The sequence below is a fragment of the Halichoerus grypus genome, chromosome 13 (assembly GCF_964656455.1).
Source record: "Halichoerus grypus chromosome 13, mHalGry1.hap1.1, whole genome shotgun sequence".
NCBI lineage: Eukaryota > Metazoa > Chordata > Mammalia > Carnivora > Phocidae > Halichoerus > Halichoerus grypus.
The window spans coordinates 94,432,801-94,561,233 of NC_135724.1; the positions used below are offsets into that span (position 1 = coordinate 94,432,801).

The window sequence follows — 128,433 nt, forward strand, 5'->3', positions numbered from 1 at the left end:
CAACAGAAGAGAGGCTCCCCCAGCTTTCTCAGAGTTGCTGTTTCAGTGGGATGAGGGACCCAGGCACTTGTGGGACAGGATGCCCATGTATTCCTGGGTGCCCAGACTGGGAAGGGGACAGTGTCTGTCAGCTCTTGCCACAGAATGCTGTGTAAGGAGTCACCCTGAACAGTGGCCTAAAACAGGAGCCTTGTGTCCTCACAGGGCTGCCGATCGGCTAAGGGACCCCTACTCTGTGGGGTCCTCCACGGTGCTTCCCTGGGTCTGGTGGGACCCACTCTCAGATCAGCGGTGGGCCGAACTCTGGCCTGGTCTGGGCTGAACCCGCTCTGGAGTCCCCGTGCCTCGAGACTCGCACCCCCCGCGGCTGGCGGGTGAGCCCATGCATGTCCTCCTCATGACAAGAGCAGGCTTGTTTGAGGGTCCAGGAAACATTAGCGGCTCTTCAGTCCGAACCTGGGAACTGGCCCCATCCCTTCGGACTCCATGTACCGGCCCAAGCGCCACACCTGTTCCAACCCGAAGTCCCGGCACAGGTGAGGACACCGGAGGGATGAAGATGAGGAGAGCACACAACCTGCCACGTGTTTGACCCTACACCTCCAATCTTCTCCCCAGATGAGCTGGAATCCCAGTCACAGGGAGGACAGGACTAAAGGAAGGGAGGCTGTGCTGCTCACCCCAATCTGTGAGTTAGTGTGCGCGCATGTGCAGGTAAAATGCCCGCAGTTATCCTGTGTTTGAACCAACTGTATTTTCACTCTACTTCTGAGGGATGAATGACATTCAGGGGTCATTTGAGGGAAGTAAAGCTTTTTTGGTTTTGGCTGCATGTAGAACAAGAGAGCAACATTTTCTCCTGCAGACAGAATTACATGATCACACCTACAAAAATGTTTACTATCCTAATCCAGATTACATTCTAATTTTCCAGAATGTTCTCAAAATGTTCTCTGTCGGTGTTATAAGCAGGGCCCAGCTAGGACCCCACAACTGTGAAAAGTGCTGATTCAAGAGACAGGACTCAGCCTGCACCCGCCCTCCCAAAGGCTCTGGTGGCAGGAGAATGAAGCCACTGATGGGGGGGGGGTGCAGAAGGGACGACTGGACGTCACTGTCTCACAGCCCTCAGTGGAAGCGAATCACTGACCCAGGCCAGCTTTTCAACGGGGGATGCGCCAACAGGTGGCCCTGAAAGGGCAAAAACGCCGTCATAAAATCACAGACCCCTACGCTGGCCCCAGAGCAGACCCCAGTCAGTTGGGTCAAGTTGTCCCGCTTGGGAAATTCTGCTTATCGGGCTTCTCCTGAGGCCCGGCCATTCCCAGCACAGAAATCAGCCGCAAATCCACCGAAACCGGTGAGTATGGGATGTGGCGGGTGTGGTTCTTGGTTGTTAATTCTAAGTAAACAGACTCAAACCCACAGAGCAGTTCAGCCACCTCCACCTCCCACAGGAAGGCTTCTCTGGCAGGGGCTCCCTTCTCAGTAAGCGCTTCCCCAAGACGCCCCCACTTCCCCCACCCCTGCCTGACCTGGGGACACGCAGGTCCCCCTGAGCAAGACCCAAATTTAGATACTGCGCAGGTGTAAATGTATTTATTGACCTGGTCTCCAGAAACGAAGGCCCCGCAGGGAGGGTGGATGGAAATGGGACCACGCTGGGTCGCACGGAGCCAGCCCCTACCCCGGGGGACGCTCAGCTCTCGCCGGTGCAGGTCCAGGACGGCGGCAGGAGAGCTCCTGTGGGCCTGAGGCTGACAGAGCGTGAGGTTTGGAGATGCTGCGGCCGCTTGGCAGCCCTGAGGGGAGTCTGACAAATGGAGCTGACCCCAAAGAGGAAATGTGACAGTGACACAGAGAGAGAAGTTGGCCCGACAGTGCTACTGGGTCTGAATCCAGCCTCAGAGAGGCCACTGTAGCCCTAGACTGTGGAGTAGCTTGAATCTGAAATCCTCTATTTTGTGTAAAGCCAACCAGAAATGGGTTTTCTGTCACTTGCAACCAAATGAGTTCTGGCCACACCCAACACTCAGAGCTCTGCCTGGCCTGTCTGAGAACACAGGACAGGCAGGTGAAGGATCCTCTGCTACTGGGTGACCTCCACACAGGCAGGGACCGTGGACCAGCACGAGGGTTAGGGGCTCGGCCCTGGATTCAGCTAGCCTGGGGTGAAACCTGGCTTCCTCACTTGCTCACGTGCCAACCTCCACCTCACGTTCTCAATCTAAATCAGAGATAGAACAGACCTCACAGGGCTGCTACAGGACTAAGGAGATCAGACAGGTAAATGCCTGGTGCCTATATGTTCTCAGGAAAGGTCAGCTTGGCTTGTCCCTGTGTCCCTGATACCCAGGGCAGGGTCTAGAGTGAGTGGTTTCTAAGGAAACATGTGACAAGGGAGTAAGCAGATCACTTATGAGCTATGACCCAGGTTGAGGAGGGGGACCTCAGACAATATGTGGTCAGGGCAGGAAGAGGCAGATCAGGAGCTGAGGACCAAGAAATAGTGGGATTCAGATGAAAAGAGGGATATGGGCAGGGTCTTGTCCCTCTAAGCAGTGATGAGGACAGGTGGAAAGGCCGGCTGGGGTCAGGTGTGAGGGCTCCATGTCACAAAGCACAGGTGGAAGGTAACAGCATGAACCGTTATGGCATCATTCAGTGGAAGAAGCTGGTTATCAAATACCATGTACTGTATTATCCTATGTTCACTGAAAAAAATGTTTTACATACCTCTGCAGAAAAAACAAAGGAGAACCATCTAAATACTACTGAACATGAATTACTAATTGTCTTATTCCACAAAACAGTGTTAATTTCACAATATCTGAATATTTACTTTATAACTACCTAAACAATGCATACATACTTGTAAAAACCTATTTTATAAACAAGCCAAACCACAAGGAAAAATAATGATTCCACCATTTCAAAGAAACCAACAACCTATAAAGAAGAAAGACACTCTTTAAGTTAAAAGGGAAGAGGGAGGGGTGACTACGACGAAGACGATGATGGCTATGTTGCCATAATGGTGAGGACGCTCCCAGTCCCATCACTCACTAGTGTGCCCCTGGACAAGTGAATGAGCAATCTGTGCCTCAGTTCCTCATCTGCAAACTGAGAATAAACAATCCCCACCTCTTACAATGGGGATTGAGGGAGCTGGTCTTGTAGTTAAAGCATCCACAAGCATGGCCAGCCCAGAGTTAGCATTGTTAATGCCGGTTCTTCCCACCTACACATTGGCCAGGGGAGATCAGGGGTCCTTTTCCCAGGGCTGGGGTCTCAGAAATGAGTATGGCAGAGGTCACTTCTTCCCAGGCTGCCTCGGAGGCTCCTTCCCAAGGAGGCTGGCTTTGCTCCTGTAGCTGTCAGTGGGAAGCCCAGCCTAGGTCTATTACACACACTGTTCTGATTCCATTTCCTGATCTTGCTACAACAGGAAAGCTGTGTAGGTTTGGAGAGAGTAGGCGTGCTCTAGAAGACAACGGTGTCTTCAGCAAGGAGATCGGATGGAAAGCTCCCTCTGTTCCCTCTGTTCAGAGGTGTCAGTGTGGCCATCCTGTGGGAGAAGACAGGCTCTCTCCGCTTTGATCCCATTCACTCAAAGTCAGTATCTCTCAGTTGCCCAGACATCACATACTCATATCCAGAGCTGGGGGCTCCATACTAGGAGCAGCAGGTGCATGTCAAACCAGAATGACGCCACAGCCATGTGGTTTCTGTGGGCTATGGACATTGAGAGACCAGGAATTTCAGGTGATAAACACCTCCTGTGCCTTAAAGCCCACCATCAGGGCCACTGAAGGACCAACAACAGGCTATCCCCAGATGTCCTAGAAAGATGCTCAGGGCACTCAGCTGGGAAAGCCTACTCAACTGGAGGACCACGTCCTGGATCGTCAGGACTGTGCTTCAAGTGGTTGATGTCAGGAGGGGACCGCAGCAGTGCTGTGAGCTGCTGGGGAGAGATGCTAGGAGCAGGAGCTTCATGAGAAGGTGAACCAGAAGGGAGCGTGAAGGATGGGTGGGTTGAAAAAGGCCTGGGGGTAGGTGGCGGCATTCTGGGGATAGCCAGGTGAGGCCTGAACCCTAGTGACGAGGACCAGGGCTATCCATGGAGATCAGGGGTGTGCTGTGCATTACAGAGAACGGCGGAGCACGAGGACTTAGGGCCAAGCTGCTGGGCGTGAGTCCAGGTTCTGCAGCTCGCTACCTGTGCAACAGCAGGGGAGTCTCTTCACCTCTCTGGGCCTCAACTTCTTCATTCGAATGGGGATGGCGACGACACTACCTTATGGACCAGTGATGATGACAAAGGGAAAATACGTTGAAAGCACTGAGAGCAGTGCCTGGGCCCCGGTGAACGCCAATTCCGTGACGGCTGTGATGGTGATGATGCCAACACAGAGGATGAAGTGACAACAGTAACAATGGGGCCCGTGATGTTGATGATGATGGCACCATGACAATAACAGTGAGGAAAGCAAATGGTCCAGGACAGAGGCCATGTCCTTCCAGAATCGCCCTCCAGAACAAAAGTCAAGACTCCCAGAGAAGCCTAGAAGGCCCTGATGGTGCTGCTCACTTCCAGATGCAACATGAAAAAAACATTCTCGATAAATAAGACAGAACGACTTTATAAAAACAATATTCCTCCCAAGAGCAGCAGGAAATGTAGTTAAATAACCAAAATTCCATTTTAGTCTAGACACAAATAATGAGATTTCAAAGAATTATAGTTTGAAGTGCAATATACAACGACTATCTCTTAAATCTGATTTCCTTCCCTTGTAATTGATTCATGGGACCGACTTGCCCGGGTATAAGTAGTATTTACAGCTGATTAGGGACAAAAGCTAATGCCCCCACTATTTCAGAACCCCGTGCCGATAACAGAAATAACAGAGCGGTATCACAAACCTAGGGTCACAGCACACGGCAGCCCACTCTGCCCTGAGGACACATGTGCCCACTGTTAGTACACGGTGCCCAGGAGTCAATGCTGGTCACCACCAGCCCCAGCCATAGTAGCATTTGACCCTTCCTGCCGTGCAGCACGGGAGCTGAGCCCCGTGACCCTCCCAGACACAGGCAGGAGCGCGGGCATGCCGTCTGGCCGGGGCTGGGCCCGCTCATTAGGGCGTCCTTCTCCCAAACCCGGCCCCACGGGCTTGAGGATGCTCAACAGCAGCTGAAAGGTCAGAGCAGGGTGAGGGGCCTGCCGTTCCGGGGACACGAGAGACACTCCGGGTGCAGCCACCCCCCTGAGTCTGTGGCTCTGTCCACGGGAGTGTTTCTGCATTTGCCCGTGTGTGTGCACGCGGGGCCCAGCGTGCAGGGGTGCGTCCGGGCCCTTGCACGGGCCGTGCGCGAGCCGGCGTACCCCCCGACGTGACAAGGACGGGTTTTCCCTGGACCCGACCCGGCCGCCCCCCGAGTCCAGCGGCAGGAGGGACCCTCAGAGGACACAGCGGACCCCCGCCCCCCTCCGCAAAGTCCCGCCCGCGGCCTCCCCGTCCTCCGGGTCCTAACCGCACCGAAGGGGACCCGGGGTCTGGACGGCGCGGACAGGGCACAGGGCAGGTGCCCCGAGGCGAACGCGCCCCCACAGCCCCCGCACCTGGTGGACACGCGGACGCGGGCGCAGCAGGTCTGGGCGGGCGTGAAGCCGCGCATTTCCAAAACGCCGCGGGGGAGGCCGACCCTGGGCGGCGGGTGTAGACGTTCGGAAGCTCTGGGGCCCGGCGGGGGCACAGACTCGGGCTCAGCGCCTTGGACGGCCACTCAACCAGACCCCGAGCTGCCGCTCCGTCCCCGCTCCCCAGGGACAGCGCGGCCTCCAGGGCCCGGGCGCTTGCGGGTCCCCGGCGCCATCTTCCTCCCGGGTCCCTGCCTGCGCAGAGGCTCACGGGAGGCTTCTGATTGGTGGGCCCGGGTCACGTGGGGGGTGGGCTGGCTGCAAGGGAGGCTGGGAAGGCAGCGCGTGGGTTCCACCCTTGACCGTGACCCAGAGTCGGGGACGTGTCCACGTGGGAAGGGGCGCTGGAGACAGGCGGGCTGGGCGTCGTCCTCGCGGGCTTCTCCCAGAGCCCGAGCTCTGGCCAGGACCTGCGGCCACCCGCTGCCCCACCGCGGCACGCCAGGCCCCGCCCCACTGCGCTTCTGGAACGTTCTCTCCCACAGCTCCGTGCAGGGCTAGCTCCCAGCACCCCCAGAGAGGCTCTACCCGTCCTGAGCTGGCACCTCCGCCCGCCATCCCGGGGCACCACGCCAGGCCCTGCGCGCTGGCCGCACTGCACACGTGGTGCCCACCGTGCTCCCTCTGTCGGCACAACGTCGGACACAGGACGAGTCGTCACTCACCCAGACCTCGGACCCCGGCAGATCCCGCACGGATGCTCGGCACCTTGCACACGGGCGAGGGCTCCTCCCAGAGGGACCCGGGATAAACCCGCCCGGCCTGTGAACAGCTCTGCGGCGTGTGAGCCACTGAGCGTGCGGCTCGTTCAGCGCGTGGGCTGACCTGTGTCTGTCCCAGCTGCTCACACCTGTGCTTGACCCAGCCCGGAGGGTGCGATGCTGAACTCCGCGTCCGTGGCATCTTTAAAGGGCCTCACTGCGGCCAGCATGGACGCCGGAGGATGTCCCAGGAGCAGACTCCGTCTGTCTGTCTCAGGTTAGACCGTGAGCGTGCGGGCTGTGTTCTGGATGAATCCGGGAGAGGCCTGCAGGCGGTGTCCTGTCCTGCGTGTCCCCCGCTCCTGACTCCAGAGCAGGACCTCTCAGCTGCAGCCTCCAGGAAGGGGAGGGGCCGGTGGGGATGGCAGCTGGGCAGATTGGGGGCCGGCACCATGGCCTCTGAGGACGAGTGTCCTCTGCAGTCAGCTGGGGGAGCTGGTGATGCTTGTGCTGGTTTGTCCCCAGGAAGGCCCGGGCTGGGGTGGTCGGGGGGGCTCTGGCAGGACGCGTCCAGTGGGCATGGAGCCTGCTCCCTCTCTTGTGTGAGATGAGGGGACAGCCAGGAGAGAGGGTGGAGAGATGCCTGCATCCTGCGGTGCTGTGAACACCTGGGGCACATTGAAGCTCTTCACCCAGTTCAACCCTCACCCTGGGGAGTTCCAGCATGTTCTAATGATCACCCGGTTCCCTCCTGAGCTCTGTGCCAATGCAGCAGCATCTAATTTCCCATCCACCTGAGCTGCAGTCACTCCAGCAGCTGTAATAAGTGGGCCCGGTGGAGGGTGGTGACAGGGGCGGGCAAGGAGCCGTAGGAAGCCCAAAGGTGGGGAGCACATTGCTATAAATACTAGTGCTTTCCACAGACCTTGTTTAGAGGGACAGAATTACAGGGATTTTCTGAGGTCTTCACCCAGAAAGTAATAATCTGATTTACAAAATAAACCTAAGGTGGTTATCTGCATGCCACCTGCAGTGCGTGGGTTTATAGAATATCTCCTCTATGCGGGGCACCTGGGTGGCTCAGTCAGTTGCACATCGGACTTTGGTTTCAGCTCAGGTCATGATCTCATGGGTCTTGAGATCAAGCTCCACGCTCAGCAGGAAGTCTGCTTGAAGATTCTCTCCCTCTGCCCCTCCCCCCACTTGTTCACATGCACTCTCTCTCTTAAAAAAATAAATCTTAGAAAAAAAATCTCCTCTATGCATATCTATTTAAGTTGTGGGGTTTGGAAACCATGGTGTCATTGTATACACACGGGAGGCAGGCATCAGACTGCTGGGGTGCTGAGTCCAGACCTCAAAACTGCTTTACTTGGACTCAGCAGGGTCTGAACTTTTTTTTAATTCACATGCTTTCAGGTGGTCATGTGTTGCCCCCCCACAGCCTGTTCTCCTACACCTAGCCACTTCACAGGTGTATGTGTCCTGTCTGGTCTGGGTGGACATGTGAGTTTGCAACCACAATTAAGAGTCCTTGAGTAGGGGCACCTGGGTGGCTCAGTTGGTTAAGCGACTGCCTTCGGCTCAGGTCATGATCCTGGAGTCCCGGGATCGAGTCCCACATCAGGCTCCCTGCTCAGCAGGGAGTCTGCTTCTCCCTCTGACCCTCTTCCCTCTCGTGCTCTCTGTCTCTCATTCTCTCTCTCGCAAATAAATAAATAAAATCTTTAAAAAAAAAAGAGTCCTTGAGTAAAGCAACCTTTCAGATAGGGGAAGTAGAGAGCCCTCATCTTCATAATTATATGCCCCATCCTGGTTATCATAAACTGCTAAAAAACTGTTGTAGTCCCTTCCTTGTCAGGAGCACATCTATTGCAAAAGGGGAGATTCACATTTTTTTGACTTGAACAGCTTTTCCCCTTGTTCTATTTTTTATTCAAGTATAATTAACATGCAGTGTTACGAGTTTCAGGTGTACAATGATTCAACAGTTCTATACATTATTCAGTGTGCATCACGATAAGTATACTTTTATTTTTTGTAGAGAGATCATGCGGAGGAGAGGGGCAGAGGGAGAGAGAATCTCCATCAGACTCCCTACTGAGCACGGAGCCCAACCTGGGGCTCGATCTCACAACCCTGAGATCATGACCTGAGCTGAAATCAAGAGTCAAGACACTTAACCAACTGAGCCACCGAGGCTCCCCCAGTAAGTCTACTCTTAATCCCCATCACCTAGTTCCCCATTTCAATAAAAGATATTCCTACTGCAGGACAGGGCAGACAGTTTGTCTACCAGCATACCTCTCCCCTCCTTCTTGCCATGAGATGCCCCTCCCTTGGTGGCCCCTCCTTCAGGGCCTCCGCTCTCTAGCTGCTCCTTGAAGTCCCATGTCTCCCTCTTCCACCCTCCAGGGGACTAATGAAGCCATGCACACCTGGAAAACCAGAAGTGGGGGTGTATATTTTACCTCCACTTCCTCTTCAAAGAAACTTGCCCCCTCAAAGCACAAAACATGTTATCTTCATGTACAATGAGAACCGTGAAAATTAAATCTATTTAGAGAAAACCAGAAACAAGTAGCAAATCTCTAGTGTCTGGTAGATGCCTCGTGGAAAATCCAAGACTCCAGGTGTCAATTATGCAGCCAAACCCTCCATCAGGAAACGGCCTCATCTACTCACCAGGACTCCTCAGTGTGGACAAGAGTAAAGTTAAACAAACCAATAGGTCTTTGCCATTGTTGTCCAAGGGGACTCTCCTTCCCTTCCTACCCTCCCCCAGGGTGCCACGAAGGATGAGGATAAAGACATAGCCACCTACCCCCTTCTACCCCATCCTATCCCCCCCACCCTCACCTGCTCCGTCCCACCCCCACCGGCCCCATCTCATCCCCATCCTCACCTGCCCCCTCCCATTCCCAACTACCCCATCCCATCCCCCCACCCTCACCTGCCCCCTCCCATCCCCACCTACCCCATCCTATCCCATAGTAGTAGCGGTGCTTGCTGTTCTCTGAGCCGAAGACCTTGATCACCATGCTGTAGAGATGCAACCCTTCCACCAGCATCCACGCAAAGGCGCTCAGGAAGAAGTAGTGCAGGAGCATGGCCATCACGCGGCAGGGGACCTAGGATCAAAGACACAGAGGGGACATCTCTCTGGGTGTGAGCAGTGGGCGGTTCCCGGTATCTCTGGTCACATGCCCTCATCCCCCCCACCCCCCAACTGAGGGGAGGGGCGGGGCCCTGGCTCCCTTTCTAGTCCCGGCGGTTCCGGTACAGTGATTGGTTCAGGAGAGCGCAGGGAATCACGCCCGGCCAATCAGCATAAAGGCTCAGGTCCTCTGAAGCAGGATTGGCTCGGGCTGGGCACGTGAGCAGACCAGCCCAATGGGGTGGGCTCTGGGGAATGGGCGGAGCCGTCAGGGAGCGAGCCTGGGAACCTGGCGCTTTGCAGACACGTGGGCCCCGCAGCTGCGAGCAGGTCCCTAAGCCGGACCTGCGCGCCCCGTCTGGCGGCCCGGTACCCATGTCCACATGGGGTCGGGAAGGGGGCGGAATGATGGGAGGGAGGAAAAATAATAATACGTTTAAATACCACCTTCAAAACTTAAAATAATAGAAAGGAGGGAAAAATAAAAGAATTAAAGACAGAAACCCAGGGACTGCGCGATTTTTGTCGGGCACCCCACGCTCTGCTGTCCCAGACTCCCCGAGATATCAGCTCATTCTCAGGACAGCATCGTGTCCCCGGCACCTCGTTTCCCAGGCGTGGCTGGAGGTCCCTAATCTGCCCCACGTGCGCATCGGAGGCAGGTGTCACATGCGCAGCGCTCCTCGCTGCGGCCCCTTCCCGGGGGTGTCCCCGCCCACCAGCCGCTCTGGGACTGGACCCCAAGGTCACTCTCCGTCCTCCGCGGGGCTCATCCCACAGGCACCTTCCTCGAGCAGGACTGCTCGGAGCCCTGCCCCGGGCTTCAGACACGCGGGGCCCCGAGGTCCCCGCCAGGGTGATGGGAGCCCGGAGCCTCCGCAGACCTGCTTCCCCTCCCACGGCCTTCCCGCGGTGGGGCCTCATCCCTCCCGGGGCCAGGGGCGGCGGGGGGGGGGGGCGAGGAAACCTGTGCAGGCAGCAGCCGCATCACCCGAATGCCTGATGGAAATTCGGAATTCCAGGCCCCGCCCAGAGCTACAAACCCAAATCTGTGTTGTAAGAAAACCCGGAGGGCTGACGCATCCAGAGCATGAGGCTGGCGCGTGGCTGGTCCCTCCACGGCCCATGCGGGGCTTTTAGATGCCCCTCCGCGCCCCTAAACGTGCGAGGGGGATCCTGCAGCCCAGGAGGGTGGACCTCTCCTTCGGCAGCAGCCCCAGGACAGGCAGGTGGGGGCTGAGGACCCTGCTGGGTCCGTGTCACAGGTGTGTGCCCCTACAGATGGCGCCACGGGCAGGCAGAGATGAACAGAACTGGGGCTTCCTGGGCCAGCTCCCCAGGAGGCCCGTCCCGGTGGGAGATGCTCACCTCTGCCTCCGGGAAATCAGGATGCCTCAGCACCACTCCCATTAGGCAGGAGCTCAGGACAGCCTGATTATACCAGAATCCAGGCCCTTCTGACCCCCTCTTGTTGGGCACAGCTGGTCTTCCCTGCTAATTGTGTTCTGAGAAATTCTCAGGAAAGAATGAGGCCATCCCACTGAGGTTCCCATATACGTAATCCCACTGGTGAGGACACGAGGGCGGGTGTGTGGCTGCAGAAATGATCCTTCATTTGTCTTTCAAGTTAACTCCTGAGCCCCTTACTGAAGGTGATTTCAGGCAGCATCACATTGCTCTGTCTTTTCCAGCTCAATGAATCTACATCAACCAGCAGTTCAGCCTTTCTAGAATCTTCCCTGACTTTCCCATTTAAGGATTTTCATAACTGGCTCCTACCCTGCCTCTCTGTTTTTTGTTTTCCTCCCCCTCCTCTGGATTTCCTTTGGGAGAAATGGCCATTCTCCCTGGACACAGCCCAGAGGTACTTTTCTTCATGTTCTCACCCCAAGCCAGGAGGTGGGCAGGTGGCTCAGGCTGTCACTCAGTCACATTACTGTCCATGAAATGTTCATTTTTAGCATGGATAACTTCAAGCCATTTTCAAATCAACCTTTCCTGGCAATGAATAAATGTGATTTGCTCCCACAAAGACACCCACAGACTGTCTAAATCTGGTGTCTTCGACACTGAGTGGTGACAGATTTGGCGGAAAAGATATATTTAATCATAAATACCTCTGTGGCTTCGTTTTTTTAAACTGATGGACTGAGCTGCCTCCCTTCTTCCCTCTCCCATACACTCACAAACTGAACTACCTGCTGAACATTGGACCCCTCCGCGCATGCCCACCACCCAGCAGAGCATCCCATGCCGCAGAGGAAAACAGCTTGATCCAGAGGAGGAACCTCTGCTCACAGGCCATCCGGGGTCATGGTCACTGTCACACAAGGACATGATGCTACCTGCGTGTTTGGGAGGTAAATGACGTCAGACATGAGGGACCCAGAACATTCTGCAGTCACCAGCACTCCAGATGGGTAGCAGGAATGTTCCAGAATAACAGCTGCAGAACCTGAGCTGAAACTCAGTCTCCAGACACCGTGTTGGTGCTGAGCCATCACCCGCACCCAGACCCTGGGCTGGCACTTCTTAGATGCTTCCCTCTCACAAGGGACATGATAGAGGAGCCTCAGACCTTTTTCTAGAGTGAGGCCCCGGGGACTGGGCTCAGTCAGGTCACTACCCGAGCGGCCCCCTGTGTGGACCTGCCTGAGCCTTCCCAGGCCTGGTTCCACCCCTCCCCCCATAGCCTGGGAGGCCACACCAGTCACAGCAACTCAAAAACATCTTTCTGATGGAAGGTTCTGGTTGGAGCCTGGGCAGCAGCTCCCCACAAGCCTGGAGAAGACATCACGCAGAGGGACTCCTCATGGGGACACGGAGGCAGAACATGTGTGGGGGGAGAGCTGAGCCCTGGAGAAGCGGAGGAGAAGACCGCCACCCCACTAGGGGCCCATTCTATCCTGTGTCCTGACCTGACAGGCCAGTGAGGAGGCAGCCATGGACCTCAGGAGGAGCCCTGGGCACCCCAGGAATGCTCAGCACCAGTGGGAGGCAAATACTGTTCCATGTGATCCCGTGCATGCCTCTCTCCACACAGCCCACAAGGGCCCCAGGACCCCATGTTCACTGGGTTACCCTTTTCCAAGGAAATCCACGAGCAGACCTCCCCTGCGGCGCTGGGCAGGGTGGCACCCTGGGTCGTGCTTGAAGCGCCTTTGCTCATGAATTCCCCCAGCTGCACTCTGGGGGTCTCCCCGTGGCCACCTCCATGCTTAGACAGGGAGCCAGCTGAAAACTATTAGCCTCTGAAACCGTGGTGGGGTGTGTGTGTGTGCGTGTGCGTGTGTGCGTGTGCGTGTGTGAGAGTCAGAGACCATCATCCGGCCTCTTCCCTCTCCATGAAGCCCCCCAGACTGGGTGGACAGCAGGGACATTAGGAGGGAGACTGGGAGGCATTCTTCCAGCACAACCAGGGAGGAATGAAGATGCAGCTCCATCACTCGCTGCCCTCTCCTTCCTTCCCTGGTGGAGTGCCCATGGAGGACAGCCTCCAGGACGAGTCCCTGTTTCCAACACAAATGGGCCCTTGAAGGGAGCACACCCTGGACACTCATCTCAGCCCTCGAGTCCTGCATACACTGGGCAGACCATCCCCACTCAGGGGCTCGGATGTCAAGTGGTGGGACAAGAAAACCCCATGTCTGACCCACTAAATGAGCATCATAGCTCTAAAACAGGAAACCCAGAGACTCCCCAAGATTGAACAGTCACATGTGTGCCGTATGTGAGTGGTGGACAGGTGGGCAGCGTGGGGAAACTGAGGACACGCCCGCGTGCTGCGCTCACCGTTCACCCCAGGCTGCGTCGGGACCACAGGCGCCCTCCTTCAAGGTGTCAGTCAGGTCATCCGAGGACACCCCCAAGGCCCTGATGCAAGCCCTCCACCCGCCTCCCCTGTCTAAATGCTGCCGGAACCCCCTCCTGCCCGGGCCCTTCCAGGCTCATGAGGCCCCTTTGAGCTGGACGTGGCTGGACTCTGGTCTGTCCTTTCGAGGGACACGTCCTGACCACACGATGTAGACGTGTGATGCCGGCATGAGCTCGTTTTTATCTTCAGGTGACAGCCCAACCCCCGCCCCCACCTGCCTCTTCCGTGCACCTGCAGCTGAGCGCGGCCGGAGGTCAGCCCGCGCCACGGCCACCCCGGGACCAGGGTCAGAGATGCCCGCGGGAACGTGGGGCTCGCACAACTCTGAAAACGAGCTTCCCCGACCTTCCACTGTCCGTGTGGGATTCTGGGACCCTCCAGAGGGAGCTGCATTCCCCAATGCGTCCATCCCACATCCTCTGTCCTGAGGACTTGGGACCCTCCGCTGGAGCTCCCGGTCCGCACGTGAGCCGGCGCCGTGGGGGAGGACACTGCTGGGACGTCACACGGGGGCTGCCATCAGAACAGCCCGCCTCTACCTGCAACCGAGAGCGTTTTCAAGTCCTCCCCCGCGTGGCACCGAGTCCTGAAGTTCTCGGCGGGAAAGGCGCCAACAGGGCCGGAGGGGACCCCGCGTGCAGCGCGGAGCAAACCCCAGGAGGCGGAGGGAGGCGGGGCGTGGAGGTGAGGGCGGCTGCGAGCTCACTCTTGTCTTGGGGCATGACCGCCCCGGGGACATCCGCATCCCTGGAGGTGCTGTAAACCTTTCATGGCGACCTCTGCTGCTGCTCCCCGTCCCCAAAATAAACCCCTGGACCATCCTGAAGGTACGGGACCTGTCATTTCACGCACAGGTAGCCGCTCCACCTCCTGCTCCCGGTGGTGCTGGGGTCACTGTGATGGGGCCAGGGGACACCGTGAGGGGACCTGCCAGCTGGAGAGAAGCCCTTGGTGTTCTCCACAGGGACAGACGGGGAGACCTTACCCACCCCCACCCGGCCCCGCCCCCTCTTAGGTGGCCCGCCCCCTCGTTTGGCCCCGCCTCCCTTCCTGGTGACCCCTGCCCCACCTCAAGTCACAGGACCCGTCCACCCCAGTTTCTGCTCCTCCCGATGGTGCTGCCCAGCGACCTGCGTGTCCCTGCCCTGTCCACAGTCCCCGGCTCAGGCCCACCCCACTGTGACCCCAGAGCTCTTCTCCACCCCTCCTGTAGCGGAGCCTAAATCCCCAGGAAGTCCCCGTCCCAACTCACCAACACCCATGTGGATTTCCAGGTGAATTTTAGAATCAGCTTATCTATTTCTGCAAAAAGGCAGCTGGTAGTTTGATAGGCATTGCATTGAATTCGTAGATTGCTTTGGGGATTGTTGCCATCTTAACAATAGTAGGTTCCAGAACAAGGCAGCCTTCTCTCTCTGGATACTAATAGCAGAAGGAATGTTCCAGCAGCAGTGATACGGCCCTCTTACAATAAAGAATGGGCCTTTTGGGAGGCCCAGGGATTCATTTCCAGGAGAGAGTCCTTTGTGCAGATGGCTAGGCATCTGGCTCTGAAGAATCTATAAATTAAGGGAAACTTTGGGATTTAAAATAAACACAGACCTGATCCACCCTCCTCATATTCCCCAATCGCTCCTGCACTTTTCTCCATACAGACAATCAGTCAGGTCGACAGGGTACTTACAGGTGCAGAATCCTTGACCAGAAACTAATGACCAGGAGGGAATGGAGTGCAGAGAGGTGATGGGGGTGGGTTTCCACACTAATGGGATGGCTTGAATAGGGATAGTATCCAATGGGGCAGAGGCTCATCAGAATGGAGCAAGGCCACTCAGGTCATCTCTCAAGAACTCAACACAGACAGGACAGTATGTCCAGCTGAGCTGTCCTTGTACCACAATCCTGTTGGTCCCTCCACCCCAAGAAGGTGGGTCAGGAGACACAGGTACCTGGAGGGTACCTTGAGGAGTCAAGACCGACCCCACTTCTGCCTGCAGGACTGGACACCCTCTCTGAGCCAGGGCTGCCTCCTGGGACAGGCGCCCATGGGTAGGAGCCTCAGAGACCACAGGCAGCCTCAGGGCTTCGAAGTCAGCATCTGTCCTCCTCTGACTGGGGTTTACTCCAGGACTAGCTGATACTTACAGCCCCAGAAAGTGATGTAGCTGTGTCTGAAAGACCTGACCGTGTAAGTTGGGGGGGGGGCGGTAATATTTAATGGTCAATGGATGCTTATTGTAAAAGATAATTAGTTCTCACTGTTCATTATGTGTCTCATCCTTGAGATTTGGGGAAGATCATCATTTTAGTTACATATAGAATGGGTTTCCTGAAGACCTTAAGGCTCAGTTTTGAAGGTTAGCGTCTGGGGACAACTTCACAGCGTTGCTTGCTGGGCCCTGGATGTACTGGGCTCCTTGTCTGGCTCTGGGTAAAGAACAGAACGGGGAGGGACCCTGGGGAGCGTCCCTCGCGCCCTGAGCGGCTCCCACGCTGCTGAGGGGCTCAGGCCCCGATGCATGCCCCGGGACAGTGCGGCAAGCGGGCAGAGCCCAGCCGGACGGGCGCTGACACAGAGCTGTGTGGCCCTGGAGGTGTCCTCACTGCCGTCTTTTTTGTAAAGCAGGTGAACTGCCCCTTCTGGAGGGGGCGTATTCAGCCATTGGTCGGGAGCAAGCGCCTCTAGCCGGTCTCAGACCACGTGGGTGGGGACCTCCCCCATCCGAGGGCGGATCACATGACCAGGCCCCAGCCAATCAGCGCCCTGCCCCCCGCAGGTGATTGGCTCAGACACAGGGGTGTGATTCCCTCAGGGCCAATCAGCTGCGGAGACACTTCGCCACAGGGTCCCTGATTCTTCTGCTCCCTCTGCCTCTCCAGCCTCATCCCTGCTCCCCATCCTTTCCTCCTGCTCCCGCGACCCTCATCTTGGTGAGGCCGCCACCGCCCCCACAGCATCGGAGCCCCCAGCCCCTCCCCACACGCACTTCAGCACAGTGACCGTCCAGTTCAGGGAGCACAGCCCCCAGCCCGATGACCCGCGCGGCCATGCCCTCCCCTCCTACCGAGCTCTGTTGTGCGGAAGACAAGAAATGCGCTGCCCAGGCCTTGCCACAAGCCGGGATCGCAGATGGGTGCTGTTGGCGGTGCGGAGTGTGTGGAACGTGTTGTGGGGCCCTGGAGACTGAGCCGCCTCTGGGGAGAGAGGAGGGGACCTGGGAACAGTCCCTCCATAGCTCACAACCCATTCGTCAGAGCGGGTCACGTGGCACAGCCACCTGCTGGAGCCCGAAGCACGTGGTCCTGGCGTGAGGACTGGCACCTCGGGCCCAGTGGTTTGCTATGGTCAGTGTCCAGCCACCCCCGGCCTCCTGGACCCTCCTGTGGAGGGGCGAGGCTGGAACAGGACACCAGCCGCATCCCCCAGAGGGTCAGGACCAGGCCCTTCCTGCCCGACTGCCTCCCACTGCTGCAGCCTGGTTCCTGGTCCTGCACCCCCTACCCATCATGGCTCTCGGGTTCCCTTTGAATTTCCATCCCAGCAGTTAGAAGCCGGGGCCATGACCTTCTGCTTTCTCCTAAGTGGCAGATGAAATTCCCTGATGACCCTGCAAGTGTACATTGCAACCTATCTGCGCTGGCAGAGGGAATTCCAGGCTGTGCTCACGTGGGCTGGGCCTCCATCAGCTCTCCCAGCTCCAGTCAGGCTCTGAACACCTGGGAGATTATGGGAGGGCAGGGAGGGGTAGGCTCTGCTGGGGCCCAGGAGTAGGAGGCAGGAAAGGAGCGGGAAGAGCCCTGGAAGACCTCGCAGATTCTCTGAGATGGTTGGGGGGAGCCCTGGGAGGCCACCTGAGGGGGGAGTGATCCCCTACTCTCCTCAGGAGATGTGAGTTCATGCCCCAGCATCCACAGCACTCTCATTCTGCAAGTAAGGAAACTGAGGCACGGAAGTTAAATATCCCTCCTGTGGGCCCCCAGCAAATGGGCAGAGTCAGGATTTGAGCCGGGGACAGCCGCTTCAGGGGTTCCTACCCTCCCACTCCCCATGTGCGCAGCTCACAGACTAAATGGGGGGCCACTCAGAATGGAATGCAGAGGAGGGGGTGGTAGGGAGATTCTCCGCAGGAGGGGGTGGGGGGAGGAGCGACAGAGCTGCCACCTTGCAGGTTGTCTGTCCTCATCTGGGTGGCTGCACAACTCCCTTCCTTGTGTGTAAGGAAGCCTCGCTCTTCAGACATTCCCTGTGAGGGTGCGGGAGGGTCACATGGAGACGCTGAAGGGCGGTGATGTGTTTGGTGCACAGGACGCGCAGAGAGATGGACAGGGCCTAGATCTGCGCTCTGCAACACCGCGTAAAATGAAATTACGTACACGGAACGCTCCTCAGTAGCACCTGTGCCCATGGCTGCATTTTGGACAGCACATTGTGCAGAGTAGGTGGAGGCTCTGGGGAGTCTGAGCAGGGAGGGCTCGGGGTGACAGATGCCGGGAAGGGACCCCAGGCTGCTCCGGGGCGGGGGGGTCGCTGCTGCAGGCGTCTGTGTAGAAGCAGGAGCCCGTGGACCTCCGGCAGGATCCCAGGTAGGGCATGAGAGAACTCCACGGTAAGATTATAATTATCTTAATTGGGTGAGTGATCAAATTTAATTTCTTATTTTAATGATGTATTAACTTCTGAATCATCTAGGACAGTAAGTAGACCTCCCTGACGGAGACTTCCCTAATGACCGGTAGCCGCCTGTGACCGAGGGGCCAGCAGCAAGGATGGGAGGGACATCATGAGAGGCATCATTTAATCTCATCTCCGTGTAAATAATTCAGGGCCGGGGCGGGGTTTGCCCAATGGGGTGCCCATCTGCTGTCTCTGCGGGAGACAGAGATGAAGCAGAAAAGCAGGGGCCAGGAGGAGACGAGCAGGAACCATAAGGTCCTACCGTCCGAGCTGTGTCTGTGCAGGCCGAGCCACGCCCCTCTGACCATCCTGGCAGGACTGGGTGATCTTTGTAAATGGTTGGGCCCGCATAGATCTGGGAGTGCATTCACCCCACCTCCCCCTTGCCGAGCTGGGTGGATGCATTTAAGGCATTTCACTGTTTGTGCTATTATACAAATCTTGGCAGACTCATTAGCTATGGGGGATTCTAGGTGGTTTTGTTTTCAAAAGGAGTCAAACAAAATAAGTATATATTATGCTTGGCCCATGGCTAACTTTCTAATTAAAATAGACTGCAGTGGTATCATCAAACAAAAGCAAATAAATAGATCAATAGATATGCATGTGCACATGTGTTCAGAGAGGAAAAGTGGGAGCTGAGATGAGACCCAGCAGAGTGATTGCCAGCCAGGAGATGAGCACGGGGCTGAGGGTACAGGTCCCGCAGCTGTGAAGATGCAGGAAGTGGAGCTAGGCTAATATTCCTGCCATGGTCCCCAGAAGGGCAGTGAACAGGGAAAGACGTCTTGAGTCTTGTAAGGAGGCAGGTGTGTGTTTGTCTCAGGAATTCTCTGCCCTACGTTGGGAGGTAATGTTTCCTCCTCCTCTGTCCTTTTCAGGTCACAATGGCTCCATGCACATTTAGGTCCATGTGCTGGGCCCTGTAGCCTGCCTAGGAGGTGACCAGCAAGGGAGGGGGCAGCGACCCTGCAGAAACCTGCCCACATGACCTCAGGCAAGGTGTGCCCTGGGTAATCGGGGACGAGCCACACAGAGTGTATGGTACATGAGGTTCGGCCGCTCCTTCCTCCCCCAGAAGCCTCTCTATCCTCCCAGCTCTCTCAAAAGTTCCTGTCAGGGGCGCCTGGGTGGCTCAGTCATTAAGCGTCTGCCTTCGGCTCAGGTCATGGTCCCAGGGTCCTGGGATCGAGCCCCGCATCGGGCTCCCTGCTCAGCAGGAAGCCTGCTTCTCCCTCTCCCATTCCCCCTGCTTGTGTTCCCTCTCTCGCTATGTCCATCTGTCAAATGAATAAATAAAATCTTTAAAAAAAAAAAAGTTCCTGTCAGTCACCTGCAGACTTCATTCCTGTGTTCCTGTCATGTCCCCAGATGAAATCTTCCTCAGCAGCTCCCTCCAAGATGGAGTAGCTTCCTGGGCCATGCTGGGCATTTGGTCTTGTCCAGGGTGCTGAAAGCCGCTGGGAGGCCAGGGTGACCCATGGGGAACACATGTTGGGGACACAGTGGCAGAACCAGATGTCATTTTAGGGATTCCTCCATGCCCTAAATCCAACAGGAAAGAGCTTGAAAGTACGTGATGGAGGGGCGCCTGGGTGGCTCAGGTCATGGTCCTGGGGTCCTGGAATGGAGTCCGTGTCGGGCTCCCTGTTCCATGGGGAGCCTGCTTCTCCCTCTGCCTGCCGCTCTCCCTGCTTGTGCGTGCTCGCCCTCCCTCCCTCTCCCTCTCTCTGACAAATAAATAAATAAATAAAATCTTTTTTTAAATCTTAAAAAAAAGTATGTGATATAGAGATTTTCTGACTAAAAAGATGCTTCTGAGCTGAAGCCTGGGGACATAATGCCTTTATCCTGAATGTCCTCAGAGACAGTACATATTCGGAGACACAGAGCGTTTCCAGATTCGCTCACGGGTCTGCAGATTGTAAGATCGATGGCGGGGGAAATAACTTTAATGCGATTATCAATTGCATTATGATCCTCATCATTACACTGTGCTAGGCATCAGGGGCTGGTAAAGACAGGTAAGGTGAGGTGTTTGAATCTGGAGGGTTATAGATAATAAGGAGTCAACCTTCAATATAGGATATGAAAGATGAGGTAACATGTATTTCAATGCTGTCACCATCTAGCTGGTAAATTTAAGAAGTAACTGGTCTTGTCAGGAACTGGCTTTCTGAGGCTCACTTGTCTAGGCAGAATTTGGGGTTGACAAGTGTTAGCAGGACACCTTCATGTTAGGCATGGTTTCCTATGACTATCCCACTTCTCCACGAAGTTGACTCTAAGACTTACTCCTGTTCCTGGGGCTTTGGAGGAGGGTCATCCGTGAGCAGTATAAACCTCAAGGAAATGAGGAAATTGTGTTAGTAGTCAGTAGCAACCATGTTTCTCTGTGTGTGTCTCTGTCTCTGACTGTCTGTTTGTCTCTCTGTCTCTGTCCCTCTCTCAGTCTGTCTCTGTCACACGCATGCAATCTTCTCTTTCTTTCTGTGTGTAAATTTTGATATCCTCTACCTCACATTGGCTCTTCCCCATGGACCCCAGCCACTGACTTCTGTAGAGACTCATTCTTCCAACATAATGCCTGGATGTCTAATAGGTAACATCCTTTCCCCTGATTGGAGTTCAGAGCTCTCCATGTGACCCAGTGGGTGTCAGCAGCCCCGCTCTAGGCAATTACCATGGTGAGGAAAAGGAGTCTATCGAGAAGGTTGAAATACCATGGGTAGGAGAAGCATCCTCCAGAATGAAGTGATGTGGAGTCTTACTGTTCCAGGGACGCTAGACGATAAACAGGAGCTGCGTGAGTGAGGCATTACTGAGCGCCTGCACGGGCCCCTGTCCCAGCACTTCTGTGTGAGACGCTGCTTTGTTCTTAAAACACCATTGCAAAGTGCCTCAGTTTTACAAGTGATTCATATTCAGAGAGAAAAAGTTAATTTTCCATGCTGATTCACCTGCTAGGCGGTGGGACTAAGATTCCCATCCAGCTCTTATTTTTAGTGCTGTCTGCCCGCCGAGCCGCCAGTGACAAGCACGGTTATTAAACTTCTGCTTTTAATGGTCTTCCTGGGACACTTGCAAGTTGTTCGTCTCCATGATGGCATTTCCTAATTGCACTCAAAGGTCTCCCTTAACATTTTTCATCTGCTTTTGCATGTGCATTGATGGCTTGCTTGAAATCCCTTTCCACGTTTTCACGGACTGCAGAGGAGTGAACAGTGTCAACCGCCTTTAACGAACAGTGTATGTTTCTGTCACCAGGAGATGCACAGCGTGGGACTCCTGACCTTTGGGAGGAAAGATGAGCGCGCGCACACACACACGCGCGCACTTACACACCAACACATGCACACACCCACGTGTGCACACACACAAACACACGTGTGTGCACACACGCACACTCAGACATGCACGCCTGCACACACACATACTTACACACGTGTACGGACACATGCACAACCACCCACACATGCACACCCATGCACACATGTGTGCTCACACGCATACTCACACAATACACACACATACATTCACACCACACACTCGTGCATGCCTGCCCATACACACGTGTGCACACACATGCACTCTCACACATACACCATCAACTTTGAGGAGGCACCTCAGTACCTGGTTCCCCTTCCTTCTGAACATACATCTTCCGTCCCCGTGTCCCGTGCCGCCTGGGCTCGGGCACTATTTCTTCCCAGAGGAAAGGAGCCGGTGCACTCCTACACACGGAGCTGGACATGCCGCCTGCTTCATTAAGGAGCCCGAACAAGTCAGTGCTCAGCTCAAGGAAATGGCGCTCTAACAGCCGAAGTCTACTAGATATATGAAAACAAGGTAATATTGGTCAGGAACCAGGTCTTCCTCTGCCCAGTACCACCTACACTGGGGATGCTGGTGTGCCCTATCTAGGGTTGGTCCTGCGTCCCTGATGATCTTAAAAGCAGCATGACATCCATGTGCATAATGTGAGTGAAGAGGAAGTCCAAGTCCTGCTAGCCCCCAGCTTTCCAGGACCGGGGGAGGCCACTGCTGAGTTGAGGGCTGGGGCACCATCCATCCGTCCATCCGTCCGTCCATCCATCCATCCATTCTTCCATCATATTAATCAAGCCCCCACTATGTGCAAGGAAATGCTCCGTCCTGGTGTGCAAACGAGGAACAGAAGTGGAGGTGTGATGGTCGGAAGAGGCCAGCCTGCTACAGGAACAACGGATGTTTGATTTATTCATCGCTCCTGTGACACGTCTACCGGCCAACGCACAGGGGGCGGCCACCATGTCGAATGCTGCCAGCCGCCATGCCAGAAGGAAGGAGAGTCCTGGGAGTCCCGCACCGGCACTTAAATGCTTTGATTAGATATGACATGTGTCTTTCCATTCGAAACTCAGTGACCGCACCAGTGACTGTCCCCACCCGGCCCCAGGAGACCTGCAGGTGCGGTCCTTCCGTGTTCACAGGGGGTGAGCCCCTGGCACAGCTGACAAACGTCACCACTACGCCATCGGGGGGAGTGGGCTCCTTCATCCTGCTGTCTCCCCTGTGCTTTCCGAGGCTTGCACCTCCCTGAGACCTGGAGCTTGGAGTTCCTTTTTTTGCCCATAGTTTGGTCCTAGGGCTCTCTCCATGGAGAATGGGACCTGCATTGCTACTTCCTTGTATGCACAGTCCTGTAAGGACCAGACGCGAGTCCTTATTGATGATCTATACCTACGGGCCGCTCGGTGTGATGAAGGCTTCGGCAACGCCCGCCCCACGGTCGTGCACTGTGCAACTTGCCGAGATGCCGTGAGTGACGTTCTTCCCCAGGGACGCAGGCGGCACCAGGTGAGTAGGATGAATGTACGGAAACGTCTTCCAATAACTGCGGACTTGCCTGAGGCAGGGAGCTCATCTGCAGGGAGAGACTTGAATGTGTAAACCTGAAGATTTTACAGGAATTACCTTAATTCAAGTCCTAATGCTTGGTTTCTTATTTCTCTGGAGCGCTAGGTTGAAATGCGTCCCTCATGATTTCACAAGAGAGGAGGAAGGCTTGTGATTGAATATCATGGGACCACCCTTCTGTCCTAATTCTCTCCACTGTTTTGGTGGAGGTCTTTGGTCCTCAGGTTCAGCGTGGGGTCTCCTCCTGGGGGGGACGGCAAAGGAGCTGCTAAGCCCATTACCTCTAGAAGATGTACTTTTCCTCTTGGCCACACAGTGGCCTCAGTCAATCTTGTACAGGATTAGGTATGTGAAAAGCACGAGCCACCTGAGTGAATTCTGTTTAGGGTTAATTATTTAATTTTATTCATAATGCCTAGTTACTTTCCATAAATGCCATCCGTGGTTCACACTCCTCACTTCCTTCCACACTGTGCTGGCAAGAACCATGGTCCTGACAGGTGTATGCCCCATCTCCAAATCTCACTGGCCGTGAGTCTTGGCCAAACCGTCTCACACCTCTTGAGACTCAGGGACCTCCTCTGTTCAGTGACATCATAACACTTGGCTTTCGGAGCTGAAACGAGGGTTAGAGAGGGTGTCAGCTGATCAGTGTTGGGCGGATTTCCATTTGTCTTCCCCGTGGCTCTGGCCTGAGAGTTATGGGGGCTGTAGAGGCTCAAAGGTAATCCAGGGCTTCTCTTCACTTAGTTTCCCCCAGAGATAAGCTGTTCTTTACCTTCTTTACTTTCCCAGAGTTAGGAACGTAGGTGGGATGCTTGGGCAGCAGCTCTGGTTGACTTTATTCCAACATCCTTTTAATCTGTTTAGGAATTGGATATATCATTTTTAAAACCTTTAGAGACACTGACCAAGAATACTAACCAGGGTCTTATAAACATGCAACATTCAGACAACTTGTAGAAACTCATTTTTTGTCATATTCATGAGAAGGATCAGAAGTGTCCCACTGGGGGCACCTGGGTGACTCAGTTGGTTAAGCGTCCAACTCTTGGTTTCGGCTCAGGTCATGATCTCAGGGTCATAAGATTGAGCCCTGCATCGGGCTCCAAGTTCAGCACAGAGTCTGCTCAAGATTCTCTTCCTTTCCTCCCTTCCTCCCCCTCTGCCCCTCTCTCCTCGCGCTCTCTCTGTCTCTAATAAACAGATAGATAGATAAATAAAATACTTTTTTAAAAAAAGAAGAAGCTGGGTCCCACTGAATTCAAGAACCTAGTAAAGATGCCTGATATCACTGTCATGAACAATATCGGATGGAGATTGTGGATAACACGAGACATGAAAAAAATGTGTAAATATTGAAAAAAAGAGATATGATCATCCATATTTACAGAATGTATGATTATGTACACAGAAAACCCAATTAATCAACATCACAAATCCTTAGGACTTAAAGGAAAATTCAAAATACAAAAATAAAAGCTGTCTTCATGATCAGCAGTAACTAGAAGATTCAACAGAAAAAGTAAGTTTCCCTTTACAATAGCAGCAAGACCTTTAACGTACATGAGTAAGCCTGGCGAACATGTGAGATTTTACGAAGGTGCCTGTAAAACAGCCCTGACAAAAGGAAGCTGATATTTGCTATGTTTCTAAACAGAAAGATTCAAAATTTTATCGCTGACCATCCTTCCCGTTTTAATGCGCATCTCCAGTGCAACGCCAATCAAAACCTCAATGCAAAGGTTCGGGGACGTTGACAAATGTATTCTAAAATTCATCTTGAAGAAAAAGTGCAAGAATAGTAAAGACAAGAAAGGAAGACGAGAAGGAGAAAGTGGTGATTCTCTCCTAGCGTTATATACAAAACAAAGGCATTGTGTATAAAACAAGAGTGGACATCAGCAGAGCAGATAGATCAATAGAATATAAAGAAAAGTCCAGAAACAGAGACATTAGCATATGTGAGGTTAATAGACAAGAAAGGAGGTATTTCGAATCCACAGGGGACTGATGGCAATAAATGGTGTGGAGATAGTTGTCTATTATTGTGGGAAAATAAAATTAAATTAATCTTCAACCTCACATCATTTCCAAAAGTAATTTAAGATAGATTTAAGACCTAAATATAAAACAAAACTATAAAAAAAATTGGACAAAAATATAAGAAAATGTAACCTGGAGAGGCAAAAGACCTTGAACAAGAAAAAAAAAAAATGCAGAAAGCGACTCTTAACTTTAGGAAACACTGAGGCTTGCTGGAGGGGAGGTGGGCTGGGGGCTGGGGTCACTGGGGGATGGGCATGAAGGAGGGCGCGTGATGGAATGAGCACTGGGTGTTCTATGCAACTGATGAATCGCTGACCTCTACCTCTGAAACTAATAATACACTATATGTTAATTGAATTTTTTAAAAATTTTAAATTCAGAAAGGTAAAATAAAGAACACATAAGCTTGACTACACCAAAATTTCACATTTCTGTATAACTGAAGATACAGCTAGGAGATTACCCACACACTAGGAGAAAACATTCACACAACACGTAAGGAGGGGTTCACATGTACAATGTGTAATCGCCTTCATACGGTAATCTGAGAAAGATAAGCAGCCCGGCAGAAACTCAGGAAAGGATATCAGCACACAATTCACGGGAAAGAAATTACAGACGGCCAACAAACATTTAAAATGGTTGACTCGGTGCAAATGTGGAAACAGGGCTCTTGTATTCTGTTGGTGAGAACTTCAAGGTTGAATAGCCTTTTGTGGAGAGCAACGTGTCTATTAGAACAGAAACCACAGACGCCCGGTGGTTCACCAGTTCCTGTTCTCGGAATCGACCCTGGAGAAATGTTCACATGTGGGCGGGCAGGGGAGGTGAGATTTAGGGTATCCACAACAATGTTGACAGAACTAATGATAGCCTGGAGGGAAAAAACAGAATTAAGTGTCTTCCAGGGGTTAACTGCAAGATTCGGTTACATGATGACCCGTCCGGGTTGTTCTGGTTCACCCTATGGGACTGGATGGTCCTAACGGCTGTGGGTTGACCCCACTGTTTGTGGAATAGTGTGATCATAGGAGGAGGGGCACGGGGGAAGCTGCCCCACCTCACTGTGATGGCCGGAGGCTGGATCCGGCTCAGTGAGTCCTTCCAAGTGGTTACAGCCGAGTGTGGACGGTTGAATCCCAGGACAGTATTGTGTGTCCTCCCCCGACTCAGCCAGAGCGGGGCAGCGGGCAGCCACCTGACACCCTTGTGTTTGCAGAGCACTGAGTCCTGTGGAATTAGCACTGAGGGTGCTCTGTCCCACTTCACTGGGGATTGGCCAACATTTGTGGGGATGAATGGAGAAAGGTGGGGCGTCCTGTTCAATGTGGCCCCATCCTTCCCCGTATGGTCTGCACGCTGAAGGCATACAGTTCTCTGCCCAGAATGCCACAGGGGTCCTCTGCCCTCATGCTGGGGCTCAGCATTTTCATGTGCCCATGCTGGGACTCAGTTTCATGCCTCTCTGAAGTTTGAGGCAGAATTTGGAGAGGATTATAGGTTCCCCTCTCTGAGAACATTTGAAATTGTAACGAGCAGGCTTGGTGATGCACTGCATGTGTTTGATATCAACAGGAGAAATTGCCCCTTTTCTAAGCCAGCTCTTTGCTTTCATAACACATATCAGATCAATGTCTGGAAAACAGTCACCAGGCGACTCCGCAACCATCCTGGGTTGGGGGGTGTGCACCACAGGAAATGCTACACTACTTAGCTGACGGAACTGTGCAGGTCTGTCCTCAGGGGTCAACCAGAAGGCTCTGCAGAGTGGCCCCTGGGTACTGATGAGTCATAGGACCAAATGGGAACCTCCCATGGGCCTCAGCAGGTGTCCCAGGGAAAGAACGCAGGGATGTCTGACCCCTAAAGTTTTGCTACTAAGACTGGGGTCTGTGGGCCAGCAGCATCAGCTCACCAGGAACTTAGAAATACAGGCTCCATCCTCTTCCCTCCACATCTGCCCCTTCTGGGGATTAGAACCCCACTGGGATCAGGGCACATGGTTGACCAGAACAAAGACTCCATTTCCCAGCCTTCATTGCTGGTGACCATGTGACCAGTCCTGGACAATGTACTGTCAGCAGAGGTCATGGGAGGAACTTCCAGGTCATGCCCTGAAAGGATGGAGGTGAACCCTCCCTCCCATTCCTCCCCTCCACTGGCCACAAGAGGCTGGGTCAGCTTAGGGTCACCACTGCTCATGTTGGCCCAGGAAAACCAAAGGGCAAGGGGGATTTTGTGTGCTTTGGAGCAATTTCATTGCTTTATCATGTGGTGATCACTGAGCTCCCTGTGGCTAGGCTTCTTCAGCTGTGAAATAGGGATAATGATGATAATGGTGGTGGTGATGGTGATGATGATGGTGATGGTGATGATGATGAGAGTGATGATGATGGTAGTGATGATGGTGATGGTGATGGTAGTGATGATGGTGATGGTGGTGGTGATGGTGATGATAGTGGTGGTGATGAGGGTGATGATGGTGGTGGTGATGATGGTGATGGTGATGATAGTGGTGGTGATGATGGTGATGATGGTGATGATGGTGATGGGGATGGTGGTGATGGTGATGGTGGTGGTGATGGTGATGATGATGATGGTGGTGATGGTGGTGGTGATGGTGATGATGATGATGATGCTGATGATGGTGATGGTGATGATGGTGATGGTGGTGGTGATGATGGTGATGGTGATGATGGTGGTGATGGTGATGATGGTGGTGATGGTGGTGGTGATGGTGATGGTGGTGATGATGATAATGGTGGTGATGGTGATGATGGTGGTGTTGATGGTGATGATGATGATGGTGGTGATGGTGGTGGTGATGGTGATGATGATGATGGTGGTGATGGTGATGGGGATGGTGGTGATGGTGATGGTGGTGGTGATGGTGATGATGATGATGGTGATGGTGATGATGATGATGGTGATGGTGGTGGTAATGATGGTGATGGTGATGATGGTGGTGATAGTGATGGTGGTGATGGTGATAATGGTGGTGATGGTGATGATGGTGGTGATGGTGATGGTGATAGTGATGGTGATAGTGATGGGGATGATGGGATCTCTTGACAAGGACAGGAGGAGTTGTGATGGAGTCATGAGAGGGCATGGAGGATAAGGTGTGCCTACTATTACTACCATCATTATTATCATCTCACATTCTTGGTGACATGGAGCTTTCCCTCACCCAGCAGCTGTCCTTCTTGTCCTGGACACCTCTATATAAGACAGGAGCTGAGCCCCACCTCTTTTCCCAGCTTCTCCTCAACAGGAGTCCACCACAGGGGGCATGAACATCCCCTGGGCAAGGAGGAGACACTGGTGGATCCCTTGACCCAGAACCAAGGGCCCAACTGGCCCAGCATCCTGAGAAGACTCATTAATCTGCAATCTCTCTTTCCTGCGCTAGCACCATGATCAGTGGCACTCGCATTGTACTTGGCTAAGGGCAGTCAGGAATTGACATCAGAAGACAGGCGATGGATTGCTTTGTTAATGAGCCACTAATGTGCCCACCTGCTAGGGCATTTCTGCGGGGGTCACAGGAGCTGCCACTGCAAGGGAAGTGGGGCTGGTGTCCGAGGCTCACGTCTACACTCCAACTACACCAGTGTGGATTGGGAGGGCAGAAAGGTCAGAGCCTGCTGGTTATCAGGAAGGTGGGGCATCCTTTCTTGTGTTCAGTTGGACTTGGTGATCTTTTTCCACGAATGCCTGTTCCTAACGCCTGGGCACTTTCCCGTCAGGTGCTCGCTCTGCGTGGGGCTGGGCGTGGGGGCCCCGCAGATAGTGCGCGCACCTCACCTTTGTCTGTTAAACACCAGACAGGCCTCCTCCTCGCCTGCCCTTTGTCTTTTCACTTCTCTGTGCCGATTCCACGCAGTCTCCAGTTACCCCAAGGCTCTGAAATTAGCTTTCTCTCTGGACCTCCGCTCTGCTCTCTCCAGCAACCAGTGGACGTTTCTCTGCCAAATCGAGTTCAGGACAAGGCTTTGTAAAACCAGACACCCAGCAGGAGAAAGAAAGTCTAAATGAAGTAATTTTCCTGGCAGAGGTTCCAATTTAACCCATTGCCCAGGAGATGGAGTCGAGCCGGAGGCACTTGCGAGCGGGCTGATTTTTGCCCGGAGGTCAGGGGCGGGGTGCCCCATCACTGCCGGGCCCACGGGAGCTCTTTCCAGTGTGCGGGAGGGGCCGGAGGGGCGGAGCTTGGGGAAGTCTGAAGAATCCCCCGGGCACAGTGGGGGTGCTCTGCTCTGCAGCCAGAGATGCCGCATTCAGAGGGGGCCCGCACAGAGGCTGCTGCTCTCCAGCGGGTGCGTCCGCCCCGAGCTGCCCTCCGCTGAGCCCCTGCGGTCGGGTCAGCGTCTGGGTCTGCAGGGGCAGCCACGGACACGGGGGGATCTTTCCTCCCCAGCCTGGGCCACCGTCTTGGTCAGAGGATGGCACATTCCTCCAGAGCCAGTGGTGACTAGTGAAGGGAGAGCATCAGTCCCAACCAGTGAGGGGGCATCTGCTCTCCACTTGCCCATCAGCAAGCCCTTGACTGAGCAGCGGGGAGCTGGGCTCCTGTCCCTGGCGACCCCATTCTTCAGAGGCCAGCTCTGCTGGCTGTGGTGGGGGCTCCTCCAGGTCGTTAGGGGAAAGCTCTGCAGCTTGGGGCTGATTTGACCCCCAGGGAGGTGAAGGTGAGGATGGGGTCACTGGGGGCTCTTGGGACATGGGGTGGGGACATCTGGGGCCCTTCCAGGACCCACTCCTTGTGCCGAGGCCTTTGTGGGGCCCCAGGCCTGCAGGCTGCAGACAGGGTTCCTGCAGGAGTTGGGGGAAGCTCTAGGGGTCCTCTGACCAGGCTGTCCCTCCCCCTGCCAATGACACCCCCCTCCCTGACAGCTCTTTGAGCCAAGGGCAGCGCTGAGCCCAGGTCTGTGGACACAGGTGAGCAGAGCAGCTGGGAGGCTCTCAGTCCAGGATGGCACCTTCTTGCCCCACCCTCCGTCCTGGCTCTCCTGTTCCCACAATGGCCGCTCAAGGACAAATAGGAATCATCACCAAGGTTATTCTCAGGAGGGGGCACCTTCCTCCATTTTCGTGCTAATCACACACTTTTCTGAAAACATTCATGAATTAAAACATTTTGACAAGCTGGAGTAATGCACATGGTGCCCAGCGAATTAAAAAAGAAACAGGAAAAATGTATGCCTTATTTCATTCTGTGTCACAAAAATGAATGTGTTGCTCAGGCTCATAAATTTTGGGAAGGAATTTTTGTGAAAATATTGCGAGCTTCAGAAACGTTCTCTGCCCACACAGCTGGACACAAAATCACAGCCCTAGTCAGACCCGGAGAAAGCCCACTCGGCCCCTGGACGCAGGGACCTTCACCCTGTGAACTGCGTGTCCTGATGGTCCCGGTGTTGGGATGCATGGAATCTGAGACGTTTCCCGGAACCCCGTAATGCTGGGAGGATCTCATCCCTTCTGGGAGAAGCCAGAGCAGAAACGGCAAGAAGGACTTGGGGTGTTGATGGATGACAAGAGGTATCACGCTCCAGAGGAGCCGTCCAGAGGGGGACAGAGGTGGGGGGCTGCACAGTCTTCCCTGTGAGTCCTTCCCACCCCAGGCACATTCCAGGCCGGCCCCTGATTGCATGAGGCCCACCCATTAGGGAGGGCTACCTGCTTTACTGATTTCCACTGACATCACAGCCAGCCTCATCCAGAAACGCCCTCACAGAAACATCGACCACGCACCTGGGACCCGCAGCCCAGCTGGGCTGACAGGAGAATTACCCACCGAGACCCTTGCTGGGGTTTGCACGGGCCACCATGTCCCACCTCTCTGCTGGGGAGCCCGCACCTGATGTGAGGCACGACCGGGAGCCCAGAGGGATGCAGGGGGAGGGCAGTGCCTGGCTCAGGGCGTGGGCAAAGCAAGGTCCTGGCAGAGCCATGTTCTTGGGGGTCCGTGGGAGGGGCAGAGGTGAAACCACGCCCCCGGGACCTCGGCCCAGTGTAGACACGGGATGGAGCTCTCGGTGGGGAGCCATGTGGACGTCTGCCCCTCTGGCAGCCCAGCAAGGGGCCCCTGTCCCGGTGCTGTTCTCTGGGCCCTGCTCTCAGCTCAGGGTGGGCTTTGGTCCGTGTCCATGCAAGCCCATGGGGCTCAGGTGTGAGCAGTGGGGGACTCATCCTCCTGCCACGAGGACGGCTTCTGGCCTGGGCAGGGGGCCCATCGGAGCCCATCAGACTCAGGCAACCTCCACACTGGACCTGGGGCCCCAGGCCAGCTCTCGTCTCCGCACAGGAACCTGGGAGGCAGTGGGCATCGCTGCCCCTCACCGCCTCATCACCTCCAGGATTTTCCAAACTCATGACGTTAGGACAAGTCAATTCTGTTTTCTTTTACGATGACAAAAATATGAGCTCGTTAAAGCCCATTACCAGGTTGGAATAGAGACAATGCCCCGTTGTAGGGGGAAAAGAGACAGTTTAGCATTTTCTATAATAAGCAAGCGTACAAGCAAACATCACCGTGATTTAAGCATCACAACGTACCGACAGCATTTCCCACTGTTACTGTGCACAGAACAGGGAAAACACCCCCAAAACCGGCTGCGGATGGGACCCCTGCAGACTCTGCCTAAGAATTTACAACGTCATTATCACGACGGCTAACCCACACCGTGGGGTACACGACGTGAGCACGACAGGCTTTATGCCCCACTCATTCCCGTGCGATGTGCCCATGAAATAGAATCGGCCCCGTCTGCATAGTTTAATGATGTTTAAGTAGGTGTAATTAGTGAAGAAATGAGAAATCCCTGCTTCCCGCCCCTCCCAGCCCATATCACTGCCACAGCAGCACTGATCTTAACAATTAAGTCAGTAGCTCCGGAATACACTGAGAATAAAATCCAAACCCCTCCCCGTGACCTGTGAATCAGGACACAGGTACCTCCTCTCCCACCTCCTGACATCCTCCTCCTCTACCCCCCTCCTGCCACACTGGCCACTTGTGTCCTTAAGACACCTGTCTCTCTGCCCCGGGGTCTTTGCACGAGCGGTCCCCTCCCCCTGGAGTGCTCTTCCTGTCTCAGCACCGAGGACATTTGAGTTCGTGGCCCATCCTGAGTCTGCTGGAGGCCCAGACGTGTGGTGGCCCTGCTTAGGAGCTGTCTGAGGGGGGCAGAGCTGCCTGGAAGTGACATTCCTAACTCTGTGTCATCCTGACAGGACCCCGCCCCTCCCCCCGCCCCCCACTCCTCCCACGGCTGTGAGCCCAGGACATGGCTCTGGGCAAATTACAAGTAGGCCCTTCCTCAGACATGTTACTGCCATCTGCTGGGAACCCGTCCCTGTGAGGGCATGGCTCTAGGATGACTGATGGGAACTGTACTGCCAGACTTGGGCAGTGCACAACCTGGCCAACCGCACCTGGCAGCCCTGCCTCCTCCACCTCCTCTGCACTCCCTGACTCTTCATTCTGACCCAGAACTCCAGCCGCCAGTTGACACTGTGTGTTTTATGAAATAAATGTCTGTCTGGTCCCTTGAATAGAACCTCCAGGAGGGCTGGGGTTTGGTTGTTTTAGTGAAGGTTGAGCTTCCAGGGCATGAAACCGTGGCTGGCACAAGGTAGGGACTGGACCAACATGTGTTGAGGAACCGAATGAATGATGTCTCCTTCCCCCCTTCCCCCGTGCCCCGTCGGAGGGCGGGGCCCCTGGTGCGTGAGCCGCCCCCGCCAGACCCAGGGCCCCCGGGCGCGGTCCGGGGAGACGCTGGGCAGGCTCTCGGTCCGGGGGCTCTGCGCACGAGGAGCCGCGTCCGGGCGGCGCTGCCAGGTGCTCAGGGACACTCAGGCGCAGCCCGAGGGAAACGAGCCGGGTTCTCTCATCACGGGACTGTGTGGACGACCGCACGGGCCCCGAGGAGCTGCCACTGAAAGTTCAAGCTCAGAAAACAGTTGCGGCTCCCGCAGAGTCACTGTGTGCGGGGCCCGCTGGCTTTCCGAGCAGGCGTGGCCGGCCAGCAGCGGCCGCGGGAGCGCGGAGCGCACGTGCTGGGGGCCTGAGCTGAACCCGCACCGGGGCCCCGGGGACTCGGAGCCTCTCGTCCTGCTAAAGTGCCCGCAACCGCCAGGCAGGCGGGAGCCACGGAGGCGCGAACGCAGGGACCGAGGCCCAGGACCGCGCGCTCACGTGACTGGCAGGTGCAGGGCGGGCGGGGTGCCGCCTCGCGTCTGCGGGCCCGCGGGGTGCGCGGGGCGGCTCCGCCGGTCTGTCCCCGTGTCACATCCTCTCTCTCCCTCCTGCGCTGTCTTCATGCACGGGACGTTCCCCTCCCGGTGCAATGTCCCCTCCCGGCCCAGGACGCCCCTGCCCTCCCCGCCCACCTTCCCACGTCCCAGATCCTGGAACCCCATCTGCCGGGCCCGCTTGGGTGGGGCCCCATCCCCAGCCCCTCCTGTGACCAGGACACAGAGCACAGCGACTGCGCAGGCCTGGGGTCCCCTCGGATCCTGGCTGCAGGCCGGGGGGTGCAGAGTCTACCCCCTCCCACAGGCCCTGAGAGTCAGGTGCGTGGGGCTTCTTCCAGGGACGGGGTGGGGGACAGGGAAGGGGGGGTCTCAGCAAATCAGGGGACGCCAGCTGACCCCCAGCTCCCAGGCCAGCAAACAGGTCTCTGAATGGGGACTGAGCTGCTCCGGGCCCCATGGCTGGCAGGAAGCCCAGCGGGTCCTCAGCAGGGCTGGCTGTCTGCCTGTTTGCCTGTCTGTCTGCCTGCCTGTCTGTCTTTCTGTCTGCCTGTCTGCCTGCCTGTTTGTCTGTCTGTCTGTCTGCCTATCTGCCTGGCTGTCTGCCTGTCTTTCTGTCTGCCTGTCTGTCTCCCTCTGCCTGCCAGTCTGTCTGTCTGCCTGCCTGTCTGTCTGCAGGGCCCCTGTCCTCACCCCCTGGCTGCGTTGGGAGCAGCTGCTTCCCGCGGAGGCATCCGGGTCCTGGCCCCATCCCTCTGTCCCAGCTGGGCCCCCACCCCGTCCTCTGGGGAGCAAGGCTGCGAGGGGGCATGGTCGGGTGGTCGGGCAGGAAAGTGTCCCAGTGGTGAAGGGGTTAGGAAGCCAGACCAGCAGGGAGCCCTGGGTGCCTGGGGGACAAGGCGCAGCCTGAGGACAGGTAGGAAGGTGCATGCACGGAGGAGTTTCAGACCCTACAGCCCACAGAGCAGCGGCTACATCAGTACTCACAGGGACTGTGCCATCTGTCACCGAGGAGCGCGCCCATGTGTCCGCACCACCTCCCCGGCTCCACCCAGGTCGTCAGTCCGCCAGCCTGAGGACCGTGTCCACGGCACAGGGGGGTCAACTGAGAGCCCAGCGGTGGCCTCATTGCCCCAGGTCCCAGGGCCGCCGACCTCGGAGCCTGGCCCTTCCGCTCCTCCTGCCCCAGAGCCGGGGTCCTGCCGCCTCTCCCGGAGCCCCCAGCCTGTAGGGGCCACGGGGCCACGGGCTGCAGCAGGGATCCCGGCTTTCCCTCCCCCTGCCCCGAGTGCACAGGCGCAGACCCCGGGCCGCGGCTGGTGGTGTGTCAGGGAATGTCAGGGAGCGCCTGTCCGCTCGCTGTCTGCAGGCTCGGGGTCACGCGGGAACCAGCTGCAGCCTGATCCCCGGGCAGCAAATGACAGCAGGCTCAGGGCAGCAAAACCAGGGCCTGCTGCGTCTGCCGCCCCGGGGATCTGGGCCCCGAGTGAGGGGACGGACAGAAGCTCCATCAGGAGTCCGCGTCCGCAGCCGCCACTCGGCCCCCGGTCCTCCTGCACCGAAAGCCTTCCTGTGTCCCCGGGGTCCCACGGACACCAGGCTCTCCGCCTTCTCCCAGGGCGTGCGCTTGATGGATGCTGTTCCCGCGCTCGCTAGACAGACTCTCTCCTGGGCCAGTGGGAGTCTGAGGAGACCAGAGAGGTCGTGCGGGGAGGGGGCGCAGCCGTGGACCCCGAGCGCCAGACGGTCTTCAGTGAAGGTCACTCTCCACAGTTGGCAGCCGAGGTTTTCCTCTCCAGCACTCCTGTCCCTTCTGGTGATGGCCTTCCGTTTGGGGGCTGACCCCTCCCTGCTGTCAGTCCCTCTGGTCTGTGTAGGGCCCTTGCCTTTTCCTACATGTGAATTGTGTGACCTGGGTCACATAATAATGCACAGCATCCTTGGCCACCGCATATTTGGGGTTTGGGCATGCGACCTAATGTGGACCAATCAAAGTCCTACTGGGATGGTTGCAGGCGCTATTGGAGGAGTCAGTGGTCTTCCTTGAGCACCTGCGAGTTAGGAGGTCCTCCAGAGCTGGTGAGGTCATGGCGGGAGGGGACCTCGGGCTGTCAGGGGACCCCGTGTGGGGCCTGAGCCTGAGGCCCACGCAGAGGTGGGCGGAGCTAAGAGGGAGGGAGAGAAAGCTTCCTGATGGCACAGGGAGGGCCGGCCGGAACCCTAGATTCCTTCCTTCTGTGCAGCAAATGCCCTTCACACGCCCCAGGGAGCCAGCAGCGGCCGCGCCGCCCGCCAAGTGCAGACCATTACCCTCAGGATGGTGGCACTGCTCAGTCCGGCTGTGTTTCCGGCCCGCGGCGGGAATGGGGTCACTGAGCGCGACTCCCCCAGCAGGTGTCATGTGTCAAAAACCATAGTTCCCAAACTTTCACACTTGGCGATTCGTAAATAATTGCCTGTGGACCCCACGATGGGTCAGAGCAGCGGGCGGAGCGCGGTCCGTGGGGGCGCGGCTCTGCAGACGCGCTGCCCCTTCCCGGCGGCCCACCTGTTGGAGGCAGCACGCCCCTCCCCCACCCCGCCCCCCCGGGGAAGGGCGGGCTCGCCCCGGGCTAAGCTCGGGGCGGGGCTGTAAGTGGCACGTTCTTCCCCGCGGGGGGGGGGGTCTTCCCTGGGAGGATCCTGTACCACCTCCTCTGTCGTGCTGGTGATGACAAGAATGTAACCATCCGCCCTGGAGCTCCCTGGGGGGAGGGGCGGTGACGACATCACCACCCGCAGGGGGGAGGGGACTGCGGTCCGTGCCCTCCCTGTAAGCTGATGCACCCCTGCTCTAGCTGGCCCGCCCGGTTCCGGCGCTTCCCAGCGAGGAGCCTGGACCGGCGCATCTGGGCTTGGTCACCTGCGGGGTTTCTGCGCGGAGACCGGAGACCGCCGCGTGGACAGCTGGGTGAGAACACGAACGCGGCAGTTAAGTCCTCTGGTTTAATCAAACACGGCGAGCCACAGCCCTTGACCGGGGTCATCTGGAAGGGGGTCTCCTCCCGCCCTGGAAAGGGGAGCACGGGAGACCCCGCCCACGGGTCCTCGCCGCCTGGTGAGCAAGGTTCACCTCCAGCGCACTTTAAATAGAGCTTGAAATGTGCCCAATTGGGGACATATTTACACATGATCAAGGAAATGTCACAGAAAAATCTGTTCAATTGCAGAAAATGGCCCGGTCCTTGGCACTGACCCCAGAAGGCAGGAGGAGGGCCGGCCCAGAAGCTGTTAGAGTCTCCATCCTGCTCCCCGGACAGGCTCTTCCTCCCCTGCCTCTCAAGTCCTGTCCTGGGGGCGTGCTTCCTCCCATCTGCAGGGAGTCCCTGCCAAGTGAAGGCAGAGAGATGCGGTTTTGGAAGCCAGGGCTGCGGCGCTGCACAGAGCACAGAGAAGGTGGTGTTCCCAGGAAGGACCTGCCAGGTGAGGGCGGCGGGATGATCTGGGGACAGGCAGGGTATTTGGGGACAGGGAAGAGACACACCTCTAGGAGGAAGCCTTTCCCTCTACCTGTGCCCAGAGATGGGGCTGCTCAGGAAAAGGCCCTATGTCCTTCCCAAGACAGCTCCTCTCTGGGCATGCCGGTGACACCCAGGGCCAGCTTTGTGCCCATGGAATTGTCCACAGCTCATGGTGAGCTAGCCAACCCCAACGGCCTGTGTCCGGAGACCATGAGGCAGCTTTCGCTGGGAGGCCCCTGTGGTTGGAGTGGGGGCTGCGGATCTCCCGGGACCCCAGGGTGGCCCCGGGGGCTGACATGACCAGAGGGCACAAGAGGAGAGGTGGGAGGTGGAGCCCGGAGCCCAGGAGGGGACTGGGAGGGAAGACAAGCCAGCCCTGCAGGGAGCTCCTGGGAGGGAGAGGTCCCAGCCCCAAATTCAGAGTGTGAGATCCAAGGCACATTTGATCTTCCATAAACTGACTTAACTTCCATTTTAGCCCCGTGCAGCCGTGGTATTCATGGGCCAGGGTCCTCCGTGCCCCATCCTCCCCCTGCATTGTCACGTGGCCTCACACAAACCCACTCACAGGGGACGGAGCAGGGCTTGGCCTCTGTCTCTGACCCTAACGTCACTGATGTGCCACTTCCCTCAACGGACAGGAAGGAGGGACTGGGCATGCGTGTCCATTGGTCCAGGAGGACAAGCAGCCGGGGCTCCTGGAGGAAGAGCTGATTCCAGGGCTGGGGTGGGAAACTCAGGTGAGTGGGGCGTATCTGGCAGGGCCAGAGAGGGCACGTCCCCAAGCCATCAAGATGCGCTCACCCCATTATTTTTGCATATTAGGTTATGTTTGGTTTACTTCCTCCCCAAATTAAGTCTCATGGTTAAAAAGAGTCCCAGGGGGACCCGGTGCAGGGACTTGGGCCAGAGTGTGCTGCTGGCCTCCGCAGAGCGTGTCTAAGCACAAACACGCTCACACGCCTCCACGTGTACCTCCAGGGCCTTTTCTACAGATGGTAGCACACTTCTGGGCATTTCATAAACATCTCGAGGGTCCTCCCACGTCGTGAGGCTGCAGCGCCCTCGCTGTGGGGAGACGGCAGAGCCCGATGCACAGACGCCCAGCGATTCAGGTGGTTCCCTATCAACAGACGTTTATTTCAGCCTTTTGTTACAACGAATAAGCCTACAATGAATGTCCTTGTGCAGACGTCCTTGTGCACATTAGAGCATTATTTGTAATGCATGCTGGAATGCTCTGAGAATATTGTACAATAATTTACTTAATGGAGCCCTATTTTTAAACATTTAGATTGTCTCCAATTTTTCCACCATTATAAACACTGCTATGATCATAAATCTTGGCACACACTCCTGATTACTTCCCTGGGATGAATTTCTAGAAGGAAGGGCTGGAGTGCTTTCAACCTTCAAGCTGCTTCAAGCCCATTTTGCAAGGGCTGAGTCAGGGCCGCCCAGGCTGGTGGTGCGGGTTGTGCACTGCTCAGGATGCCCAGGAGGGGGCAGGAGGGGGCTGAGGAGGGGCCTGTGGTGCACGGGCCAGGTAGCTAGGTGTCCCCGGGAGCAGGTGCCTTTCTCTAGTCTGCACAGAGGTGCTGCTGGTGCTAGCAGGGCCCGGGCTGAGCTGTCGGAGGCAGAGTCTGAGGTCACAGAGGGCCCGACTGAGGCCACCCACCTCGGGCACCAGACAGACAGGGACGGGGTCAGCTCCAAGGACTGTCCAGTCTCATTCAGGTGACTCCGTGCGTCCTCCAGGGTGAGAGGCAGTGTCATCGCTCCGGTCACCGTCCCCTGGACTGTCCACCACCAGCAGGAACGGAGTCCCCCACCGGTCACCAGCTGACCGACGCCCGTCTGGTCCTCAGTGGATGCTGTCCCCTCAGTGCTCTGGTCCCCGGGCTCAGGAGCAGCCCTGTCCCCCAGGGGCCGGGCCCGAGCTTGTGAGAGAGGCCCCCCCACCCCGGCTGACCCCGCGACTCCAGCACCTCTGCCCCGGGGGCGGGCGAGCCATGGTCCGGGGTCCCCCCGCTGACGCTTCACCGCGAAGCCGGGCCCACGGTAGTGACGGTGGTCACCGCGGAGCAGGGCCTGGCGGTGGAGACGGGCTTTGGGCAGGGTCTCTTCGCGGACGATGCTCCGGACCCAGGGGCTGCCCAGTCCACAGAGACAGAGAGACAGAGACAGACAGAGAGAAACGTAGAGAGACCAAGGGATAGAGACACAGAGACACACAGAGACAGAGAGAGAGGGAGGGAGAGACAGAGAGACAGGGAGAGAGAGGGATAGAGACAGAGAGACACAGAGACGCAGATGGGGACACAGAGACAGAGAGATACAGAGACACAGATGGAGAGGCAGACACTGAGAGACAGACACAGATGGAGACACAGAGACTGAGAGAGACAGAGAGACACAGATGGAGAGGCAGAGACTGAGAGAGACAGAGACGCAGATGGAGAGACAGAGACTGAGAGAGACAGAGACACAGATGGAGAGACAGACACAGAGAGACAGAAACGCAGGTGGAGAGACAGAGACTGAGAGAGACAGAGACACAGATGGAGAGACAGAGACTGAGAGAGACAGAGACGCAGATGGAGAGACAGAGACTGAGAGAGACAGAGACACAGATGGAGAGACAGAGACTGAGAGAGACAGAGACGCAGATGGAGAGACAGAGACTGAGAGAGACAGAGACATATGGAGAGACAGAGACTGAGAGAGACAGAGACGCAGATGGAGAGACAGAGACTGAGAGAGACAGAGACGCAGATGGAGAGACAGAGACTGAGAGAGACAGAGACGCAGATGGAGAGACAGAGACTGAGAGAGACAGAGACGCAGATGGAGAGACAGAGACTGAGAGAGACAGAGACACAGATGGAGAGACAGAGACTGAGAGAGACAGAGACAGATGGAGAGACAGAGACTGAGAGAGACAGAGACGCAGATGGAGAGACAGAGACTGAGAGAGACAGAGACGCAGATGGAGAGACAGAGACTGAGAGAGACAGAGGCGCAGATGGAGAGACAGAGACTGAGGGAGACAGAGACGCAGATGGAGAGACAGAGACAGAGAAAGACAGAGACGCAGATGGAGAGACAGAGACTGAGAGAGACAGAGACGCAGATGGAGAGGTGGCAGAGACAGACAAGACAGAGCAGAGAGCATCAGGACTGTCTTCAGGAGGCTCGGGGTGGACCTGGCAGGACCCCTGCCCTCTGGTCCCAGGAGGTGGGGTCTGGGCAGGCAGACGATCCTGTGTTTTTGGATTTCCCTCCTCTGCACGGAGACAGGGAACCACAGCCGGAGAGCAGGGAGGAGCAGGGAGGGAGGGGAAGCAGCTCTGTGACACGAAGCCCTTGGACCAAGTGAGGGCATCAGACCCTCTGAGAGGCCAGAGTGAGCAGAGCTGGGGGGCAGGTGCTTGGGATGCAGTCCCCTGCCCCCCACCAACCCCCAGCCCGCACTCCCCACGCAGCGTCCCAGGGGCTTTGAGCTGTCACAGTGGTTGGAGCGCATGAAGACCTGCCATGTGCCTCCAGCAGGTGGTAAACAGGTCCTGCCCCAGGCCCCAGAAGTCCCTGCAGCTGACCTCTCCTAGGCTCCCCCACAGACCCCTCAGGACCAGTGCTAAGGGGTAAGGCCCAGCAATGCTGGGGGGCGGGGGGCAGGTAGAACTGTGTCCATGGGGACAGCCGCCCCTCAGCCCAGAACAGTGTCTCCAGGCCAGAGCCGTGGCCCAAAGGTCTAGGTAATCCTATTTAAGATAAGTTTCCAAATATTTAAATATTGCTTCCGATTAAAAAAAAAAAATCCTCTATGGACTTTGACCCATCCCTGACTGAATACAAAATTCAGGGAGAGAATTTACAGATAGACATCTTTCCTCCAAAATCCACCTATGTCCATGCCCACAAAATCCTGCAGACCTACCTCAGGCTTGTCAGGTCCCTGAATGCACTAATTTTCACTTATTTACACGTGGGGTACCGGCGGATTCTGGGTGGGCTAGGTGGAGCCTGGGCATTCAGGGACATTGGCCAGGGAGTGCTCAGGTGGGTTTTGTTTCAGTAAAACCCCACTCGCTCAGAGGACCCTAACGCAGGACTCGCTCGCAGGGAGGCAGGCAGAGCAGGGGCCAGCTGTCATTTCTATGCTAATCAGCTTCCTGCAGCTTGATGGTCTTGGCCCTGCCAGGACCGCCCCCCCTCCAGTACTGGAACCCTGCACGCCCTCGGCAGTCAGATTTTCCTGATTCAGCCCACCCCCACTGCCTCTGCCCGCGCCCTGGCTGAGTGCCATCACACACCTGCCTCACCATCTCTCAGGCAGGAGGACAATGGTCCTCAGTCCCATCGGCCCGCGGTGGGGGGTAGGACACCCCTTTTCCCGTGGAGTGCATCCCTGTGAGGGTGCCTTTCTCAGTGCACGCCCAGGGACAGGGAGAAGGGCTGGTGCTCGGGCTTTCCCTGGGGTCTCTCTGCCGGAGCCCCCGGTTTGAAATGCTATTCTGAGGGTTCAGCCCCTTTGAAAAGCATTCAGAGCAGAGACTGCAAAGTACTAGCCTGAGGGAAAGGTGCTTTGGGGTCTGCTTTTTCCAACTTAAAAAAAAGGTTGGGGGGGGAGTCACATAAAAACCAGACTTTCAGCTTCCCCACCCCCAGCCCCTGGGCATGGGGACAAGGGTCCTCTTCTACAGGAAGGCACCCTCCAGTCCCAAACCCCCATTCCAGCACTGAGTGACCTCATGTGCATCACATGCCTGGCCCCTGTAAGCACCTGAGTTTAATACCCTTGATTTAGAGGAAAAGATAATTTTCAGGACTCTTAAAACAATCAGGTTGTTCGAGGAAGATGTAAGGACATTGAGCTAGTCGACAGCTGAGTTGCCAAAACCTTACCTGCTCCTGGTAGAAGGAAACCATTCGAGTGTTGTGCTCAGTGTTTCGGAGAAAGAAAACATTTCACTGCTTTATTTCTGCCCCTGATTTGGAGAAGAGTTTTGGGTGCAGTGCAGGCTCGTTTGAGGATGCCCCTGAACAAGGGCACCTTGAGCCCACCCTTTCCACTTGGTCCTTTCCAGGCTCATTTGACTGACAGCAAAGGTAACCCGGCACAGTGGAAACACCTCGGCACTATCACACCTGTCTACACATCACCGCTGAGTCCCCACACAGGGACACGGTCCCACGTGCCGCCAGAGTGAATTCCCCAGCCACACCTGAGGCCAGATGCTTTCTGCAACAGTGCTGAGCAGAGTCAGCACCAAGCAGATGTTCGCCGGGGCATCTCTACACCAACCCTCCGTCTCACCCCGTCCCCGGTCCCGGTTTCCAACCTCGACCCTCGCCTGGGCCGCCACAGCTCGAAGACCGTGTCGGCCGCCCTGATCAGCAACAGGGTCACCTCGGTGCAGCTCCCAACATGTCACTGGGAAATGCCCAGTGACAGAACAACCTGGTCCAGAACACCCATGCATTCCCCCCACGGGCAAATACCAGTGTAACTCTGCGCACCGAAAGGCCGGCGTAAGCCTGGTCATAGCAGCGCTATCTGTGAAACCCCCAAAATGAAAACCGCTCAGATGCCCGTACACGTACATCCGACGAGAAATGATGATATTATCACAATCAGGTGTTATTCAGCAGGGAGAATGAATAACCTGGGAAAGAACCTGATACGGATGACTCGCAAATATTATAACGAACAAGACACCGGATACTATATAATTCCATTTATCTAACATATAAAAACAGGCAAAATTTATCTACCGTGATAAAAATCAGGGGAATAGTTAACTTTAAGAAGGAAACCAATCAGTATATCCTGATATATGGAAAATACCATAATTTTTAAAAGATTTTAGTAGATACTTCACCAGAGAATATACCTGAATGGCTAATAAGCCCATGAAAAGATGCTCAGGGGGCACCTGGGTGGCTCAGTCGTTGGGCGTCTGCCTTCAGCTCAGGTCATGGTCCCGGAGTCCTGGGATCGAGCCCCGCATCGGGCTCCCTGCTCTGCGGGAGGCCTGCTTCTCCCTCTGCCCCTCCCCCCACTCACTCTCTCTCCTGCTTTCTCTCTCTCTCAGGTAAATACATGAAATTAAAAAAAAAAAAAAAAGATGCTCAGCATCATTAGTCACTAGGGAAATACAAATCCAAACCACAGTGGGATACACACCCACTAAAATGGCTCAAACCAACAGGACCGACCACCCCGTGTGCTGTAGGAACGCACGATGGTACAGCCATTTGCACAACAGTTCAGCAGTTCCTCAAAAAGTTAAATATGGGGTCACCACCACCTGCATTAATTTCCTGAGGCTGCTGTAACGAATGACCACTAACTCAGTGGCTTAAGGCAACACAAATGTATCGTCTTGTCGTCCTGGAGACCGGAAGTCTGAAATGAGTCTTCAAGGGGCTGCAGTCCGGGTGTGGGCAGGGCTGGTTCCATGGGAGCCCTGGGGGCGGGGGGAGAATGCTTTTCGCCACTCACCTTCTAGAAGTCCTGCTTGCATATTCCCGTGGTCTGCTCCCCTGACGTGGCCACTCCCGCCTCCCGCTTATAAAGACCCTTGTGATCACATTGAGCCCCCCCGGATAATCCAGGCTCCCCATCTCTAGGCCCTCAACTTCATCACATCTGCAAAGCCCCCTTGGCCGTCTGAGGCCGCGTTCACAGTGCACGTGTGCGTGCTGATGCACTCCACGTCTAACGGGAAAGATGCGGCCAGAGTTCAAGACAACAGAAGACACGGGGCAGCGCGGTCAGACGTCGACTGACCGCACAAAGGTAGCCACGCTCCAGCTTCTGAAGTCCCATGGGCACCCTAGGCCCAGGTAACGTCTGACCCCAAATCCATCATAATGGCTCAACTGAAACGCTGGTTCACAAATGGTGCCCCAGAGTTCACCCCGAATACAACACCAACTGGTGAGTGAAAGGATGACTGGGAACAATTTGGTGAGGAGTGAAATACGTAGTCTCCTATCTTTAGACGGCGAATCCGTGCGGTCGGTAAATGCAGGTGACCAAAGCCCCGGGCATGACATGGCTGAGCCGCACGAGGCCCAAGAGCCACCTGCCTGTCACGCACCTGAGCCAAGCGCCAGCCCGAGCGGGAAAGAAGATGCTTCCCAAAATGCTTCCCCACAACAGCCCAGAGGCTCTTGCTCTGGAAGCAGAGATCCAAGACGAAGGGACAGATTGGGGATGACACGGGCCAGAGCAGGGGGAAATGACAGACTGTCTTGCTTACTTGGGGTTTTACTTTTGTGGCTGTGTTAGCAAACAGTACTGGTGGAACAGAAACGGGAAAGGAGAGCTGTGTGTTTGGAAGTCGGGTGTTGTTACTGTTCTCGTTTTGTAAGAGTGCTTTTCCTTCCTGAGCTCAAACTTCTGGAGATAACACGGTGGGAAGACGGAGAGCTGGCCATCAGGGGCAGAGCGTGTGATCTGTCCTTTGTCTTTACCACAAAACCGCACCAGGTGACGCACATGCTACTGTTTTTGGCACAACCCTTCGGACTTGGTGGTCACAGTACCGGCTTGAAGGAGGCGAGCCTGGGCCACACCACGACCAGGACGCTTCTGTCGCAGACATGACGGCAGAGGCGGGCAGACAGACGGATGGAAAACGTCCTCCTAAGAAAGCCCTCCCTCGGCTGTGTTCCACCTGCTCTGAGCCTCCCAGAGACGGGGACCACGAGCTCCTCACCGCCAGCACTGAGCACGGCAGCCTCGGCCACGGGCAGGACGGCCACCGCCGCCGTGGCCAGGAGCACAGGCTCGGGGGAGGCCCCCGCCATCTGCGGCCTCGGGTGGGCTCAGCGGCAACACACAGCACCTTCTTCAGGAAGAGGCTGCTCGAAAACAAAGTTCAACTCGCCAAATTGTCAAGGTCTTTCCGGCTTTATTCTGCGCTTCATGACTCAGGCAGCGTCCACCCAGCAGACAGGCGGGAGCTCGGAGGAGCGGGACGGAGGACCTTCACAGGCAGAGGGAGCAGGAACCAGGCCGTTACACCACACATTACACCACACCGTCGGGGTGCCTGGCGCGCTCGGTCGGCTGAGCGTCCGACCTGGTCTCGGCTCGGGTCACGATCCCGGGGTCATGGGATCGAGCCCCGCGTTGGGCTCTGTGCTCCGTGCTGAGTCTGCCTCTGTCCTTCCCGCTCATCCTCTCACTCCCTCTAAAATAAATAAATAAAGTTAAAAATAATAAAAATAAAAAGTGGGTTGGTTGTTGCGACGTTACTTCCCTCCAGGGGAAGGCAGGGGTCTGGCAGACAGATGACCCGACCAGTGCTGACCAGGCAGGTCCTGACTGACCGGCTGAAGATTCCCTTTCTGGGAGATCCGAGACTGCCGTTGTCTTGGTTTGGTGACATGAGGCTTAGCACACGTGACTCCACCCGAGGCTGTTGCCTTCTTTGTAACAGGGCCTCATAAGGACTAAGTGGGGGACACACGTGCTCCAGGGGGCGGGGGGCTGCCCGTCCTCACACCCGTTGCTGCCCTGGGCTCAGTGTCACAGGGGGCTCAGCCCCCCGCTTCTGCCTGCTCCAGCCAACGTGGGCCCCGCGCGGCCGTCGGAGGGCGGGAGGAGGGGACAGGCCGCTGTATGTCTCCGCTCGGTGTTGGAAGCACCTCCCGCGTCAGGGGCAGCTTCTTCCTGGTCCCAGTCTCCAGCTCCAGCAGGGGCCCCGTCCTGGCTCTGGCGTCCCCACTGCCGACCTGTTTCTCCCGCGGCTCATGGCGGGGGCTCTGGCCTGCCCAGCCACCTAGCTATTTGCAGCTCTCCCCCTAGGACTTCATCATTTGTTCAGGTTACTAACTTCCCTCTGTTTTCCAGATTGAAACCTGACTGACAAAGTGCTCAATAATAGGAGCTACTATTTTTAAACTAAGCACTTTCAGATTCACAGTATTTGATGCCCGTTTGCAGTAATTGTATGTTTACATGGCTCCCCCTCCCACTTGATTACACATTGAGTGGGAATAATGTAAAACGCAGTTGTCTCGGCTGGTCGGGCCTCCCAATACCCGTTCTTTTTTAGTAAGAGAATCTTCCCTTTATTCAAGGAGACAACGTATCTCACTAAAAACACAGTGCTCCACTCGGTCTGGCTCCTGGAGGCTGCCCTGTCATTTGCCACTGAACAAAATTCCCAACGGACAAGGAGTCATTCATTTTTGTTGCCCTTGGGATATAAACCTGTGTTTTCTACCACCCAGGGGTTCAGTCCTGCAAGATGTACTCGAGTGCCCGACACACAGTAGGTGCTCAGGCAAGAGGCGATGACTGATTCGCTTTTCATCACCCTGAACCCAAACTGGGACCCAATGACCATCACCCTGACTTATTGCATTATTCATAGGAACTCTTACAAGTGTATGAAGATCAGATCCCATTTAGTTGAAAAGAACACAAATGCAAGAAAATGGACTGACCTGGAAATCTAGACATATGGACCCATTTCCTGTGACTATTTCCTTCCCGGCCTCTGCCCACTGTGGGTGATGTTAGGACAGAGGCATTTCCTCTCTGGCCTCCCCAAAACTGGCTGAGACTAGTCAGCATGCGGGGCGGACTCCACCTCCAACGAGTAACCGGAGATCACAGAGCTCTAGCTCGACTGGGCGGAGCCAACGTCCTCCTGTCACCTCATCACCTCGGCCTAAACCCCACCCTCCCTGTAAGAGGCCCGCTGCGGCCCCAGCGCGCACTCCTATGTGGGAACAAAGCTGGCGTGGGCCAGCAACCACGTCCAGTCACAGAATAGAAAGGCGTCTTCCAGAGGACACAAGCAGCTTTCACATGTTTACCATGAGCCACCATAAGAAATATGGTTGTGTGTGGGTGCAGCTGAATTTAAAATATCAGAAAGTAGTAACAACTTACAGCTGAGATGTCCTTTTTACTTTTTAAAGCCATTAGAGAAAAAGGCACTTGACAGTTTTGATCACCCACGTAGCGACGCGCCCCCCTCCAGCTCGGCAAAGCAAATGCAGTGTCCTGGGGTGACCCTCTGCCTCCGCCCCCCAGGTCATCCATTAACACTGTTTTGCTTCTTTTTAATCTTACCACCCACGCATGCACCCCTACACATTACAGGTGAATTTCATCTGTTTGCATTTTATGAGTGGAATCATGAGAGTAACGCAAACACTGTCTGCACTTTTCTATCCTGCTTCCTTTGCTCAAAATTGTTTGCAAGATTCATCGATGTTCTTGCTTACAGCTGTGGCCCGTTTCCTTGTATTATACCCCATCATGTATTATCAACATACTGCAATTGACTTATCCATTCTATTACTGATGGACACGGGTTCTTTCTAGTGTGGGGCCGCTCGACTAACGACGCCATAAACATTTGTGTCCAGGTCTCCTGCCGCGCTCGGGCCCGCATCAGGGTGTCCGCGGACAAGTGGAATTGCTGGTGACGGGGTATACTGAACTTCACTAGATATTCTACTGACAAACAGCTTTCCAGTGGTTGTAGCAATAAACAAACTAAAGAAACAAATAAACAGAATAAAAATTAAACCAAACAGTGGTTTTACCAATTTACACCCTGCTAGCAGCTTATGAAGGTGTACATTGCCCCCCATCCTTACCCACTCTTACTCATGTTGGGACTTACATCTCTGGGGTCCAAATGGTATCCCATTTGCATTTCCCTTATAGAGATTAAACTCCTTTCCACGTGTTTATTGTCATTTACATTTCCTTTTTTATAAAAAGTCTGTTAATCTTTCACCATTATTTTTTTTTAAGAGAATGCACGCACCAGTGGGTGGGGGGCAGAGGGAGAGAGAGAATCTCAAGCAGACACCCCGCTGAGCACAGAGCCTGACATGGGGCTGCATCCCACGGACCCTGAGATCATGACATGAGCCCAAACTCAGACACTTAACAGACAGAGTCACCCAGGTGCCCCTCACCCATTTTTTTTTTTAAAGATTTTTTATTTATTTATTTGAGAGAGAGGGAATGAGAGAGAGTGCACATGAGAGGGGGGAGGGTCAGAGGGAGAAGCAGACTCCCTGCCGAGCAGGGAGCCCGATGCGGGACTCGATCCAGGGACTCCAGGATCATGACCTGAGCCGAAGGCAGTCGCTTAACCAAATGAGCCACCCAGGCGCCCGCCCCTCACCCATTTTTTAATTAATTTTTCTTATTGATTCGTACAAGCTCCTTACATATTCTGCACTTCTGTCAACTGTATGTCTTCTCCCACTCCCAACAACAAAAAGTCCTAAACAAAATGTTAGCAAATCAAACCCAGCAATGTATATATGGAATAAAATATCATGACCAAGTTGAGATGATCTGAAAAATTCAAGGTTACTTTAACATTAGAAAATCAATGTAATCCACTTACTAGATTAAAAGAGAAAAATCAAATAATCATCTCAGTGCAAAAAGGGCATTTGATAAAATTCTACTTCCTTTCATTAAAACACACACACACACAAACCTAACAAACTAGGAATACAAGGGAACGTTCTTCTGATAAAGGGTAGTCTCCGAGAACCTCCACCCTAAGCCACACTCAACAGTGGAGGTGGGAAAACCTTCACGCTGAGACCGGGAACAGGTGAGGGTGCGCAGGACGCCCGTGTGTCCTCCGTCAGAGCAGAGGCGCTCAGGCTATGAGGGGAGAGAATGGAAGAACGACTGGACAGAACGAGGGTAGGCCTGGGAAGAAGCAAAGCGGCATCACTCACAGACCATATGATTGTCCAGGTCAGAAATCCAAACCAATCTACAGATAAAGAACAAGAAATAATGAAGCTGAGCAAGGCAGCCGAACACAAAATCAGTGTTTAAAGACTGTCTTCCCAGCAACAAACAACTTGCAAGTGGGACTTAAAAGGGATCATGATGGCATCAAAAAGTGAAGTATCTAGGAATGTATCTAACATGCTCAAGATCCTATGGAGAAAACTAGTAAACGTTGAGAGACTTTTTAATAGATGTATGCCTAGCAGATTGGAGAGTAAACATTGAGAAGGTGCCAACTCTCCCCAGGCAAGCCCAGCACCCACAGAAGAACTGGACGAGCTAATTCTAAGATTCACTTGGAAATACACAGAACCAATTGAGAGACTTTTTCCTCGTGTTTTCATGCTGGTTATGAGCCTCTACACTGACTTCATCGGCAGCGGTGGACTGCAGCCCTCAGTTCAAACACCACCGAGCCAGTTCAACACCTGACCCCCCTCCCCCCCACACACACGCTTCAGTGCTTTTGTTTGAAAACACACTCAGGGCGGAATGGACATCCTTGTGTATCAGCTCTAAGATCTCCAGCAGCTTTCTGAGGGACCGAGTCCTGTCCTGTCCCTACTTTACAGGGAAGAGAGGCTCAGAAAGGACAGAACTCAAAGTTCCAGTGGAACTGAAGTCAGGGTTAGGAGTGCAACCCAGGTCTTCAAAAATCCCATGCCAGGCTGAAAAAGCCACCTGCACAGGGTCTGAAGGCTTCCAGATTCCCCTTGAAGTCAAAGGAGCAGAGGAGTTTGGCTGGGAGCATTGGGCTTACCCAGCTCCCTGAACTCCAGGAGAAGCTCGAAGCGGACCCAGCATCCCAACAGACCTGCAGGTGCCTGGAGCATCAGGTGGGACTTACTGAGCAACTGAGAGCGCTACAGTATGCCCCCTCGGTGGGAGCAAGGCAGGCTTGTAGAGCCAGATAGGACAATGGCTCGGTCATGTTCATTCTATAGACAGAAATCCATACTTGGACTGTGTGCCAGGCGCTAGCCCAGGCACTGGGGATGCGCAGGTGAACCCACAAAAACCCCGCTCTCCTGAAGCGAACACTGGGGAGAGCTATATACGGATGTGACGTGAGGTGGTAGCGAGTGCTCCAAAGGCAGATCGGCCCCAGGAAGGGCGGACCAGTGCGGGAAATTCTACCTGGTGTGCACACCTTCAGCCAGGCTGAGAAGGGCCCACAGTTGAGACCTGGATGCGGAGCCTGGCCCAGAAAAAGCCAGAAGAGTGGCACAGCCAAAGAAATCACAAGAGCAAAGGCCCTGAGGTAGAAACTGCTCGTGGCTTAATTTTTAAAACCCTACTACCCTTCACATACGTTACCTTATCTCAACCTTACAGCAGAAAGAGCTGTACTTTATGGACAAGGGACGTGGGCTGGAGGGAAGAACATCTACTTCACTGGCAGTTCGGGCCCCGCACCAAGAGAGCTCTGGGCCCCAAGGCAGTGCTTCTGCACTCCAGCCGCTGGGCGGTCTGGCCCGAAACTCTAGACTGGACCACAAGGTGCCCTCTCCTACGGAAAACACAGGTGGGAAAACCGAGGCCCCGGGGGAACCTACTCGAGCAGCAGTCAGCCCACATCCAGGTGGCTGGTCTCCCAGAACCGGGCCCCCTGCATCAACCTCGACTACTTTATTCCCACACGAGTCCCAGGAACCTGAAGCCCGGTTACGGCGAGGGGCTTCACGACTTACTAAGCCCTTCGGTTTCTGCTACGGAAACCTTCCCAGGTAGACGGGATGAGGGTCGCGATCCCCAGGACCCAGAAGTTACCAGGGCCTCAGAAACGTGAAGCGACTGCCCTGGAAAGGGCAGGGCCTGACCCCCAAACCCCTAGCCCCCCGGCCCCCCAGCCCCCAGCCTCAGAGCTCCCCGGCCCCTTGGTCCCCCGGCCTCAGAGCTCCCCGGCCCCTTGGTCCCCCGGCCTCAGAGCTCCCCAGCCCCCCAGCCTCAGAGCTCCCCGGCCCCCCAGCCCCCAGCCTCAGAGCCCCCCAGCCCCCCAGCCTCAGAGCTCCCCGGCCCCCCAGCCCCCAGCCTCAGAGCTCCCCGGCCCCTTGGTCCCCCGGCCTCAGAGCTCCCCGGCCCCCCAGCCCCCAGCCTCAGAGCCCCCCAGCCCCCCAGCCTCAGAGCTCCGCGGCCCCTTGGTCCCCCGGCCTCAGAGCTCCCCGGCCCCTTGGTCCCCCGGCCTCAGAGCTCCCCGGCCCCTTGGTCCCCCAGCCTCAGAGCTCCCCGGCACCCCCCGCCCCCCGGCCCCAGAGCTCCCCGGCCCCTCGGGCCCCCAGACCTCTGCCCCAAGAGCTCCCCAGCCCCAGAATCCTCTGGTCCACCAGCCCCCAGCCCCCGACCCCCCAGTCCTCGGCCCGGACCCTGGCCGGGGCAGCGAAGACCAGGAGACCTCGCACGCGCGCAGGGAGGGGCCGCCCCAGCGAGCCGCGCACTCGGCCGGCCCGATGCAGGTAGCGCGCAATCCGGCGCCGCGCTTTCGCCACTGCCCTGGACAACCGTCTGAGAAAGCGAACCTACACACGCTCTGTCCTTTGATTACATCAGCTCCTACCGTGGCGAGGCCTCCGAATGCAGAAGGCTAGAGCCAAGATACTTTCTGGCGCCTCGAACGGCTCCAAAGAGCAGCGAATCTGCCGCACCTGCTCGCCGGAAGTAGGGCTGCCCCTCGCCGGAAGTTGCGCTTCCTCCATTTTGTTGCCCGCTATGGCGGCCGTGTCGAGTTTGGGGCCGGGATGCGGCGCTTTTGACTGAGGGGGTAGGCCAGGCGGAGGCATTGGGGACATCCGCGCGGCGCAGAAGAGGACCAGCCTGGACGCCGGGGACGCTGTCATGTACGGCGCGAGCGGAGGCCGTGCCAAAACCGAGAGGAAAAGCGGCGCGAAAGAGGAGGCCGGACCCGGCGGTGCCGGCGGTGGGGGAAACCGAGTGGAGCTGCTGGTCTTCGGCTATGCCTGCAAGCTGTTCCGGGATGACGAGCGGGCCCTGGCCCAGGAACAGGGACAGCACCTCATCCCCTGGATGGGGGACCACAAGATCCTCATCGACAGGTCGGTTCCTCCCCCCACCCGCCGGTCCTCCCCTTCCCTCGCCCGCTTGATTTCGTCTGATGTTGACTTGATGGCCAGGACTAAGCAGGAGTTTTGTGGAGCCAGCGGGGATCTGGGGGACCCCCTCCTCTGTCCTTACATCCCCCTGGTTCTGGAGGGAGGGGGACGGTGAAACCCGCCCTAAGACACTGGCTGGAGTCGCGTGTGTCGCCGGAGGGATCGTCTCTGCTCCTGCAGCCCCTCGCGACCCCTCAGCCCGGTCGCTGGGTCCAGTTGGCCGGTCCGCGCGGCGGAAGCTGCCCGTGCCCTGGCCTCTCCCGACCGGCGTTCCCGTGGGGTCGTGCGCTGCCTCCCTGCCCGCGGCGCTCCCGCAGCTCCGCGTGGTGGGAGGGCACCCCGAGACATCGCACGCTGAGGCCGCGCTGTTAGAAAACCTTTTGGACCCCGAGAGTTAGCCTTGAAACTTGTGTGCCCCCCGCGCCCTCCTTGTGGAGCGCCCCTGTTTTGCCGGCATGACCTTCTGACTCCGCCAGCCCCCTTCTCCCCACCCTGGGATGATCTGACGTGTTCTGACTTGATTCAGACCCAGGGTGAATTTGCCGATCAGTTGGAAGCCAGTTGACCCGGGCAGACGCTGGCTTTGCTCTCAGAGGTGGTGTTCTTAGGGCTGGTTTCACGGTCTCTGAAAACCCAAGGGTGGAACTGGGATGCAGATGTGTTTCTTTTCAAATCAAACCTGCTTTAGGTAATCGCCCTGCGGGTGTTTAGCCGCTTTGGGCAGAGGGGTCCGGGGTGGGGGATTTCTAAAGATGTTTGGTTTGAAAAGGACAGCATTACATGCTGTAGGTTGTTTGCTCCCATCCCCCCCCATATTTTCAGGCCCCCTTTCCTTCTCCTTGGGGTTCTTGTTTGTTGCTTTGGTTTTTTTTTTTTTTGCCGGTTTGGCAACTCTGCTTCTGGGGCCCGGACTGAAAAGCTAACGATGACCAACCATTTAACTGTGGAATAGTGTCTCCGAGTGAAGGAAGCCCGTCGTTTGATTAAAGCTGGATTCTGCAAAGCCCTGGGACATGACTGTAGGGATGACCTGTGAGCTGGCCAGAATGGACACATTCATGACCAAATAGGCCTTTTTCCATCCCTGACGTTGCCGTTTGGAGTTAGATCTAGAGAACAGTGACTCTGGAAGGGAGGGTTGCCAGAGCAGGTCTGGACCTGACGCTCCGTGCTCTGCTCAAACACGCTGTGCCTTTAAACCATAGTTTCTATCGATTGATGCTGCCTGAGTTGTTAGGCAGCTTGCTTTTCCAAAGTGTTACTTGTGATATTTATTATTAAAGTTTGGTAAGCGATGAAGTCTGAGCTCTTTATGCAGTTTTCCATATCATTCTGTACATGATTGGAGTGAGGTCTTCCAAAACTAATGGGGAGCAAACGCTACACATGTACATGTATAATATTTTCAAATAATGATCTACATTTGTAAGTTAAGGAGGTTTACATCAAAAATAATTTTGAAATTTAATAAAGTGCAATAACTTGGCTACTCTGGAATTTTGGCCTTTTTTCTTGTAAATGTCTTTTTTATTTAAGTAATTTTTGGTCCTCATTACAAAAGTCAGCATTAAAAAGTCAGGCAGACTTTTGTTTGTCTCTCTTTGTCTTTGCAAGCCTAAATCTGAGTGTTTCTGAATCACTCATTTATTATTTGATATTGCACATCGACAGCAGCTTCATTGAATCTTTATGTTAAAGGTATAGCAAAAAGTGCCTTTATTTCTAATTTGGCTAAAGTGCCTATTGGTCCATGCACAAAAACATGGATGTGTCTTAACGTATGTGACTTCCTGGGGGTATAAAGTTTAGAAGAAGATATTTATACTGCACCTGCTAATAGTTTTGCTCTGTTTCCAGTGAACCTCCTTAAACTGCACGTATATGTCACTGTTCCTATGTATGTGTGTCTCTCTATCACATAACCCAGCACTTATTTCCTCAGCCAAGTGGCTAGGGGGCGAGCCTAGCCAAGATTTTACCTCCAATGGACGCAAGTTTCTTTGGTGAAGATCTCTCCTGAGAGTTCGGGACTAGCAGAAAGAAGCGAGGAAATTTCGACCGTTGGGTTCTTACGGATAGGTATTTATGTATTCGGTTTGTGTGAATGTAAGCTATATTTGACTTTTCAGAAAAAAAAATTTTTATTTTTATTTTTTTTGCAAATGGCATTGAATGGTTGAGCAAACCATAAACGGTAAGCACTGCTAGTGAAGTGAGCACCATTTATGCTATTAAAGGGTTGTTTACCTTTAATTACAAGTTTTGTCATATTATACAAAGGAATTTAGACTTTGTTACAATAACTTGAGTTTAAAAGTAGGTGAGCTATGACTAGCCAAATTAAATATAAATCTGAGAAGATTTTTTATGTTTGTTTTAATATTTTTATTTCTTTGTTTTAATCGGTAAGTATGTATATAAAACATCACACACAAACCAACCTAGACGTTAACTTCTTTCCATTGACCAGCGTGTTCATATTACAGATATGATGGGCGCGGTCACCTGCATGACCTTTCTGAGTACGATGCTGAGTATTCCACATGGAACCGAGATTACCAGCTCTCTGAAGAGGAGGCACGAGTAGATGCCCTGTGTGATGAAGAGAGGTATTTAGCCTTGCATACGGACTTGCTTGAGGAGGAGGCAAGGCAAGGTACTGCTCGAGAGAAACTTACTTAAGCAACAAACTTTTAAAAATTTTTTAAGTATTTAAAATTTACTCCCATTCATTTTTTTATACTCACTCTTTCTGATATTATCTTGACAGTACCCAGTGGATTGGAAAAACAGGAGTCTTTGCGTTCTGAGAGGACCTCAGGATAGTTTATATATAGAGCCACAAAGAATTTTCCCAGCTTTTGAGGGCAGACTGGGATTTGAAAAAACAAAAACCAAACTCTTTAACTGTTCTTCTTTAACAGTATCGTATAAACTAAAATTGATGTTCTTGTCTTTGCCTTAACAATCTTTAATACAGTTCTTAATCCCCAAATTTCTCAGCAGGAAGAAATTTTCCACAAAAGACGTGTGTTCTGCTAACTGTGGTAAACATGTCCTGGCAAAAGAGTCCATATTATTAGATGTGAGGTGTGAATTTGTAAAAACATGTTTGCCTCAAAAAGAGGTTGAAAAAAGTGTGTTGTATGCTTTACTGATAGCTACAACTTTAGAAATATGTAAGATTTTTCTCAGTAAGTTTCCATTTTTGTTAATAAAATTCTCATTTTTATTCAAGAGGAAGAATACAAGCGATTGAGTGAGGCGCTGGCGGAGGATGGGAGCTATAACGCGGTGGGATTCACTTACGGCAGTGACTATTACGACCCGTCGGAGCCGACAGAGGAGGAGGAGCCCTCCAAACAGAGAGGTGAGGGGGGGGCTGCCGGCGTGACACGCGGCTGGCGGCATCCCGCACACGTAGCAGCACAGCCTTCACGGTACGGGCGTGGACGCTGAGTAACGGGAACCTCACCGTGACACAGACAGCGTTAGCGGAACTCCGTCTTAGGGTAGAACAAACTAGAAACGAGAAAATGAAGTGTTCCTGGAGGTGGAAACTGAATGCAGGCCCTTGTCTGCATTGGATCTAGATGCCTTCCACGTATTTCTCTTTGACTCGGGTAACTGGAATTACTCACTCTGGATCTTTGTTTCTTAACTGATGATACATGAGTTGATACACGTGGTGATTTGTTCTCACGGGCGGGTGTCACTTTACAGGATAGGCGTTAACTACCCTCGTGTGAACCTCCTGCTTCACATCCCCCCACAGCTAAAATAATGACAAGCCTCAGCAGGACGCCTGTGAAGTCACTTGCTGATCAACAGAGACGAGCCTGAGACCTCCCAGTTAGACTTGGTAGGACCCGCAACACACACACCCGTGCGGTGTTGTGCAGTAATGTTTATATAAAATGGAAGATTTTAAGATCATACTCTTCTGGTTTAACTCTAGGAACTTTCAATATAAAAAAGTAGTGCCCCCAAAATATCTGGGCTCGCGAGTGCAGGAACAGATACCCTTAGTCACTTTGGTAAGCCCTGAGAGCACAGTTATTACAGTCTTGCATAGTAATCAGACATTAACTATCGATAACGATAACACGAACCGGAAACTTCAAGGCTAGATCAGTATGTTCAGGACGTTCTGTTTAAGGGGACGGAGAACTGTATGGGGCACCCGGCTGGCTCAGTCGTAGAGCATGTGACTCTCCATCTCAGGGTCGTGAGTGCTAGCTCCACGTTGGGTGTGGAGCTTACTTTAAATAAATAAATAAAAATATTAAAGGGAAGGAGAACTCTAACTTTAGAAACTACACGAATGTTTAATAAAGTAGAATCACATCATATGGGGATTTCGTTTCAGAGCTGACAGTTATTTGGGACCTAATTGGTTTCTCGTCCAGTTAGAGACCTCCTGACAAGTCTGTTACAGTGTGGTCCGCCCGGCCTGGTGCGGCCGCGTGGGGATCTCCTGCCCCCTCCACGGGATGGAGGGCGGTCTTGCACAGGGGCTTCCTGGTTGCCCTTCCCCTCATCCTGCTCTTTACCTCTTGGGCAGCAGTCACTATTGTCCAGCTGTGTCCTAGGGGCCTGCGAAGACTTTCTGCAAAGACTGTTCCGTTAAAGCCTCGTTACGGCGTTTCACGCCTTCAGAAGTTAGGACTAGTGGAAATGTTCTTGCAGGTCCAAGAAGTAAGCACTCATTCCTTTATCTACAGTGAGTTACCTCTGTTAGGGTTCTGGATAGTTGAGATTCTGTTGGTTTGTTCCCGAACTGCGTACATTATGTCTGCTTTAAATACGTAGTATTTTTGATCAGAAGGAAGGAGTACATACTATATAACTTCATACATGAGAATGGAAATTTGTAAAGGCCCAATGTCTTTTGCAAGATCAAGTGACAGCTTTGGAAAAATCCATAATATTTATTTCTTAACATTCTCGATTAGGGATCAGCCTCCTGCCACCGCCGGCCCAACCACAGGTTTGTCTGAAGTTTCATGGGCGCTCAGCCGCCCAGGCTTGTGGCAGCCTTTGTGGCTCAGTGGCAGAGTTGAGCAGTTGGCCCGCAGGCCGCGTGTGGCCAGAAATGCTTACCGTCGGGCAACGTCCAGAAAGTTGCTGACCCCTGTTACACGTGTCGGATATTGTCTCTGTGTAATTAAACTTCTTTACAATTACTGAATTTTAAGAATTTCAATGTGATTTAGTTTCTCTTCGAAGTTTTAGTGTGCTTTCTCTTTAAGTTCTCTTTTACTATTTTATAAATTTTTTTTATTTCTGTAATCACATTCTCAGGACTTTGCCTTATATGCTGATTACGTTTTTTTAAGATATGTTTATTTGAGAGAGAGTGCTAGAGTGCGCACGTGGGGGAGGGGCCTAGGGACAGGAAGAATCTGCAGCAGACTCCTCGCTGAGCGTGGAGCCCAGTGCGGGGCCAGATCGCAGGACCTGAGATCTGACCTGAGCTGCAATGAAGAGCCAGCGCTCAACCGACTAAGCCACACAGGCGCCCTGCGGATTAATTTTTTTAATGAAAGTTGGGCCCATGTGAAACTTACATCTTGGCTATTTGTGCTTCGCTGATGCTAATGTAGGTAAAATGCCACTTGGTAGAATTCAGGTTGGTACCCAGTACCACTGACAGGGAGGTTTTACTTCAGTGTCGCATTACTAAAAAAAAAAAGGCTTTTTTGGTTTTCCAGTGCCATCAATGGGTTTAAATATTCCTTGATTTTCAAAGTTGCTGTATTGTCCTGGCATTTTGGGGCATTTTAAGCTTCATGGTGTGAGCGTCTTTGTGTGTCACCCCCTGTTCCTTCCACATGGCAGATTCTCGTGATTTTCCTGTGGGTTTTTTTTATCGTTATTAAAGATCTTTTTTATGAAAAAAGAGGATTTGAATTTATTTGAATCTGAGTATTGTAATGGTTGTATTTTGTTCCGTGCTACTAAAGCTATTTTTCTGCAAATTAAGGTGTGTGTAAGGACGGAGCAGCTCTGTGTAACCTCCGTGTTCCAAACAGCTCTTGATTTGGGCTCCTTTACTTCATGAGCAGCGGCACACAATGGCAAGGCTGTTTAAGAGAAAAATTTCCATCATTTTGTCATGTTAGGGAGCTAGAGTAAATGTTGTACTTTGATAAACACATCTTTGGCGCTGTGCCCAAGGAGACTGAGATTTGAAGTTGCTGCTTGACCTGTTGCAGAGCAGGGTGTCCGCTGTCCTCCAGCCGCGCTGGGCCGCTTGGTCCCTGCTGCTGGCGGGGGAGCTGCTGATCACAGGAAGCTGTCAGGCCCGAGTGAGTCTCTGGTTCTTGGGGGAGAATAAGGGTACGTAAGTAGAAACAGGCGGGACGGTGTTAAATAATTCTTACTTAGGAATTTATAATCCACCTGGATCTCCTCAGACTAGAATACCCAGGTTTTTAGGTACGATGAAACCTGCTTACAGTTCCTTCTTGGCTTCGTAGAAGAATTAGGTTTGATAGAAAACGTTCAAAATTGTTCATCTCATCAGGAAACCACATGTGGTGGAAACATTGGCTTTGATGAAGATTTCATGTTTACTTAATGTTATTTTTTTGACAGAAAACCTAGTAGGTATTAAAATCCTTTGTAATGTTAGCTTTGATAAGTTTTCTATTAGGTTTTTGTACATTTCACTATGTCCTTTTTTTTAAAGATTTTTATTTATTTGAGAGAGAGAGAGCATGAGGGGGGAGGGTTAGAGGGAGAAGCAGACTCCCCACTGAGCAGGGAGCCCAATGCGGGACTCAGTCCTGAGACTTGAGGATCATGACCCGAGCCAAAGGCAGTTGCCCAACCAACTGAGCCACCCGGGTGCCCTCACTGTGTCCTTTTAAGTAGGTGATCACCTGGGGCGCCTGGGTGGCTCAGTTGGTTAAGTAGGTGATCACCTGAGTGATTGCAAGGTATGCAGGTACCTTCTGATTCAGGAAATTTTGACATGCAGAGCCCCATCTGACACTCGGTGGACAGAGCTGTTTGTAGATGGAAATGGGAAAGTCATGGAGGTCATTTGCGTGGGTGGAGAAGTCTTGGCAGTTATACTTTAGGGCTTTACAACTCGATGGTGAAATCATCCCGCCATCTGGGCATTGAACACCTGTGCTGTGCCTGCCTCCCTGGGGTTCCTGCAGAAACAGCTCGGACGGGGTCTTAGTGCCAGTTAAACACACACACACATCACAGAGCTGGGAGCGGGGAGAACCGATCGCGGTCTGAGTGCCCGCTAAGCAGGGCACGTTGTGGGGAGACGCCCACTGCCCGGTCTCCAGGAGAGGTCAGTGCCCAGCAGCCTCCTCTGGGGGGTTGGTAACATAACCCGACTGGTGCATGCTGGAGCGGAAGAGGAGACGGGAAGGTGTTTCTAGAGGTGATGATGGGAAGGTGAAGAACCAGGGAACGCACTCGCGGCAGTCCCTCCACTGTTGCTTACTGTTGGTGGCCGCCTTCCTTCCTGGTCATTGTTCTGAAGTTTTATATTTTCTTTTTATACAGAAAAAAATGAGGCTGAAAACATAGAGGAAAACGAGGAGCCTTTCATTGCCCCTCTGGGGCTGAACGTGCCGCCTGACGTGGAGCTGGTACGTGTGCTTCGTGTTCACGATACTGCCCATTGTTATCAGTGTGAGTTAGGAGCACCGGGTAGCCCTGGCGTAGCCATGACGGCCCTGTAAGTTCGTAATGCTTTCAAATGATCTGTGAGTTCATGGAGACAAAACCACACCCCACCTATTCTCCTCCAAAGAAAAAGGGAGGAATTCCAGCAGAATCCCTAGACCAGAGCATCAGAGATTCGAGGAGCTGGCTCTCGGAGGTCACAGAGTTGAGCCCCCACGTTTACCAGCATGGAGAAACCGAGTCAGTGAGCGGTGAGGGAGCTGCTGGTACACTGTTAGCCACGTTTAGACATAAGAACAGTCTCAATCGTGGCAGCGTGGCTTGCAGGGAAGTGGCTTTGTCCTGGCTTTGGCGGGCACTTAAGGGAAATGTCTTTACCTTACTTTGCTGCTCTTGCACCCGGGCTTCCTGTCCCTTGTGATGAAGGCCCGGTGGCATCTCCAGGCCGCCTGGCACTCAGGAGGAAAACCTGGGTGGGACTCCTCTTGGCCTGAGTGCTCTGCAGCTCGAGCCTGGCAGAGCTGAGTGGTTCACCCTCCCTTCACGCCGCTATTCCAGCTGCATCTTGTGAGGTTCAGGCTGAGCTGCAGTGGGTGTCCCTGGGGGCCTCCTGCGCTCCCGGCGCTGTCCTGGAATGCTGACAGCCCCGTACACCAGCTTCTGTGCCCGTCCCCCTTCCACAGGAGAAGACCGTGGCCGTGCAGGTGGTGGGCCGGAGCGGTCGGAGTGTTGCATGTGCACACTCGGGGGGGAGGGGTGGAAATTGGTGCTCGGTGTGGTTTTTCCTGACTGGATTTCTAGCGCCATGGATTTCTTCTTGTGCCCTGGGTTCTGAGCCTCTGGGTGCACAGGGGGCCAAACTGTTCGTGGAAGGTTCTGGCCCCTGTTTTCGTGTGTCGATGGCAGGCGGCAGAGCCTCCACCCCGTCCCTTACTGCACTTACACACTCACACCCTCTCCTTCCTTCGCTTTCTCAGTCTTTGTGCAAGTAGGAGTAAAAATGTGGATTTTGCTGAGTGGAATTACTGCTTATGTTTGCTTCCCCGTTTCCAGCATTCAGTTAAAGCTGAAAGTGTCATTTGAACGTTTGATATCCTAAGACTTGTGTTAATATGCTTTCTGTGTATTGTTCTGGATTATCTTCCTACTTGTTCTGGAACGTGCTATTTATTCTACGTGAAAGACCCATTAAAAACGGGTTGCTCCCTTACCTATGTTTAATGCTGAAAGCTTTTATTTAAGGTTGACTATGTGGAATTTTATTTATTTTCATGTGAAAGATTATTTTTAAACTATTATGTAAATATAAACGTGGAAGTATAATAGATTTTATTGTGTTGTTTACTTTCTGTTAAAATATTTAATGGCTGTGTATTCTCAGCCAGAGTAAGCATCACTAAGCTATTTAATGGTCTGCCGGAGCTAAAAATAGTCGATACCCGTTGGAGAGCAGAATGGTAATTTGCTTTCTTAATGTTAAAGAGTTTCTTGTGATATTGCAGAGCGGCCTCTTGAGTAGGAAATGGTTTGATTCTGTGGAAACCGTGTCTGAGTGCTGTCGGGGCGCTGCCGGACAGGGTTCCCTGCGTCCTGGTGTCAGGAGTTGGGGGCAGCAGTTCGTGGTCTGCAGCTTGCACTGCAATGTCCCTGGGGGGTGGGGTGTGAAACGGGGTGCTTGCAGCGGGACTTGCGGCCTGTAGGTTGGGAGGGCATGCTGCCTCCGTGCGGCGGGGCTGCCCCCACTCGGTAAAGAAAGCAGGCACTCAGGGCGCCTGGGTGGCTCAGCCGTTAAGCGTCTGCCTTCGGCTCAGGTCATGGTCCCAGGGGCCTGGGATCGAGCCCCGCATCGGGCTCCCTGCTCAGCAGGGTGCCTGCTTCTCCCTCTCCCACTCCCCCTGCTTGTGTTCCCTCTCTCACTGTGTCTCAAATAAATAAAATCTTAAAAAGAAAAAAAAAAGAAAGGCACTCAAGGGTTCTTGAGTGTAAACTGGGCTTTTGGATTAGAGCCTAATGATTATAGGGTCTGTGGGGTTTGTGTGAAGAGTAAGGAGTAGTTAGAAGTCGTGGCCCTCGGGGAGGCAGATGTTGGCAGGTAGTCGAGACGGGCCGAGGCTGGTGCTGTCCTCGACACTGTGGTGGCCCTCCTGGCTCCGTAGCCCACGGGCCCCCTAAAGTGACCTCACAGTTCTGTTTTAGCTTTTCATAGTGATTCTGTGTGTGTTTTCTTGTGTTTCTCCCTGGATATGTGGCCTGGTGCCATTTGTCCCAACATTGTGTTTTCAGCCACCTGTCCCCTTCTCGGGGACCTGGCTGCCTGTCTTGGTCACCTCCTGAGCTCTGCACGCGCCCGGTCCCGGTTCTGGGTGTGCCCTGCTCTGTGCCTGCTTGTGCGGGGTCGTGTTGGTGCCCCACGCCTGGAGCACCACTGGGAAGGTGGAGGGAGCATCCCTGTGGTCAGCCCCAGGGACTGGGAGTGCTGCTGCCCCACAGACCCCAGTAGAAGTTATTGCTAAGGGAAACACGCTCCTTTGAACACACTTTATGAACCAGAGGACGAGCAGGGAAGGGTTCAGTGTATGATCGCCATGGTGCGCAACGTTTCCGTCCGTTGGAGTAGGAACACCGCGGTGACGTGTGCCGACCGCATGCTGTGTTTCCGGCACCACACGCCGTGAGTGGCTCCCGTCCCCACCAGTGCGTGGGGAGCAGATGCCCTTGTCAGCCCGAGTGCGCAGGGCACCTGGAGGTCTAGGGAGGCCAGAGCAGCTGCCCCAAGGGAGGCACGTGAGGGTCAGGCCTGCCGCCCCGGGCCCGGCTCCAGAGCTCTGCGCCTCGGACTGGGGCCCCACTGATTGTTTGGATTAGAGTGTTATTGTCATCATAATTCAGGGGTTCTGTTGCCACGGGATGGGGGTGGGAAGCATCCTGTGGCATTCTTGCCTTTTCTTTGGGATCCTAAGCACCGTTCACGTGTGGCGAGCGTGCCCCATGTGGGCCGTGCATGCGTGTTCTCCAGGTACCTTGTCTTCCAACCTCTCTTTCCTGGCAGAATGTAGATCACACGTATCACTAGATCCCGTTGTAGCACCAGGATTTTGAATTTTATTTTGAAGTCCCTTCCCGCCCCCTAAGATTTTAAAAATATTATCCTGTTTCCTACCGTTGCATTTATAGTTTTTTGGGGTTTTTTTACAATTGAATTGTGACTTGATGTGATATTTATTTTGGGCTGTGAGTGAAGTGGGCATTTAATTTTTCCTCCCTGATCATAGCAGAGGAGAGGGCCAGCCCAGCTGCTACGGGGGCTCCTCACTTTTCACTCTGCCTTCCATTCCCGTGCCACCCCGTCTTGGTCCCCCTGCTTCATGTCTGAGCTCCAGCATTTTCCAGAGCTCTTAGGAGACCTGACACTGGCGTGAGCTTTCTCACCTCATATACTATTCTACCATTTCCCATTGTCTACCGCGCAGTTTTTAGAGCTGTGTCAGTGTAATCTGGGAGGACTGAGGAAGCATGAGCCTGCCTTCTTGGGCTCAGTCACTTTCTTAAACCAAAGGTTTCCCCACGTGAGACAAGTATTTCCCTTTTTATCATCAGTTTTTGTAACACCTCATATATGTATATATGTCCTTGAAATCCCACTTTATAGTAGGGATACTCGTATTAAATAGAAAAAGATCGATGTAAAAATAGTGTGATAGAGCAAAGATTTTCCACACCAGGTGTTGGTATGTTATCCACTTGCTCTGCGAGCAGGTCCAGAAGTATGCTCACCACGTCCTCTGTTTCTCACCACGCTTTGAGGCCACTGTCTTTTTACCATGATGTCGTATCATAAATAGGCCTCCTTTTAGGAGATTTTAAAACAGCAGGTTAGTTTGGTCAGCAGAGAATGCCTCTCCATGGAGGCGATTGTAGCTTCCTTTCAAGGTCACTGTTCTGAATTCACTGTTAATGATCGACATGTGCGTGGAACACAATTTCAAAGATTAATCATGCTGTTCACCCAAGCCATTGAAAATCTGCCTCAGGATCCATACTCCAGGCACAGTGGGCCTTTGACATGGAATCTAGTTTATTTTGGAATCAATAAATAACCTTAATTGTAGGTACTTATCCTGTTTAAGTGTGAAGGACTTCGAAGTATTAGTTCAGGAATTAAATTTAAGAGTTAAGGCATTTATGTTTTATGAAGGATGTGGTTCTGGAATTACAGAAAGCATCTTGAATAGTTAACTGCCCATTTTTAATGAATAATTTCCCACATTATTTGCATGTAATTTCCAAGTGTTAATCTCTGCGTTATTATTAAAAGTATTTTTGGAGTATGGCTTTCAGCGTCTGGTCTGACAAGCTCCATTTGTGGGTGGGAAATGCCAAGCGTGTCATGTAGTAGAAGTAACAGCAGCGCTGGCAGGGTCTGGTTCGTAGTAGTAACCTCCTCACTTGGAGGCAGCCAGATGGTGCCCTCTGTCCCTGTGGGTAAGACCCTCCCTGTCCTGGGAGACCACACCCTCGTGCTGTGGAGGCGAGTGAGGTGCAGCAGCAGGTGAGAGCACGGGGCTTCCTCACACGTCCGAAAAGGCTATTTCCCAGGCTATGAAATCCAGCCCCAGCTAAGAAGGAAAGAGGAGTGATGTGTAGACACTTGAGAAACTTGGTGAACGTGTACCCCCCCCCAGAAACATGCATATGTACATAACTTGCATACAGCTTCTGAGGGTTCACAGCCTCCAGCCCCATCACAGAACCTGGTTACTGTGGAGGTACAGTGACTTGGTGTAAAAAAGATGGCCTCGAGTCAGTTCTGCTCAAAGCTGGAGTGGCCTGCCTCGGTCCGTGAGTTTTCTCCCTATGAAATACTGCAGAATCCAGAAATAGACCAAAGTGTCGTGGAACCAGGGCTGTTCAAACTGGGCTCTTCCGACTGAAGTGTCTCTCTTTTTTTTTTTTTAAGATTTTATTAGAGAGAGAGAAAGCTCAAGTCGGGAGGAATAGAGGGAGAGGGACAGACTCCCCGTTGAGCACAGAGCCCAACATGGGGCTCAGTCTCATGACCCTGAGATCATAACCTGAGCCGAAATCAGGAGTCGGCCACTTAACTGAGCCATCCAGGTGCCCCTTGAAATGTCTCTTATTTCATACAATTGACAGTAAAACCAGTTTTTTTGTGTGTGTTTTAAGTCATGTGGCCAGTGAAAAAAGAGGAAAAATTGATCACGTGAATATGTATGTTTTTTCATAGCCACCAACAGCCAAAATGCATGCTATCATTGAGCGCACAGCCAATTTCGTGTGCAAACAGGGAGCACAGTTTGAAATAATGCTGAAAGCCAAGCAGGCCCGAAACTCTCAATTCGACTTTCTACGCTTTGATCACTACCTCAACCCCTACTACAAATTCATCCAGAAAGCCATGAAAGAAGGACGCTATACGGTGCTGGCGGAAAACAGAAACGAAGAGAAAAAGAGTATGTGAGACTGTGTGGACGCGGGGTCCGTGCTGGGCGGCCTCTGGGAGGGGACAAGCCTGCACGGCAGTATTTCCGGAATGTTCATGCCGTCACTAAGGCGTGCTGATTAGATGGGGTAAAGCGCTTCTTGCGTAGATCTTGGAAATACACTAGATTCTTAATTAGTATTTCCATAGATAGTGAAATGTAATTAAATATTGATGCTATCAGAACATAATCATCTGGTTTGGAAATTTTTCCTCTCGTTTTGGCTGTTTCACATTTCCTGGAGAAAAGAGTAAATCTGCTTCCTGGGGTGGTCCCAGCCGTGCGCACAGAAATGGAGCGGTCAGCTTTACTCCCTTTTTTTATTCATCTCTACCATGATCTGTTGTTTTTTTTTTTTTAAAGATTTTTTATTTATTTATTTGAGAGAGAGAGAATGAGAGAGAGCAAGCACATGAGAGGGGGGAGGGTCAGAGGGAGAAGTAGACTCCCTGCCGAGCAGGGAGCCCGATGCAGGACTCGATCCAGGGACTCCAGGATCATGACCTGAGCCGAAGGCAGTTGCCTAACCAACTGAGCCACCCAGGCGCCCTGTTGTTTTATTAAATATCTAAATTGGGAATTCTTACCACAAAGCCCAGTTAACTCTTTTGAAAAATGTGCAGGGACAGCAGTCTATACGTGTCTGCCATTGAATTTTTTTCTCTTGAGCTGAAACATGATTTTCAGAATCATTTGTGCAAACCTTGCTTACAGATCTCATTTTCTCCACAGTTAGTTTTTTAAAGTATCGGTTGCCGTTGTTCTACCTTTCATCAATCAGGATTTTTGCCTTTTTTCTAAAAAATTAAAACGCGGTGGCTCCAGACTAGTGAGCTCTGGACGGCTGTGCTGGCTGGGCCCGCGGCGCTCGCCTGTCTCTGTCCCCTGCTTTCCACTGAGCACATTGGGCAGTGGCGCTCCAGGGGCTCTTCTCCAGAGGTGCTCTCCAGCAGATAACCGCCACACGGTTACCAGCAGCCCTGTCTTTGTCTGCTTCTGAGTGTCCCCATCATGTATCTGTGCCCTGTCTCTCCGCACACACCAGAATCTTGAAACACACTTTTGCTTTCCAGAGTCGGGGGTCAGCTCTGATGATGACGATGATGAAGGAGATGGGAGTTACCTGCACCCGTCTCTCTTTGCTTCCAAGAAGTGTAACCGCCTGGAGGAGCTGATGAAGGTTTTGATCTTCTGTATTTTTTGTACTATAACAAAACTGCTGCTAGTCTAGTTTTGGAAAATCATGAAGCAGCCATTTCTTTTGTATCTTATCTTATCATCATCAAAGTCTGTTTTGCATTTTCATTGTTTGATTGGTGGCTCACTTTTATCGGGGGCAGTACAGTCCTGCCCACCCCTCCTTCCTTTCCCGAGTGGTTACTAGAGGATGGAAGCCATCTGTCCCCTCGCTTCCTCTGGGGCTCACGCATGGCCACAGTCAGGCCCTCTCTGTATGCATGCTGAGGGTTTCCTGAAGCACGTCCACCGAGCCCTTAAGTTGAGCCTTCTTTGGCCACGAAAGAGTTCTCCGTGACTCAGGGTCCGGGAAACGGTGTGATCATGCATCCTCTCTGTCTGCAGCCTCTGAAGGTGGTGGACCCGGATCACCCCCTTGCCGTGCTGGTCCGTAAAGCCCAGGCCGACAGCCCCGCCCCCACCCCCCCCGCAGCCGACGGCACCGTGCAGCCTTCCCAGGTCGAGTACACCGCTGACTGTGAGTACCTCGCTGTGCGCCTCCCGGCCTGCAGCCCGCGTCTGGTGGAGGTGCTGGGAGGACTCGGTCCCTCAGGTCTTAATGGTTAGCCATCCTCGGCACGTGGCCTCATCCTGCTGTGTGTCACCTAATGTTGACGAACGGCTGCTCCGTGTCCAGCATCAGCTCTGCCTTCCAGGAAGGATGAACAGAAGGGTAGGGGAGGAAAGCAGGTGCTCGGGGACTTTGCCCTTCTTTGAAGACCCCTGCTTCCCCCCCCCAAGAAGCCGTGCCTGGTGCCCCCTTTGACCCGCACAGACAGGACGGTGTTGCATGGTCTCCCGGCCTGCAGGGGGTCTGGAGTCCAACAGGCCGCGGCCCTAACCGAAGTCGAAGCTCTGTTACGAAGCCCAAGGAGCGCGGACGCTGGCGGGCTTGCATTGTCTGCATGGTTGCTTTCCTGCAAAGGACACAGCTCAAGCTAGCGTGCGATGTGCGCCCTAGAGTCCCAGCTAGTTACAGTTCCCACCTGTTCGGGCTGCTTGCTAGCCTTTTGTCTTTTTAATTACCAGAAGATTATTAATGGAAGGCAAATCTTGAGGTTCTATTCAAGTAATCATTTGAAAGTATTTGACCTCGGTCTCATTATCCGATCTTTTTAAAATTGCTCAGAAGTTCAGTGTTGAATAAGAGCAGAGGCTTTAGGATGGCTGCAGGGATTTGTTGTCCTTCACCTGCAGATCCGATCAGATGATCCATCCGTAAAGCTCGTCACCATTAGAGGGTGGAAGATCAGCCGGAGATGATTCTCTCTTAAGACGTAGGCTGCTCATTATTCGAGTGTCTGTCAGAAAGAGTAGCCAGACCCCCTGCGCCCCTCTCCTGGTGCGGCCCGTGGCAGCATGTGACTCTGACGTGCCGAAGTAACGTTTGCAGACTTTACAAGTCAGTGACTTGAGGGAATTTAATGCACGTACCCTGAAAAAGCTTCTTAAAGGACCTGGGGTTTGCAGTGCTCATGGCGGGGAGTGCTGTGTGGACAGCAGGGCCACACGGGTGAACGGGAGTCGGGAGTGACCAGTAGAAATTGGCTGAGTAGAATGTCCCTCGGCTTCCTTGTTTTCCTTTTTCAGCCCTGTCATTGAATTTCTGCAAGTTAAACACCTTGTCCGTGTGCATCCACTAGATCCTGAAGCTATTGAACTGTCTTGCACGGAAGAGGAGAGGAAATTCGGGGGCAGGGTCACCATCACCCGATCATTCACTCTCTTTATCATGGAGCTTGTACCGTTAAGCATCGAGGGCGGTGGCGGGCGGCGTGTCTGCAGCCCCCACGGCGCTGGGGGGGGCGCCTGCCGTGCAGCAGGCCCAGAGGCTGCTCTGTGACTCAGGCTCCCTGCGGGCTCCCAGAGCCCCATTGACGCCGGTCCCTCCTTGGGCAAACATCAGGTGCACCAGGTGCAACTCCCTGCCTGGACCCTGCCCACCTTCCCCCGGAAGTGCTCCAGCAGGGGGCGCCAGTTAGTGAGCATGGCGCCTCCCACAGTGTGAGCGTGACAGGCCGTCTGGGACTCGAGCCTGGTGTTACAGCCTCACAGCTCAGCTGTCTAAGCCAACAGAGATGAGAGAGTCCGTGCTGACAGGACCCGGGGCTGCTTACACAGGGATCACGGCTGTGCCAGAGGCAGGGACCGGGGTCCAGGTTTTCCGGAGAAGCAAGAAATCTAAAACGTTTAGGTGAAATATCTCAATTTACAAATGTCGGCAATGAGTTCATATTTTGTAAAAATACAAGGCAGTCCAAGAAAACAGTGGGCAAGTAGGTGCTGCTTGTAGGCATCGCTCTGCATCCAGTCTCCCACTATGCCTGTGGAAGGGGTCATGGGCGTGGGGGCAGTGGGCTGTCCCAGTGCTTCTCAGGAGACTGCTCAGCAGTGGTCAGTGCTGCCTAGAGGCTGGGCAGGTGGGCTGTGAGGTGTCCAGACTGCATGTAGAACCCTCGTTACCAGAAGCGAGAGCCGATTCGTTGACATGGGGAGGACAGAAGCTGGCCTGCAGTGGGGCGGGAAGCAGACAGGGTGTGGAAATGGACGCCTGAGCATGGGCCCTCTGAAGCTGGGCTGTGCAGAGGGAGAGGGGCCGTGCCTGGTGGGGAGCGAGTGTCCCGTGGGAGCCCCCCGACAGCACCCGCCTCAGGGCCGCCACAGCAACCTCTGTCCGGGTCTAGGGCTCGTGGGGTGAGGCAGGAGGCCGGGACGGTTAGACACACTGATGCAGGTTCTAGGAAGAGCCCCGGGCTTGAACTTGCCCAGTGCAGATACGTGTGAGCACCTGTATTCAGGTTTTCAAAGATGTTTGTTTTCATCTGCGCGTAGATTCTGTGGTTACCTTTGGGAAAAAAAAACAAAACCAAGAATATGGAAAATTTGAAAAGGAGGCACAGTGAGTCCTATCAGGTAGTAAGTGAAATGTTACAAGGGAAGACCTGTCGGGGCCTGAGGAGGAGGTGGTTTAAACAAAGTCTGGGCTAAGAACAGACCTAGAAGTGGTACCGGCGGACCTGAAACATCTCGTACCGTGGACACGAGGTGTACCATCGGCCAGTCGCGTGGGACTGCCCCCTCCGTTCCGGACGCTGTGCGGTGACCAGGTGCTGGCGCCCCGGAGCAGAGCTTGGGTGGCGGTCTGTGACTTGACAGCTCTCCGCCCAGTTCTCCCTGGTTCCACACGGTCTTGTAAGCAGTTGGCCCTCCACTGATTTGCATAAATTCTAATTAAATGTGTAATTACAGTAGTTTCACTGGAAAAAACTGTTCCAGAGGACAGCTGTGCCGTTCAAGCAAACAGGCCCAGCGAGCTGGAGAGGAGCCTCACGGCCCTGGCGTGCAGCGCACCAGGCTGGCAGCTTGCCCAGCACGCACAGCGGGGCCGCCGTCAGGGGGCGCGCGGACGAGAGCCCCGAGACGCACGACCAGAGCGGGTGGGGAAGGCACCGGGGCAGCCTGCGGGGAGGGGAGTCCCCAGGGATGAGCCCCGTCTTTTACCCAGCAGCCTGGCGGCTTCCAGGTGGAGGTGCCGCGTGGACAGCTCGGCAAAGTGAGGAGACTTGGGCCGGTGAGGAATTCTGTCCTTTAAGCCAACAGATGACATTAGATTGCGCTAGTAGAAAAAGTAAAATTACGGAGGAAGCAAAAGCGTCCAACACACACCAACAGCTTTTATAGTCAAATAGGGAAAAAAAGTGCAGCAGAAACACAGGCCGCAGTGTGAGTAATTCAGAAAGGTAAACGTGGCTGTGCAGTTTCTGTAAGGCTTCCCCTCGCGGCTCCCCCGAGTGGCATTGTGCCTGCTGGCTTCAGAGCCCGAGGCCTGGACGGTGCGAGCCAGGGCCCCCTCGCACCAGCCCGCAGCACACGCGTGCAGGATGCAGACTGCGGCGGTCGACAGGCCCGCCCTGGCCGGCACGCAGGAACACGAGAATTGCAAATCTCGGGTACAGTCAAGGCTTCTGGGCTGTTGAAAATGTTATTTCACGTTAACAAGCTTGAGTTCCTTCGTAACGATAGAGATTGAAGAAGAGCCGCTCCGGCCGGACCTGCGGTGCGATTTCCGTCTGTGCCGCGGGCGGAGGTGACAAGGGCGCGTGTGCAGGGGCGCTGGCCGCGTCCGTCAGACCTGAGGTGCACGTGCCTGCAGCCCACGCCCACAGCTACAGGAGTACTCAGCACGAGCTGGGGGGAGACCGAGATGCCCTGCGTGCCCTCGGGAGAGGACAAGGGGACAGCAGGCTGCGCGCAGGGGTGGGGCGGGTCCGGAGGAGCAGGTGGAGGAGGAGGCCCTCGAGTCGGATTCAGACTCGGGGGGAAGCGTCTCCAACGGGTCAGGTGAGAGACGACCTGCAGAGTGGGGCTCCGCGGGGGGCCGCTCCGTCGCCGCGTGTCTGTGCCTCTTGGACCGTGGAGGTGACTGTCCCCTTCCCAGAAAAAGCGCAAGAGGGATGGCATGTCTCTGTGAAACTGCTGCAGGGTCCCGAGGGAGCTCTGGCAGGTCTGTGACGTTAACACGCAGTTTCAAGACCGTCTGTCCGCTCCCCGCCGGAGCCTGGCGCCGCTGGGGCTCGTCAGGGCCGGGGTCACCCAGCCTTTCCCGCTCTTCCTATTAGCGCGTGGTTAGGGATCACCTCGGGCCTTCCTTGTGATTGACTTCTTGCTGATGAGAGATTTTCCTGGATAGAGGCAGCCTCGGAAGAAAAGCGTCTGTTTTTATTTTGAAAGAATTTTTTTTTGAAAGATCCTTAAATACAGATGTGTAAAACTAACAATTTCTTCCTTTTATTAGCTTGACAGTGATTTTCTGTTACTTGGTTGTTTCCTGCTATTTAGTTGTAAATCTTAGCCGAAGAGGGTCATAAATATAGTTAATTATGCGGGAAACAGTAATACTGAATGAAGTACTGTTCACTGGTATAGCAGGCGGGTTTTTAAGACTAAAACACCAACCCAGTTTTTTTAAATGTTTCTTTCTATAAATAACTGAAGTGAAATTAAATCATACCATGTGGCTAGACTAGATATTTTCTTGCTTCTGCTGTTTTTTTTTAAGTGTGATTTTGCTGTTGTTGTTCATGGCATTTCTTTTTTTCCGCAAAATCATGACCTTGAAGTGCTTTACTTACTTTCTAAACCCTTTTTTAAAAAAATGCCTTTATTGTAAGTGAAGAGAAATAGAAGCAAGAAAGTAAAAATAGTACCCAAGATTCCACCACCCAGAAATAGACATTTTTACCCTGAGGGGAGCATCCCTGATGCAGTGGGAAACCCTGACAGGAGTGGGGGGAGGGCGGGAAGCCCCCGGCTGGGGATACAAAGATGGGCTTTGTGCGGAACAGGGATTAGAAAGTTGGATGTACAGATAGAAATATTTGTGTTAAAGCGGAAGTAAGCTTTTTTAATTTTACTCCAATTTAACAGAAGAACCTATAATCAAAAATCAAAGTAAGGTAATTGCTGATCTTCAGTTAAAAGTTTCTTCCATACCTCAATTCAGTTTCGGAGATTAGGAGAACACTAAAGAGATTGAGATTGTAGATTTTTTTAAAGCTCTGTTTTTATCTTAGATGTCATTAATTAACTGTGAAACTGGAAGAAATTAAAATACTCCTAAAATCCCTTCCTCCCCCGCCCCAACTCCTGATTTTTAGGAAGCAGTGTGTTTGTGTTGTGAGAGCGTGAGTAATGCTGATGGTGTCTGTAGCCCACGCCCCTGGTCGGGTTAGCCTCCGTCGAGGGTTAGGTTTTCACTGGGGCGCCTCTGTGCGTTCGAGTGTCCTGGACCCATGTCGCGAGGGTTCTGTTCACGCATTCTCGCATGCTTGAGGAGTGCCCCCTCCCACCCTGGTGCAGACAGGAGAGCTTGTCTGGATGTAAAGTTCTTGGGGAGTATCTTCCTTCTCCGAGATCTTTGTAAGCTGGCGTCCAGCCCTGTCCTTCCTACACCAGAGAAGCCAGTCGTGTGGGGCTGTTAGCGGCTTGGTTCTCACTCATTGCTCCTGGACGCCGTTCTCGGAGCTCGGTCACGTCAGCGAGCGCCTTGGCGGAGAGAACCGTACGCAGGCCCGCTGCCTGGAACCCAGGGGCGCTTCCCAGTGGGCTGTGGACTTGGATACATTGCTGTGAAGAGGAAGGGGCCGGCTGCACCTCCCCTACCTTGCAGCTCGGCTGGGGGGGGGGGTGCTGGCGCTCACTGGCTGGCCGCCTGGTGGGCGATCCCCTCCCTCCCCTCCCGTTGTCCTGGAGCCTGTCCTGCCCCATCTCAGAGACTCGGTTCTCCATCCTCCATCCTGGAGGCTGTTTTCCGTCGTGTGTCTCTCTTTACTTTTTCTCTTCCAGTTGTTGGCTTCTCTGCTTAAAAGACGTCAGTTTCCTTCTTTTGGATCATCTTTTTCTGTGTGTATCATTTTCTCTTTTTTGTTTTAATCTGTTTCTCTTTCGCCTTCAGCATGTGGGTCTGGCCATCTCTGTCCATCTCCTTCTGTGTCAGTGACTGGTTTTCTCAGTCATACCTGTTCTGTCCGTTGCAGGTGTTTTTTTTAAGAGATTTTATTTATTTATTTGAGAGAGAGACAGAGAGGGGGGAAGGGCAGAGGGAGAGGGAGAAGCAGACTCCCCACGGAGCAGGGAGCCCGATGGGACTCGATCCCAGGACCCTGGGATTATGACCTGAGCTGAAGGCAGACGCTTCACCCACTGAGCCACCCAGGCGCCCCTGTCTGTTTGAGTTTAAAACGTGCTGGTTCTGTAAAGGTGTGGCTTGGGGCCTCTGTTCTCTCGGTGCAGCAGCGGGATGTGCAGACTTGCTGTGAAGGTCCCGCCGTCACTTTTCAGGTCCTGTGCCGCAGGTTCCGCCGTCCCTGGCACGGCCCTGCTCTTGCAGCTAGTCGGCAAGCACAGACAGGAGGCCGCGAGGGGGCGTGGCCAGGCCCCAGCCGACCGGGCTTCAGGGGCGCCCAGACTGGAATGTCATAGAACATTTGTGTCATGAAGTGTTCTGTTTTGTTTCTGACCACTGAAGCATGTAAAAACCGTCGCGAGCTCTCCCGGGCTGCACAGGAGGCGGCAAGCCCAGTTAGGACCCAGCTTAGCTCGGCCCCGGTCCGGCTCAGGGGTTGCTTTCTTTCCTTTCCTTTGTGCTCCGTGGAATTCTTCTCTCACCAGATTCATCTGTGGCTCTGAAAACTCCGTGCTTGCTTGCATTCTGTTCTCGTGCAGGCCGCGGTGGTCGCTGCCCAGCTCTGGTGGCCCGCGTAGCTCTGTGCCCTTTCCTGGTTGTCTCCCGCTCACGCCGGCGGCTCTGTCCAAACCTTTTGTCCGATGCTGTAGGCCCTTCCTCCTTGACACTGTCCCCGCCACGTCTGAGATCCTTTGTCTTCCTTTCCAAGTGCAGCCTTCTCTGGAAAGCCCATTCTGGGCTCTCCTGTGAGACCCTGAAAATGCCCCCGAGCAGGTGTCCGAGCCGCCGAGCCCCCAGTCAGCAGGCCCTCCCCACGTGTCTGCAGGCGTCTCCACCCTGCGGTTCAGGCTGTACACTTGAGCCGCTCCCTTTCTTCACCCAGAACTCTCTGGAACCTGCTTTTATGTAACAGGCCTCCAAACCTAATACAGTATTGAAAACTCAAAACTTTTTACGTGAGGGTCACTGATGAAGACTTTAAGTAATGGGTAGAGACAGGCCTTTCTAGAAGGTTTTATTTGCCAGAAAGAGAGCGATTGCTTTTAAACACTGGCCTGAAGTCCCTGGGTCCCGTATTCATAGGGTTAAAACTGATTGGTTTGAGTGGTTTTCCAGCTTTACAGACGACATTCTTCATCATTGCAGAAGCTGTTCAGATATTCCTAGTCTAAGGCTTTGGTGACCGAGACAAGTCTCCTTTCGTTTGGGGAATTTTCTTTTTTTTAAGATTTTTATTTATTTGAGATATAGACAGAGATAGCGAGAGATATAGAGCGCAAGTGGAGCAGAGGGAGAAGCAGATTCCGCGCTGAGCAGGGAGTCCAACGCGGGACTCGATCCCAGGACCCTGGGATCATGACCTGAGCTGAAGGCAGATGCTTACCCGAGTGAACCACCCAGGCGCCCCTCATTTGGGGAATTTTTTTAACACTGGGTCGTCTGGAGGTCATAAGGGACTAAATAAAAGGTGACTGGGATGCACTTTGTGGTAACAAGTATTAAGTTTGAACATACTCAGACACTGTGTGATGATCCAAGTGATAAATGCTTTCAAGTATTTAGGGAGTTAGGCAGGGCAGTAATACTCTTTGATGTAAAAACTGTCAACTTAGTTGAATCACTATGTTGCACACCTGAAATTAATGTACTTTATATGTCAACTATGCTAAAAAAAGGCTGCTTTAAAAACACAGGTGTGGACTTAGCATTGTAGGGGTTGTTGGTTGGCTTGACTGTGGTTTCCCTGCGACACAAGACTGTATTATGGAGAGCCAGCAGATGAGTACCCTGCGTGCAGCAAACAGGGGTCACAGGGGCCCTTCAGGAACTCGTGGAAATGGTCCAAATCCACCAGGCAAGGCTGGAAGTCTTGGGGACGGGGTAAGCAGACCGTCCAGTGGATGAGAGAAATGCAGAACGCGGTAATACGAGAGATCACTATTGAATCGTGTTGTTGGTGCCTGGTGTTTGAACTCCCATAATTTGACTTCTCCTGGGGTAAAGGTCTTCAGTGTGAAGAGAACATAACTTTTTAAACTGTGGGCAGAGGAAAATTCTCCAGTCGAGTAGAATGCTGATGAGATTGATACTGTGTTCAGGATCTGAATCTTTAGGTGCTGATAAAACCTTTATTAAGGTTTCTTTTCAACAGAATAGGTAGTCTCATGGAGTTTTATGTTACATAGTGAAATCACCATGAAAATTACTTATTCTGACGCCGGTCTGTCAGCTGTTAACTACACGGGAGGGGCCACTCGGGCCTCGGTCCTGCTATGCGCACCCCCCGGGGCGTGTGCAGTAACTTCTTTTGGCCGGTGGCTCTCTCCACCCATCCCCCCACCCCCTGGAGTCTAGCTTTAGCTTGAATGTGAAATAGGGGTAAAGGAACCTCACTTGTGATTTGGGAAATTATCTACAGCGTTGCATGTTCTGTGTGTTTATTGGTTGACTGTGAACCTAAGTCGGAGATCAGACCCCCAAGTGTTTGGGAATATGCATATCATCCTCTCCATAGAATCCACCCGTGTCTCAGAAACCCCTGAACGTGTGGTCACACAATAGAAGGGAATACGGGAAAACCCAAATAATGGTGGGAGTGAGGACAGATGGTACTCCTGTGACTTTTCCATATGTTTGAAAATAGTTTTGAAGGGCGCCTGGGTGGCTCAGTCGTTAAGCGTCTGCCTTCGGCTCAGGTCATGATCCCAGGGTTCTGGGATCGAGCCCCACATCGGTCTCCCTGCTCGGCGGGGAGCCTGCTTCTCCCTCTCCCACTCCCCCCTGCTTGTGTTCCCTCTCTCACGGTCTCTCTCTCTCTCTGTCAAATAAATAAATAAAATCTTAAAAAAAAAGAAAACACTTTTGAAGTTATTAACTGCTGAGGTTAGAAGAGCGTTTCTAAAAGCTCTTGAGAAAAGTGTGACTTTTGGTGGCGCCTGGGTGGCTCAGTCGTTAAGCGTCTGCCTTCGGCTCAGGTCATGATCCCGGAGTCCTGGGATCGAGCCCCGCATCGGGCTCCCTGCTCTGCGGGAAGCCTGCTTCTCCCTCTCCCACTCCCCCTGCTTGTGTTCTCTCTCGCGCTGTGTATCTCTCTCTGTCAAATAAATAAACAAAATCTTTAAAAAAAAAAAAAAAGTGTGACTTTTGGAAAACAGAAACAAGCGTTCCAGTTTGTGGAGGGGAGGGAGGTGTAGCTAGGGTGAACGGAAGCTGCCAGGTGGGCGGCCTGCAGGTATTTTTATTATACTTGGAATTTCATCAATTAAAAAATGTGTGGGAATTTATTTTTTCTTATTCTCTGAGTATATCATGCCCCCAATTTTGCCTCTTGGTCCACAAAGAGTAATATATTTACTGTCTGGCTCTTTGTAGGAAACATTTGCCAACCATGCTCTATCCCAGAATTAGCAAGAGACCTTACTTGAATATAAATGTCTTCATTTTACTGACTTCTTTTTATATGAAAGCTCTATAGACTTTAAAGTTATAGCAAAGATCAGTTTTGGTAAAATCCCGCTCTTAAGTATGTTGTTTGTGTTCTTAGGAAATGTTCCCACATCTTGTTGGTACAGATCTGTGTCTGCATCCCCGACCTCCCTGCCTTCTTGCCGTCACCGATGGGCTGGGCAGTGGAGGTCTTGAATCTGCAGCATCTGCAGCACGACCCCCGATTTCCCCTCACACCCCCAGTTCAGGCCAGAGCAGCGGGCGCCATGCAAGTCTTCTCGTCTCTCATACCCATGTGTAATCACGCTATACGTCCTTGGGGACCTCGTTCAGGATCTGTCCCAAATCTGGCACTCCTCACCAGGTCCACTTGTGGTCTCAGCCGCTGACTGTCAGCCTCCTCGGTCCTGGTGCTGCCTTCCTACAGCCCAGTATGATCCCGAAGTTGAACCCCGTGTCATCACGTCTCTACTCAGAACCTCCTTGTGGTTACCCATCCCATTGAGATTCCAGAAACTCGCCTCCACTGCCCCCCAGTGTGCTCTTCCTGTTCCTGAAGTGTGCTAAGTGGGATCTGACCACAGGGCCTTTGCACTGGCTCCTCCTTGGCGTGAAACACTGTCCCTCTCAGGTCATACCTCCCCTGGCTTTGCTGACGGTCTTCCCCATTTCATGCCCTTCTCACAGGGTTTCATATTCTCTTGGCCATTCTCAGTGTCTGGTTTACTTCATATCCTCACTTGCTGTACAGAAGCGGCAGGAGGACAGGACTGGTCTGTCATGGATACTGCGGGGCCTCCAGCCCCTAGACGCCTCGCTCCTACAAGGACGTATTTATTAATAGTGGCTGGATGGACACACGCAGTAACACACTGAGGAGGAGCGGGAATGATGCTGTTTTCCCGGCATTCAGGGGGCACTGGAGGGTCAGATACTCATCATCTCTTTGATTATAATTAGGATACTTTAAAAATTACTTGAGTCAGAGTAATACACTTTCAAGTAATGTAATAAATGCTTTTTATGAGAAGTATTGGTCGAACCCCCCTTCCCCCCCACACACACATTGTTTCACAGTATTTCCTTTTAACCATTTGTCTTTGAGTTCTTGATGGTTACCCTCTAAGTCACGGGTCTGTAGCGCTGTTTCGGGATTTATCTGCCCTGGGTTGGATTCTCTGTTGTCTTCCTGCTGTGATGGATGATAATTGAGCTCACTGGTGCTCTCTCACACCCCAAATTTTACTTCTTAAGTGTTTCATCTCTGCTTTGGTTACTTTGTAACTTTAACTGATACACTTAAATCTCTACTTTATCATCAAAATTCAAAAGAGAACGATACAGGAACGGCTTATCAGTCTCCTGCCCTGACTCTCCGTAAGTCTGAGGCCTGTCTTTACGCCCTGCGCCCTGCGTTAGAGTAGCCCCAGCTGTTGGGTGCTGTAGGCAGTCAGCCAGACAGAGCTGCCGTGACCTCCAGCCCGGCATTTGCAGGGCGGCTGGGGGTGGGCCGCCTCCCCAGCACATCGTCGTTCAGATGCCTTGGTCACCTGCGGGCCCGGTAGGCACGGCGCGTGCTCCAGTCCGCGTTCTGGTGACGTTCACAGCTGTGTTTGCTGAGCCCCTTCGCCCCTGCACCCGTGTGAAGTGGCCACGCTCTCAGCCTGCAGCCCGGTGTTTTCCAGGCTTTCGCCGATGCCCCGGGTTACTGCCTGAGCTTCCTCTGGTGTGTGTGATGTTTACTTCTGTACTTGGTTTAGCACGCGCTCCGGTGGGGTACGCAGGAACACACATGTTTTAGGGTGCCCTGATTCTGCTCTCGCATATGGTAAGTGGTTTGGACAGGCCTAGAATTGTGCGTTGAATACTGTCCCTCGGGCGTTGGAAGTTCTGGGCCACCCTTTTCTAGTGGCCCTTACTGCTGCAGAGAAGCCTACCGCCATTGCATGTCTCATCCTCGTGCATGTAACTCATAGTCACTGCACAGATTGGCATTGTGCTCGCGCCGTGCTGGGAATAGCAGCGAACAAGGTTCCTTCTGTCGTGGAAAATCATGGAACTGAGAGCCCGAGAGGAGGTCACTGTGCCGGTGGACATCGTTGGGGAGGCCCTCCAAGCCAGAGGCCCAAGGAGAGTGGAACTGGGGAGTGGTAGGACAGAGGGCAGGGAACGTGGCCTGAGCCCTGGGTGGGGAGAGATAGGAGGGTTTCCGGGGGGGGAGGTTGCTATTCTGTTTGGTCCAGGCAGTGCTCCTGGAGCTTTAGAGCAGGGGTCTGGGAGGAAGCGTGCAGTGCAGCTGACCCACCCGCAGGCACGGCATGGCCACTCCCTGAGAGAGCAGGTGTGTGGGGAGGAGGCAGGGATCCTGATCTGGACTCAACTCGAGTGAATTGTTTGTGAGACGTCCCAGTGCGGGTGTGGAGTGGGCGGTTAATGTGCAAGTTCAGCTCAGAGCTGAATGTAGGAATTCTGGAATCATCAAGCACAAAGAGGATTTAAAGCCATTAAACTCGCTAGGAAGGTCCCTGGGGTGCATGGGGAGGACCGTCTGCAGGTCCAGGGGAGGCCAAGCTGCTCACCTGGGCTTGGACAGGGCGGGGCGGCGGGGGGGGCGCGCAGTGAAGTGCAGGCCCAGGGGCTGTGTCATGGCCGCCGCTTACAGCCGCTCCGCTGGTCATACTCCATCGTCCAGACGTCTTGTATGGGTAAAATAGATTGGTTCCACAGCACTCAGTAAAGGCATTTTCATCCTCAGTACAGAGCCACGTTGTCTTCCCCGAACTGCTGCTTACACAGAAGGGGTTGCTCACCAGCCCCCTCATCTCCAAGAACCCTTTTGACCCCAGGATTCTCTTCCGGGAGTTAAGTTTATATGAGATTAAGACCACATAAGATATCAGTAAATTGGCTCTGATTTTTGCAGGAAGCCAGTTGAATAGAAGGGCTTTGGAAGGAAGTCAGGTGTGTTGATCTGCCCCCGTGTTACGTGGTTCTGTCCATCTCTAAGCAGCTGCAGTCTGGGAAAGAGGTGCTCCCGAATGTGCCTTACGCTCTGAAGTAGCTGGATTCTTTTCATAACAGCTACGTCTGCCTTTAGGAAACGTAGGTGCCGTTGAGACGTCTTTCTTGGATTCATCTGGAGTAGGATTGGTGGTGCTCATGATGCTAATAATGGCATTCAACGTCCTGTGAAACCCACTCGCCTCTCAGACATTCAGCCTAAAATGTGGAGGACAGCAAGGCTACTGAGGTGTGTTATGTTGCGGACGTCCAGTGGTAGAGAAAGCGGTAGGAGCCCTCTGGGACGCTGCACCCCATCATGACAACGTGACGGTGAGCTTAAGGGAGCTCGGTCTTGGAGCACCAGACACCTGTATGTCCTGTCTGCGGTCTGGTCCGGGGAGTCTCAAAACTTGGTGTTCATGAGAATCTCTGAGTTGGGGCGGGGGGGTGTATACAGAAAAAGTGTGCACTCTGTCGGCCGTTTTAAAGGGTCTGTGACGTCGAGCTCACGGCTTCAGAGATAAAAGGGGGAGTCCGTGTGCCCGCGTACCTTAGCACGAGGTGTCAGGAAAGGCTCCCGGGCCTTGCTGTTGGCTGGTGTCGCTGGCCTCACTCATTAAGTGCTGGGCAGGTGCCTGCCATCTGCGGGGGGCTGTGGGGGCTGCCCGCCGCTGCTCTTAGGACGTGGAGCCCCGGGCAAGCAGGGCCCCCTCGAGTCGGCCTGGGATGGGGGAGGTGCCGGCGGTCAGACTTCGGGAGCTGGGGGGCGCGTCACGCGGAGGACACTGCAGGATGTGCCGGCGTCAGAAGTGCGGGAGGGAGGCGCTCCTCTCGGGAGTGGGACCCAGAGGTGGTGCGACGGGCAAGGCCTGGGTGTCGGGCTGCCGCCGTTCACCGCCACCGTCAGGCCCCGGGCCCCAGAGTTGGGGACCCTCTCCCTGAAGGCTTTTCGCCCCTGGCAGTCCTCAAAGTGAGGCTCCAGCTGAAAGGGGACTTGTTAAACCTGCCGTGGCGCCTGCATCCCGCAGTGGGAGGCCTGCCAGCCAGCGAGCCACCCCACACCTCACTAGACAGCGATGTTGGGTGGCTGTCAGCATTATTTTTGGATAAATGGAGATTATCAAATTCCTGTGCATGTTTGCAAAGTGTGGTGAAGACTCTGCTGGAAGGCTCACCACGTGTATGTCGAGAGGGTGGAGCGGACCGCCTGCACACGTCTGTTGGGGACACCCGCTCAGCGCCTCTGCCCCAGCTCGACCCCCTGCTGCGGTCCCGGGGCAGCCCAGGCCGAGGGCGCGTTCAGGTTCGGGTGGGCTCCCATTTTCCCACCTGAAGACAGAGCCGCCTCTTTTTGTGAGCTCCGCTGTGCCTGAGAGTTTCTGCTTTATCTTAGCCAGTGTCTTCACGTGTCCTGAGGGTGGATTCCCGAGTTAATCTGCCAGCGTGCCAGGAGCACTGTTTCTAACACTGTTTCGATTTAACATGATGGACAGTTCAGGAAAGTCCTGTGGACTGATGGTTAATCTGCAGACAAGTACTTCAAAGGGATGGTACTCAGTTCTGAAAACCATTTATTGACTTCTGTTGCACGAAGGATGCGTTACACTACGATTGCCCGACCTACGCTGTTGGTCCAAACTTGTGAACTGTTTCTATTTTTATGAGTTCACGTGGCTCACTGGTCATGGCTATGATTTAAAATGTACTTTGGCTTGTTTTCAGGCAGGAGGCTGACTGTCCAGGACAGGAGCGGGTGTTTGTCCTTCCACTGAGATGTGACACTCTGGACAAGACAGTAAATGTGTCCTGTCCCCTCTCCTGGAGACCCTGGGCTGCACACGGGTGTTCTCCGAGGCAGGTCAGGGTTATGCTCTGTTCCCGCTGATGCCACATTGTCTCCTTCTCCGTGGGGTGGTTTTGCCTGGGGGCTGAGAAGAGGGACCCCGGTAGCCTGACCGCCTGAAGGCGAGTGGGTGGGAACTGTATTTCCATTCTCGCAAGGACGGCGTTGGATTTGACAGGCTTAGGTTTGTGTGCGATCGCCTGGCTTGGTTAGGAAAAGCTTCCATTGGAACCGCCGCATCTGTCCGTCCGTCTGATGAACACTGCGTGCTCCGTGCTGGGTTACAGAGTGAACGTGCCTTTCCTGCCATCCCTGCTTGCCCCTGCCTCCAGCTGGCGGTCTTGGATGGGCCCCGCCTTCCTGCAGAGATGTGATTGAGAACGCTGGGCAGGGATCACGCCACCAGGATCTGGGGCCAGTGTCTATGAAAGCTCAGGGTGTTGTTGTGAATGTGTAACCGCGGTCAGTGCGTGACATCAAGAGAGGACAAGCTGGGAGCTCACACTCTCGGTGAACAAAGAGTGAGCCCTTAGCAGCTGTGGGTGGGCCTGCAGCCAGTCATCTGTGCTTCGTTCCAGCCTCGGGAAGGGCTGGGGCCTAGCTGTGCAAGTTGCCGTCCCGCTGCGTTTCCCCGCATAGCACACGTCACTGGGACCAGGGTCACGGTGAAGCGCCCGCTCTTCATATATGTTCTTGTTAAAAGTGAATTAATTGAAAATCAAAATAAAAAAAATTTTTTTTAAGTTTTTTTTAATTTGAGAGGGAGAGAGAGTCTAAGAGAGCACAAGCAGGGGAAACAGCAGGCAGGGGAGAAGCAGGCTTCCCGACGAGCAGGGAGCCCGATGCAGGGCTCCATCCCAGGACCCTGGGATCATGACCTGAGCCGAAGGCAGACGCTTCACCCGCTGAGCCACCCAGGCGCCCTCAAAATAAAGCTCTTTAACTGGAAAGATCTTTTCACCGTTCTCCCAACGAAAAGGAAATTAAATCTCAATGCAGTCGGAACCATTTGCATATCCACAACAGGATTAGAAATAAAATTCTTAATTGGATGATTGAATCTTATACGATTTAGCTGGTTTTAAGTATTTTTCCAAAAAAATAAGAAGAATGAATGAGCGTATAGGACTTTTAATTACTGGAACGGTGGGCCGCTGCCCTGCGGGCACTTGCATGTGTGCCGGACTGTGTAGGAGGCTGTCGTGAGTCGCTGTCCGTGACAGCAGAGCTGCGTCCGTGGGGATGTGGTAGGTACGCGGCTGTGCATCCGGGGGGGGTGGCGGTTACAGCAAACGGCTTTGTAGACGCGTGCCACGCGAGGGAAGGACGCCAGCGCTCATCGAGAGCGGACTTCTCATAGGCGTGTTTGCTGCCCCCTCGCGGTCCGTTGTCCCCGGGTGTGTGTCCCCACATTGCCCGCTTCCTGCAGATCACCTGTCCCATGGGCAGCCTTCCTCAAATCAGAAACCTCTAGAAACGGTGTGGTCACCGATGGAGTGACGCTGCACGTGTCTTTCCGCAGCGACCGTGGCCGCCGTGTACTACAGCTACTACATGCTGCCTGACGGCACCTACTGCCTGGCGCCCCCCCCGCCGGGGGTCGACGTGGCCGCCTACTACAGCACCCTGCCTGCTGGGGGGGCCACCGCCGCCCCGCCACCCCCCGGGACCACGCCCCCGCCCCCCCCAACCACAGCAGAGACCAGTAGCGGGGTGACCGCCACCCTCACCACAAGGTACGCCTACTTCTGCCCATCGGCAGGCACTTCTTTGCTCTCGGGCAGGGGTCTTCGGTCTGGCTCTCGAGCAGGGTCTCTGTCGCCTGAGGGTTTAAGTGTCCAAATACCCAAGTTACGGAGCTGATGGCGCAAATCGTCATGACGTGAACACTTAGAAAATTGATTCCCAGTCAGCACCCCACATCACTCCCAATTCCTGCATGCTCAGCACCCCACTCCCTCATAACCCCCGCATCCTCAGCGCCCCACGCCCCCATAACCCACGCATCCTCGGCGCCCCACTCCCCATAACCCACGCATCCTCGGCGCCCCACTCCCCATAATCCCCGCATCCTCGGCGCCCCATTCCCCCATAATCCCCTCATCCTTGGCGCCCCACTCCCCCATAAGCCCCGCATCCTCGGCGCCCCTCTCCCCCATAACCCCCGCATCCTCAGTGCCCCACTCCCCCATAACCCACGCATCCTCAGCGCCCCACTCCCCATAATCCCCGCATCCTCAGTGCCCACTACCCCCATATCCCCCGCATCCTCAGCGCCCCACTCCCCCATAACCCCTGCATCCTCAGCGCCCCACTACCCCGTAACCCCCGCATCCTCAGCGCCCCACTCCCCCATAACCCCCGCATCCTCAGCGCCCCACGCCCCCATAACCCACGCATCCTCAGCGCCCCACTCCCTCATAACCCCTGCATCCTCAGTGCCCCACTCCCCATAATCCCCGCATCCTCAGCGCCCACTACCCCCATAACCCCCGCATCCTCAGCGCCCTACTCCCCCATAACCCACGCATCCTCAGCGCCCCACTCCCCATAATCCCCGCATCCTCAGCGCCCACTACCCCCATATTCCCCGCATCCTCAGCGCCCCACTCCCCCGTAACCCCCGCATCCTCAGCGCCCCACTCCCCATAATCCCCGCATCCTCAGCGCCCACTACCCCCATATTCCCCGCATCCTCAGCGCCCCACTCCCCCGTAACCCCCGCATCCTCAGCGCCCCACTACCCCGTAACCCCCGCATCCTCAGCGCCCCACTCCCCCGTAACCCCCGCATCCTCAGCGCCCCACTCCCCCGTAACCCCCGCATCCTCAGCACCCCACTCCCCCATAAACCCTGCATCCTCAGCGCCCCATAACTCCATCCTCAGCGCCCCACTACCCCATAACCCCCGCATCCTCAGCACCCCGCTCCCCCATAAACCCTGCATCCTCAGCGCCCCATAACTCCTGCATCCTCAGCGCCCCACTACCCCGCATAACCCCTGCATCCTCAGCGCCCCACTACCCCCCATAACCCCTGAATCCTCAGCACCCCACAGTCCCCATAACCCCTGCATCCTTAGCACCCACACCACCCTGACCCCCCACATCTGGGCTTTCTGATGTTCTGACATCTCAGTTGGGCAGTTCTTCGTAAAGTCAAGGGGAAGTGAAGCTGCAGTTATTTCCAAGAAATGCAGGATTTATAAAGTCGATGGAAGTGACTCCCAGAAGCTGTAGGCAAATGGGGGCCGGCTGCCAGACCAGCTGAGCGTTGAACAAAAGTGACAGTGGGGCAGGGACTGGGCCCCAACACCTGTCTTACACCAACATCTGGGGTCTGCAGAGTGGGCGAGTGCGCTGTGGGCGCTTTGTCAGGAGCGCTGGGTGCCTGCAGTTGAAATTTGACAGAACACTTGGGTGTTTCTGCAAAATGACCTTCTTTCTGACCGTGCTGAGAAAGGGGGCACAAAATGAGGATGTTGAAGTGCATGTCCTCTGTTTTAATGTGAAAAAGAATCAACGCATGACTTATTCTTGGTTGCTTCTAAGAATTGGCTTATCACTGGAGGGAAACGTTAGGGGAAAAAATAAACCTGTTTTAATGGTTTAAAGTCTTATTTTCCATAAAACCCCATTTTTACCATTGGCAATGATATTTTGGTCCATTTTCAAGGAGCTGACTTTGATTAATTGTTTGTGGTTGAAGGTGTGCTCAGATAGAGTCTCCGTGTGTGTGCGTGTGTGTCACTGCGTGTGGGTGTGGCCCAGGACGCTCAGAGCCCCCCGCAGCGCGCTGCGCTTGTCCACCAGCTGGTGGTTTCGGGCGCCCCTGCACTGGGAGTGTGACGGAGCTCTCCTCTGCAGTGCACTTGCTCCCGTGGCGGCCATCATCCCCCCGCCCCCCGACATTCAGCCCGTGATCGACAAGCTGGCAGAATACGTGGCTCGCAACGGCCTCAAGTTTGAGACCAGCGTCCGTGCCAAGAACGACCAGAGGTGAGGAATGGAACGCGGGGGATGGATACGGGTGTGTGGCATTTCACTTAGCTTGGTTTTAGTCTAGCTACGTGATTCCTTTCATTAATGTTTTTAATCCTCGTGTGTTTACATAAATACGTCTTATAATCACCTTGCTGAATTACTTACAGTTGTGTGGTGGATTTTTTGTTTGTTTTGTTTTTAAGAATGTTGAAGTTTACCTAAAACAGGGCTGGAGTTCCTGCTTTTCAAGAATCTGCCATCTAGGGGGTGGGGACGAGGATGAAGGAGGGCACCTGTCCTGGGGAGCACCGGGGGGTGCATGGAGGTGTTCAGTCAGTACCCCGTGCACCTGAAACGAATATCAGACTGTTTGTTAACCAAATAAAGTGAAAATAAAAACTGGAAAGATACATATGCCAGCTAGAAAAATACAAGTTTAAAAAAAAGATATGTGTTTATAAAGAAACACAAAACAAAGAACCAGGGAAAAGAGTCTGCCATTTAATCAAATAATGTTCCACGCCTCGGGTGTGAGCCAGCCAGCATGAGGTTGCGCTTACATGTGATTCTGTGACCGCACACGGCTGTTGGGGTAACTGGCTCAAGTTAGTCGGTTGGGCCTCCTTGTGCCTCGGTCTCCCTTGTCCAAGAAGTGGGTAGGATCCAGCCATCCTACCGTGCACGGCTGTTGGGGTAACTGGCTCAAGTTAGTCGGTTGGGCCTCCTTGTGCCTCGGTCTCCCTTGTCCAAGAAGTGGGTAGGATCCAGCCATCCTACCGTGCACGGCTGTTGGGGTAACTGGCTCGAGTTAGTCGTTGGAGAGCATGTGGGACAGCGTCTGCTCGCAGCGAGCCGTCTGGAGGAGCCCCGTGTGTCCGCGTAGCTGACTCGTCCTCGTCTCTGCTCCTAGGTTCGAGTTCCTGCAGCCCTGGCACCAGTATAATGCCTACTACGAGTTCAAGAAGCAGTTCTTCCTCCAGAAGGAAGGGGGCGACAGTGCACAGGTACCTGTCTGCGGGGCCGGGGAGGCCGGGAGCCTCTGTGTTGGCTGGTGCACAGGTGCAGGAATACTTGGTACTTATTCTCAGGACGCAGCAAAGGGCTCCTGGCTGTACTCCGTCTGCGAGGGTCATGCACCTTTCAGAGTTGAAACCTGTGTTTGGGATCCTTTGAAAACTTTGACCCCTATGCATAGTTCATTGATGATCAGCGTGTTCTAACGGAGAATCCTGTCTCTTGAAGCCTTTGATGTTTTGGTTGGCTATTATCTTTAACAGCTTTTGGTGGAGGCCCTGTTCCCTGTTTCTTTTGCACTAACATATCTGTCCGTATGTAGAATGTGAGCGTGGTGCTCATGGCCAGTGCTGGCCCGGCGCTGCCCGTGGTGGGGCCTTTATCCTGGGGGCGGCCGGCTGCCGTGCAGCGTCCCGCCGTGGGACTCGCACGCCTGCTGGATGCCGCTCCTCCTGTCCTTGTAACGCTTCTCCTGCAGTGCTCCCCTGGTTACGTGGGTGCCTGTTGGGTTCAAACCTATTTTGGTAAATGATGTAGGCCTTGCTTCTTATCAGTGGCGTTCTTCAGACTTGTATCTGTAATTGCTCAGACTGATAAAAATGACTCATGTGCAGCCGACGGGCATGATCTGATACTCTGGAAGGGTTCTCAGGCATCTGTGTCCGAAGAAAGGGCAGTGTGCGTCGGCCCCCAAGACGGCGTTACAGCTTTTAGAGGCATTCTGTCCTTCCAGAGGGAGAACCTCCTTGCGCTCCCCCTCTGCTGTGTTGTGTCAGGAGGTGGCAAGTCAGTCTGTCTGTCTGTGACAAACCCTGGGTGGCTCTGACGGCGCCGTTGACCGTCATGTTCAATCTCTAGGCTGTGTCAGCACCAGAAGAGGCTCCTGCAGAATCTGCTCCCGAAAAGCCGAGTGACGGTGGGGAGGAGGGTGTGTGTGAAGACTCGGCCGACGCAGCGAGAGGCGGCCCCACGGGGAAGAAGGAGGCGTCATCCAGTAAGACTGTGGCAGACGGGAAGCTGGTCAAAGGTAGGCCGCTGCCAGTCCCGCCCTCGCAGACGTCAGGTCAGGTCGGGGGTGGGGGGGTTCGTCACCTCCGGGAGGTTGCTGTCCTAAAGCTCCCCTACCTCGCGGTCTTTCCTCATTTGGAGTGTGGGGCCATTGGGATAGGAGCTCGTCTGAGGTACAGCTTTGTCTCGTGGTCTGTTCTAGCAAGTTTAACGGAAATGTTCAGCACGTGTCCTGGGTGTTTGGTTCCTCCTTGGACTCTGGCAGCCACGCTCGCGTACGGACTCTGGCACCAGTGAGATTAGTTGTCTCTGTGTCCTGAGGCCCTCTCCCGGGCACTCCTCCACTCCCTGCACCTTGTCACCATTTATGTTCTTAGAACGACTTTCTTCTGTTCAGACAGGCCTACACAGAAAGCGTCGATATACTAAAAAGGGTGGGGTGGGGGGCTGGCACAGGTCAGTGTGGGTGAGACGTAGGAAGCTGCAGTGAGTCCCACGTGGCAGGGACGAGAGAGACTTGGTGGAGTACCAGGCACCCCACACAGGGCCGCAGTCCCAGGCAGAGGCCGCATGGCCGGAGCTGCATGCAGGTGCACACAGGAGGCGTGGTCAGAGTGGTGGCTGGGTGCTGGGGGGCGCGGCCCCACAACCAGCTCGTGGGGCGCTGGGACTTTGGTCGTCGCAGGTGCCAGATCAGAGGAGTGACTGCATCCAGGTGGTGACTGTGAGGACACCCAGCAGAGAGTCGCCTGGAGCTGTTGGTGGGGCTGATGCCGGACACAGAGCTGCAGAGAGTTGGGGGAGGGCGAGCTGCTGGGGCAGAGGTGCTTTGCATCGAGCTGCCTTGTTGGATAGGGTGGTGATCTGGAGTAACCAGCCCGGCGCAGATGGGTGACTGACCGGGGAAACTCAGTCGAGCCTCTCATTCCAGGAGTTACCTAAGCACACCTGCTGAATCTCTCACCCTTCCCAGCCACCTGCAGACTCTCATCGAAATGACAAAGGAACATAATAAGTGGAGAATAAAATCAGTTGTTGCTGCAGAAGCAGGGGGAGGTATTTACTATCCGTGTTTCAGAAGGACAGGCCAGCCCGCCTGGAATTTAGTTCATAGAGGAGAGAGGGACACTTTGGGGCTCGGTGGCAGTGACCCCCAGGCCATGGCAGCCTCTGCCAACCAGAGAGGGGGCGGGTGGGAGGCCAGAGCAGCCGGGGGCAGCAGGAGGCCTGCCCCTCAGCCAGGGCTGCCCCCACACCGCCGCGATCGTCGGGCAGTGGGGCAGCTGGGACCACACGGCCCGCTCCCCTCCCGCTGCGCTCAGAGCCGTCTCACAGAGCCCGGCCCGCGCCTGTGACTGTCCGGTGTGGAGCCGCGGAGCGCGTGGGTGCCAGGGTGGCATCGCGACTGAGTGTGGGACGTGGGGCCGCTGGTGGCCGCGCATCCGCAGGGGTCGCCTAGGAACAGCCTCCAGACGGTGAAACACACTGAAAGCCTGAAAATCACCCCGGGTGCGAAGATGGGCTGCAGATTGTTCTCAGATCTCCAGGGGAGGAGGTGGAGGTGCAGGAAAGCATCCAGAGAGAAGAACGGGCAGGTTGTGCCCCGGGCGGAGGAAAGGCAGATTGGCACGTCAGACCCGTATCTGCAGCAATAAATGCCAGATAATTAGGGTGTGTCTGGAATTCTGAAGGAGAAGTATTCCGGATGCTCCCGGGCACAAAGACACTTCCAGACGCGTCAACACTCCAAAATAATGAGTCAAAGAAATCTTTTTCTTTTTTTTTAAGATAACATTTTTAAGTAATTTTTACACCCAACATGCGGCTTAAACTCACAACCCTGAGATCAAGAGTCACTCGCTCCGCTGACTGAGCCGGCCAGGCACCCCCAATGGGAATATTTCTTGTCAAAAAATTGTCAAATGCAGCAAAATTGTCAAACAAAAATTTACATAGCTTTTGTATGCTCAGTGTTGGTAAAGAAAACCTGTGACAAGCATTCGGCTCAAGAACCTAGAACGTTGGAGCGCCTGGGTGGCCTAATCAGCTAAGCGTCTGCCTCCGGCTCAGGTCATGATCCCAGGGTCCTGGGATCGAGCCCCACGTCGGGCTCCCTGCTCCGCGGGGAGCCTGCTTCTCCCGCTCTCTACTGTTCTCCCTGCTTGTGTTCCCTCTCTCGCTGTGACAAATAAATATTAAAAAAGAAGAAGAAGATGGGGCGCCTGGGTGGCTCAGTTGGTTAAGCGACTGCCTTCGGCTCAGGTCATGATCCTGGAGTCCCGGGATCGAGTCCCGCATCGGGCTCCCTGCTCAGCAGGAAGTCTGCTTCTCCCTCTGACCCTCCCCCCTCTCAGGCTCTCTCTCTATCTCATTCTCTCTCTCAAATAAATAAATAAAATCTTAAAAAAAAAAAAAAAAGAAGAAGAAGAAGAAGAACCTAGAAAGCATAAAACGCATCTGAGGAACGCAGGAGAGGGGGAACAGTACGTGTCAGAGCCGGACCCAGCGAGGATGTAGGAAAAGGCCAGTGAAGCATATTGTTGTGCAGGCGGATAGGATACACAGCATACAGTGGGTGAAGAAAATCAGATTTTCGGAGTGCGCAGGAATAATACATATAACCCTAAATTTGAATGAATTTGAAAATAAAAAATTGGGAAAGTATAAGTTGCCACTGTCGTGTCGAGAAGAGGTAGTGTGATGGACGTATAGGTCTGGAAGAACTTAGGGGACATGCACGGGTTCGGCCAAGTCCCAGAGCACAGGCCGCTGGAAGGACTGCGTTGGGTCAGGTTTGCTCCCACAGGAAAGAAGAGCCTGCGCCACCCAAGGCCCGTGGGAGTGCGGGGCGGCCCGGGGCCCGGCGGCAGGTCCCCGGCAGGCGCCGGCGTGTCGTGCAGTGTGGACGGCGAAGCTTCTTCAGTGCGAAAGTAACTCACGTCGGCAAGCCCGGCCCCCCGTTACGGAGAACAAATGAATATGACTTCAGCCTCACGTCTGACAACAGTAGTTCCAGACAGATTATGTATTTACATGAAAAAAAAAAATCATAAAGCAGCGCCTGCTTGGCGCAGTCACCAACTCGATTTCAGCTCCAGTCGTGATCTCGGGGTCCTGGGATCCGGCCCTGCGTCGGGCTCCGCGCTGAGGTCACAGCCTGCTTGTCCCACTGCCTCAGCTCCTGCACACACACTCTCTCTCTTTAAAATAAAATCTTTTTTTTTAAAAGAACCATGAAGATGGAAGAAAATAAAGGTAATTTCTTTTTTATAATCTAAGAGTTGGAATAGACTTTCTAAAAATTGAAGCCCTAAATCCTAAGGAAAGATTAGGAGGTCTGACGGGGGCAGGACCTGGACGAAGTTCAGTGACAGACGGCTCACACGGCAGGAGGAGAAGCGGAGCTGTGCGCGCTGTGGGAAGAGCTCAGCGCCCGCTGAGAAGAGACAGTGCGGCAGAGGGGAGTGGACTGAGGACACGGGCAGATCACTCACAAAAGAAGAAAAGTAGCTGGTCAGTAAATAAATTTTTAAAGTGTATCTTCGTTAACAAAATGCTGTTTTTTGCCTCCCAAATCAGTCAAGTTAAACACAGCGCTCAGCGAGGGAGAGGCTCCGGGCCGCGGGGACGCGAGCTGTCTTCACAGGCGTGCAAGGGCGCGGCCCCTAGAAGACCGGCCTCCGCGCCGACAGCTGCGGCCCAGCCCGGCCACCCGGCCGGGTGCTCAGGGTGCTCACTGCAGGCGCGTAGGCTCTTAGAAGTAAACCCTCGGCGGTGGTCGTGGGAAACTGTGAAATAAACTGGAGCGTCCAGAACAAGAGAGAATACTCCGGTTTTTAAAAATGATCTCTGCTGACCCGGAAACATGGCACGGCGCTGTGGGAGCAGGTTCTAATGCTCCGGCGTGGCCCCGTTCACGTGTGTGCGGGCGGCTCCTCCTCATGTCTGCGCTTCGGCGGGTCTTCCGTTTTGTCCGCCGGCGGCTTCAGAGTTTTCCCTAGAGCACGTGGTTACTTCTGAAGGCCGACAGTAACGAGCCTGTTCCCTTATCCGTGGAGTCGCGTCTGCTGCGGAAAATGGAGGCCTGGGCACTGTGGGCGCCTCCACACGCACTGACTGCTGCTCGGGCCTGGCTCCCAGCCGCGTTGGCCCCACGCCCTGCAGCCCAGGGTGAGCAGGCTGTGGACACAGGACACGAAACCCGCAGAGGTGGGGAGGGTGGAGGAGAGAGGCCAGGCCGGCGTCCGTGCGCTGAGGCTGGAGGAGGCGGAAGCGGGGGAAGGGAGGCAGAGGCCGGGGAAGGGAGGCTGGCAGCGGCAGGCCGCGCAGACGGAGGCCCGGCAGACGGAGGCGGGGCTGGAGCCAGGGCGCATCCTAGCTGCAGGGGATCCGGGGTAGGTTCCCTCACACGAAGGCAGGTTTCCCGTCCTCCGCGCTCTGGCTCCGCTCGCTGGGGAAGTGACTACCTCGGTTCCCCGTGTGTGAGCGGGGAGGCCAGCAGCACCCCTGACGAGGCTGCGCACTAGCGAGGTGAGGCCCGCGGGCTGTCACGGTGCTCCCTTCCGTTACTAAATTAGCTTTAGCGTCTGTGTCCAGTAACCGTGCTCTTTGGCCTCGTTTCACACGCGTAAATGCCAAGTGTCCTTACAAATGTTGTGTTAGCACAGAAAGTGTTCCGGAAGCTTTCATTTTAAAATATGACATTTGTGGAAGGCTGGTTTTTCTGTTTGGAGGAAGAGATGGTTTGAGAACCATTAAAGTTATCTTGAGATAGAATACTGTAGCCCCAAGTCTGTGAGCAATTTTGATTAACATTTAAGTGATTTTTTTGCCTTTTAAGTTCAGTTGAGCCTGTGTTTGTTAGAGATCATATTACTATAGGCAGTAAAGGGTTAATATTAAACTTGTTTTTCTCAGAAAATTTCGGGGTGTACAGACGCAGCGTGCTGTGATGAGCACACCACCCCGCTACCCCCGCTGCCCGCCCCACAGTCCCCGACATCGTAGCATTTCAGCCGTAGATGATGTAGCGTGCCTGCAGACGATGGACTGTGTAACACACGCACAGGACAGTGGTTACCGTGGACTCTCCTAACAGACCGTGCTTGGGACCCCTGTGTGGCCTCTGGGCGGGGTCTGTCGTACACGGGGGCGCAGGCGGTGCGACGCTGACTTTCCGCTTGACTTACCAACTGTGCTTTTCCCAGCACTGAGCACCTGGGTGTGCTCTGGCTCGAGGTGATTGTAGACAAAAGGTCGTTATGTTTCAGAGATCTGGGGTAGTTACGTACTTCCAGCTTGCGTGGCCATGGAGCCGCAAAATGCTGATCGTGGGACCCGGAGGGGCCAGCTGGGCCACCCCTCCCCGTGTGCGGTCACCGACAGACATGCCCCTTCTGCTGGAACCTGCCGGTTTTCTTACGGAAAATGTCGAGCACATCCAAAAGCAGCATACCTACCCAGAACGCACTTCCTGCGTTCTCAGAGTTCGCTGGTGTGCACTGCACTTTAAAATTTCCCTTTGCTGTGGTTTACTTGGATGTCTTTCATTAAATGATAATTCATGGTTTTTAAAAGGGAAGTACCTTAATACAGTCGATTAGGTGTCCTTAAGAACCACCTTTACCCTAGTGTCCGAGAGAGCAGCGGACTCTCGAGTGCGTGCTGAGTGGATGGGGGGGTACGGGGAAGAAGATTATTTCCTTTTGGGCCTTTGTATTTCTCTTAAGTTAAAATTCCCAAATATTCTTGGGGAGAACACGGAACCACCTAAGATTTTGTGACAGCAGTGGTCTGACATGATGCCTCGCATGAAGTAGGTGCCTGTTACGATGTTTGCTGAGTGAGGGACTGGGCCCAGTAACCTTCGCTTTGTAAGAAGAGGCTACTTTATAGGGTTGGGATTTTTTAGAAATATCTTTTTATAGAGGAGTCGCATCATATGCCTGTTTGACCTATGCAAATTCAGCCATATGCTGAGCCCAGAAAAAGAAAGAAAACCCCAAGGAGAATTGACCCTTTTCAAACGCAGCAACCCTGACTCACTCTTAGCGCCTGCGTCCCTGGCGAGGCGTGCATGGGGTCCCCCCGTGAGCCAGCCCAGCCTCCCTGCGTGCAGCGTGCGTTTCAACAGCCCCCTCTGACCACACAGGCGCAGGCCGCTACCCCTAGAATCTCCCTCTGCGTAAGATGTGGCTCCACTCGGGACGCTGCCCCGCCAGCCGATGCTCATGTGGATGGTGGGGCCCGTGAGGGTTTCTGCTCTGTGCTTCCAGGTACCTAAAAATGTATCACCATTTTCACTTTTTTCAATAGCTTCATTTGCTCCAATAAGCTTTGCAATCAAGGCCAAAGAAAATGATCTACTTCCCCTGGAAAAAAATCGTGTTAAGCTAGATGATGACAGTGATGATGATGAAGAAGGCAAAGAAGGCCAAGAAAGTTCTAGTAGTGCTACAAACACTAACCCGGCAGTTACCCCACCCTGTGTAGTTGTTGAGGAGAAGCGGCCTCAACTTACCCAGGAGGAGCTAGAAGCGAAGCAAGGTTTGTCATTATGTTTTCAACTTCTTGAGAGAAAAAGTACGTAAACACAAGGTTGACCTACTAAGCCCGCAGTGCAGACTGCCCACTGGGACCTCCAGTCTTTGGACACCAGAACCAAGGGGCTTCAGTGGGGGTGTCAAGCATGCGGGCACTGCTCTTCACTAAGCATCAGACGCAGGACCCCTGGCAGCTTGTTTGTTTCTAGAGTCTGCCCACAGTGCTTTCATGGGGGGCGGGGGGCCTTTGCGCTCTGACCACCGCCTTGGGGCGAATGCTCAGCCTGTGTTCCCGGCTCGGGTCCTGTGCCAAACAAGGAGATGCCCTTCTGTGAGGCGGTCTGCCCGCCGAGCCTTCAGACCCTTCAAGGTGACGCAGGCCCAGGCTGGGTCCCGGCCAGGCTGCCGGCTGCCCCCAACACCACCAGCACCCCCCCAGTCTCCCACCCCTCCTCCAGAACACACTGTGTTCTGCACTAAAGTAGTTGCATTAGCAGCTTCTGTGTGTTCTCCCCGGGTTTGTATGCTGCTTTTCTGTATATGCATGCACGGATGAAGCAACATTTGTAGAAGGATGGCTTACTCAGACCTGGCCTCGTGCATAGTTGCTCTCAGCAGGCTCGGCTCCGCACGTGAGTCTGAATCCACACCGACTGCCGTAACTGAGCAATGTGTCGGATCCTTTGGAGTAAACCTTGTAATGCAGCATCCCTTAGCTGGGGATGAGTGCCATTCTCAGGTTTCCATGATTCCAGCTCTCCCCGCTGTGGAATCCCATCAACCTTCTGACTTTGATTCTGAAGGTGAAATACTAGAAATACTAATAATACGCATTTTGAACTAATTCTCTCAAAATTCAATTTGCCGGATTTGTTTATCCTGAAATTTGGGTCACATTAATCTTTTAGAACAACTGCATTGTATTTCGTGGCCCTTTTTCTGCCTGTGAAAATTAAGATAGCAAGGTATTTATAAAATACCACATGTTCTAAACATTGCTGTCTTCTGTTTATTCCTTAAGCAAAGCAAAAGCTGGAGGACCGACTCGCAGCTGCTGCCAGAGAGAAGCTGGCCCAGGCGTCTAAGGAATCGAAGGAGAAACAGCTTCAAGCAGAACGTAAAAGGAAAGCAGCTTTATTTTTGCAAACCTTAAAAAATCCTCTGCCAGAAGCAGAAGTCGGAAAAGTTGAGGAAAATCCTTTCAGCGTGGAGGTAAGTTAAAGTCCACATCAGCGTTCCGTGTAGAAGCGTGTGAGTGTGGGTCTCCTGCCCCAAGGGGGCCCGGGAGAGTGTGGTCAAAACCATCAAAGCACCCGAGGCAGGTGCCGGGTGCGGTCTCAGAGACTCGGACCTCTAACACCGGGCCGGGAACCTCTGCTCCCGAGAGCGCATGAGGCCACTGGGGGCTTTCCCGGGAGGGACGTGCATCCACCTGGGGACACACTCGGCCAGAGCACTGACCGCTCGGGTCCACGTCAACACCAGTACTTGAATTCCGTGACCAGCCCTCCGCACGTTTCCTCCCCTGCCCCGGGCTCGGGACAGGGCTTCTCCACTGTCCCCAGCCTGTCTTGTAGTGGCCTTCCCCAGTGATGGAGAAGGTGCCCTGTGCTCTTGATCATGTGGACGTCTCTGAGAGTCTAGGGCTGTGACTCGAAACGGGTTTTGGCTGCACGTATTTGCTGGGTGTCTTTCTTTCCCGAGGAAAACCTCACCCTGAGTTCCGGGCTCCCGCCTCCTGCTGCCGGCCAAGCCCACCGTCTCCCATCAGGAGCCAGGCTGGGGCTCGGTCAGGGAGAAGCAGAGGCCGACATGCCTCCCCTGGGATGGTTGCGGCTCGGAGTGGGCTGTGTGCGTGGCCTGCATTGTTCTGAGGCCGTGTGCACGCGGAGTGGATGGTGTAGCTCGTGGACATCTGCATACGGAGCTGTTTTAGCTGGTGACATTACATGGTCACATCTGTATTTCCTGACAGCGTCGTGTTTGAGTGGAAACTTGGTCACGGCCGGAATTATTCATCGTTGATTCGCAGTTTCCCCCAGTCTGCTGTGTTGCCTCCTCACAGCTACCAGAATCCTCTCCTTGTAAATACAAGATAGGCTTCAACTTGGGCTTTTTTCCTGTTTATCCACGGGTGGCGTCTCCTACCTTTCTTGTTTTCAAGCACGTGTTCTGAATCTGTCATACGTACGTTAGAAATGAGTGTTGGTGCTTCTTGTTTAAATCACTGAGTCAATCTTCTTGCATATCTAGTGGAGAGATTGTAATTTCTAAGCTATTTCAAGAAAAACATAACGGTAGTAGCAGATGGTAATAATGTCTTTAATTGCTTTGAAACAAAAATACTTTAATTACATCGGCAATTGTCATAAATGAGATTCACCTGGAAAGTATTTTAGCCTAAAGCAGCTTCTGGAGACAGGTTAGCCTGCCTTCGCGGGCCGTGCTGTGCACACTCCACTCACAGGTGCTGGCATGCCCGTCCCCCCGCCCCCCCACCCGGGTGTGGAGCTCCGGCATGTATGGGGGCTCGGGAGCTGCTGGGGTGTGGCCCCCAGGCCTGTGTGAGCCGCCTGTGCAGGGCAGCGTAGGGACGCCCCTCAGAAGGCCTGGCTCAAAACCTGGTAGGATCTTGTGACGGCTCATCTGCTTTGACTTTGATTAACAGCGGTGCGTGCGCATGACACAGACCGTTCACGTGCAGGGGAGAGGCGCGGATGAGGAGGAAGCAGGCCTCCCTACTCGTGTGTTCCTGTTTCACAATTCCTATGGAGTTTTTATTTATTTCAGTTTTTATTGTGTGAAATAAACATATATACAACTTGTCACCTTAATCCTTTCTGAGCACACTGTTCAGCAGCACTGAGTACACTCGCATCGCGTGCCGCCGTCACCACCCTCCACCCCCAGGGCCTTGTCATCTTCCTGAGTGAGACTCTGCCCCATGAACCACTGGCTGGGGGGCCCCTGGCGCCCACGCCGTCTGTGGCCGTCGGCCTGGCTGCTCTCGGGGCCTCGTGGAGGTGGAGTATTGGTTCTTCCGGGACCAGCCTGTGTCACCTGTCACAATGTCGTTTTTTAAGCTGAATCATACCCCATGGTATGTGAATACTGCATTTTATTTCTTGTGTATTCTCAAGGGAAAACAACCTATTTCCACGTGTAGATTGAAATATCACGATCCTAGGCCCACGCCCGGTGCGTTACTGTGGCATGTCGGGCTTTTCGCCTCCGGAAGAGCTCTTTCCTGTGCCCGTCACGCTCGTGCTTGGGGAGTATTGATTGGACGAGGGACTGCTACCAGCCCTGAGGTTGACCCAGTCTATGGCGGACGTGCAGGCCTCCCCCGCGTCTTAGCGCTGTAACCCTGCTCCTGGGTCTCGTGCACTCACTTCAGTGTGTGGAGCCATGGGGTGAATCCCTGACTGTAGAAACGCTTTTTAAATTTCAGGCTGCTAAGTGAGCCCCTAACACGATTGTGGCCGTTTTTGTCTCTCTCTGGGGGTATGAAAATACCCCTGCCGGCGCCGGCTGCCACCAGCCCCTGACTCGTCAGTCTGACAGGTGGAAAGATGACATCTCTTTGCTTAGCTTATGGGTTTTAAGTGTCCTGATACAGAGTGACTTTTTATGGGCTGCATGGCGTCCTGGTCCCCCCTCATGTCTTCCTGGCTGCTGACCTCTTTTGTGATGGCTCTTTGTGACCAGTTTCGCCGATGGTTTTCCTCTTTGTCCACCATGGCCTGCCCGACTTGGAATTACTTCGGTTTGACGAGCATAGAGCTGGACACGGTGCAAGTCACCAAATCCCTCACCTTTCCACTCACTGCAAAGGCCACCTGCAGTACACAGCACGTTCCACGTGCACCTCGCCCCTTCTGTCCGCCCCACCGACCTGCGTGTCAGGAGAGGGGTCTTCTGTAATTGGGTACAACCTCACGTCACGTCGTGGGGTGTGTTTGTCGATGTGGACAGGTACGGACGGTACGTTGTTGAGCAGTCTGTAAGATACAGAAAAGCATGTCCGTAAGTAGTACTCAGAAATCCGCGTACATGTCTCATTTTGGGGTATGTTCTTGATTCAAAATGAAGAGAAAGCAGTGGTCTTAAAGTTGAGCTCGTTTGCGTTATCACGTGATCGTTTGCACGGTAACAGCACATTTCAGGACTCCCTGTAGAGAGCAGCAGTTCAGGTTAGTGACCCTGCCAAGTTTGTGGGCCCAGCAAGAGTTTGCGAGGAGATGAGAACAAAAATCAGCCTGTGTTTGTTGAGCCTCTGTTGTATTCAAAGCACCAAGACACTTTGGAAGATGAACGAGGAGCCTGTTTCTTACCCAGTGACCACACAGTTGCATGTGACCACCAGGACCGTCCTGCAGCACGCAGGGCAGCCGAGAAGATGAGCACGTGGATGATGCCTGGGCCTCCGGGAGGCAGGCTTCAGGAACCTTGGTCATGCTGGGACATGACCACATAGGGAGGGCCCTCCAGCGCGAAAGACCCCCACACGGTGGAGGTGGGCGCCGCCCCAGCGATGAGCACAGCCCCCGAGGGTCTGCAGGAGAAGGCACGGTTGGGGTGGTGGTGCCGCAGCTGCCTGCTGGAATCAGAGGGCACACTGACGAGGAGGGGCAGCTCCACGGGAACACCGTGCGGTGGCCACTGTGTCGGGTGGGAGGGCGTGAGGACATAGACAACCGGGTGAGCAGTGGCGCCCACGCAGTAGGACATGCAGAGAAAAGCTTGGGCGCTCAGCTCCAGAGGTGCCGTGCGGGACCTGGACCGACGGGCAGTAAGCAGAGATGCCAGCGTGCGGGTTGTTGTTGTTTTTTTTTTAAGATTTTATTTACTTATTTGACAGAGACACAGCGAGAGAGGGAACACAAGCAGGGGGAGTGGGAGAGGGAGAAGCAGGCTTCCTGCTGAGCAGGGAGCCCGATGCGGGGCTCGATCCCAGGACCCTGGGATCATGACCCGAGCCGAAGGCAGATGCTTAACACTGAGCCACCCAGTTGTCCCTGAACATGCAGTTTCACAGGATGTGTTTCAGACTCTGAAATGTCAAACTCATAGTAAAATCTTGAGATTTATGCATAATTATCCCATTTTTATAGTTGATGTAGTGTTATTTCACAAATGAGATTATGTTTTAAAGTACATGTTCATCTGCTTCTGAGCAATTCGTTTTCCCCCAGCAGGACGTAATAGTTGTTAATTTTGTGCTAATTTGTTGGCAGATACTTCCTTGTGATCAAAGGACTGACTAGTGTCATTTCCCAGTGTCCCTAAACTGGGAGCAGTAAGTTTTTAAATACTGTCATAATTTTCCCAAAGTTCCTCCTCGAATTCTCCCCAACGCCACTCAGACCAACCTGTGTCCTCTCCTCCCCTCATGGTGGTTTGTGCTTTGATCATTTTTGCTGGAATATTAGTATTCCAGCCCAGAAGGGCAGTTCTGCTAGTTTGGTGCTGGTCAGCGTGCACACCGTGGCCATGCCTCCCTCAGGCGTTTCCATCAGCCTCTTGTTGATCGCGGGCGCGGAGGGCTCTGCCGGGCGCTTTCAGAAACCAGAGTGGGGAGGTGGGGAGCCGCAGGCAAGGTCTGTCTTCCAGGTGACTTGTACGTGCCATTAAAGGTAGCGAGGCAGTGGAGACTCTGGTTAAGCCAGAAATAGCATTTATGGGCAAAGGTGTTTTCAGGGTATGCACTGTTCAATATGGTAGCCACTAGCCACCCATGGTCGTTTAAATTTAACTTAAGAAAGATTAAATCGGGGCGCCTGGGTGGCTCAGCCGGTGAAGCGTCTGCCTTCAGCTCAGGTCATGATCTCGGCCCTGTGTCGGGCTCCCTGCTCAGCAGGGGGTCTGCTGCTCCCTCTGCTCCTGCCCCTCCCCCTGCTCGTGCTCTCTCTCTCTAATAAATGATAAAACTTTTTTTAAAAATTAAAGAAAATTCAAAATTCAGGTCCTTAGTCATAGTGGCCACATTTCAGGTGTCCCGGAGCCACACGTGGCCAATAGCTAACTGCCGTGGACGGGCAGCAGGAACAGAACGCTCCCATCGTTGCAGCAAAGTATAGAGTCAATAGCTAGTTGGGTACTGAGTTTATTTTCTAATGGTTTGAAAGTCCGGCTTGCTGTACCAGTCAGGCTTTGATTGCATGGGTCAGAAACCGACCCCACTGCCCCCACGTGGCTTAAGCAAAACCAATAGAGAGTGGGGCTCCTGTTCTGTGCTATGAGGGTGGTGCAGCCCACTCGGGGCTCGGAAGGTGTCTCAAGGATCCATCTCCAGGCACCGCGTCCCCTGGCCGGCTGCGTCCTCAGCCCCTGACTCACCTCATTGCCCACTCAGACCTAAATCCTGGACAGCTTGACTAGGCTCGTGTGCGTCTCCCTCGGCACGACGACCAGGGAGGTGGACTGTTCTGGTCTGTGTCCTGCTCAGGTAGAGTGAGCTGCCTCTGGAATTCATGGATTGAGGGGCGGAAAGGGCCGTTGCCCTCACAGGCAGGATTTGCACGAGAAGGGGGCAGGTGTCCACTGCACTCGTCCAGACATCTTGCTTACATTTGCCTGAAACAGTTTTATGGCCCACGTCATTATTGTGCGGCCACGAGAAACTTCCCTCGGTGTTCCTTGAATTTCCCCATCCTGTCTCGCTGTGTAGCAGGAATCCCTCCAGGGTAGCTGGAGAGGCCGGTGATGCACACCTGTCCCTTAGCGAGTGAGGGAGCACCCCTGCGAGGCCTTGGGGCACCCTGCCCTTGTGTTTGTGTGGCCAGAGCCCCGGGCCTGCGCCTGGAACTCCCGAAGCACATCTTCCCTTCCGCCGTCCTGTCCGTGCAGAACAGGCATGGCCTGGAAATCTCCAGGTGGTGCGTCTTTGAGCTTGGTGCCAACACTTGCTCACGGGGAGGCACAGCCTGCCTGAGGGTCGTGACTGAGCCTGCCCTTCCCCTGCCCTTCCCCTGCCCTTCCCCTGCCCTGGCATGGCGGCTGGGCTGTGGGAGGGTCCGGATGTCTCTGCCTTCCCGAGTGCACGGAGCTGCTCAGCTTCAGACGTGACGGGGGCGGCGCCCTGGGACTAGCTGTTGGGCCACAGTGACTGAGCTGGTGGTATTTGTTACCCTTTATTGTTTTGTTCTCAAGTCTAATTGCTGGATTTTTAAATATTCTTTTCCTACTCATAAGCTGAGGTCATCACAATGAATCATCTTAATTCAGTTGGGGAAAGGTCCCTACAGTTGCTGATTTTCACTTTAATTCTGAACGATAATCATTTTATTAGAATAAATAAGTGACTCGATTACAAGTTCTATTTTGAAAATGTTGGTTTGATTACCCGTTTCTTCAAGTGGAGCCAGGGTGAGGTGTCGCTAACAACGGGCAGTAGTTGGAATAAAGGCAGAGAGACAGTACGAGGTTCAGAGATGGAGTCCCCAGGTTGGCAGTAAAAGGGTAAATAGAAGCGCAGCCTGTGAGCCACCGCACACCCTCCGTGTCTCAGGCTGGCATGCAGCCTTTCCCGGTGCCCGATGGCCCGGGTGCCGTGTGCGCCCCCTCGGAGTGCCTCGGGGTGTCACTGGTGAGTGCCGCGGGTCTGTCCCGTGCGGAGGGACAGAGGGAGAGTCTGAGACGGATGGCAGCCCTGGGATTCTCTGCACTCGACCCGGAGCAGACCGCTGGGCAGGGTGGAGGGTCCGTCTGGGTTTCCCGGGGAGTCTCGGGCCTGGGCTCAGGAAGGACCTGGGGCAGCTCGGCTGTCCTCCCTCCACCGGTGGCTCCGACGCTCACTCAGCTTCCACGTGGGCCCCGGGCCCCATCAGGGGGGCCACGTGCTGGCTTCCTCCCCAGCTTCCGTCTCACCTTTCTTGCAACGTGTGTCCCTAATTTCTTGGGAGTTTTCAAAGCTGCCCCAAGCTGATTTTCCTGCCGCACAGCATGGAGTTCTCCCTCAGTCGGCACACTGGGGCTGTGCCCGCGGCATGAGGCGGGGCTGGGCGGCCTCCCCTTCTCCGGCCTCTAGGGCCTCGGAGCCTCCTGCGCTCGGTCAGAGTGCCGTGTACGTGTGTGCGCACGGACAAGTCTTGACCAGTGCCAGAGCTGAAGTGGCTGTTCCCAGACATCGTGGGCGGGTTCTTGTCTGGGGTTGAGATGGGCGCCCTGAGCCAGTTTAGGCCGACCCTTAGAGATGGGCTCGCCGCGCTGCTGCGTGGAGGCTGGGGAGGGAGGACGAGGTCTCTGCCCTCCTCCTGCCGGCTCCCGTACTGAGTTACTGCGGGGGGAGAAACCGCTTGGGACACAGCGCTCCGGGAGCAGGGCGTGGTGTTCTCGAGCATCTCAGCCCTGCTGCCTTGCACACATGCCCCCTTGGGCCTCTGCTCACGGGAGGGGAGGTGGGAGAGAGTGCCGTGAACGTCAACACACAGGGGGCAGGGACACGGCCGAGGGGTGAGCGAGGCTTTAGCAGGAAGCGCTGTCCCCTTGTCCAGTGGGCCTTGTCCACGTGGACCACAGGGACCCAAGAAGAGGACGGGAGCAGTTGCAGGATTCCGCAGCCCTGCCCCGCAGGTGCGCCCATCCCTTAGGCTCAGCACCTGCCTCCCTTCGTCCCGGAGTGTCCCAGCTGAGTCCTTGGAGGCCCACGATGCCAAGTGCAGAGTCGCGGTGCATCTCGCGGTCTGTGTGGTCATTTAGAGCAAATTGAGGAATGACCTTTCTCGGGGACAAAGGCAGGCAGCCCGTGGGCTGGGATTCAGGTTCAGGTTTGGGTGGGTTTGGGGTTTGTTTTGTTTTTGTGAACTCATTTCTTTTTTTTACGCTGTGACGTGGACAGTGTCGGTGTCTGCGGACATGGGATTGCTGCCTCGTTTTAAAGGCTGAGCGCTGTTCCACTGTCCGGTGCGCCACGTGGAACCAGTGCCCCCGAGGGTCGTTTGGGGGTGTCCAGGTCGTAGTCGTTCCATAGGGGTGTGCTGTGGGGCCTTGGCGTGCAGGCTGCACACTCGGGTGAATGCTCTTCAGAAGAAATTGCTAGAACTGGCATTGCTCTGGATGATGCTCACAGCTGATGGGCACCCCGTCTCTTGGTCCGCGTGCTGGCCTTCCCGCCGTGGGGATGCAGAGGACGTCCCCTCTGTCTGTTTCAGGCGGATGAAGGGGTTTATGGTGGACAGTGTGTTGAGAGCAGGACTGTGCTGGATCAGCACGTGCAGACTGGCTTGTGCCCGCAGGCTGCCTGGGTCAGGGTTGCCGTGCGAGCCGTGTTTTCCCGTGTTCCTGAGCGCACAGCACCGTGCGTGGGAGGTCCACGGCGCGGTCACTGAGGTGTGTTGCAAAAGGGATGGCCACAGTGGGTTTAGTTAACATCTATCAACTCACACAGATACAGGAAGAAAAGAAGGAAGGTTTTTTCTTTTGACAGAGTTCTTAAAATCAAAGAGGGACCTCTTTTAGTTCAGGTCTTGTTTAAAAATTATCTTCAGGTTGGTGTAGAGATTCCTAAAAGCCCAGTCCTGGAGGTTGGAGGATTTCTCTGTCAATGGAAAGTCACAATTATTTATGAAGGAGCAAGCGCGGCTCTTTTCCTAACACGGTGTCCTTGCCACCGTGTTCCCTGGACGAGGTCGAGCCCCGCCAGCTGCTGAACAAGCCCCGTCTGGGGAAATGGTCTCGTATACTCCTGGCATCTGCAGAGCCGTCACTTCTCCGGAGACACCAGGGCGAGATTTTAGAGCTATAGAAAGAGACGTGGTCCTTTTTAAGGGGTGTTGGTGCATTAAATGGTGTGAGGGCCCCAAAGTTGAAATTCTGTGTGCATTTTGAAATGTCCCATTTTCACTCTTAACATCCCGATGTTTGCTTCTGTCCCCAGGAAGCCAGTACTGTGTCGTGTTCGCTACCGGCAGGAGGCAGACCTTTGCCAGCTTCAGATGTTAAACCCCCAGAAGGGCCCTCCAGCAAAAGTAAAGACCCACCGAGGGAAGAAGAGAAGGAGAGGAAGAAGAAAAAGCACAAAAAGCGGTCTCGCACAAGGTCGCGCTCCCCCAAGTACCACTCATCCTCCAAATCCAGGCCCAGGTCCCACTCGAAAGCAAAGCACTGTCTCCCCAGTGCCTATCGGACGGCGCGGCGCTCCAGGTGGGTGTGCGGGGCGCCCGAAGCACGGGGCTGTGGTGGGTGCTGGGTCCTCCTTCCCCAGAGTGGCAGGGGCGAGCGCAGACCTGGTGAGCACTCCCGCACGGCTGCAGCCGGCAAACCCCATGACGCTTTCAGGTTGTCTTTGAGTTTAATTTCTAAAGCTCATCCACTGTGGTCAGGTTTTTGGAAAATAGGTTTATATAAACTTTAACAGGTCTGTTCAGTGTGTAAAACTTACAGGGTGGGGTGTCTTGTTTGTGGGCCTTTCCCGTGCTAATTCCTTTTGCCCGTGTGTGTGTTGTGATGGGGGCTCCGCGCAGCCCCTCCTGCACGGCGTCCAGGCGAGCAGCGCCTGTTTCTTCCCTCCATCGATTTGCCCTTGTGACCTCCCGTAAGAGGCGCTCTTAACCGCCGGGTTTGAGAAAAAAGATGAAGATTTCAGGCCACAGATACAAACACGGCCCTTAAAGGGTCACAGAATTCACTGCTCAGTGAAGCAGTTTTAAGTAACTGGCTTGCAGGAGGTTTGAAAAGCAGACCTCTGGTTTTAAAACCTGCATCATGCCTTGCGACCTGTCTCTAAGTGTTGAGTGCACTCTGCTTGCTTTCTCTTTGGCGCAACTCTTGGACCCCTGGGATCTCGTTTTTTCCCTCTGTAATTGATGCTGGTTCTCCCTTCCCTGGGAAAGTGTACGTGCCCTGCACTTCCTCTGTTTAAAACACATTCGCCTCTCCAAATATGTCCTGAAAACAACACGCTTTCCCTGTTTTTACCCAGACCAGATCTCAAAGGCTTGACGAGTATTTACACTTGTCAACAGTGAAATTGGATATTCTCCACATAAATACATTTGATCCTTGGCTGTCTGCAATTCTAATCGTTCTTTAGAAGTTCCATCGCTAATGTATTAACATAACATAATTAAAAAGTTCCATTGTGAGATGCACACACCACGTGTACACACACGCAGATACCCAGACACACACCCACACACCTTGCTGTTTTTTAATTAAATGAACAACTTTGCTGATAGAATTTCAATTTTTGGAAGCTCCCAGGAATTTGTATGAAAATCTCAAAACGTTTTGAAGTTTCTTTTTTGAGAGAGTTTCTTACCGTATTGTATAGTGGACATAAGTCCCGTAGGCCCACACCAGCCCTCTGAGCAATAACGTGCCCGGTAAATTCTGGCCGATTGTCCTTCACCACACGGCTTTAACAAGACAGACCGTGATTCACTCCTACTCCCTAGTCTGGGGGACTGGCAACGATGAGAGCTCCTCGCGTCTTTAGTGTGAGCTGTGAGTTCTGCTCCGACGTCGAGTGTTGAGCAGGTACGGCATGAAGTGTAGCCCGCCCCCAGCTGTGAGGAGGGTGGTGCGCCGGCCACGCACGTCCCCCCAGCCTGTTCTCTTCACAGCTGAGTGCTCGTCTGACATTTAGAATTTTAAGATTCTAGGTTTTATGTGCTTTTTATTGACTGTAATAGAGTAAGTCATTTTATGTTATTTTAGTACTTGTTTTAAGGTTTTATTTATTTGAGAGAGAGAGAGAGCGAGCACAAGCGGGGGAGCGGCAGAGGGAGAGGGAGAAGCAGGCTCCCCGCAGAGCAAGGAGCCCAATGCGGGACTAGATCCCAGGACCCTGGGACCATGACCTGAGACACTTAACTGACTGAGTCACCCAGGTGCCCCCATTCTAATACTTTTTAAATAATTGGTATTTGTTTTTGTTTTTTGAGAGAGGGGAGGAGGGGCAGAGGGAGAAGGAAAGAGAATCCCAAACAGGCTCCACGCCCAGCACAGAGCCCGACGCGGGGCTCCGTCTCACAGCCCCCAGACCATGACCCAAGCTGACCAAGCCACCCAGGCACCCCTAAGTAATTGTTCTAGAAAAGATTTAGAGTTAACATACTTTATATCTGAATATATTTTATATTTTTCTGTATATTCAGTGCTGACAAGTGCAAGAAGCAAAATCCTAATCCTTAGTGTGTAACCTTGAGTTACAAGAAAAAATTAAAGATTTTCTGCATTTGAGTCTGCGATGGCAGGCTGCCAGCTTCACCTTAATTTGACCTACAGTGAAAGTTACCTGTGACCCGAGCTGAGTTTTCGTGACTCTCAAACTGTTTCAATCCCGGTGGCTGAGTATCTCCATGATGCTTTGGGCTGACTGTAGGTACGGGGCTAAGTTCTCAGTTCCCTGAAGCAGCCACATTCTCTGGTTTCTGATTTTGCAGTTCACGTAGGATATTAAGGTAAAGTGCAGCTTCGTTATAAAATATTAAAAATTACATCGTAACACAAAACCTTCGAAGTGTTTGGTATTCCATGATGTTTTGCCTTGGAAAATCATATGTGATGACAATGCTTTTTGAAGCCAGACCTGCCCCCCACCAAGCTCAGGGCCTGGGGCTGAGAGGAGGGGCCAGCTATCCCGAGGCCCGGGGCCGCTCAGAGGAGCTGGTGGCTCCTGCCGGTCGCCAGGGGCGTCCTGCCTTGGCTCGCGGCTGAGAAGGGCATGTGGGCTTCACTTGGGAATGCTGCGTGTTTCCACGGGCGGCTGCCCGTGCTTTCTCAGTCCAGGTGCTGCCAGCACTGATAACTCAGGGGCCCCGGTGGGTTAACACCAGGAGAAGTTGTTGTTCTCAGTAATTGAATTCGGATGTGTGAAAAATACTCCAGTTTTAACCAAATCTTGAAGTTGCTAAAGACACTGTCATCATTTTTCCTTGACTGTCTTTTCAGATAGCATTACCCTTTACAGTAACGCCTACAAAGGACCTATCAGACTTGTTTCTTGGGCCTGATGCACGACTTAATCAATTGTCTTAAAAAAGACTCCTGCCAACTCCAAGTAAAATGCACATTTGTCAATATTTGTAGCGTTCTGTGGTTGAAATGTATTTTCTTTTACATATTAAATTACTGAAGTGCTTTGTAAATGTACAAAGTTAGGGTTAGAAGGCCCTTTCCTAGCAGAAGTGATCTCTGTGTGAAGATAAGGGACGTTCGCATGTCTGCCGTCCTAGTACCCAGTCCGTCCGAGGTGTAGGTGACTCTGGGTCTCCAGAGGCGACCTGGTCATAGAAAAATCTTTAGTTTCGGAAATCGGTATGTTGCTTCTTAGAAAGCACAGTGATTACCACATAGCGTTAAGTGTGTTTTAAATCAACATTAAAGTGTAAGACTTTCTTTCTCTGTTTTTTAGTTTTTTTAGGTTTTGTTTTTTTGTTTTTTTAGAGGATTTATTTCTTTATTAGAGTGCAGATGGCTGGGGGGGTGGGGGGCAGAGGGAGAGAAACTCAAGCAAACTCTGCAGTCAGCACAGAGCCCAGTGCAGGGCTTGATCCCACGACCCTGAGGTCAGGACCTGAGCTGAAATCAAGAGTCGGAGGCCCAACGGACTGAGCCACCCAGACACCCCTCTCTGTGTTTTCTGTTTATGCCTCACCAGGTTCTCGCCGTAAATGGAACAAAGTAGTACTCAGGCCATTCCTGTATCACCTAAAAATTCAGCTTTAATGGTTAGGTCTTTTTAAAATCTTACGAGACTCTAAAGCTTGAACTTAAGTTTACTTTAAGAACATTGGAGATCACCTTTGGTGTTTGTTCCATCGGCTTGTCGGTGTTTAAGGAATGTCCATGGGGGAGAGATTCCAGGTAGAACTCTGTGTCCCCCATTTTACAGTATTGTAAAAGCATTGGGGGCAGCGTCTACACAGTCCCCAGCTCCCTCGAGACTTCTGCTTGGGAAGGAACTGGGGATTAGAATGACATTTTCTAAGTCATAGTTAACATTCAAAAACAGCTTAAGCCTGGGGGCACCTGGGTGGCTCAGTCGTTAAGCGTCTGCCTTTGGCTCAGGTCATGATCCCAGGGTCCTGGGATCGAGCCCCGCGTCGGGCTCCCTGCTCAGTGGGAAGCCTCCTTCTCCCTCTCCCCCTCCCCCTGCTTGTGTTCCCTCTCTCGCTGTGTCTCTGTCTGTCAAATAAATAAAGTCCTTAAAATAAAACAACAACAAAAAACAGCTTAAGCCGGCAAAATTGGGGTAATGATGGTCATTCGTATAGTCTCGTCATCCTGCGTAGGATTCCCTAGATGTGACGCTCAGTGCTTAGCGTGCGGGTGAGGGCCAGCTGTTCCGTTCTGTGGAGCTGACGCCCGTAGGCTGTCCCCATCCGCAGCTGGGCGGGCGGAGATGCCGCGGGACAGCTGCCCCCCACCCCCAGCAGCGACGGAGTGTGGTGGGCAGCAGGAGCTCTTGGCTGCTCAGGCAGCAGCGACGGAGGAAATGGGGCGGGGCCAGTGGTTAACCGTTGGAGGAAAGAAGCTTTTTGCAAACAGCACTGTCATTCAAATAAAAAGGCTCATTCTGCCTTTATTTGGAAGCAGACCGTTATTTATGAGGATTCGAGAAAAAGTATCTGAGTCGCATCATACAGATGATTTGCTTATAAAATGGAACTCCTGTTTCTCACGTGTGTTGTGGTAGCAATATTAACCACCTAGTTAACAGAATAAAAGCAGTAGTGCTTCTTTAATTAAAATAAAACCTAAGTATTATCTGACGAAGCTCACTGCCCCCAGTACTGAGTGGGCTGCTTTCCCGGACGACTTCACATGTCCTGGGGGGCGGCCACCTCCCCTCAGACCTCCAGCAGTCGCTGCAAAGTGGTATCGGATCAGAGTTAGGGATTTGCAGGCACTAGAACTAACCCACGTTTCCTGATTATCGAGTGGATTGTTCTCCGTGTAAGCATTCCACGGGTGGTGTAGAGGTCTGATTACGCAGAGCTTTCTCCGGGGCTCTGATCCCACCCCGACCGGCACCCCGAGTTCTCAGTGCGAAGTGCGTGCCTCTGTGTCACATGCCCAGCCCCCCTGGGGCTCCTGAGCCCAGAGCGCAGCAGGGCCGCTCACTGGGGCGGGAGCACAGACCTCAGCAGCCGTCAGCAGCTTCTCCCACCGACAGAGTTGACTCCCGGAGCTCTTTGGAGGGAAAACTCGGTAAAATGTCAAGGTGTCCAATTGATCTCACCCTTGTAATTTGTTACCTAAATCTTGGGAAAGGTCTGGAAAAAAACCTGTCAACACCATTTTGTAAGCCAGGACACAGCGGTGCTGGAGAAGACTAAGCCAATGACGGTTTACCTGGAGCAGGTTCATTCCGCGGCCAGTCTTTCTCAGGAATGACGCAGGGTTTTCTCTGTGACTCAGGAGTGGGGAATGTGATGATGAGCTGATGTTTGGAACAACAGTGTGTGTCACTTGGGGGTTTATTGTAATTAAAATGATTCAGTGTTACAGAATTTTTTATGGCAAAATCAGACTGCTCTTTATATTATTTTTGAAGGGGTTGTCATAGAAACAGAATGAAAAGAAATTGGTTTTTTGTCCAGATTTTTGCTTACTCTGTGTCTTCCTGAAATAGTAATTTCACTGAATGAACAAAAAAGAATGCTAAAGCCATCATTATAAGACCCTCCTTGGAGGGCCTTGACCCCCGGTGGGTGAGGGTCTGGGATTGGTGGCACTCTGAGCACTGGCCACCTCGAGTGGACCAGGCCACCGCATGGATAGAGCGAGTGTCTCTCCAGGAACATGAGAAGGAAGAATAAAATATTTTAACGGATGGTTTGAATCCAGAGAATCTCCTAAACTAGATTATCATGCTCTGAATTGAACTGCTGTGGCCAGTTCATTGTTCACACCGAGAGGCGGTATGATGGGTGTGAACGAGAGAGGCTACGAGGTCGTGGCTCTGATTAATCTGCTTTCTTCCTGTTGCCAGTATTCAGAACAAATAGAAACAACCCACTTGAATGTCAGCGCTTTTCCGTGTGTAATTTTGATCGAGATGTCCGTGAGCTGAAAATGGTTGAGGACAGTAAAATGCAGAGGCAAAAGGAAGGACGAGAAACCACAGGCCTGAGTTAGCCGTCAGTCACCTGGTCAGCCTGGCGTCAGGGAGAGTTGGTGCTGCGGACCGGTCGGGCCAGCCTGACGGCTGCTCTGGACTGGGAGCAGTCTCTGTGTCTGCCTCGGTGTCTGGATTCAGTTCTGTGTCAGAGTAGTAAGGCCTGGGGGGGCCTCCAGAGGGACAGAGGTGACACCTGTCTGGCACGCGCAGACCAGGCCGAGGCCCGTCACTGCCTCAGCGTAGACGTGCTCACCTGCCGGCCACACAGACTAAAATGCCTCTTTTCCTCCAGGTCGCGATCCCGGTCCCCTCGGAGAAGAGCACACTCTCCCGAGAGACGGAGGGAAGAAAGGAGTGTCCCCGCGGCCTACCGGATGAGTAACAGCCCGGGCGTCAGCAGGAAGCGGACCCGGTCCAGGTAGGCATTGGAGTCCGTAGACACAGTCTGTGCTAGCAGGGAACGTGAACGTTTATGTGGACGGCTGGGGACAAGCAGGGGGGCCGTCCCTCCCAGACACTCAGCCTTCAGCAGCTCCTTCGTCACTCCTGCAACTGACAGCAGAGGGAGCTCCATGTCCCTGGGGTCGGGGTGGCATCAGGCAGTGCCCAGCACCAGCCCCCGAGTCTAGCTACCCCCCTGGACCCACACACACAGGTGAAAGGAAATGAGAAGTTGGAGTCCCGATGAATGCCTGCCACCCCCCAGGTAGCAGGTGCTGTGGACGGGGCCTCGCGGCAGAGAGAGCACCATCCTCTGCCCCCTTGACACCCGTCGTGGTTGTGGAGAGCTAGAGAGACCAGCTCCCGGGTCCGTTACGGGAGGCCTCTCAGCCCCGACAGCTGGCCCCCGGGCCTCCTTCCCGGCCAGCCAGTGTCCTCAGCTCCTCCAGCGAGAGAGCACCAAGGAACCACACTAAAAATCCTGGCACCCCGCCCCCATGACGGGGCACGTCTGGGCCATCTGGGGCCTGCTGGCACGCCTGCTGGGAGTGTGGTGGTGGATGGGGCTGCCGGCCGGTGTTTCCATCTTGGCCACAGGGCGCTATCTGGGAATCGTCCTGTCCTGCATGGGTGGTGCCGCCCGACGGCTTCACATCACTTAGCTTCTTTGTTTCCATTCTCCCCAAAAGGGAGGGGCTCTCGTTTTTTGTGTCCTTGCATGGGAGTTAGCCCGAGCCCCGGCTCTGGTAGACGGGCGAGGAGCATCGTTCTCCCTGAGACAGACGTGCCCGGAGGAGGCGGGTGCAGTTGTGCGCGTCTTTGCTTGGGTTTCGTAACTGCTGCCGAGCGTGTGTGAGTCGGGACGCTCGGGGTTCCCGAGCCTCCGAGATGACACACCTGAACAACAGGTGTCAGGAGCCCAGCCGTCCCCGGGTCCTGCCTGTCTGCAGAGGACGTGGGGCAAGCTGCCTCTGCCCCTCCTGGTGGGGCTCGTAGCGGCAGCAGCTCTGGAAAGACGTTGCTAACGGGGAAATGTGCCTGCGATCTGGCGAGATCACTGGTAAAATGTGACCCTTCCCGGAAAGCAGCAGAGCCCACAAAGGAGCTCTAAAGCCAGCAGAGCCAGCAGATGTGCCCGCCGTGCAGGCTGGCCGCGCTCGAGGCCTGGGCCCTGGGCCCGCATGACGGACATCTGAGTCCGCGTCACGTCGTATTTCTTGAGCAAGTCATTATTTAACATTTGAAATTCATCGTCACCTCCGCTGTATGTAAAGGGCATGGTCTAAAATTAATTCTTGTAACAAAAGATCTCTCCCCACAGAAGCATTCTTGCTCTGCCCTTAGATTAACCTTTGCATGAAAGGAACCGTCTCCGGAGAAGGTGGTGGTTATATTAGGAATCGTGAGAACTTGTGTGACCGCTGGAGCTTTAATGAGTCGAACGAAGCAAGTGAAAGCTCAGCCGACTGCACTCCTGCCCGAGCGGGTGGGACTGCCCCATGTGCCTGACCCTGGGCAGTGGGAGGCCGTGCTGGGTCCAGGGGCGCCGGGAGAGGGCACGTGTGTAGTCGCTGGTGCAAGCGTGCGAACCCAGCAGGCACACCGCGTCCCCTGTAGCCCTCCACGCAGAGCAGGGGTGAGGCTGCTGTGTTCATGTAGCGGCAGGCGGCCAGTTCTCCCACCAGAGGTGAAGGCTCGTTTCTACAGGCTGAGTGCCCCTTTCACTGACTTCTTGTTTTGAAATTGTTTTAGTTTACTAGACAGTTTTACGCTTACTTCTGAAAACAGTACAGGGAGCATGCATATGCCTGTAAGTGCCGGCTCAATTCAGCAGGGTCACCACGTTTCCATCTTGCTGTCTGTCCTTCCCCTCCCTCCCTCTCCCCTGCCCTTGCCTGTGGGTTCCATGGCTTGGACTTGTCTTACCGCATGCGCATGGCTGGGTTTGTGTGAAACATTTTGGCAGGAGCACTACACAGGTGATGTGTCATACCAGGTGTCTGTCCCATTGTCAGTGATGCGCGCCCCACACGGGTCATCGGGCGGTGGCGCCATGACGCAGTGCATACGTCCCATTGGCCTTAGCATCCACTGATGCTGAATTGGTTCTCACATTGGTGATGGCAAAATGGTGGCTTTCAAATTCTGTCTTTTCTTCTCTAAAGAAGACATATCCCCTTTGTTTTGGTATATGAATCCATCGCCAGTATTACTCTGATGGTGACATCCGTCCCACATTTGGCCCCGTTGTTCTTGAAGCACTTTGTTGCTTTTTGGCCCCAAATATTCCAGGCTTTGCTTTCCCTGTCCCAGCGCTGGGGTCAGCTATTTGTCCAAGGAACCTTGGTTCCTTTTACTGAGCTTTTGGAGATCAAGATACGGTTACGTTGAACATTTTTCTAAAGAGTAGAATCTCTGCGAATGTTTAGCCACATCGTACCACAGCGCACCTCAGCAGGATGCCCCATTCTTTTGTTACAGTAAGTAGGACGTGATTCGTTGGGGTGGTTTGCTGTCGAACTCCTTTTGCTTAGCGCTGTGCCAGGCACATCCGTGAGTGTCGAGTGAATGGATGGGAACGTGCCGCCGTTACAAACTCTTACAGGCTAAGTGTTACCCGTTCACAGTGGACTTCGTCAGTGAAGTACGCGTGTCTTCATTCCCTGGGGCAGCCACTAAAAAGAAAAAGGAGCTAAAAGCCAAGAGAGGACATAAGGCAGAACCTTAAAAATGCTTTATTAATTGAAAAGAAAGCAGAGGGGCACCTGGGTGGCTCAGTCGGTTAAGTGTTTGCCTTCGGCTCAGGTCATGATCCCGAGGTTCTGGGATCGAGTCCTGCATGGGGCTCCCTGCTCAGCAAGGGGCCTGCTTCTCCCTCTCCCTCTGCTGCTGCCCCTGCTTGTGCTGTCTCTGACAAATAAATAAAATAGTAAGAAGAAGAAATAAATAAAATACTTGAAGCAACACTGAGAGAACTGGGGACAGGCACACAACCAGACCGCACGGAAATAGAAACTACACAGCCACCGCGCTAGCTCGCCCACTGTGCTGTTGTGGAAGGCTCCAGAAGTCCCAGAAGACTAGACGGTGCAGACTATGTTCCCTTGCCACGTGGCAGCAAGTCTCAAAATCTATAAAAAGATACCTGGAAAATCTCCACATATTGGGAAGTTAATACATTTTTAAATTACCATAGGTCAAAGACAAAATCACAAGGGAAAGTAGAAAATATTTTTAGATGAATGACAGTGAAAATGTAACATAGCGAAATTTGTGTGCTAGTTTGCCTAGAAGGAAGTTAGTAGCTTTAAATGTTTATATCAGGGAAGAAGAAAGATCTAAAAATAATGATCTAATCTTCTGTCTTAAGAAACTAGAAAAAGAATGAATTAAACCCAAAGTAGGTAGAAGCAAGGAAATAATAAAGGTAAGATCAGAAATCAAGAAAATAGAAAACACAAATAATCTTAAAATTTGTATGGAACAAAAGATCCCGATTAGTCATAACAGTCCAGAAAAAAAAAACCCAAAGCTGGTGGCATCACAATGCTGGGCTTCAAGCTCTATTACAAAGCTGTCATCATCAAGACAGTATGGTATTGGCACAAAAACAGACACATAGATCAATGGAACAGAATAGAGAGCCCAGAAATGGACCCTCAACTCTATGGTCAACTCATCTTTGACAAAGCAGGAAAGAATGTCCAATGGAAAAAAGACAGTCTCTTCAACAAATGGTGTTGGGAAAATTGGACAGCCACATGCAGAAGAATGAAACTGGACCATTTCCTTACACCATACACAAAAATAGACTCAAAATGGATGAAAGACCTCAGTGTGAGACAGGAGTCCATCAAAATCCTAGAGGAGAACACAGGCAGCAACCTCTGAGACCTCGGCCACAGAAACTTCTGGCTAGACGTGTCTCCAAAGACAAGGGAAACAACAAAGGCAAAAATGAACTACTGGGACTTCATCAAGATAAAAAGCTTTTGCACAGCAAAGGAGTCTACAAAACTAAAAGGCAATTGACAGAATGGGAGAAGATATTTGCAAATGTCTTACCAGGTAAAGGGCTAGTATCCAAAATCTATAAAGAACTTACCAACTCAACACCCAAAGAACAAATAATCCAATTTAAAAATGGGCATAAGGTGTGCCAGGGTGGCTCAGTTGGTTAAGCATCTGACTCTTGATCTCAGCTCAGGTCTTCCTCTGAGGGTCATGAGTTCAAGCCAAATCAAAACCTCAATGAGATACCACCTCACACCAGTCAGAATGGCAAAAATGAACAAGTCAGGAAATGACAGATGTTGGCGGGGATGCGGAGAAAGGGGAACCCTCCTACACTGTTGGTGGGAATGCAAGCTGGTGCAGCCACTCTGGAAAACAGTATGGAGGTTCCTCAAAATGTTAAATATAGAACAAACCTACAATCAGGTCATCTCACTACTGGGTATTTACCCAAAGAAAAAATACTGTTTGGAAAAGACACATGCACCCCCATATTTTTCAGCACTATTTTCAACAGCCAAACTGGGAACAGCCCCGTCCATCGATTGATAAAAGGATAAAGAAGATGTGTTATATATACACAACAGAATACTACGCAGCCATCAAAAAGGAGTGAAATCTTGCCATTTGCAACGATATGGATGGAACTAAAGGGTATTGTGCTAAGTGAAATAAGTTAGTCAGAAAAAGACAAATACTATAGGATTTTACTCATATGTGGACTTGTAGAAACAAAACAGACCCACAAATACAGAGAACAAACTGGTGGCTGCCGCCAGGGCCCAGGAGATCATGGACTAAAGGCATCCTGGAGATGAAAGGCCCAGCGTAGGGAGTCCAGTCAGAGGTGTGGGTGACAGACGGCAGCATCTCACTCGTGCAGTCACCGTGGTGGCCGGAAACTAGTACGACACTGAGTGTTGTCTGTACTTCTGCTTTTTTTAAAAAGGGGGGGAGGAAAATAGACTAAAAGATGGTTCTTTGAAAATGATCAAAAATCAATGTCTTCATTTAGATTGATCAAGAATGAGGGGCGCCTGGGTGGCTCAGTCGTTAAGCGTCTGCCTTCAGCTCAGGTCATGATCCCGGGGTCCTGGGATCGAGCCCCGCATCGGGCTCCCTGCTCAGTGGGAAGCCTGCTTCTCCCTCTCCCACTCCCCCTACTTGTGTTCCCTCTCTCGCTGTGTCTCTCTCTGTCAAATAAATAAAATCTTAAATAATAAAAAAAAAAGAATGAAAGAGCCTACAGACGTTAAAAGGAGAATAAAGAAATCTTTTTCTAATTAGGTTGACAACTTGGGTGAAATGGACAAATTCCTGAAAGATACAAGTGACCACACTGTCAGCAGAAGAAATAGAAAATCTAAATAACCGCGTCTGCCAAAGCATTTCTGTATCATTTAAAACCACCGAACTCCAGGCCCAGATGGCTTCCATCATTAAGTTCTAACAAACGTTCAGGGGAGAAGAGAGACCAGTTTGGGCTCCGTGGCGGTGGCTCCTGAAGAGCACGTGGGCTGGTGGGCGTGGGCACGTCGGGAGGGGTGTGCGCACGGGCACAGGGCGCGTGTGGTGTTCACAAACCGAAACGCTGAAGAACACAGCTGCAAAGACGCTAGAGAGCGCCCTGCTATCTGCGCGCAGCAGGGTAGCGTGAGGAGACGCGTCCCGACAAGCGGCTCTGTGTCAGGACTGCGAGGTTCGTTAACGTCCACCAGCGACCCTTGTAATTCACTGTTTTCACAGAGTAAACGAGGGAAGTCCTAGGACATCCCAGCAGATGCAGGAGAGCTGTTGGCCACGCTCTTCAACCGTTCACTAAAAAGAAAACAGGGAGACACGGAGCCCTGAGCGAAGGGAATGGAAGGAAGCGTCTGGCGGTGGTGGGGGCACACTCGCCGCCCCCAGGACCAGCAGCCGGGTGGCCCAGACAGCAGGGCGAGAACGGGGGAGAGGCATAAAGACTGGAAAGGAAGCGTTTCCTTCTGCATTCCAGCCTGGAACAGTTGGGAAGGTGACGTGCAACCGTATCCAAGTAACAAGCTACTTACGGGTAAACGACTTCTCTACGCTGAAAGCCACAAACATTTCCGAGAAGAATTCTAAGAACCGTAAGAACACATAGAGCCCGTGTTCGTGGATGGGGGAGCAGTGTCCCTCAGGTTTCTTCTCCCTGAAATGAGCTATCCACGCAGCACCGCCCCAGCAGGACTCCACGGGTGTTTTGTAGAAACGGGCGATCGGGAACTCTCGTCTATGTGGAAACATGGAGGACCTGGAGTAGCCACAACGGTCTCGCAGAAGAACAGGGTTGGAGGCCACTTCCTGCCAATTCCGGACTCACGGGGAACCGCCAGGTAAGACCGTGAGCGGACGCCCTAAAACGGCAGGGTTGCCAAGAAGCTCGGGGAGGAGAGCTTTGCAGCGAAACCCGCTCCAGCAGCTGGCTGTCCGAGCGGAAGAAAGTGGCCTGTTCCACAGGCCACAGCTTAACCCGGAGGGTCACAGACTGCGGCTGAAGGTCCCGCGGATGTGGAAACCCCACCAGGAGGGAGGAGAGTGGTGAGCGTGAGCTTGCTGACCTCCACTCAGTCACGGCGAAGAGCGTGGACAGTCGGACCGCACGCCGGGAACCTCGCCGTGTCTCTGACAAGGGCCTGTGTCGATTCCAGACAGAAACCACCCGGCTGAGGAGCGGGCGGGTGACTCGCAAGTTCACGAAGCGGTCCACGGACGTAGCCCGCGGACACGGCCCCGAAGAGCAGCCGAGCGCACTAGCCCCTGCCGGGTTCAGCACAGGGTGGCCGCAGTGGGGCCGGCGATGGGGGCCGCGGGGGGCCGGGAACAGCGGGGCGGCTTCCTGGGACGCCGAGCACCAGCGCCGCCACCCGCGGTCCATCCCCGTTCACCCGCCGGGAACATTTGTCCACAGAAACACCTGATCTGTCGTCGCAACGGACAACGCACACATCTGTTCCCGGGAGAGAGCACAGACGTGCTGGCAGGTCGCACACGCTGATGCTTCGGCAGCAGAAAGCCGACTGGGGACACGGCTCGGCGTGGACGAGCGACGGGAGCGTGGCGCGTGTGATTCTGCCTCCGTGAAGCTTTCGTCAATGGGACAGAAATCAGAGCCGTGGTTACCTGTGACCGTGGGGAAGGGGGTCCGCGTGACCGGAGGCAGCAGGGACGGAACTTTCTAGACAGGTGGTGCTCCTGATGGCGAGAGGAGTGTGGGTGTCACCGTGTCAACACTTGTCATCACGCGTCCGACAGCACTTAAACCGTCCTGTTTCTCTGGATTGGGGTGCACCTCACTTGTTTTTAGAGGAACGACTCCCTTAATTCCTGAAGCGCACGCCGGGGCAGGCTTGTCGTGGGACGTAGCTGTATTCAGACTGAACCTGACGTGCCGCCGGGATGGCTCCTGCGTTCACGGGGCAGCCACAGACTCGCCGGACTGGCACGGTTGTCCCATGCTGAGGAATAGTTCTGTATCTTCGCTGCTGCTTCTGACATCAGCATGTGTTTGCAGACCTAACACTGCACCAGCTTCTGCAGTTTAGAAAGCGGGCGTGTGGCGCGGTTTCCACGTCTGTGTGTCCAGCACTGGGAGCAGCGTCTGCGTTTATGGACCTCTTCTTCTCCGTGCCGGCCAAGTGGAAGCTGCCGGGCTGCGCCCCGCGGGCCGGCCCTTGTGAACACGGCGGAGTCGGGGTGCCCCAAGCCGTGCCCCGCTGGAGTGTCCCGGGGCTTCATCGGGGCGCACATGTGCCTTTGCGCGGGAGCACCGTGGGGAGCCCCGAGGGCAGGGCGAGCGGGCGTATGGACAGGCCGTGGGTGTCCCCAGGTGGGGAAGGGTCTGTCTGTGAGGCGCCGAGTGGAGGGGGCTGTGCGGGGCTGGCCCTGTCTAACTCCGTGAAGACATGCAGGCTCCCGCCGTTGTGAGGCCCCGTCACCCACGGGACCCACATGGGCACGTGTGACGGTCTCAGGACGGCACTGACCACACACACACCCTACAGCAAGTACTCGGTCGCCCGTCAGTCACCCATCCGTCATGTGTGATGGGGCACAGTTTCCAAAAAGCAGGGGACCGTCATGTCTGGAGGAAGCAGAGGGGCCATGAGCAGGGAGGCCCGGCGCCAGTCTGGACCACACGTCACTCTTATCTCCTGTATATGTTCTCTTTTTTTCTTAAATGTTCTTTGGGGAGTCACAGGAGGGTCACAGGGCAGGGCATGCGCTGGAGCTTCGCGTGCTGGGGCGTGGGGGGCGGGCTGGGGTCTGGAAGGGAATGTGGGCAGAGTCAGCCGCTGGGTGAGCGGGGACGGGCTCTGCAGTCCCAGGAAGTGTAGGTCAGGGGGCCGGAGCTGTTGTGCGCGCGGCCCCCGGCTGTGATCCTCCCCATCTCTTGCTTAGAGTCCTCGTCACGTCTGTGGACACAGGGAGTGAACAGCACTTGGTTACTTTTCTTAGGTTTTTTAAATGCAGATAAAGTGCTGACTGTGTTTCAAACCCCATAGGCCTCTTGAGACGGGGGACAGACCTACGGGGGGTGGCCTTCCTTCACTTGTGTGTGACTTTGCTGCGTCTGTCAGTTGTGAGCTAAATAAACCGTGCATGGCTTTTAGAAGGAGTTAGCACAACAGGCAGCCGAACCCACCAGCTGTCCCTTGGAAAACACTCGAAACTCCTCCTTCCAGAGCCCGCCGTATCTTTGTCTGAAACCACTTTCCTTGCAGAAGCCCCCACGAGAAGAAGAAGAAGAGGCGCTCACGGTCACGGACCGAGGCCAAGGCCGGGTCCCAGTCGGCATCCCCGAGCAAGCAGGCCACACGCCGGCACGCGGCCCACTCGGCCAGCATCTCTCCCGTGGAGAGTCGGGGCTCCAGCCAGGAGCGCTCCAGGTACGCGCCCCCTGAGCCCGGCCTGGGCGTGCCCGCCCCCCACGTGCTCCCCGTGTGCCACTGGGCAGAACTGGGCTCTGGCCTCGGGAGCGCCGGTTTGGAAGCTGCCCCCAGGCCCCGGCTCTAGGCAGCGGGAATCCCTGAACAGCTGGTCCTCTCGGTGTTGGTCCCTGGAGTGGGCTGGCCCCCTCCCCGGATGCTGACTAGAGGACTCCCCACTGTCTGATCCACTGGGAAATGGTGCCTTAGTTGACGGCAGCCATCCTGAAACCACTGACATGGTGCCTTTGTCCTTGGTGAGGGCGTCTGGGGCGGCATGGCCCCAGCTGCAGGGCCTGGTGTGATCACGGGGAAGGCAGGCAAGGGGGTCAGTCACCACTCACCCCAGGCCACAGGACTCAGGGCTCGAACCAGCAGCGCCTGATGGAGCAGGCCAGGTGACATCAGAGTCCACAGCTGACCGTCACGTGAGCAGCCTGGCCGGTGCCATAGATGTACGCGTCCCCGTTGCCCGGGGCTGTCAGGAAGCATTTGCCAGGTCCCCCCGCTGCTCACCCACCCAGACCTGGGCAGGGGCTCCGGAGCCGGGGGTTCAGGAGCGAGGCTACCTCGCTGTCGGTTACGGACCCGCTGCCTTCATCAGTGTGGGTCAGGGGCCCGAACCTGAAGTACGGGCTCGTCAATAGCAGGCGCACAGCTCCCAGAGGTGGGTCAGAACCTAAGCTGTGGCTTCTTTGAGGGCACAGGTAGATAGTGCGTGTGGCGGCCTCGGAGGCCAGAGTCCGGCACGTGGCCCCGAGCGCCCGCCCTCCGCAGGGTGGCGGCTCCGTGCGGCTCCAGCCTTCTGCAGCTTCTGTCCCGTCCTCATCTTCACTACGTGTGGCTCCCGGGGTGTTCACGGGAAAACGCTCTCTGAGTCAGGCTGCACCTCATAAAATATTTCAGATTCTGTAACGTGAAATGTGAAAGCAAAATGTATATTTATAACGATCTCTTTTTTAAAGACACTAGTAACAAATACGACAACGCGTCTAAGTATTTTTAAGCCTGTGACCTCTCTCTATTCACTCAGGGGAGTTTCTCAGGAAAAAGACGGCCAGATCTCCTCGGCAATTGTCTCCTCCGTGCAGAGCAAAATAACTCAGGTAAAGCGCCCCCTCCCCCCTCCTCCAGGGGGCCGGCTTTCCCTCGGGGTCCCCATCTCGGCTCCGCCGGTGGGCCCTGACCCTGGAGGGCTGCGGGGTCCCACGGCGGGCCTTCCCGCCGACACGTTCATGGGGCACTCTCGTACCCGCGGTCCGCGTGCCGGGTCTGAGCAGGAAGCCATAGGGACCCCGTGCGTCTCTCCGTGCAGGATCTCATGGCCAAAGTGAGGGCGATGCTCGCCGCTTCCAAGAACATGCAGACCAGTGCGTCCTGAGACGCGGGCGTCGTGCTGGCCCGGCACCCGGGCTGTGGGGCCGGAGAGCCAAGCAGCTCCCGCGTGCACAGACCCATCCAACGCCGTCCACACTCTCCCCCAGGGACGCCCCTGGGCAGTTGGTGGTTTTTGTAAATTAATTTTTGATGACATTTTCAGTTTAAGATTTTTGACCAGCAGTCTCTTACCTGTATATTTGTAAATAATATCATGTTTCTGTGAAAATGTATTATCAAATAAAATGGGAGGAAAACACCTTTTCTAGCTAGCGACTGTGGGGCAGTTTTTTCCTTGTTTGGCTTGTGTGTTTTCACCATTTGTCGTCTGTCCTGGGACTCCCGGGCCACTGTGGGCGCCGGCAAGCTGCGTCGCACGGGAGAGGCTGTTCCCGGTCTGGGTCTTAGTCAGACCACCATACGTACGGACTTGCCGCCCGGTGACGTCCGAGGTTCGGAGTGGTGCTCCCGCACGGCACCGCTCGCACACACCCCCCGCCGTGCCCGCGGCCCAGTCCCTGTGGCCCAGTCCGCCCGCTTCCCCGGAGCTCCTTCTGCCCCGGATGGCAGGGAGGGGCGGGTGGCGGGTCGTTGGGGGGCCCCCAGTGGGTGGGGCAGGGGTGCAGAGCAGAGGAAGGCGTCCCCGCCCACCGCACACTGGTCAGCCTCACGCAGCGCTCCCTGCTTCGTCTTCCGTGCCTTCCGGACGCACCGCGGTGGCTCGTGGGCCCGTCTCCTCTCACCGGTCATACTGGTGCCCCCGTCGGAATGCACCTGGATTCAGCCTGCGGCCTAACGGCGGCTTTCCCTGCAGAGCGCGTCCCCGGCTGTGCAGGGACAGGTCGCAGCTTTGAGTTTGATGGGCACACCTGCTGTCCGGAAGGCTCCTCGCGCGCCCGCCCCAGGGTGGGTGACCTCAGACACTTGGCTCTGCTGCGTCATCTCTTAATTCGGGGTGAGATGAGCAGCTTCTCTTAGATGGAAACGTCCGTGTGTATCTTCTTCTGCCGAGCAGACGCTGTCCCTTGGCCGGCCGTTACTCTCGAGCGGCTTACTGGGTCCCGGCGCTCTGAATGTTCCGGTGAGCCCTTTCCACACGATTTATTTTTAAATAATTTTCTTCCAATTTGTCCTTTGTCTTTGTTGCAGTTTTTTATGTGCAGACGTTGCTTCTGTAGCTAGCTTGCCCCGGGCAGGCCCGTGCGAGCCGCCGGCAAACCTGCTTTGTCCCTCGTTGCTTGTTCGCGTTCGGCTGTGTCGTTTCCCCCTAAAGGAGGCAGAAGCGAGTGTGGGGGGGGGAGTCGCCAGGGCCGACGCAGCAGGACAGCCGCGGCGCTCAGCGTGGGGCGCGTGTCCCCGGCGGTGCCTGAGTCGGACCCCGTGGGACGCGGCGTCTGGGAGCGCGGCAGGGCCGCCTCACGCCCGGGGTACCACAGCTTTGCACAGACGCTAGCAGGCGCGCCCCGGAGAGCCCACCCAGACAGGCACGTGCCGTGGGGACGCGCGGGAGACCCTGCACGGGGGCTTCCTGGCCCGTGTGGGACTCTGCGTCCGGGCCGCGCACCGCGCCTCCTCTGGACGCGCAGACAGAGCAGGACGCACGCGGGGCACCTTCCAGGCCCCCTGCTGAGCTCCCACACCCGCACTTGCTGCGACGGAAATACGGGGACACGGGGCTTGGCGCGCCGTGCAGTGCGCGTTTCTGCGCTGGAGCCGCCCCAGGCTGCGGCGACAGGAGAGGCTCCGGGGGTAACCACACCCCCTGTGCCCTCCCGGTCTGGGCCCCCGACCACACACCGTCCTCGGAAGACGCTGCCGTCGGCGTTGGGTCGAGTTTTCCCCCTTAAAAAGGTTCTCTCATAATGAATTTGCAGTATTTTTACTGGATTATTTTTAAGGCTCTTAAAATGGGCCAATAAAATTGTTCTCCAAAACCTCTTCCCACCTGTTTGCGGTCGGCGATCGTGCCCGAGTGGCACGTTCTCCCCGCGACCTGTGTCCGGCCGTCACACTTGTGGCCCGACGCTCCGCCAGATTCCCAGAACCAGACGGGAGCTGCTGGGGTGCCCTGCACCGAGCTCGCGGGCGGGCGGCGGCGGCCCGGGGCGGCTCCAGCAACGTTGGGGTGTCTGCATGAGCGGGCGGTTCACTCGCGCACCGTCCCGCACCCTTTCCACACACATGGGCGACGGGCTGCCCCCCACAGCCGTCCCCCGCACGAGGTGGCCCGTCGCCCACCAGCTTCCTCAGTCGGCGGTTACCGTGTGACTTGGGGCTGTTCCGTGTCTGCACGCGAACATCCCCTTTATTGTCTTCTCAGCAAACGTTGTGGAACAGCTGTAGACCGCATAGAAACGAGGACCACGGTACCAAAGTGCTCTGCCGTCAGGGCCTGGCCCCAGCGTGGCACAATTTGCGGGCCAGAGTTGACGTGTATGAGGAACTGAAGTCCACGGTGTCTTCAGATTGCCTTCCTTTCTACCCGTGCCCGCCTGCGGCATCATCAGCCCTGTGGGGTCAAGGTGGAGCAGGTCCTCCCGCGAGGGGCCCCGAGCACCAGACACCAGCCCCGGCCGCCCCAGCCCTGCAGGCCGCACGTGGCAGCTCCCTGGGACAGACGGGTGCTGGCGGGCCCATGGAGCCCACGAGCAGCAGCCCTTCTCGGGCTTTTCCAACGGTCAGGATTCAAGCTCTGGCCCAGGCTTTCAGTGGACGCGGCGCAGCGTGGCCCCCGGCCGGAGCAGACAGAACCGGTGGGGACAGGCCAGCCCCCACAGGACGTCGGGCACTGATGCCCAAAGGTGCGAAGGATGCAAGCCCCCGGGAGCCAACAGTTCACCCCGTCGTCCCGGAAACCAGGTCTCCACGGGCTTCTGGGCCTTCACAGGACTTGCCGGGTGGACGGCCGACACCATCTTTCCTCATAAACAGCGTGTGGGGCCGGCATAGAGCGAGCTCTGTAGAGAGCGAGCAAGGGGGCATCTTTCAGGCGGTGACATTGGGACAGCGGCCTACTGGGAGTAACGCGGTAGGGGAGGGCGCCGCGGGGCTCCGGGCTGCTGGAGCCAAGGTCCTGAGGTAGGAATGTGCCTGAGTGACGGGGAAGTGGGAGGTCGGGGGCTCCAGCCAGGTTAGGGGAGAGGGTGGGGACGAGGAGCGGGCAGGACCCGCCGGCGAGGCGAGGAGCTGTGATCTGTCTCCCAAGTGCAGCGGGAGGCCCCTGACTGGTGAGGCTCGCATAGGGAAGACGGCGCTGACTCCGACTAAGCCAGGCAGGTGTTTGCGGGGCAGGCGGGAGGCGTGCCCGCGTCCCGGGCAGCCGTCCCACATCACAGGAGCCCCTCCTCTCAGTTCTGGGCTTTGAGGTCCTCGTGCGGCCCGCGCGGCGGCTCCTGCCGGGCGCCCTGAGGGACTGTGTGGCCTCCACCTCCGCCTCCCTGGGCCTGCGGCTGCTCGTCTGTCCCTTCTCAGGACACAGTCCCGGATTCGGGCCCCCCCAGATAAGCCAGCATGGCCTCATCCCGAGATCTTAACTGATTCCTTCTGCAGCAGCCCTTTTTCCAAGTAAGCTCACGTTCTCAGGTTGGGGTGGATGTGAATCTGGGGGGCACCATTTGCCGCACTTCAGGGGCCCTGGAAGGAAACCCCGAGACTGCAGAGCAGCCGTTGTAGCTCCCAGGAGCTGGGCTGAGTGGGGTGCAGGGACAGAATCGCCCCACTCTGCTGCCTTCCCGGCCCAGCTGGGCTCCTCCAGGCACCAGTTAGGAAAGAGCGTGTCGCTTGGGCCTTGTTTCCCCGCCCCAGGACGACACCCCTGGACCCGTCCCCCTGGCCCAGGACGACACCCCTGGACCCGTCCCCCAGGATGACACCCCTGGACCCGTCCCCCCGCCCCAGGACGACACCCCCGGACCCGTCTCCCCCAGACCCATATCCCCCGGCCCCAGGATGAAGTCCCTGGACCCATCCCCCTGGCCCTGGGACGACACCCCTGGACCCGTTCCCCCGGCCCCGGGACGACACCGCTGGACCCAGCTCCCCCAGACCCATATCCCCCGGCCCCAGGACAATGTCCCCGGACCCGTCCCCCTAGCCCCAGGACGACACCCCTGGACCCATCCTCCTGGCCCCGGGACGACACCGCTGGACCCAGCTCCCCCAGACCCACATCCCCCGGCCCCAGGACAATGTCCCCAGACCCGTCCCCCCAGCCCCAGGACGACAACCCTGGACCCATCCCCCTGGCCCCGGGACGACACCGCTGGACCTGTCTCCCCCAGACCCATATTCCCCGGCCCCAGGACTATGTCCCCAGACTCGTCCCCCCAGCCCCAGGACGACACCCCTGGACCCATCCCTCCGGCCCCAGGACGACACCGCTGGACCCTGGCCCCAGGACGACACCCCCGGACCTGTCTCCCCCAGACCCATCTCCCCTGGCCCCAGGACGACATCCCTGGACCCATCCCCCCGGCCCCGGGACACCGCCGGACCCGTCTCCCCGCCAGCACGGTGTTCACCTGAGGCTCTTCCTGTCCCGCGCGGTCATTGGATGAGATCTGTGTCTTCCTTCCATAAGTTGGAAACAAAGTGTCAACCTTACAGCAGCATGTCCTGGTTTGCCGGCAGCCCTTCTTCCTTCTGGAAGCCGTACGACGCCCACGGAAACTTGGCTTTTTTCAGCTCTGCAAGGTGCCGGTCACACAGCGGGGTCCCCAGTGCAGGGGTCACAAGGCGGGGACACACGGGGGCGCCCCCACCCGCTCTGGGGCCTGGAGCTGCCCTGACTCCTCCTTCCCTGGGGGTGAGCACACGCCGCGTGGTGTCAGCATCCATCGCCGCCATCCGATTCTGGAACATTCCACCTCGCCCAGGCCCTGGTGCCCAGTCCGCGCGCCATCCCCGGACATGCCTGCTCTGGACAGTTCCTGCTCTGCTGGTGGACTCTGCAGCCCGCGGCGAGCGTCACACCGGCCCCGCCCGCTGTGGGTGCACCCCCTCCTGGGCATCCATGCACTGGTCCGGCCCACGGACACCAGGGGGCTTGCACTCTGCGGCCGTGGAAAGGACGCTGCAGAGACCCTCACGCGCCAGGCTGTGTGGACGTAGCTCTGCTTTGGTTCTTGTTAAACTGGGGGAAGTCTCGGTGGCCCCGCGCAAGGTGGCTGCGAGGACCCACGGGGCGGGGTCGAGGCCCGGGCAAGGGCTGCGGAGCCCCTGGGGGACACGGCCTGGGCGCGGGGACCAGCCCCAGACCGAGGTGCGGCAGGGCAGGAGGAGCTGGGATGTGTGTCCAAGTGCCACGGGACGGCACCCGGGAACCCCGGCTCCCACGGCCACTTCGCTCACCGAGCCCTCTGTGCCGACCCTGCCCCACGACCTCACACCCTCCCTCGGGGCTGAACTGCCCCCCAAACCCACACGGGGGGAGCCCTGACCCCCCATACCACGGATATGACTGCGTGTGGAGAGTGACAGGTGACACGGGGCCCCCTGGGCAGGCCCATCCCACAGGACTGAGTCCCCGCGGAGAGCAGAGTGGGACGCAGATGCGCACGGGGCAGGACCCCTGAGGATGCGGCAGGAAGATGGTGCCTGCAGCCCTGGGGGGGCCTGGGGAGGGGCCAGCCTGCCACCGGGGACCGGGACCTGAGCCGCGCCGGGACCGGGACCTGAGCTGCGCCTGGACCGGGACCCCACGCCTCCGGAAAGTGAGGCGCGCACTCTATGTTGTGTAACTGCAGACGCCAGTGAAGACCCCCTCACTGTGGTGGCACAGGGCCTTTCACAGGCTGGTACCTGAGCAGCGGGAGCAAGGACGGGGGGCTGGGACTGCCCTGGTCCTGACGAATCTCCGTCCCCTCCCTCTCCCCCATCCCCGCTCCCCCCTCCCCCCACCCCGCCAGGAAATACCTTGCACGAGTGAGCAGAGGGACCCAGCACGGCCAGCTCAGAAGTCATCACATGAGTCCGGGCCTGGCTGTTCTTTCTTTTTTTTTTTTTTTAAAGGTTTTATCCATTTATCTGAGAAAGAGAAGGGGAGACAGAGAGCATGAGAGGGGGAGGGTCAGAGGGAGAAGCAGACTCCCCGCTGAGCAGGGAGCCCAATGCGGGACTCGATCCCGGGACTCCAGCATCATGACTTGAGCCGAAGGCAGTCGCTTAACCAACTGAGCCACCCAGGTGCCCCCTGGCTGTTCTTGAAGGCGGTCACAAAGGCATGCTCTGTCTCCAGGGGAGGGGAGTACCTCCCTGGGACGGGTGTCATGATTTAAGGACATGTTTTCCTTTTTTTTTTTTTTTTTTAAGACCTATTTATTGGGGCGCCTGGGTGGTGGCTCAGTTGGTTGGGCATCTGCCTTTGGCTCAGGTCATGATCCTGGGGATCCTGGGATCGAGCCCTGTGTCTGGCCCTGTGCGGAGCAGGCTTCTCCCTCCCCCTCTGCCCCTTCCCCCGTTCGTTCCCTCTCTCTCTCTCTCATGCTCTCTATTTCTCTCTCAAATAAATAAATGAAATCTTAAAAAAAAAAAAGATCTATTTACTTGAGAGAGAGAACCGATGCCGTTGCAGGCTTGTGAGAGGGGGGTGGGGTTGGGGGGTGCAGAGGGGGAGCCAAAATCAAGAGTCCACCCTCAACCGACTGAGCCCCCCAGGTGCCCCTTAAGGACATGTTTTAAAATCACCTCCCCCTCTCATTCCACCCACGGCCCCTCCCCCTAGGCTGCCCCAGGGCCTTGGCACTGGCTGTCCCCGCCGCAGCGGCCATCCGCGTACTGTTGCCACTTGTCTGACAAGTAAGAGTCACTGTGGCTGCCGTGACGGTGACCACACACTCACGGGCAGAAACACATTCAGTCTCACTCCGGAGGCCAGCAGCTGAAGTCAGCTCTGCAGGGGTGAAAGCAGGTGGGGCAGGGCTGGCCCCCCCGGGGCTCAGGGCTTCCAGCTTCCAGAGGTGCCTGCATCCCCCGGGCTCCTGGCTGCACCACTCTGGCTGCGGCTTCCCTTGTCACATGACCTGCTCCCCGGCTCTGAGCCTTCCCCTCCCTCCTGTAAGGACCCTGGTGATGACACTGGGCCCACCAGGCCATCCAGGACAATCCCATCCCAAGATCTTGGCTTTGATCACAGCTGCAAAGCCCCTTTTGCCACATAAAGAACCACGCTCTCGGGTTCCGGGGGCTGGGATGGGGCATTTCTGGGCCACTGTTCCACACTTTGCCTACGTGATTCGTGTCCCCCCAACCCAGGGCGGCAGCCCCACAGGGGCAGGGGCTCAGGCCCGAGCCCCACCACCCTGCTAGAGTGAAGGCATGGGGCCTGGTCTAAGGGCGCCACCTCCCCTCGAAACCCTGGTCTTGGAGAAGGGACCCTACTTGAGTAAGTCAACCTTTTGCATCCAATACACATAGTTAACATTTCTCTTGTTCTCATTTTTATTGATTTTCAGTTACACAAGCAAGCCAGACATAGCTGCTCCTAGTAGGAGTGTTAGTAAAGCAGGCCTTGTCCCCCCATACAGACCCCGGTGCCCACCATCCTCACCCAGCCTCACCCGTCCTCGCCCGGTCCCTCAAGCAGACCCCAAGCAGAGGATCCCAGGGACAGAGAACACCCCCCCCCCGGGGGGACCTAGGGATGGGAAGGTGTCAGAGCTGGTTTCCCCGGAGGGTGCAGATCACGTGCAAGGGCCCGGAGCATCTCTCCTGCGCCAGTCATGAGCCTGGGCTGTGCAGGGCCTGGGACGGAGAGTGCCAGGGGCAGGCAGCAGGACGGAGCGCCCAGGGGAGGACATGAGCTCAGGCCTGGGGCTGCTCCCTGCCCTCCCGCCTGGAGTCCTCATCACGTGCTGTAGTGGGTTCCCTCCAGAACTTTCCCTCTGCATTTACACACACACACAGAGCCCAGGAAAGCTGCAGCCCCCGGC

At 54.6% G+C, this 128,433-nt stretch overlaps 1 protein-coding gene and 2 long non-coding RNA genes across 9 annotated transcripts; all 3 read left to right on the forward strand.

Annotated features, from left to right (window-relative positions):
- Positions 1-6,247: 6,247 nt before the first annotated feature.
- On the forward strand, positions 6,248-14,229 carry LOC144379958 (uncharacterized). The gene is made up of 3 exons (XR_013443567.1): positions 6,248-6,685; positions 8,453-8,617; positions 11,257-14,229. It is a non-coding gene; the product is annotated as an uncharacterized LOC144379958 (long non-coding RNA).
- A 21,792-nt stretch (positions 14,230-36,021) lies between these two features.
- On the forward strand, positions 36,022-38,147 carry LOC118546119 (uncharacterized). 2 transcript variants are annotated; one of them, XR_013443568.1, is made up of 4 exons: positions 36,022-36,274; positions 36,534-36,786; positions 37,466-37,564; positions 37,806-38,147. It is a non-coding gene; the product is annotated as an uncharacterized LOC118546119 (long non-coding RNA). The 2 variants fall into 2 exon arrangements; XR_004922447.2 differs by lacking the exon at positions 37,466-37,564.
- Positions 38,148-51,306: 13,159 nt separating this feature from the next.
- On the forward strand, positions 51,307-120,777 carry SFSWAP (splicing factor SWAP). Of its 6 annotated transcripts, none has more exons than XM_036108777.2 (18): positions 51,307-51,680; positions 54,224-54,393; positions 54,976-55,107; positions 59,271-59,356; positions 64,639-64,864; positions 65,968-66,074; positions 66,476-66,608; positions 82,631-82,844; positions 84,975-85,106; positions 86,002-86,095; positions 86,964-87,132; positions 93,429-93,659; positions 94,677-94,867; positions 103,533-103,798; positions 110,017-110,142; positions 118,925-119,089; positions 120,162-120,234; positions 120,444-120,777. In XM_036108777.2, the coding sequence occupies exons 1-18, from the start codon at positions 51,463-51,465 to the stop codon at positions 120,507-120,509; spliced, it is 2,799 nt and encodes a 932-aa protein (XP_035964670.2). In that variant the 5' UTR covers positions 51,307-51,462; the 3' UTR covers positions 120,510-120,777. The 6 variants fall into 6 exon arrangements, with proteins under 6 accessions (XP_035964670.2, XP_077917273.1, XP_035964672.2 ...); XM_036108778.2 differs by having other exon boundaries at positions 51,540-51,680; positions 54,224-54,346; XM_078061147.1 differs by having other exon boundaries at positions 51,537-54,346.
- Positions 120,778-128,433: the final 7,656 nt, after the last annotated feature.

Excerpts from the sequence above, each read along its gene's own strand:
- SFSWAP (XM_036108777.2), top strand. The coding sequence starts at position 51,463 with ATGTACGGCGCGAGCGGAGGCCGTGCCAAAACCGAGAGGAAAAGCGGC. Across the intron at positions 59,357-64,638 it reads TGCCGCCTGACGTGGAGCTG|CCACCAACAGCCAAAATGCA; the intron begins GTACGTGTGCTT and ends GTTTTTTCATAG. Across the intron at positions 110,143-118,924 it reads AGGAAGCGGACCCGGTCCAG|AAGCCCCCACGAGAAGAAGA; the intron begins GTAGGCATTGGA and ends CTTTCCTTGCAG.